Source organism: Lepidochelys kempii, chromosome 15 (genome assembly GCF_965140285.1).
Source record: "Lepidochelys kempii isolate rLepKem1 chromosome 15, rLepKem1.hap1, whole genome shotgun sequence".
NCBI classification, from domain to species: domain Eukaryota; kingdom Metazoa; phylum Chordata; order Testudines; family Cheloniidae; genus Lepidochelys; species Lepidochelys kempii.
The window spans coordinates 6,114,394-6,225,588 of NC_136394.1; the positions used below are offsets into that span (position 1 = coordinate 6,114,394).

The following is a 111,195-nucleotide window of genomic DNA, read 5'->3' on the forward strand; positions in this document are numbered from 1 at the left end:
AGTGACCAAGAGGGGGCATCCAGCTACTGAAGATCTGTGACAAAGCCTATCTCTGCTCAGGATTCTCAGTCAGGACCCTCTCCTAGAGTCAGGTGCCTAAGCCAGGCCAGCCTTTCCTCAAGGGGAAAAAACTGAGTAGGAGCTGTCACTTCCTCATACCCCAGGGAATATTTTACCTCTGTATTTGGCACTGGTACAGCCATTGGTGGAATACTCTGTCCAGTTCTGGTGTCCACAGTTCAACAAGGATGTTGATACATTGGAGAGGATTCAGAGAAGAGCCATGAGAATGATGAAAGGATTAGAAAACTTGCTGTTTATTGACAGACTCAAGGGGCTCAATCTATTCATTTTAACAAAGAAAAGGTAAAGGGGTGACTGGATTATAGCCTATCAGTACATACGTGGGGAACAAATATTTAATAATGGGCCCTTCAATCTAGCACTGAAAGGTATAACATGATCTAATGGCTGGAAGTTGAAGCTAGACAAATTCAAACTGGAAATAAGGCATACAATTTTAACAGTGAGAGTAATTAACCACTGGAACAATTTATCAAGGTGTAACGATGCTGCCCATGGGAGCCAGCTGAGGTCATTCAATTAGGGTGAACTGCAAACAAAACAGGGCAGACAAACCCCCAAAGCTGGTAGATAGCCCAGTACTTAGATTTACCAAGCCAGCACAAAACAACTTCTGTATTACTTCACGGGTTACTCTGAAGTCCAAACAACACAATTCCCTTAAAGTGCCCAGCCTCAGGCTTCCATCCAGACACACACGTCAGATATGATCTAACCCCCTGGCCTGATTTGGGCAGAGTGGGGATTTGAACGTGGGTCTCCCATACCTAGCATTAGTGCTCTTACTATTGAGAATAAGGGGAGTACCACTACCGCCGCCGCCGCCTCTGGCTTCATGCTGCAGAGGGCCCAGTGCAGGAGGTGTTCTGTTCGGCTGCCTCTGAGCACACCTACAGGCCTGGGGCCCATGGATGGGGGAACACCCAGCTCGTGAATCATCCCGCAGGTTAGACGTTCAACAGCTCGGCAGCGTCAGGGCGAAAGTGGTTGTGTGCCTGCCCAGAAGAAGACATTGATGTTCCTTGGGGACTTTACCAGTGGAAACTGAGGTGTCTAGAGACTTTAGGGGCCTACAGGGTTAGGCAGCAGCTGAGCGGTGGTTTTGTGAATGCCAGGGGTGCCTAGATGCTGGACTTAAGCACCTAAAGGGGCAGTTAGTCACCTAAGTCCATTTGTGAATCCAGCCCCACGTCTCTAACATGCCTAATTCTTAGTTATTTGCAGTTTTGCTGTAGCTGTGTCAGTCCCAGGAGCTTAGAGAGACAAGGTGGGGGAGGTATTATCTGTTATTGGACCAACTTGTGTTGATGAGAGAGACAAGCGTTTGAGCCACACAGAGCTCTTCTTCAGGTCTAGGCGAAGACCTCTGTGTAAGCTCGAAGTCTCTCTCACCAGCAGAAGTTGGTCCAATAAAAGATATCACCTCCCATATCTTGTCTCTCTAATTCTTACCTATTCAGCCACATTGCCTTTCCAACTAAATGCATTATCCTGTCTCTCACTACTGCCAACCAATCCCCTCCTACAGCCAGGGATAGAGGCCAGGACTCCTGATCTCCAATATTTTACTGCTGTCTAGAAAACATTTTGGAATGCACTGGCAAAACGTGTGTCAAGTCCCCCTCTAGTGGTTGATTGACACAAGGATAGAATTCAGAGTAGCAGCCATGTTAGTCTGTATTCGCAAAAAGAAAAGGAGTACTTGTGGCACCTTAGAGACTAACAAATTTATTTGAGCATAAGCTTTCGTGAATGCATCCGATGAAGTGAGCTGTAGATCACAAAAGCTCATGCTCAAATAAATTTGTTAGTCTCTAAGGTGCCACAAGTCCTCCTTTTCTTTTTACAAGGATAGAAGTTACTCACAGTTCAAGGGATAGATGTTGATGCTAGAGCTCTGAAAGTTCTGATGATGGCCAGTGTGGGTGGCTGCATGTGGGAGAATTTGTTTTTCCAATGTTCTTTTTAAAAATTAATTTATTTAATCCAATCAGAAAATATCCTGTAAAATGGGTTTGTGAGTTAGCATTAGCTAGCACCCCTTCCTTGGACCATGTCACATCGTTTGAGCCACCAACACTTCTCCACCAGGGCTGTCTAGTGTGCTGCTTGGTCCAGCCCAGACAGTTTACCTTGGACCATGTATTGAACCACGGCTGCTTGTGGCACCCAGTCCCCTCTGTCTGAGAGCCCCTCAGACCCCACATTTGGGACCATACCCCTCAGACCCCACATTTGGGACCATACCCCTCAGACCCCACATTTGGGACCATACCCATGATCATGGTACCCAGGCATGTTGCCTGCCAGCTTTCTCAGTGCGTCCACTCACTTTGCATTCTGGGTAAACTCACGAACAGGGCCTGGGCAACCCCTTTGCAGAGCTAGTATTAAAACAGTGGTTTTCAACCTTTTTTTCATTTGCAGACCCCTAAAAAATTTCAAATGGAGGGTGTAGATCCCTTTGGAAATCTTAGACGTAGTCTGCAGACCCCCAGGGGTCCATGGACCACAGGTTGAAAATTACTGTATTAAAAGGCTCAACTGACTTTTAGTTCTCTGGGCTTGTCTCCTAGCCCTTGTGGCAACTGACCTGTATGTACCCCATGTGTAACACTTCCCTCTTCCCACCCCACCACCCTGAAGTAGGGTCACACAGGAACAATCCCTGTAAGTACACACTGTACCCCAGGGTGGGCTGCTTTTCATGGGCCCTCTCCACATGCAGGAAATTTACACTGGGGTAACGTCATACATACAGTCACACTGGTGAAACCCCATCGTGGAGGCCGGCTGCACAGACCCAGTGTGAGGCTGACACTAGTAACACACCACAATCAGGGTTTCATCAGTACAGAATCTCTGCACTGCGTCAATTCCTTCCTGCACCGAGGGCCCATGCCACACAGTCAGGCCCCAATGGGAGGCAAAGCAAAAGTAAAAAAAGCAAAGCAAAGCAGAGTTTGCTTCATTTAATTACCCTAACGTATCCTGCTCCTTGCCAAGCTAAATATCTGTGGGCACCGCCAGTTCCCACAGTAAGACCAGCCTTTCCAAGATCCAGCCACTGAGCCCAGGAGAATCCAGAGTCCTGAGCCTGCCAGGCTAATTAGAAGAGCATGGGACACACATCTGGTAGCTATTGAGCGAGAAAAGCAATTGGGAACAGAGGAAGCAAATATTTCCTGCAGCTCAAAGGAGGTGAATGTCCCACTTCAGAAAGAGGCCCTAAGGCAATGGCCTGTCCCATACACAGAGGCCCCACCATGCTGACCTTTCCCTCCACTGGCCCCTGGGGCACTAACCTGGCAACCAGGCACAAGCAGCAGCAGTCTCTCCCCCCCGGACCCCGCAGGAGTAGCAGACTCTCCTGCCTCTTTCCTTGTACCATATGGGCCCTCAGGAACCAGCTTCTCCTCCCTAAGATGCAGGCCCCAGCATGCAGGTGTCCCCCTCCCACATTCGGACTCTGGCGACTCCCCCTCGTATGCACCCAGAGGCCCTCAAGCCCCATCCCCACCCCACTGCGAGTTCAGGCACTTGAATCTCCATACTGCAGAAACATCACCAATGCCAATCACTGTGGCTCCCCCAAAACATACCTCTTTTTAGACTGCATGATCAATGAGCCCAATTCTGCCCTGCCTTTTGTGAGATCACTTACACCTGGACACAGTGGGGTAAATGCTACTAATCAGAAGGGGAACATTTGTTAGGCCTCTTTGCACTCCTTTGTAAACAACCACCCAAGATGCCAGACCCAGGATTGTTTGGGTGAAAGTCATGTACAAACACACACCCGTCTTGTCCTTTTGCCTTGTGAACTTGCATTCCCTCCGACGCTTCTCCATGCTTCCACTTGCACTCCAGGGCCTCTTTGCCAGACAGAGATCCCTCTGCTCCTCGCTAGGGTGCCAGCTCTCAAGAGCAAGGAGAGGCAGGTTCACTTTGCTGAAGTTCGAGCGCTGATGGTTGCACCAGAAGCCTTCCCGACATTCCCTCCGAAGGACACACAAGTTCTCTGGAATTGCTATAACTGATTGGGAAAGAATCCTACACAGTATCACCTAGGCTTGGCACCTTTGAAATGCAAAAACCCCGGCACCCGCACCACACACACAAGGCAAGCCTGCCGCAACCCCAGCCCACAACCAGAAGGCAACTCCACAACCCCCCCTTCAACAGCCACTTACAGTATCTAGAGAAATGACACACACAGATAAGAATGATAACATTGCACGTCCCCTCACTATTGCATGACTCAAATTCTCTTTCACACACACACACACACAGTGCGCTTGCGTGTTGGTGGGCAGACAGCTGCTGCATGGGTGGCAGGTATCAAAGGCAGGGGAAGGCTAAGCCTACTCACACTGCCTGCGTGGCCCCACCCAAACTTCACCCCAGGCCTCCTCCTCTTCCCGCCACGGTCTGCTGCGGCTCTTCCTTCCCAGGTATCCGGGGCCCCGGCCAGTGGTGTCAGAACCGCGGGGGCCAGAGCCGGGCGGGGGCCAGCCGGAGCCGGGTTGGGGAGAGCTGCACGGGCAGCTGTGAGGAGCGTGGGTGCCTCCAACTGCCCTGGGCAGGGGGCCCCCCACACACACTTTTGGGAAGGCTCTGGTGCCCTTGCCCTGGGCTGGAGCTACTGGGGGCTGGCCTGCAGCCAGCGCTATGGAGCTGGGGGCCGTGCTGCCTGCCCATCCACCCACCGGGTGCTTCAGGGCTCGGGGGAGGTGGGGTTGGGGGCTGGCAGGGTGGGGCCACTGGGCTCCTGTGGGGGAAGGAGAGTGGGAGCGGTGGGACCCTAGGCAGAAGGGGCCGGCCAGCCAGCTAGGGGCTAGCCTCCCCAAGTCTGCGGTTCACCTGCCACCCATAATACTCACCAGCAGCCACACACCACACAACAAAAACATTAAACCAGGAACCTATCCTTGCAACAAAGCCCCTTGCCAACTGTGTCCACGTATCCATTCAGGGGACACCATCACAGGGCCTAATCACATCAGCCACACTATCAGAGGCTCGTTCACCTGCACATCCACCAATGTGATATATGCCATCATGTGCCAGCAGTGCCCCTCTGCCATGTACATTGGTCAAACTGGACAGTCTCTACATAAAAGAATAAATGGACACAAATCAGACGTCAAGAATTATAACATTCAAAAACCAGTCGGAGAACACTTCAATCTCTTTGGTCACTTGATTACAGACCTAAAAGTGGCAATTCTTCAACAAAAAAACTTCAGAAACAGACTCCAACGAGAGACTGCTGAATTGGAATTAATTTGCAAACTGGATACAATTAGCTTAGACTTGAATAAAGACTGGGAGTGGATGTGTCATTACACAAAGTAAAACTATTTCCCCACGTTTATTTCCTCCCCCTCCCCCCCCACTGTTCCTCAGACATTCTTGTCAACTGCTGGAAATGGCACACCTTGATTATCACTATAAAAGATCCGCCCCCCCCCCCCGCTGGTAATAGCTCACCTTACCTGATCACTCTTGTTACAGTAAAGAAAAGGAGTACTTGTGGCACCTTAGAGACTAACCAATTTATTTGAGCATGAGATTAGTCTCTAAGGTGCCACAAGTCCTCCTTTTCTTTTTGCAGATACAGACTAACACGGCTGCTACTCTGAAACCATAAGCTGCTGTATTTTCAACAGTTTTGATCTGTTATCGCTGAAACTGTAGAAATGGGAACATTGCAGCCTCTTTAGCGGGACACTGGAACTTTTAACATTAGATTTCCCAATGTATTGTGGCAACTGGCAAACCCATAAAAAAACCAGCCAGGCCAGTTGAATACCAGCTAGATAGTAACCCTAGTCTCAGCACAAACAGCCATGGGATAAATCCCCAGATGCGGGGTTAGCACATTTCAGCTTCCCAAAAAGAAGATACTGCCAGAGGGGAGGTACCTGCAGTGGGGGTACTCACTGGAGGTGGGGGGCAGTGTCACTCCCTGTGATCATAGAATCATAGAATCATAGAATATCAGGGTTGGAAGGGACCCCAGAAGGTCATCTAGTCCAACCCCCTGCTCGAAGCAGGACCAATTCCCAGTTAAATCATCCCAGCCAGGGCTTTGTCAAGCCTGACCTTAAAAACCTCTAAGGAAGGAGATTCTACCACCTCCCTAGGTAACGCACCTAGGGAGGTGGTATTTCTTTGATGGTGATGGTGGCAGGGCACCTGCCCAGGACGCAGCAACAGCCCTCAGTCAGTGTGTCCCTGCAGGACCCCCTCCACAGGGCTAGGAGCTCGGGCCTGGGTGGGCAGGATCGGGCAGCTGTGGCTTGCTGGGGTATGAACCAATCAGCTGCAGATGCAGAGGAGGGACCAATCGGGAAGTGGACCAATCAGGGCTCTTTCTGAGGGGCAGCTTGTCTGCTCTGCAAAACCCCCAGACGTTTCCTGTTATTTTTAAAATCTCCCAGACAGAGAAAGAAGGCTTAAAAAAGAAGCTATGTCCGGGAAAACCCAGATGTACAGTAACCCTACCCAGATGGACACACATGGGCTAGTGCGGAAATAGTGAGGATGCTGTAATGCGGGAGTGCCTTGCAGTGGGGGACCCTCACATCCCAGGCTAGGCTAAACCAATACTCAGCTCTGAGTGCCAATCACCCGGGCTAACTGTGCCTATGCAGCAGGCAGGAAGCATGTTGGGGACAGGCTTGAAAAAGAAGGGGCTGAATTGCAGGCAGGAGAAGGTGAGGCCAGGGCTAATATGTATCTCGGGGAATCTGTGACACTGCAGCAGTGACATATCAGGGTATGAGTTGGTGCAAACCTGAGGGCTACCCTAGCCTGAGCTAGGTCCAAACTTCGTCCATACAATTACTGACCTGGATAAGGGGGCCAAAGCCACACTCCTTCCCTGTGCTGAAATGGCACAATCACAGAAAGCTAAACCCTGGGTCAGAGACCTGAACATTAGATACCTAGTGCTGAGGTGCATTCAGTTTACATTTCTCAGCAAATTCCTCAACATCAGCAATCCTTGTCGATATTCGTACTGAAATCAGATCTGACATATTAAAATCATCAGCTCTACGGATGGTAACTGAGAACACAAATCTGAAACATTAAACAAAAAATAATTTTATTTTAGTTTTCTCTGGATTCAGGTTATGTCAATTTCATTAGGCAGGAAAAGCAAATGTTCAAGAAACAGCCTCAAAGGATTGCTTCTGTGCTCTCTGATTGTTTTTGTTTGTTGGATGTCATAGTGTGACAGATTATTTGGTATCTGTCAATTGACATTTCATTTCACACAGAGAAGGGACATTGATCAGAGGAATTTTTAAAAGAAATATAATTACTTAAGAATTATTACAAGAAATATAATTTCTGGCACTTTAAGAGCCCAGAATACAAAAGAAAAGGTAAACAAGGTCACTGTGCAGATAGGCAGAAGCCTGGTGTATACACAACAGTTGCTCTGGTGTAGCTAACTTTTTTTAATATCACCCATGCACAAATTTTCTCCCATTGATGGCTCTCTAGACATCCATTGATAGAAGTTACTTTGCTTCTCAACCAGAACAACCCTGTTGCTGGGAGGCGAATGGGTTTTGTGGCAGTGTAGACACATCCCACTTGCAGTTTAACTAAATTAACCCAAGTAGTTTTCCCACTGTTGTCCCCAGTCACCACATGTCGTGAGACTGGTTCACAAGAGAGGTCAGTATGTACCAAGCTAGCTAACAGAGAACCTACCAGTAGATGGCTCTAAAGACTACACAGCATTTTTTTTCTAGGCCCAGAAATATTAGCATATTTCATGTTCCCAAATAGATGACAGTGCGTAGGGGAGGGGAAGGAGGGGAGCAAAGAGATAGTGTTGCCAGTTCTAGTTAGACATATTCCTGGAGGTTTCATCACATGACATAATATTTAATTGAATATTAATCTTTAATTCCTGGAAACTCCAGGGGAATCCTAGAGTATTGGCAATCCTAGGGGACAGTTGGGGGGGTACAATTGGCAGGTGCTGGAAGGAGTATTTGGGGGTGCTGGAGGGATGTGTGTGTGTACTGGGATGGGGGTATTTGCAGGGTGCTGGAGAGGGTACCTGTGGCCTTGTACTCGAGGTGGGGGGGGGCAGTGTCACACCACGTCACGGTGGCAGAGTGGTTGGTGCAGGGCCAGAATGCAGCACCTGCCTGTCAGTCAGCACCTCCCTGTGGGCCTCTCGCCCTCCCCCGGCACGTTCCCAGACCCTGAATACATAGATTGGTCTAGTTTGAGGCTCCTTTTAAAGTGACTTTGGGCTATTAACGCACACAGGGGCTGGAACTAGGGGGGCTGGGGATGCTGCCGCTGCACCCCCTGGCTTGAAGTGGCTTCCATCATCTACAGGGTTTGCAGTTTGGGTCAATGGCTCCCAGCACCCCCCTAATGCATTTACCAACCCTGACAGCCACAGAGATCCTGCCCCCCACCTCCCGAGAGCGCCCATGACCGCAGCGCCACAGCACGCAGGGTCCAGGCCACCCAGGAGCCTTCCGGGCAGCTCGGTACCCCGCACCCTGCGAACCTGCCCCTACAGCCCCCACCCGCCTGCCCAGAGCGCGCACGTTCCCCACGCACAGCCTCCCCCCCGTGCCCAGAGCGCGCACGTTCCCCACGCACAGCCCCCCCACCCGCCTGCCCAGAGCGCGCACGTTCCCCACGCACAGCCTCCCCCCATGCCCAGAGCGCGCACGTTCCCCACGCACAGCCTCCCCCCGTGCCCAGAGCGCGCACGTTCCCCACGCACAGCCCCCCCACCCGCCTGCCCAGAGCGCGCACGTTCCCCACGCACAGCCTCCCCCCGTGCCCAGAGCGCGCACGGCCGCCCACAAGCAGCCCAGTGTTGGCCCCGGAGCGTTCCCGCGGCGTCAGTCCGTCCGCCCTGCATGGAGCGCTGCGGGCCCGGGCTCGGCTACGAGGAGCCGGCGGAGCGGGCCCGGCAGCAGGAGCGGCACTACCAGCTGCTGTCCGAGCTGCAGGCGCTGGTGAAGGGGCTGCCCAGGTGAGGGGGGCGCCGGGCCTGAGCCCCCCGCCTCATGGACACCCGCTGTCGCGATCGGAAACCCCTCGCCCCGCCGCGCGTGTCGAGCCCAGTCCGGCCAGGCCCGCGGCTGAGCTCTCCTCTGGCAGCGGCCCGGTAGGGGACCAGCCCCCCGGGGGGGGGGACCGGCCCGGTAGGGGACCAGCCCCCGGGGGGGGGGACCGGCCCGGTAGGGGACCAGCCCCCGGGGGGGGCAGGGGCCCGGTAGGGGAGGACCGGCCCCCGGGGGGGGCAGGGGCCCGGTAGGGGAGGACCGGCCCCCGGGGGGGGCAGGGGCCCGGTAGGGGACCACCGGCCCCCGGTAGGGGAGGACCTGCCCGGTAGGGGAGGACCGGCCCCCTGTGCGGGAATGCAGCCTCAGGCGCCCTCTGCTCTGCTCTGCCCTCCGGCCGGGCCGCTCCCTGCAGGGAGCTCGCCCTGGTTTCCAGCACAGGGGACTCTCCAGGGGGCTGCCCCACACCCCGGCTTTCCGGACTCGCCCTGGGCGCTGTCCGCTCCGCCCCCGACCCCGCACCCCTTTCCTTGCCCTTTCTCCGCAGCTCCTGCCAGCAGCGTTTATCGTACACCATCCTCAGTGACCTGGCGCTGGCACTTATCGATGGCACCGTCTTCGAGATCGTCCAGGGTCTGCTTGAGATCCAGCACCTGACGGAAAAAAACCTTTACAACCAACGGCTGAAGCTGCACAGTGAGCACCGCGGTGAGAGCCCCCGGTAGAGCCGAGCCACTGCCCAGCCCCGATCCCTCTCCCGCCTCCTTTCTAGGAAGCTGGTACTTGTAGTTCCTTTGCTTTGCAGTCTAGCTGCTCAGCTCTGGACACTGAGAGCAGGGGGAAGTCAGATTGTACAAGATTAATAGCTGGGAAAACCCAGGGTCTTGCAGCCTGATCTCATGGGCTGGCAGCCCCAGTACAAGCATGAGTGGCCATTTAGGAGATATAACCTCACTGAGTGTGTGCTTGTGGCAGGGATGTTGGGAGCAATGCTCCAGTCCTTGTCAGTGTATATGTATATGGCCATGCTGCAGAACCAGTGTTCTTGTGCAGACTGAAGAATTAATATAATTCCTCAATGGCACGTGAGCTACGTTAGTGGCTACATTTTAAAGCACTTAGTCTTACTGTGGGTAGCAAAGAGACTTGAGAACTTATGGGCCGAGTTCTGCTATTCAAACACATTGATAAATACATTTGTGTGGTGCTTGATCTTCTGTACTTTTGCCTTTGGGTATCCACTCCTTGGCCCTGGAGGTGCTCTGCTGCTGCTTGCAATGGAATTATTGAAAGCAGAGTTCTCTGGAATAAGATATTTAACTTCCAAAGCCTAGCCTTCTGCTGTGAATAGGGGAAATGCTGGGTGTTACTGCCTTGCCTACTGTCATTCTGGATGGAGAGTCTAACTTTGTATTTATTAATCAGTGCTCAAGCAAGAAATGTTCCACAGACACAAAGAGGCCCAGCAATCCTGCAAACCTCATAACCTGCCAGTTCTCAAAGCAGCTCAGCAGAGGGAGCTGGAGGTGAGGCTTTCATTAGCACTTTGTAGCTTGCAATTTGTAGCTGGTAGGAACAGCTCTAGCAACCTCGTTGCAGTACTGTCTGTCATTTGTAAAAAACAATGAAGCCACATTTAAATTTAGGGCACAAACATTGAAGCTGGTTCTGAAATCAGTCTGGAGACCTGATCTGATGATCGGAAAGGCCCTAACAAAGTTCTTTCCTCCCCATCTTCAGTCAGTAAGTAATGATGATCAAACCCTGTTGTGTGCTCTAGACTACCACTCCCACGGGCCTATCCTGAGAAATCACTAGAGGAGGTGAAAGGAATTGATTATTTGTGTACTGTGCACTTCTGGTAGCAGACTGCAGATGTAAATATGGTGGATCTGCTGTCAGGGCTGTCCCTAGGGGAGTGTGGGGCACAAGGCGGATTCATCTCTTCAGGGACTGACCGACTGCGCCGGCCAATCGCACCAGCCTGTGGGGCCCAGGATGGAAGTGGCGGATTCGTCTCCTCTGGGACCGACTATGCCAGCCAATCACACTGGCCCATGGGGCCCAGAGTAGTCGCCCCAATTCGCCCTACCCAAGGGATGGCTCTGACTGCTGTTAAGGCCTCCATACAAATCAGTGAAGTACAAGAAATACAATGCTGTGTGCTTCTGCTGCTACGCTCCTAAGAAATTAGAGCTGGCAAGGACCAAGCAGAGGCAGAGAGTTAGGTTAGGAATCTTGGTGTGCTTACTGACCATACCCAATTCCCAGAATGCCTCCCATGGGGTTGTTCCCTTGCTCAGCTTATGCCCTTATTTATCTCAGAAACCTTTTCTTGTGACATAGGACAGGGGTTCTCAACCTTTTTATTTCAGGCCACATCAACATGCTATAAAAATTCCACCTCCCGCCTGTGCCACAACAATGGTTTCCTGCATATTGAGTAGATTGAAAACCAGGGGTGGCATTAGGGAGTAGCAAGCAGGGTCGGTCCTGGGGCTGGTTTTGTTCAATATCTTCATTAATGATCGGGAGGATGGGGTGGATTGCACCCTCAGCAAGTTTGCAGATGACACTAAACTGGGAGGAGAGGTAGATACGCTGGAGGGTAGGGATAGGATACAGAGGGACCTAGACAAATTAGAGGATTGGGCCAAAAGAAATCTGATGAAGTTCAACAAGGACAAGTGCAGAGTCCTGCACTTAGGACGGAAGAATCCCATGCACCGCTACAGACTAGGGACTGAGTGGCTAGGCAGCAGTTCTGCAGAAAAGGACCTAGGGGTTACAGTGGACGAGAAGCTGGATATGAGTCAACAGTGTGCCGTTGTTGCCAAGAAGGCCAATGGCATTTTGGGCTGTATAAGTAGGGGCATTGTCAGCAGATTGAGGGATGTGATCGTTCCCCTCTATTCGACATTGGTGAGGCCTCATCTGGAGTACTGTGTCCAGTTTTGGGTCCCACACTACAAGAAGGATGTGGAAAAATTGGAAAGAGTCCAGCAGAGGGCAACAGAAATGATTAGGGGACTGGAACACATGGCTTATGAGGAGAGGCTGAGGGAACTGGGATTGTTTAGTCTGTGGAAGAGAAGAATGAGGGGGGATTTGATAGCTGCTTTCAACTACCTGAAAGGGGGTTCCAAAGAGGATGGAGCTTGGCTGTTCTCAGTGGTGGCAGATGACAGAACGAGGACTAAAGGTCTCAAGTTGCAGTGGGGGAGGTTTAGGCTGGATATTAGGAAAAACTTTTTCACTTCAAGGGTGGTGAAGCACTGGAATGCGTTACCTAGGGAGGTGGTGGAATCTCCTTCCTTAGAGGTTTTTAAGGTCAGGCTTGACAAAGCCCTGGCTGGGATGATTTAGTTGGGGATTGGTCCTGCTCTGAGCAGGGGGTGGGACTAGGTGACCTCCTGAGGTCCCTTCCAGCCCTGAGATTCTGTGGTTCAATTGCCTGGGGCCCACACCACAGAGGGGGCCCGCAAAGCTAAGTTGCTTGGGCTTCAGCTTTGGGTAATGGGGCTGGGACTTCCGCTTTCTGCCCTGGGCCCCAGCGACCTAACGCGAGCCCTGCTCTCTGGTTATTTGTGGCAGACCCCCTGAAACCTGCTCATGGCCCTTCAGGAGGCCCTGGACCCTGACTGAGGGCTGATCTCTCCCCAGGCAGATGCAGTTCCCACAAAGAATCAGTTTGTAGTTGCAGAGGTTGCCATGACTGAACTGGCCTTCCTGTTAGCAAGTCAGGATTTGGGGAATTAGGTCTGTGAACAAATTGGCTCCAGGGCCTGCTCTGCAGAGACATATGCACCTGGTCTTGGTGTTCTAACTCACAGCCTCATGAGGAGAGCAGTTGTCCCATGCATTGTGGTGGGCACCATGATGGTGCTGCCTAGCCTATCTTCTTGTCCTTCAAAAATGCAGAGAATAAGCTATTCTTGGGGAGTACAAACAGGTCCTGGGCCCCTTTAAAAGCTTCCAAAGGATCAAAGTAGCTTCTGGGTTTCATTAGACAGGGGCTGGAGAAAAGCTAATAGGAAAGTAACTAGAGGAAGAACATTAAACTTCTTTAGCTTTAGAATCCCAGTGTCTTTTTCTCATTTCTCAGGCTGTGGAGCAGCGCATTCGAGAGGAACAGCGACTGATGGATGAGAAAATAGTCTTGGAACTGGACCAAAAAGTAGTTGACCAGCAGAGCACGCTGGAGAAAGCTGGAGTGTCTGGATTTTACATCACCACAAACCCACAGGTCTGTGAGCAGAGAGTGCAAGATTTGTCAGTACTCTTACAAGTAAATGGCTAAAAAAAACCCCTAGAAATGAAGGGTAAAATACCAGAAGCCATCCTTATTGTTTCATCCAGCCACATGACAGAGGGTTTGAACTCTGTCTCCAGTGTTAGAAGTGTGATCCTTGCTCAGCTGCATGAATCAAAGGGCAAAAGGCTTGTCTACATGGCATATTAATGCTTGGCAACCTGGTGAACTGTAGATCTACAACCTGGCTTGCTGCACGCACTAACTCACTGCCTAGACATGGCCTAAGTCCTCTGGCTGGAAACAGCAGCAGGCTCAAACTTCTTATGTAAACCAACCAGTAGAGAGGGACTGTCAAGGTTCCTCCCCGACTCTGAACTTTAGGGTACAAATGTGGGGACCTGCATGAAAAACCTCCTAAGCTTATCTTTACCAGCTTAGGTCAAAACTTCCCCAAGGTACAAAATATTCCACCCTTTGTCCTTGGATTGGCTGCTACCACCACCAAACTAATACTGGTTACTGGGGAAGAGCTGTTTGGATACGTCTTCCCCCCCAAAATACTTCCCAAAACCTTGCACCCCACTTCCTGGACAAGGTTTGGTAAAAAGCCTCACCAATTTGCCTAGGTGACTACAGACCTTGGATCTTAAGAACAATGAACAATCCTCCCAACACTTGCACCCCCCCTTTCCTGGGAAATGTTGGATAAAAAGCCTCACCAATTTACATAGGTGACCACAGACCCAAACCCTTGGATCAGAGAACAATGAAAAAGCATTCAGTTTTCTTACAAGAAGACTTTTAATAAAAATAGAAGTAAATAGAAATAAAGAAATCCCCCCTGTAAAATCAGGATGGTAGATACCTTACAGGGTAATTAGATTCAAAACATAGAGAACCCCTCTAGGCAAAACCTTAAGTTACAAAAAAGATACACAGACAGAAATAGTTATTGTATTCAGCACAGTTCTTTTCTCAGCCATTTAAAGAAATCATAATCTAACACGTACCTAGCTAGATTACTTACTAAAAGTTCTAAGACTCCATTCCTGGTCTATTCGCGGCAAAGACAGACTATAGACAGACACACAGACCCTTTGTTTCTCTCCCTCCTCCCAGCTTTTGAAAGTATCTTGTCTCCTCATTGGTCATTTTGGTCAGGTGCCAGTGAGGTTACCTTTAGCTTCTTAACCCTTTACAGGTGAGAGGATTTTTTTTCTCTGGCCAGGAGGGATTTTTAAGGGGTTTACCCTTCCCTTTATATTTATGACGGGGACAAAGAGCCACAGTCTTCTACTGTGGGTTACATTGAGATGAGAAGTGTATGCCAGGAGCCTCTCAACCCTGAAACTTTAGTCTGCTTTAGCTAGAAAATAAACCTAACATATAGTGAGCTGATTGCTTTCCTCATCTATAAATCACTGCCATCACCTCTGTGTAGCTGCCTACTGTAAAGGGACTTGGTAAAGGATACAGTTCTTGGTTGGAATCTCCAGCCTCTGCCATAATAGAAATAACCGATTGTTTTCCATAAATCTCCTCCTGCACCCATCAGCTCACGTTCCTGTTCCAGTTTGCTCTACTAAACGCCTCCATACAGTTATTTTTCAAAAATACAGAAATATTATTGATCTGCATTACCATAGTGTCTAAGAGGCCTCATCATGGACCAGGACCCCACTGTGTTCATGCGCTACAAAAACTGAACAAAAAGATGGCCCCCTGCTCAAAAGACCTTACAATCTATGTAGGACAAGAAACAACAGATGGAGACAGACAGATAGGGGAGTATGAGAAAACTGACACAGCATTATCGGCAGCAGTCTGAGTATACCGGGGCCTAACCATTGTCAAATTTTTTGTAGGTATCACAGAAAAGGACGTTTATAAGAAGGGGTTTGAAGGATAATAGTGGTTTTTACAGGGGAGCTCCTCACAGTTGAGTAATGTTGTTTGTCAAGGGAGTACAAGTAATAACCCAACCAGACCTAAATCTCAGTGATCACCTTTTCCTTTTGTGAGCATTTTAACTTGTAAGTTTTTAATGGAAAGTGTCACCTAGTACCATACATGCTGCAAAGGCGACAGGCCACTGTGCCCCCTCACCTGGTGTATTGACGAACAAGCAGTGGAAAAGGAAAGAACCTTCATAAAGTGTTGAGTCTTAAAGCATCAGTACCTCGTAATGCAGGGGTGGGCAAACTACGTCCCTTCAGGCCTTTTAATCCGGCCCTCGAGCTTCCGCCGGGGAGCAGGGTTGGGAGCTTTCCCGACTCTTGCCTTGCTCCGCTCTCCGCGTGCAGCAGCTCCGCATGGCTCCCAGAAGCAGGGGCAGCCAGGGGGCTCCACACAGTGCCCCCGCCCCAAGCGCCAGCTCCACAGCTCCCATTGGCCGGGAACCACAGCCAGTGGGGCAGTGCCTGCGGACGGGGCAGCGTGCAGAATGGCATGGCCCCGCCTCTGTACGGGAGCCGGAGGAAGACGGGCCATTGTTTCCAGGAGCCACACCTGCACCACTGAGCCGCGCCACCCCACGTCCCAACCACCTGCCCCCAGCCCTGATCGCCCTCCAAACCCTTTGATCCCAGCCCAGAGCACCCTCCTGCACCCCCAACCATTATCCCTAGCCCCACCCCAGAGTCTGCACCCCAGCTGGAGCCCTTATCGCCCCCATGCGCACCAATCCCCTGCCCCAGCTGGCCCTCCATACAATTTCCATACTGAGATGTGGCCCTCAGGCCAAAAAGTTTGCGCACCCCTGCTGTAATGGGATGATTTGCATCAGATCTCATGTGGTGATGTACTTCATATTTTGTGGATGTGTTTAAACCAAAATAAGCCTTAGTTCTGCATGGGCAGTTTTTCCCTTTCACTCCCCTAGTGTGACTGACAGTCTGTGTGCTGCAGACCAGGTTCTCCCTCTGCAGCTCTTTCTAGCAGCCAGTGTCAGAGAAATGGGACTGTCTGATTTCTTCATTAAAGTCTTTCCCTTCACAGGAGCTGACTTTACAGATTAACTTGTTAGAGCTGATACGGAAGTTGCAGCAGAAGGAATTGCAACCAGAGAAGGCTTTCCCCTGAGTAGGGCACAGCTCCTCTTTGTCCAGAATCTCCCTCTGAACGTCACACTAAAGAACAGGCTACTTACATCATTTGCTCTGTAACATTGGAGAGAAGCCACTGGTCACCAAGTGTAGAAGAAACAACTAAAATTGTTAGAGTCCTTGTCTTTGGGGGCCATGAAGAGCAGAGGGGACAAGTGGAGAGCATTGTGCTTTTTATACCCTGCACCCCTCAGCGCATGGCGTCCACTCTGATTCCCCATTTGTTCGCTACCCAGCTCCTCAAGTACAGCTGTTGAGGAATAACTTGTGGTCTCTGAATAAGAAAATTAAGTTCTTTAGTGGCCAATGCAGTGTCCATCCAGCCCAGAGTCCACGCTCTTGGGTGATGTGATCTGTGGAAAATGTGCCCACAAGACCAGACACAGAGTTTCTGGGCACTTGGAAGGTATGTGTAAGGCACAAGATTTCTCAAGGAGACCAGTAATCCTCTTCCATGTGCAGTGTTGGCATGGCTTTACTAACACACCAGAGACCAGACCATGCTCGATATGATCTTGGCAGCCAGTTAGTGCCTTGGAGATGTTTTCAGAGTGCTCAACTGAGTGGGTCCTTCTGGAAAGCAGGCAAAGGGCTGCAACATCTTCGTGATGTGTGTATGTGTGAGTGGATCAATCTGGAGTAGTGAGCAGTATTTGCTGCTCCATCTCAAATGCAGCCTTGCCTTGCTACTGTGAGGTGCAGGTAAAGAACTGCAAATGATGGGATGGCATTTAACAGCTTCTGGTATCAAAGGCAGGAACTGGTCTTTTTAAAAGCAGACATCTGGCTGGAGTAAGCTCTCCTTCCCAAAGCAGCCTCTTGGCAGATAACGACACAGGTTTCCCTTCGTTGTGAGTTGCCACTTCTCTTCTCCCACCTGAAGGAGAAAGCCAAGCCTGTGCCTGCCTACTCTGGGGCTGTGAAGGCAGATGTGCACTTTGTCTGAGAGGAGCCTGTCAGGGGGATGCTAAGGGTTATGTTACTGCATGCTACTTTAAAATGCCAGCCTCATAATGTTTAGAAATAAATAATTCATCTGCAATTCATGTCTGGCTCTTGGCTTTCATTTCCTGCTATCTGATTACTCTAACAGATGTTCCAATCTTTTGGTATTGTCAAAAGATGGCACTGGCCATTTAAGAGAAAAGGAGCCAGTGCTCCTGTGACTGATCGACTGCCTCCAACTTGGATTTTAAGAGAAGAAAAGGGGCAGGTGAGAGCTGCAAAGACCTGAAAGAAGCTGTAGGTGATTCTGGAGAAAGGCAGGAAAGCAGCAGGGAGGAATGCTCGTTGACCTTCTTAAGAGAGAGAGCAGCAGAGGCTGCTGACTTGTAAGCCTGGGAGGAAAAGCCAAGGGCCAGAGAGGGCTGAAGGCAGGGGAGCGGTGGTAGGGTTTGCCAGCTGACATCACACTGGAGAGCTGGAGCCAGAGGGATGCTCCCCTGTGAGGATAATCTGCCAGCAGAGAGGTTGTGGAGAAGAGCAGAGTTGCATTCCAGTTGGAAGGGCTGTGGTAGCTGTCCTGGCAAAAGGACAGGAAAGAATTGAAGACCCTGGGTGTGGCAGAAGATGCCAGTGTCCTACATATGAGACACTGGAATGAGGGGACCAGATGTGGTATTTTCAGTGCACATAGTACTTGACTATATTTGGGGACTTTTGTTGTGGATTATTTGAACTGACTAATAAACCAGTCCCAAAGAGGGATATTAACTGAGGCAAGAGAGCTCTGGTGTAGTTACTGGGGACTCTGAAGGAGGGAAACTGAGGCAGGTGCACTAATTGTGCCACAGCCTGGTGCTGGAGGACACCCCAGGTAAGGCTGCCCTCTGACAGAATGCAACCCTCCAAATGGGGGTCCTCTTGTAACCTTTAAGCATCTGCATAGGAACTTTTATTATTCTTACTTTAAAAATAAAAGTGCCTACTTAAAAAGAGCGATGCTGTTACTTGTAACTGCTGGCAATACACTGTGCGGAGCCCCTGGATCCAGGGCAATGCATGGGTGCAGACTGGCTTGCTGGGGACATCACATTGTAAGGCAGGAGGGAGCGTGACCAAGGGTCACTGCCCAGAGGCAGGTGACAGTTGGAACTCTGAGACCTGCCTGGACACTCCTGGAGTGGACCATGAGCAGGGCGATACCCTGACAATATGGCAGGTGGGACAGGCAGGAGGAAAGGGGGCTCCAAGAACAAGTTTGGGGGGGAGCTATGGCAAAGAAAGCTGGAGGTATGGGTTGGGGCCAAGCCTAAGGCTCTGCTATGCCTAATGCAGGGCCACTTGCAGCCCTGCTCCCCATCATGAATTCACCCCCTGCCTGAAATGGCAGTGGCATGGTCCCCACCATGTCTTTTCAGACAGGCAGGTGTGGCAGCAGGGACCCCTCCAGTGCATGTCCCGGCAGCTGGGGAGTATCAGCTTGTGTGGGTGGGCCAGCCCTCTTTTCCTCTAGCTACTCACACAGTCCCTTGGTGGCCTGGGGCTGATGGGGCATTGCATCAGGGTGTTAACTCCTCAGGAGGTGTCAGTGCACTGATTACACTGGGTTTGTGTCTTCCACCTTTTCTATGCAACAACTACAGCCAGGGGACTGACAAATTTTAAGGGTGCCGACATGACTCCAGCAGCTGGGGCCCTAGGCATGGATCTGTAGTGTCTGTGTTAATCCAGCCCTGTGGCCTATTAAAGGCTGGGGCTAGTGACACAGGAGCGAAGATACTATACCCCTGCTGCTGTGTAGACTTGCTCCTCAAAGGGGAGCCTCAAACTCATCTCCATATGGAGTTGGCCAACACACAGCAGCCAGCCTCCCAGTCCTGGAGCTTCTGCCTTGGTTCAGTCTTTGCAGGACTTGGGCATGATGCAGCAAAGCTGTTGGAGCTTTGGAAGAGCAAAGCACAAGAAGAGCCATGCCCTAATCCCTGCTGGTGCAGTGGGGTGCCTCAGAAGGGGTTTTGCTGGCCCCCCAGGACCACAGAAGGGATGGCCGGAGACTTGCACCAGGCTGACTCCACTTTCATTTAGAGTGACTACAGAGCAGTGTGGACAGACTCCCGCCCAGAAAGAACGATTGCAGGACCATTATTTATATGTAGGGTGAGTGTCAGTACCTTTATTACACACCGTTACACAGGCACCAAGCAGAGCACAGCAGGGACATACCACGCCATTGGCAACAGCAGCCCCCGGTGTGGCACATTTCACACAACACAAGTGCCAGTGCAGGGCAAGGTGGCACCAACAGAGCATGGAGCAGGCAGGACCCAGAACAGCGTGTGCTAAGTACACCCGCTCTGGCAGTCACAGCAAATTCACAATGCCCATGCGGCACAGCTGCCTCCTGTGGGCTCCACGAGCAGCCCCAGCCGACAAACAGCCAGCCTGTCAGAACGGAAGCCCAGTGTCCCTTCCCTGCTCCCCATCTCCTGCCTTGTGCAAGCCCCTCCCAATGCTCTGCTGCAGGGCCTGGCTGTTGTGCTTTCTGTGGTGCTTGCATTGGCTCTGCACATTTCCTCCTAATAAATACGAGTAGCTAGGCCTCAGCCGGAAGCTCACCAAGTAACAATGCCGTACTCGCAGGTGAGTGTGAGGCTTACACCTGGCCCAAGCCCTACCTGCACCTCACACTGTGGGGGCAGGGGACAGCTGCCATGACCACTCACGTATGCAGCTGCGGAGGGTGAGGGATATGTACAGTAAACAACAGCCACCGTCACGCTCGCCCTGGGCACTGGCCTAATGTCAGAGCTGGGCTCAGTAGCTCACAGCACAGCAGCCAAGAGGAGACAATGGGCAAAGGAGAACTGTGGGAAAAGGAGCCTCAGCAATGACCTGATGCGCAGGGCAAGGCCTCACCCTGACACCCTGCAGAGGGGAGCCCAAAGCTGGCTTTGCAGGGGATGCCGCAGCCCAATTTACATGAAAGCTGGCAATAGAGCAGGGACAGCCTAAGGGCTGGAGCCTGCCAGGGCACTGGGGAAGTGAGGGCCTGCCCATCCCTGTATGCCATGAGAGCAGCCTGTAGGGCCCCAAGGAAACTGCAAGGGGCTAGGGGCACAGGAGCTGGAGCCCAAAGCAGCCCCTTACAGGGCCTGGTGTTAGCGGTGGGATGGGGTTGAGAAGCAGCTGTCTCACAGATAGGGCCCTAGGCCACTGCAAGCTACTTCAGCACTGAGTCAGGACACAAGTCCCAGGCCATTCTCAGAAACACAGAGCATGCCTAGGTCCTGCCTCTCACTTTCAGAGTGCGGTAGCTGCCGGGCAGGGACTAGCTGGCCTGTGTGTCATACAGGGCTGAGTGCTGCAAACTGACCCGTGTGTGGGCGGCTGGGGGGGACATGAGAGTCAGGCTGATGCGCAGGCAGCCCAGCTGCTTGGGATGAGTGAGCAAGGGCACAGCGAGGGTAATGCACTATTCCACTGCACTAGTAAAGTGATTGATTGTCTAGAAACCATTCGCCTGGGAACAGCTAACAAAGGGTATGGGGAATCTCTGCTCCCTCTGCACTTGCCCCTGTGAGGCCATGGATTTACAACCAGAGCGCCTTGCCCTGGCCTCACCTTTGCCATCCCCACTCAGTACGAAGGCCTGGGCTGCCTCATGCTCATTTCTGTGCCTTTTAGAATAATGGAACCACATGAATGTGCCCTGGGTGTGACCCCACCAAACTAGGTACTTGCACTGGACCTGGACCAGGGCAGGGAATGCCAGCAGGTGCCTGAGCAGCACCCAATGGTCTGTGCCAAGAAGCCCAGGAAAGCTAGTGCAGAAATGCCCTAATACTTTGCACTTCTAGAGCTTTGCACATTCCAAGTGCTTTACACACATCATCTAATTAAGCCCACCAGCTGCTCAGTATAAGCATCACTCACATTTTACTGATGAGGTGCAGGGAGAAGGGACTCAGCCGAGGCCCGGAGTCCCCGTGAGAGCCAGGATAAAGTCCTGACTCCCAGGCCTACACGCACCTGTGTGTCAACTCTTGCCTGTTTACCAGAGACCCTTCATCATACACCATGGACCACGGTGGGCTCTGGTGGGAATGGCCACATTGGCACTGCTGCCCCGCAACATTTCAGGACAGGCAGGGCACAGAATGGTGGAACTGTAGAAAAGAAATGTGACCCCTCTGTTGCTATGAGGATTGTGCTGGGTTTGGGAGGGGATTTGGGGAGAGCCATTGGGGAAGACGCGGCTTACACATTACTAAGAGCTAGAAGTAGGTAGAGAAAAGCCAGATCCCCATGTGCCAGGGTATGGGAGAGGAGGCAGCCATCACCTCCCTGGTGATTTTGCTGTGAGTGCCGATGGGGAAGTGTGCATATCACCATCCTGTCTCCAAACACCAGAGTTTGCTCAGGGAAGACCCAGCCCTGGCAGCTCTTTCTGCAGAGGAAAGTGGGGGTGGGAGGGTGTCCTTTTTCACTCAGGGAGGCTGCTATGCCGTAGACGCATCATCGCTTGGCTTCCTCAGTCACCATGTCCGACAGCCCCGTCGAGGGCTGGGGGTTGGGCTGAACCGCCTGCACCGTCTCCTCCAGGCTGCTGCTAGGGAACACCACGTAGCGGGCACTCACGTTGCAGGACGTGAGCTCACGCAGGTTCTCTTTGCTGTGCCAGATGCCGTAACCAAAGTACACCAGGAGGCCTGTTGCAGCAGAGAGAGAGAGAGTTTGCTTTAGCAGCAAGGCAAAAGATCTTGGAGGAGAGGCGCATAACTAAGCAGTGTCTGGCTCAGCCAAGGCGGGAGGGAGAGACCCCCGATGTGTGCGATGGAGACTGACTAGGAAAGAAAGGGAGAATGAAAGCAGGCCCAATGCCAATGCTGCAGGGCCCCACCAGCCCCTGCCCACCTACTCAACCAACTGGCATTTGCCATGGCCCATTGTCTATGGTCCTTCCACCAGTTTCAGACCATGTGACAGTATCACTTCCCTTCTCTTTATAATGGCCCTGACCAGTGTAGTATCCACACAACCTGCTGGTGAGTTAAAAACCAAAGCCCCAACAGGCCACTGGCCTGATTTCCCTTCTTACTTCCCCAGACCAGCCAGGGCCATTTCACTGATTTTTAGTTTTTTAACCCAAGACAATTTTAATTCATTTTCCCACTGACAGCAAGATGCATTTTAGCAAACACTTGGCCTACAACTCCCTAGCCTAGCATCACCATGGATGTCAACCAGCTCCTCAGCTTAGAATGGGCCTGCTTCTCAGGAGAGTTAACATCACTGATTAGCCACCTCCTGAACTCACCTAGGATCAACCAGATGGAGAATCGAAGCCATGTCATGTAGCTCAGCTTCAGCATGAGATAGATGTTCAGGAGAATGCTCAGTGCAGGAGTGAGTGGCACAAGTGGTATCTGCAAGGAAAAGAGCAACCAGTGACCAGGAGAGACCACACCTACGACAGTCACAACTAAGGCTGAGCTCACACATTCAAAGGACACTGAAGTGTAGACAACTGCTGAGAAAAATTCTTCAAATGTTGTTGACCTATGACCTTTCCCTTGCTTGCAATGAGTATAATGATATAGGGGTATATGATTGACCTTGATGTTTTGCTTATTAGGTTGAAACAGACATGGGGGGCAAGCAGGTGAACATAAGTAATTGGTTTCAGAGTAGCAGCCGTGTTAGTCTGTATTTGCAAAAAGAAAAGGAGGACTTGTGGCACATTAGCGACTAACCAATTTATCTGAGCATAAGCTACAGCTGTAGCTCACAAAAGCTTATGCGCAAATAAATTGGTTAGTCTTTAAGGTGCCACTAGTACTCCTTTTCTTTATAAGTAATTGGGTTACCAGGTTTGCTAGATTAAGGATTTGTTGTAGGAGGCCTAATAGAAGTAGTTACACTAAAGGCTGGGTTTTAGTTATGATAGTATAGGCCTAGAGGAATATAACTTTAGGTCATAGTTTTGCACTCTTATTCACAGAAGGTAAGCAGGAGACCATGAAAGGGACAGGGCAAGATTTCTGAAGAAGGGAGTTCAGGGTGTGTTTGGTCTTTAGGTTACCAGGCACTAGGTAGGTAGTTAGACCACACTGCTGCATAGGAGTTGTTAGGAAATAACTGAGAAAGGATTGATGCAAATAGTTAATATTAGGGCTGTCAAACTATTAAAAATACTAATTGCAATTGCAGTTTTAATTGCACTGTTAATAGAATACCAATTTAAGTTTATTATAAACATTTTGGACGTTTTTCTACATTTTCAAATATATTGATTTCAATTACACAGAATACAAAGTGTACAGTGCTCACTATGTTATTTTTTATTACAAATATTTGCACTGGAAAGAGATAAACAAACGATCTTGCTTCAACTTGTAGATTGCACTAAGGGGCATATGAAGGTTTAGCTAATCTGGCACATAAATACCTTCCAACCCTGGCTACAACAGTGCCACATGAATGCCTGTTCTTACTTTCAGGTGACATTGTAAATAAGAATCATGCAGCATTATCTCTTGTATCTCATTTCTCTGAGCGATTGGCTGAACAAGTAGGAGGACTGAGTAGACTTGTAGACACTAAAGTTTTACATTGTTTTATTTTTTAGTGCAGTTATTTTAAAAAATTCTATGTTTGTAAGTTGTACTTTCAAGATAAAGAGATTATACTACAGTATTTTTCAATTCACCTCATAAAAGTACTATCTTTTGTTTATCTTTTTTTACAATGCAAGTATTTAATAAAAATATAAATTGAGCACTGTACACTTCATGTGCTGTGTTATAATTGAAATCCATATATTTGAAAAATGTAGATCAGCATCAAAAAATTTAAATTGGCATTCTATTACTGTTTACCGGAGTAATTAAAACTGTGATTAATTGTGATTAATTTTTTAAATCGAGTTAATTTGTTTTGAGTTAATCACTTGAGTTAACTGTAACTAATTAATATTAATTATGCTTAATTTTGGACATTCAGAGATGAAGATGAAGGTGTCAGATGTAGAAGAGCTCTGTGTAACTCAAAAACTTGTCTCTCTCACCAACAGAAGTTGATCCAAAGAAAAGCCTGCACTTTAGCCACAAGCCCAGCCTTCCTCTCTACTGCAGACATTATTGTGCATGGGCCACTCCAACCTCCCCCAGGCCACAGCAAGCAATGAGAATGAAATGGGCAGATGGCTACCTGAAAGGTCTGGGTGCTCTGCTGTTGCTCATGGACCCAAATGAGAAGTACGCTGAGCAGAAATCCCAGGCTGAAGAGCAGCAGCAGCAGGGAGTAGCTCCAGGTGGGTAGATGAAGATGGGTGTTGCCAAATACCAAGATGGAGCACAGGCATACGGCAGACACCATCAAGGTAACCACGGCAATGGTGACCACCTCCCCAGGATGGAAGTCAGTGAGGAACTCCAGGTAGGGCTCGAAAGCTGCCTTCAGCTTCCCTGGCTGCCGGTGCACTTTGGCTTTGTACGTGCCCACCAGCTGCAGCTTGTCTGAAAAGGATTCATATTCCTTTAGCTCGCTGGGGCCAGCCCCTTCGTTGGGCCCAGGACTGGGCTGGCTCCTGGCAGGCTGAGGGGGAGCTGCCGATTTCTCCTGCTGAAAGCGCAGCACAACAATGCTGGCTGCCACGAAGGTGTAAGCCAGCAGAGTGCCAATGGACAGGAACTGCACCAGGGCCTCCAGGTCGAAGATGAGGGCCATCAGAGCCATGAGCACCCCAAACACCACAATCCCGATCACGGGCACCTGCGTGCGGGGGTGCACTCTGGAGAACACCTGGAAAAAGAGCCCGTCCTCCGCCATGGCGTAAACAATTCTGGGGAGGGAGAAGAGGTTGCTCAGCAGAACCGTGTTCATCGCTGGGGGGGGGGGGGAGGATAAAGAAAGAGAGAGGCCACGGGGTCAGAGTCAGAGCCACACACCCAAACCTGCCCACGCCACCCTGGGGACCAGAGTTGGCTCAGGGACACGGCAGCAGTGCAGTTCCTGAGCTCATGTGCATCTGCCAAGGAGTGCAGGGATCTCTCCCATGAGGAGGTCATGATCAGGCTCATCTGCTCACTCCAGTGGAGGCTATTGCTCCTCAGCGGTTTTAGATCCAGGACCCTGGAGCCCCAGAGAATACTTTGCCATCAGGAAAGATTGCCCGGGAGTAGGAACTCTATCCAGGACGCTGCTTCATTCCCTCAGTCCCAGGACAGATCAACAGGCAACCCCAGACAATGGGAGCAACTCCCAGGGGAGGCAACCTCCAAGGAGGTGGAGTTAGCACACAGCATTTACTATTACACAACATTGCACAGTGCAATTAAGTGACTTGTCCGAGGTCACACAGAGTCAGTGGCAAACCTGGAAATGGAATACAGGGCTCTGAGCACAAACCAGTAGCCTTGAGGCTATGATTCAGGCCCTGGAAACATGCAGTGCATAACTGGAGATGTTATTTCTTTCACGTACCCTGCCAGAGGACACAGGCCTAGCTACTAGCCCAGGGACTGGGGCACTGGGAGTCTGGACATGAGGTTTCAGCCTGTCCATACTTACCACAAATGGAACCAACAGCGACTATAAACCCTGCCCACGAGTAACCCCGTCTGTAAAACGCATCTGCCAGGGAAGCGTCAGGATCCAGAGTGTGCCAGGGGACTATTAGTGTTAGCACCACAGACACCAGTATATAGGCCCCTGTGGCCAGGCCCAGGGAGATGGCTATTGCTCTGGGAACAGCCTTCTGAGGATTTCTGGCTTCTTCACTGGAGGCTGCTATGACATCAAAGCCTACAAAGGCATAGAAGCAGGTGGCCGTGCCTGCCATGATGCCCGACAGTCCATACGGAGCAAAGCCGCCTTCCTGGGCACTCCAGTTCTTGGGCTCTGCAAGAATGAATCCCATAATGAGGATGAAGAGGATCACACCCAAGCTGATGGCAGAGAACACATGGTTAAGCCAGGAGGACACTTTGGCCCCAAAGGAGATGAATACTGTGGCTATCAGCAGGATGCCTGCTGCCAGGAAATCTGGGTAATGTGCCAGGAACGGCACCTGCCATGTGCCAATGTGGGTCTCGGTGAAATTTTTTATTTTATGACTAAATATGGAATCCAGGTAGCCACTCCATGCCCTTGCCACTGCAGCGCCCCCGATCATGTACTCCAGGAGCAAATTCCAGCCAATCAGGAAGGCCCAGATCTCACCCATGGAGACGTAGGTGAACATGTATGCGGAGCCTGTCTTAGGCACCCGGGCACCAAACTCGGCATAACAGAGAGCAGCCAGCAGAGAGGCAAAGCCAGCAATGATGAAAGAGACAATGACAGCAGGGCCAGAGATCTCCTTGGCTACTGTGCCTGTAAGGACATACAGGCCAGAGCCAACCATGCCCCCTATGCCCAGCAGTATCAGGTCAATGGTGGAGAGGCATCTGTTGAAGGTTGTCTCCATCATGTCATCCTCCAGAGTTTTCACCCGGTTGAGTTTCTGGCAGAAGCGGGTTAGGTCCGCAGAGCGAGGCAGCCGGCCCGCCATCTCAGACAGACAGCCCTGCCCGCAGCAGGGACAGCGGAAGGATGGGGAGGGTCAGAGCAGCGTGTTGCACAGAAGTCTCCACGTCAAAGACCTAGCGAGAATTAAAGAAAGCATGAACCAGCCTCTTTCCCCCTGCACACACGTGACCCAAACACGAGCCAACCCCTCTCCCTCCCCGCTCCCCACGGCCACACTTTAACTAACTCAGGTCCAGCAAGCACTAGCCAGGCTCTCAATTGTGTAACACCCAGCATCACATGACCAAGGATACTTCTCTCCAAACTCCCAACGATTACCAGCAGGGGGCAGGCAAGTGGCAAGGGCTCAGAAAGGTTTCGGTTTCCAGCCGAGCCCTTACAATCCCAGCGTCAGGCCTGCCTTGGCTGTTCCTCCAGGAACCACACTGGTTATGGGGAGCTGTGTGTTATGGCTGTACAGTGCAGCCAGGGAATCCAAGAGAAGTAGGGAAGAAGCAATTTTTTATTAAGTATGTATTGGTGTTCCATCAAAAAGTCCCTTTCCAGGAGGATTCCTGCTCACCCAGGAGTGCACCTGTCCTTTGTTAACAGACCACAGAATTGATTCCATATGTGCATCCACAAACCATTTACATGGGAGCCAATGACTTCTTTGAAATGGGTATTTTAGGCAGAGCTGGTAGCGTCACCTCTAGGGAAGGCTGACGGACACTTTCAGTGATAAGACGTGTTTTCAGTTGCATATAACTTTGCCAAACATTAAGGGTTTGGGCTGAAATTCCCAATGCTGGGTGTCTACCTCAGCCTGACTCTTTTTAGATGTTATTAGAACCTGTTCAGCTGTTTCTGAGAACAAGGTTAAGAGGAAAAAATACATTGTTTTGCCTATGTGCACAAAACCCCCTACAACCATTTCACTGCGAAACTCTAGCCCCTCCAGGCTCTGAAGCAGGGCCTGACATTTGGCAGGGAGGTTACCCTATAGTCCAGGATGTGCCTTTTGCTGTCTCATTGAAAACCTGCCCAAGTTTGGTCACATTTTAAGCCTTTAAGATTTTGGTTCACACATCAACACTCAGTAGAGACTGGCAGCATTATTATCTGAATCCAACTGCACAGTGCATGCACCATTCCATCCCGGTGCATGTACATGCTGACCAGACTGATGGTATTCTGTCCCCACAGAGCACGCTCCACCCCAGGACAGTGGGGGCTCCGCAGGACTTTCCCTCTAATTCCTCCTCCCAGCTGCTGGGGGCTGCTGTGGGGACAGGCTCAGGACAAGGCAGCAGTCTGGCTCAAATAAAAAGGGTGGAGGAGCAGAGGGGGGAAAAGAGGGGCAGAGGCTGGAGTAGGAGCAGAGAGGGATGGGGCAGAAGGGTCCTCAATCATAAGAGGACACTCCCCTCCAGAACCTGTAACTGAACCCAGTATTCCTGCATCTCCACATTCCTCTGCTGTTAGCCAACAGCTATGAAACCCACTGGCAAAGTGGCTGCCTCATCCCCCTTTAGTGGATGGTCCCCCACAAGCGAACAGTCTGCTAATGCTCAGAGGTCTGTGCTGTGCATCTAAAGGTTCCAACTCTGCTGGTGATCCAAGTATGGTCCAAAATGAACAAACAGAAATGTTATTGTGGCTTTTTTAAAAAAAAATGTATAAAACTACGTTGTAAAAAAATCTGTTTCTCTCGTGCTGAATGTTTAGTGTATGTTTGTTCCTCCATTTTTTAAACTGCAGCTGAGTAAAACAACCTGCCTTGGAATTGGTGGTTTACAGCAACGAGCAGGATCGGCTCCCGAACAGATGCTGAGGGCCTCTGGCTAGCATGGTACTAGGGGAGGAGCACTCTTACGTGTGTAACCCACACACCTCCTGGGTGTGATTTCTGTCCCATCAAGTGGCACCAAGACCACTTAGAGAGAGAGATTAATGAGTCTGCTCTACAGCCTTAACTAACAGCCACATGGCTTTTAGCTCACGCAGTAGAGGCTTGTGCACTAAGCTCCAGAGACCCCAGTTCGATCCCACCCGCCTATGACAGGGGTCTGTTGGCATTACACAAGGATATCTCAGAGATCTTCCTGGGCAAAGCACAATTCAGGAAAGGAGAAGACAATCTACAGATGGTGGCTGGGTGCAGGGAGAACAGATAAGAGATGAATTAGGCCCCCCTGTGTTTAAGCAGAAAATGTATCAACATTCCAGGTAGACAGAGTCACAGGTTTAAGGTTAGAAAGGACCTCCAGATCATCATGTCTGACCTTCTGTATAGCACAGGCCACCAACCCCTCCAGCCACCCCCACAACAAACCCAACAACCAGAATTAGACCAACATATTTCAGACCCCAGAAGACTAGACTATTCTGTGCCACAGGCAGAGAAGAGGAGGGACCCAGGGTGAACCAGTGCCCGAGGCAATGGCAGGGAATCAATTTAGTGAGACATGCTGAGATCACTCTAGCAACTGACCCACACCCGATGCTGCTGAGAAAGATGAAAATCCCCCAAGGTGTTTTCTGGCTAGTATGGTACTAGGGGAGGAGCACTCTTACGTGTGTAACCCACACACCTCCTGGGTGTGGTTTCTGTCCCATCAAGTGGCACCAAGACCACTTAGAGAGAGAGAGCTAGTCTGACCTGGGGGAAATTCCTCCCCAATCCCAAATATGGTGATCAATTAGACCCTGAGCATGTGAGCAAGACTCAATAGCCAAGTCCTGAGAGAGAATTTGCAGAACCACCTGAGAGCACTGACCCATCCCATCTAGGTCCCAACTCCAGCCGTGGCCATCTCTGATGCTTCAGAGGAAGGATCCGTCTCACCCCAAACACCAGAATACATTGGGGGCCATTCCTTTCTGGCCTCTACAAGTGACCAGCTGAAGTCCTGAAGCACAGGATTTTAGGAACATAAGACATGAACTGGAAGAGACTACCATGGCTGCTGAGTCCTGCCCCCAATACCACAAGTAACCCCATCATACAATCTCACTCATAAATTTGTCAAGCTCTATCTTAAAACTAGTTATGTTTTTTGCCCACATAGCTCCTATTGGGAAGCTGTTTTTCCTCAATCTTCTGATGGCTGGAAAGCTTCTTCTAATCTCAGGCCTAAATTTGTTCATAGACAGTTTATCCCCATTTGTTCTTCTGCCAACATTGTGCTTTAGTTTAAATAGCTCTTCACCCGCCATAAAATTTACCCACTTCCACTCCCCTTCCTCCCCGATGTAATTATAAAGTGCACAGATCCCTCTCAGCCTTCTTTTTGCAAGGCTAAAAAAGCCAAGCTCTTAATTTCCTCTACTAAGACAGGCTCTCCATTCCCCTGATTAACCTAGTATCCCTTCTCTGCATCTGTTCCAGCTGGTGTGGGGGTTTTTGGTTTTAACATGGGTAACCAGAAGCGTACACAGTATTCCAGAGGAGGTCTTACCAGTGTCTTGTACAATGGCATTAATACTTCAATATCTTTACAGGAAATGCCTTGCCTGATCCACCCGAGGATCACATTTGCTTTTTCACAGCCACGTCACATTGGTGGCTCACAGTCATCCTACAATTAACCCACATACACAGGTCTCTTTCCTTCTTGGTCACGTCCAACTGATGAGCCTCCAGCTTGTAGCAGAAATTCTTGTTATTAGTCCCTAGCTGCATGAGCTGGAACTTTGTACTATTAAATTTCATCCCATTTCTCTTACCCCAGTCCTCTAGGTCATTCAGTTCTTCTTGTGTACTAGTCTGACCCCCCTCTGTACTGATGGTGCCCCTCAACTTTGTGTCATCAGCAAATTTCATTAGCTCTTGTCCTACTTCTTGTGCCAAGGTCCTTAATAAAAATATTCAAGATTGGCCCCAAGACTGATCCTTGAGTAGCCTTCTGCCAGCCCATCATTCACTTTTCAGCACAACCTGTTGTCTTTTCTCCTTTAGCTAGTTACCACCTTACAATTCTTGTACAAACTCCCATCTTCTCCTGCTTCACTAATAACACAGTAACGTATCAAATGCTTTACTGATATTAGATCTATGGCATTTCCCTCACCTAAAATATCAATGATCAAAGAAAGACGTTGGGTTAGCTTGGCATTGTCTTTCTTTGGTAAACCCATGCTGCATTCATAGAATCTCAGGGTAGGAAGGGACCTCAGGAGGTCATCTAGTCCAACCCCCTGCTCAAAGCAGGACCAATCCCCAATTTTTGCCCCAGATCCCTAAATGGCCCCCTCAAGGATTGAACTCACACTCCTGGGTTTAGCAGGCCAATGCTCAAACCACTGAGCTAATCCCCCTTGATTGTGTCCCCTTTTCCATTTACTTCCATATATTTAAAGCCTTATATACTATTGAGGTCAGACTAAGGGTATTTCTCCACAGCAACTAGACACCTGTGGCTGGCCCGTGCCTGCCAACTCAGGCTCATGGGGCTCAGGCTGCGGGGTGGTTCCATTGCATTCCAGGCTCAAGCTGAAGCCAGAGTTCTGGGACCCTGAAAGGTGGGACCAGAGCTCAGGCTCCAGCCCGAGCCTGGAAGTCTACAGTTCAATGAAGCAGCCCAAGCTCCGCAAGCCCGAGTCGGCTGGCATGGGCCAGCTGCAGGTTTTTCTTTGCTGTGTAGACAGACCCTGACAGGTCTATCATTGCCCAGATCACTCCCCTGCCCCCCTTTCTTAAGTATTACATTAGTGATTTGCCAGTCACATGGTACCACCCTCAGTTTGATAGTTTTATTAACATCCTTGCTACTGGATTTAAATTTCATGTGCCAGCTCTTTCAGTAATCTTGGATGGAAATTACTGGGTCCCCCCCCAACGTGAGCACAGTAAGCTCTTAAAGTGTGGCTGCCGCCTCAGATGTGACTTGGAATTGGCAGGGAGGGGAGGAGAACAAAGGTGACCAGGTGCTGCTTTTGTGCCTTCGTGTGTAAACCAGAGCATTCCAGGGGCTGCCCTACTTATGGTTCCTGCCTATGGAGCCATCCAGCAAACCAGGACAGCCAGAGCGCAGTGTTCTGGCAATTCCCTCCTTCTCTTCCCTCCTCCACCAACACTCCTCTCCCAGCATGCCCCTAACCTTGGGGCAATGAGCAGCCCCCCTTTAACATCAGCTGTCCTCCCCCCTTCACTAGGGGAATCCCTGTGCTTGGGCTCCACCCCCTTTTATGCTAAACACACTATGTAAAGGGCTTAGCACATGGCCCAGAATTAGGGCATTGGCTAGCACAGCAAAGAGCCCTAGTCTATCGACCTTCTGGGCATACTGCAAAGACCATTGTTCCCGAGCTGCTTGAAACTGCAGGTCACAAAGATCTCAGGTCATTCCCAGCTGCTGGGCTACTGATGTGAATTACTGGTCAATGGTGGCTACTGGACTAGTCCACTTTTATCACACATTTCCAGAGTGTCAGGAGTGCGTGGGCTCCTTGTACTCACTGTATAACTGTATAACCCTAAACAAGTACAGTCAGGCAGTGAGGGGCCCTGTGCCATGCTCCCTATGAGATGATCATCACTGGCCGGGCCTTGGGGACAGGGCTGCCCCTTTCTCCACCATACTGCTGAGGTGGTGAGAGCAGGCCCCGACTCAAGGTATGTCTATACTGCAGTCATACCCTGTGATTGCAGTATAAACAGACCCTCACTGTCCCAGCTCCTGCAGCGTTCCCTCCTCTGGTGTGCAACCCACACCTACTCCAGGTGGCTCTGTCCCTCTCTAGTAGTGTGGCTGGCCCACATCCAGAGGTTGATGAGCCTGCTAGAGCTTTGGCTAACAGAGCCAGTTCTTTCAGGTCAGTCAGAAGTGGTGCCTGCATTTCGAACCAGACAGCCCCAGTAACGGCGCTGCAGACCACCCACTTGGGGAATCGTGTAACACCTTCTTCCCATGCTTCCGAGACCAGCCTCTCCCTCTATTCGGGGCCAGGCTGTCCCACTTGACTGTCCAGCTCCCAGCTCCCTGAAGCCTCCCTAACCTCCCAGGACCAAACCACCCCTCCCAAGCTCTCTGCCCCACAGGGGTCTCAGTTCCCACACAACCCTAAGCTCCATCCACTACTCCCAACAACCCTCCCTGCTCCCCCAGCCTAACTATCCCCTCCCCCTGCTCTCAGAGCTACCCCAGCTCCTCCCAGAAGCCCTGAACCTGGTAGCTTCCTATCCCTGGCTCCTCTCCACCCATTGATCCAAGCTGCCCCGAGCTTCCCAACTGCTTTTACCCTAAAGCCACTTGTTCAACTGGGGCGATAGCTCACCCAGGCCCCACCCCTCATATACCCACTGGCTCCAGCTATTGGTCCCTTAATTCCAGCCTCCTGTTCCTCTGGCCTCAGCTTCTCCCCACCCGCCATTACTCACTGCCCTGCTTTCTCCAGCCCACCAGTAACACCATCCTCCAGTTTGCTTTCATCTGCCCCAATCAACCCCCACCCCAGGCCCCAGTTACTCTGCCCTCACTGGCTGCAGTGCCCTCTGGGGGAGGGGGAATGGGTTTTTTCTCCCCCTTCCTGCATCTTTCAGGGGTGGCCAGCTCCCTCTATCCCAAGGGACCACCAATGGAGCTTGACCACTAACTCCAAATCCTCTGGGAACTCCAATTTTCAGGGGAAAGGATGCATCCTCCTCCCAGCACCAGGGCAAAGCCCAGACAGCAAACAAGCCAGCCCCTCCTGCTCCCAGCTGGGGCCCAGGCAGACAGGCAAGCTGGGCAGAGATTTTTGTGCTCAGATACAGGTACTGTGGGAGCACAGGCAGTCTCTGCCCCCAAGAGGACTGGCTCCCCCTTCCCCTCCCAGCCTGGCCATCTGGGGGATGCAGGGAGGAAGCTGGGAGATCAGCACCTGCTGCCACCTGTCCGGCTGGGGTGGAAGCAGTTCTCCCAGACCCAGGCTGGCACGACTGAGCCGGGGGAGCAAACGGACAGACGTCAGAGCCTCCGCCTCCAGCAGGTCTGCGCTAGCGCACGGTGCCAAGGGGGATGGGGTGCAAGGGCGGGGATCGGTCCTGTGCGCCCAGCCCCAAGCAGTGGGGCTGGCGGGGGGCACCTTCCCCCTCCCGCCCGCCGCGACCCCACGGGGATGGGCCCGGCCCTGGGCAGCACAGGTGCCGCGGTGCCAGGGGGTCGGACCGCGCTCACCTGCCCCGGCGCTGGGCCGCAGAGAGGATCGTGCGGCTCTGGCCGTGCGTGGCCGCCGCGCCCGGTGTGCGGGCCGCGGGGATCGCCCTCCGCTCCCCTCTGCCCGGCGCGGCAGGAGCGAGCAAAGCGCCGCTGCTCGGCGTGGGCGGGGGCGGGCGGTGGCCAGGGCAGCCGTGCCCACCCCTGGGCGGGGGGCGCTGCCGTCACTCGCCGCCTCGCCGCGGAGGAACCAGCTGGTCCCCGCCTTATTTACCTTCGCGCCGCGCTCGCCCCGCCCCGCCGCCGGGCCCGGATCAGGCTGTGCCCGGGCATCGCTCCGCAGGCTCGGCTTGCGCTCAGTCCAGGGCTGCTTCTGCGGCGGCCCCGGGGACCGCACCGACCAGGGCGGCGTCTCTTCCCTCGCGACCTTTTCTGCGCGCCCGTCACCGTGGTATCGGAGCCTCCCACGCAGGCTCCTTTTTCCAGCTCCCCAGGAGGGCGAGTACCCCCGGGTCACAGATGGGGGGCTGGGACACAGAGACAAAGGCGGCCGCTGATCTGTGTCCAGTCAGACCTCGAGCTGCGCTCCATTACTGACCCTTTGGGCAACCCTGGCTGGGAATCAGGCATTGGCCGCAATGCTTGTGATGAACGAGGCACTTTCCAACCACGAAGGACAGTCCTTGGCCTTGCACCAAGCGGCTTACAGCCGAAGGACAGACAGACTAGGGCTAGTTAAAGGAAATCTGGGACAGAGACAAGGCTTGAAGTGGTTCCACTGGGCACAGCTCTGTTACCTGAACCAGGAGACCCTCCTGGCTCCTACCGCTGCACATTCACTACCCCCGATCCTCTGGCTTAGGCCAGTGTTTCAGGCAGATGACCCCTCACCCCAGCTGTCACAACTCCCCTCCCCTTTACATTTAATAGAAAAGTAAGATTAAAAATGGATCAATGCCAACAGCGATCAGCCTATAGAGCCGATTCTGGGGGGCGGGGTTGGAGAGGTTAACAGAGTACTCCACCTTAAAGGGGGAGGGAGGGAGATTTTATTTGCTTCAGACAGCAGTAAAGTTTTCAGCACCTCCCACTTGCTTTTTGTGATCCCCTTTGTTGTGACCCACTGGCTGAGAAATTCTCTCTGCACTATGAAATTAGGTCGAATTTATAGAAATCGGTTTTTTAGAAATCGTTTTTATATAGTCGATTGTGTGTGTGCCCACACAAAATGCTCTAAGTGCATTAACTCGGCGGAGTGCGTTCCACAGTACCAAGGCTAGTGTCGACTTCTGGAGTGTTGCACTGTGGGTAGCTATCCCACAGTTCCCACAGTCTCCGCCACCCATTGGAATTCTGGGTTGAGATCCCAATGCCTGATGGGGCAAAAAACATTGTCGCGGGTGGTTCTGGGTACATGTCATCAGGCCCTCCCTCCCTCTGTGAAAGCAATGGCAGACAATCATTTCACGCCTTTTTTCCTGAGTTACCTGAGCAGACACCATACCACGACAAGCATGGAGCCCGCTCAGGTAACCATCACCCTATGTCTCCTGGCTGCTGGCAGACACCGTACTGCATTGCTACACAGCAGCAACCCATTGCCTTGTGGTAGCAGATGGTGCAATAGGCCTGATAACCATCGTTGTCATGTTCGAGGTGCTCCTGGCTGCCTTGGTAAGGTCGGACAGGAGCGCCTGGGCAGACATGGGTGCAGGGACTACATTTGGAGTGACTCGACCAGGTCACTCTCTTTAGTCCTGCTGGCAGTCCTATTGTACCGTCTTATGGTGAGCAGCCAGGAGATGTGGATGGCTTGCAGTCCTACTGCACTGTCTGCTGCCAGCCAAAGATGTAAAAGATAGATGGAGTGAATCAAAACAAGAAATAGACCAGATTTGTTTTGTATTCATTTGCTCCCTCCTCCGCAAAATCAATGACCGACAATTGTTTTGGTGAGGTCTGTCAAGGGCACCTTGAAAACTTAAATGGCAATTCAGTCCTACCTGAAATACAAGAGGAAGGGGTGGTTTAGTTAGTTGAGCATTGGCCTGCTAAGCTCAGGGTTTTGAGTTCAATCCTTGAGGGGGCCATTCTGTGTAATAGTTGTTTTTGTTTCTCTTTGATGTAAACCCACCCCCTTTGTTGATTTTAATTCCCTGTAAGCCAACTTTGTCGTCAGTCACCCCTCCCTCCGTCAGAGCAATGGCAGACAATCGTTCTGCGCCTTTTTTCCATGCAGACGCCATATCACTGCGAGCACGGAGCCCGCTCAGATCACTTTGGCAATTAGGAGCACATTAAACACCACGCGCATTATCCAGCAGTATATGCAGCACCAGAACCTGGCAAAGCGAAAACGGGCGAGTAGGCGACATCAGCGCGGTGACAAGAGTGATGAGGACATGGACACAGACTTCTCTCAAAGCATGGGCCCTGGCAATGAGGGCATCATGGTGCTAATGGGGCAGGTTCATGGCGTGGAATGCCGATTCTGGGCCCGGGAAACAAGCACAGACTGGTGGGACTGCATAGTGTTGTGGGTCTGGGATGATTCCCAGGGGCTCCGAAACTTTCGCATGCATAAGGGCACTTTCATAGAACTTTGACTTGCTTTCCCCTGCCCTGAGGCACAAGAATACCAAGATGAGAGCAGCCCTCACAGTTCACAAGCGAGTGGCAATAGTCCTGCGGAAGCTTGCAATGCCAGACAGCTACTGGTCAGTAGGGAATCAATTTGGAGTGGGCAAATCTACTGTAAGGGCTGCTGTGACACAAGTAGCCAACACAATCAAAGATCTGCTGATATCAAGGGTAGTGACCCTGGGAAATGTGCAGGTCATAGTGGATGGGTTTGCTGCAATGGGATTCCCTAACTATGGTGGGGCCATAGACGGAACCCATATCCCTATCTTGGGACCAGAGCACCAAGCCGGCGAGTACATAAACCGCAAGGGGTACTTTTCAATAGTGCTGCAAGTGCTGGTGGATCACAAGGGACGTTTCACCGACATCAATGTGGGATGGCCGGGAAAGGCAGATGATGCTCGCATCTTCAGGAACTCTGGTCTGTTTCAAAAGCTTCAGGAAGGGACTTTATTCCCAGACCAGAAAATAACCATTGGGGATGTTGAAATGCCTATATGTATCCTTGGGGACCCAGCCTACCCCTTAATGCCATGGCTCATGAAGCCATACACAGGCAGTCTGGACAGTAGTCAGGAGCTGCTCAACTACAGGCTGAGCAAGTGCAGAATGGTGGTAGAATGTGCATTTGGACGTTTAAAAGCACGCTGGCACAGTTTACTGACTCGGTTAGACCTCAGCGAAACCAATATTCCTACTGTTATTACCGCTTGCTGTGTGCTCTACAATATCTGAGAGTAAGGGGGAGATGTTTATGGCGGGGTGGGAGGTTGAGGCAAATCGTCTGGCAACTGGTTATGTGCAGCCAGATACCAGGGCAGTTAGAAGAGCACAGGAGGGCACAGTACACATCAGAGAAGCTTTGAAAACCAGTTTCATGACTGGCCAGGCTATAGTGTGACAGTTCTGTTTGTTTCTCCTTGATGAGCGCCCCCCGTTTTTGATTCACTATACTTCCCTGTAAGCTAACCACCCTCCCCTCCTCCCTTTGATCAGCACTTGCAGAGGCAATAAAGTTAGTGTTGCTTCCCATTCATGCTTTCTTTATTAATTCATCACACAAATAGTGGGATAACTGCCAAGGCAGCCCAGGAGGGGTAGTGGAGGAGGGAAGGACAAGGCCACACAGCACTTTAACATTTATTGAATGCCAGCCTTCTGTTGCTTGGGCAATCCTCTGGGGTGGAGTGGCTGGGTGGCCAGAGGCGACCCCACCGCATTCTTGGGCAGTCTGGATGAGGAGGCTATGGAACTTGGGGAGGAGGGTGGTTGGTTACACAGGGGCTGTAGTGGCAGTCTGTGCTCCAGCCTTTCCTGCAGTTCAACCATATGCTGTAGCATATTAGTTTGATCCTCCAGCAGCCTCAGCATTGAATCCTGCCTCCTCTCATCACACTGCCGCCACCTTTCAGCTTCAGCCCTCCACTTACACTCTTGAGCCCGCCACCTCTCCTCCCAGTCATTTTGTGCTTTCCTGCACTCTGACATTGTCTGCCTCCACCCATTCATCTGTGCTCTGTCAGTGTGGGAGGACAGCATGAGCTCAGAGAACATTTCATCGCGAGTGTTTTTTCACCTTCTAATCTTCACTAGCCTCGGGGAAGGAGAAGATCCTGTGATCTTTGAAAAACATGCAGCAGGTGGAGAAAAAAAAAAGGGACAGGGGTATTTAAAAAGACACATTTTATAGAACAATAGGTACACCCTTTAACGGTAAACCTTGCTGTTAACATTACATACATAGCACAAGTGCTTTTGTTTCAAGGTCACATTTTGCCTCCCCCCACGCGTGGCTAGCCCCACTCCCCTCCCCGTGGCTAACAGTGGGGAACATTTCTGTTCAGCCACAGGCAAACAGCCCAGCCGGAACGGCCATCTCTGAATATCCCCTTAAGAAAAGCACCCTATTTCAACCAGGTGACCATGAATGATATCATTTTCCTGAGGATAACACAGAGAGATAAAGAACAGATGTTATTTGAATGCCAGCAACCATACACTGCAATGCTTTGTTCTACAATGATTCCCGACTACGTGCTACTGGCCTGGCATGGTAAAGTGTCCTATCATGGTGGACGGAATAAGGCTGCCCTCCCCAGAAACCTTTTGCAAAGTCTTTGGGAGTACATCCAGGAGAGCTGCGAATGCTACAGCAAATTAATCATTAAACATGCTTGCTTTTAAACCATGTATACTATTTTAAAAAGGTACACTCACCAGAGGTCCCTTCTCTGCCTGGCGGGTCTGGGAGGCAGCCTTGGGTGGGTTTGGGGGGTACTGGCTCCAGGTCCAGGATGAGAAACAGTTCCTGGCTGTCAGGAAAACCGGTTTCTTCACTTGCTTGCTGTGAGCTATCAATCATCATCATCTTCCTCATCCCCAAAACCTGCTTCTGTGTTGCCTCCATCTCCATTGAAGGAGACAAACAACACGGCTGGGGTAGTGGTGGCTGAACCCCCTAAAATGGCATGCAGCTCATCATAGAAGCAGCATGTTTTGGGCTCTGACCCGAAGCAGCTGTTTGCCTCTCTGGTAGGCTTGCCTCAGCTCCTTAAGTTTCATGCAGCACTGCTTCGGGTCCTTGTTATGGCTTCTGTCCTTCATGCTCTGGAAAATTTTGACAAATGTTCTGGCATTTTGAAAACTGGAATGTAGTTCTGATAGCACGGATTCCTCTCCCCATACAGCGTTCAGATCCTGTACCTCCCGTTCGGTCCATGCTAGAGCTCTTTTGCGATTCTGGGACTCCATCATGGTCATCTCTGCTGCTGAGCTCTGTACTCACCTGCAGTTTGCCATGCTGGCCAAACAGGAAATTTAAATTCAAAAGTTCACGGGCTTTTTCCTGTCTACCTGGCCAGTGTATCTGAGTTGAGAGTGCTGTCCACAGCGGTCACAATGGAGCACTCTGGGATAGCTCCCGGAGGCCAATACTGTCTAATTGTGTCCACAGTACCCCAAATTCGACCCAGCAAGGCCGATTTCAGCACTAATCCCCTTGTCGGGGGTGGAGTAAGGAAATCGATTTTAAGAGCCCTTTAAGTCGAAAAAAAGAGCTTTGTTGTGTGGACGGGTGCAGGGTTAAATCGATTTAACGCTGCTAAATTCGACCTCAACTCCTAGTGTAGACCAGGGCTTAACCAGTACTGAATGCTGATTTGAGGCAACCTTTTGAATTGTGCCTAAGTGACTTAGGAATGGAACTTAGGCTTCTATGTATCTAAAAACCCTAGACTTCCAAAATGACAAATTATTTAGGAAATTCTACCCTTGATCTTTTTCTGCAGCAAGAGTCAGCCATCTGATAAATCCTTTCAGAAGTTTAAGACTTCTTTTAACTTGAGTCTAAGTGACTAATGACACCTACAACTACATAGGCACAAAGAGGCAGATATCCCCCAGTCTGGGGCATGCACCAGCTCCTGGAAAATAACATAGTGGTCCCTCCTCGAGGCAGGACACACACAGAGCCTGGTCTACACTACAAGTTTGTCGGATTTAGCAGTGTTAAATCCAAATTAACCCTGCACCCATCCACACAAAACAAAGCCATTTTTTCAACATAAAGGGCTCCTAAAACCGATTTTTGTACTCCTCCCCAACGAGGGGATTAGTGCTGAAATCGACATCGCCGTTTCGAATTAGGGTTAGTGTGGATGCAATTCGAAGGTATTGGCCTCCGGAAGCTATCCCACAGTGCACCATTGTGACCGCTCTGGACAGCGCTCTGAACTCGGATGTACTGGCCAGGTGTACAGAAAAAGCCCGGGAACTTTTGAATCTCATTTCCTGTTTGGCTAGGCAAGATCAGCAGCACAGGTGACCCAGAATCGAAAAAGAGCTCCAGCATGGACCGAACTGGAGGTACTGGATTTGATTGCTGACTGGGGAGTCCACTGAATGCATCCGATGAAGTGAGCTGTAGCTCACGAAAGCTTGTGCTCAAATAAATTTGTTAGTCTCCAAGGTGCCACAAGTCCTCCTTTTCTTTTTGTGTGGGGAGAGGAATCCATGCTATCAGAACTACGTTCCAAAAGGCAAAATGCCAAAACATTTCAAAAAAATCTCAGAGGCCATGAGGGACAGAAGCTACATCAGGGACGCAACACAGTGCCACGTGAAACTTAAGGAGCTCAGACAAGCGTACCAGAAAACCAAAGAATCAAATGGATGCTCTGGGACAGAGCCCCAAACATGCCACTTCTACAATGAGCTGCATGCGATTCTAGGGGGGGCCTGCCACCACTACCCTACCCCTGTCTGTGGACTCTGATGATGGGATACTCTCCACCATGGCTGAGGATTTTGCAGATAGGGAAGATGAGGAGGAGGATGAGCTAGAGGAGAGCACACAGCACACCGTTCTCCCTGACAGCCAGGATATTTTTGTCACCCTGACTGAAATACCCTCCTAACCCAATGAAGCTGGAGAAGGGACCTCTGGTGAGTGTACCTTTTTAAATAATACAGGTTATAAAAGCAAGCATTTTTTAATAATTAAGTAGCCCTGAGGACTTGGGATGCATTCATGGCCAGTACTGCTACTGGAAAAGTCTGTTAACGTGTCTGGGGATAGAGCGGAAATTCTCCAGGGACATCTCCAGGAAGCTCTCTCCTAGAGATGCTCTAAAAGACTTTGCAGAAGGTTTCTGGGGAGAGCAGCCTTATTCCGATCTCCATGGTAGGACACTTTACTACGCCATGCTAGTAGCAAGTAATCTGGTATCATTGCATGACAAAGCCTGGCAGCGTATGGTCCCGGTGTTTGCTGGCTTTCAAGCAACATCTGTTCTTTATCTCTCTGTGTTATCCTCAGGAGAGTGATATCATTCATGGTAACCTGGTTGAAATAGGGGAATTTAATTAAGGGGACATTCAGAGGTGCCCGTTCCTACTGGGCTGTTTGCCTGTGGCTGAAAAGAAATCCTCCCCACAGTTAGCCATGCAGTGGCGGGGGGCGGGGGGGGGGGCATTGGCGCTGAGCTGTTCACGTTTGGCTAGCAGGGATCTTCCCTGATACCAGCCAGGAGGTGGGGGGGGGAGGGGTAATCCCAGAGAATTGGATGGCGGGGGAGTTAGTTTGGTTTCTGCTGTTGCACGTTAACAGGAAAAATCGCAGCACTAAATGGCCAACTCAACAGGCTTTGCTTGGTATGGGAAAGGAGGGCGCTGCTGTTATGAAGGTTGCAGAAGCCGAAAGACTATAGCTTACCATGGCCGCCTGCAAGCCGAATTCTGTTGCCACACACGCAGTGCCGGATCTCTAACACCAAAGCCGCAGGCACTCAATATAAGATGCAAAATGAGACCTGGTACCAAAAATCACATGTGCTATTTACTGTGAATAGTGTTGTTCACCATGAAAGAGCATAGACATTGTTCTGTAAAATGTATCTTTATAAATACTTCACTTCCTTTTTTTTCCTCCAGCAACTACAAATGTTTCAAGCCTCCCCCCCTCCGTCCCAAGGCCATCTCAGATAAGGTGGCGAAAAAAACCACACACGTGATGACATGTTCTCTAAGCTCATGCAGTCGTCCGGCACTGACAGAGCTGTGTGGAGGGACACAATAGCAGAGTACAGGACGGTGGCCGATGAACGTGAGGAGAGGAGGCAACTCTGGGGTTACTGTGGGATCAAATGGACATGCACACTCTACCACCATTTCTGTACTTGCTCAGCCTGTAGATGAACAGCTCCTTACTACTGTCCAGGGTGCCTGTGTACGGCTTCATGAGCCACGGCATTAAGGGGTAGGCTGGGTCCCCAAGGATAACTATAAGCATTTCAATGTCCCCAACAGGTATTTTCTGGTCTGGGAAGTAAATCCCTTCCTGCAGCCATTTAAACAGACCAGAGTTCCTGAAGACGCGAGCGTCATGAACCTTTCCTGGCCATCCCATGTTGATGTCGGTGAAACGTCCCTTGTGATCCACCAGTGCTTGCAGCACCATTGAAAAGTGCCCCTTGCGGTTTATGTACTGGCTGCGCTGGTGGTCCGGTCCCAAGACAGGGATATGGGTTCCATCTATGGCCCCACCACAGTTAGGGAATCCCATTGCAGCAAAGCCATCCACTATGACCTGCACATTTCCCAGAGTCACTACCCTTGATAGCAGCAGCTCAGTGATTGCATTGGCTACTTGCATCACAGCAACCCCCACAGTAGATTTGCCCACTCCAAATTGATTCCCGACTAACCGGTAGCTGTCTGGCGTTGCAAGCTTCCACAGGGCCGTAGCCACTCACTTGTGAACTGTGAGGGCTGCTCTCATCTTGGTATTCTTGTGCTTCAGGGCAGGGGAAAGCAAGTCAAAGTTCCATGAAAGTGCCCTTACGCATGCGAAAGTTTTGGAGACACTGAGAATCATCCCAAACCTGCAACACTATGCGGTCCCACCAGTCTGTGCTTGTTTCCTAGGCCCAGAATCGGTGTTCCACGGCATGAGCCTGCCCCACTAACACCATGATCTCCAAATTGCAGGGGAACACGGTTTTAGAGAAAAGTGTGTTCATGTCCTCATCACTGCGCTTCCATCACCTCCTCGCCCGGTTTTTCAGGTGCTGGTTCTGCATAAATTGCACGATAATGCGTGAGGTGTTTACAATGGTCATAACTGCTGCGGTGAGCTGAATGGACTCCATGCTTGCTGTGCTATGGCTTCTGCTCCTGCTCGGGCAATCCAGGGAAAAGGGCGCAAAACAATTGTTTGCTCTGGTGGAGGGAGGAAGGGGCAACCGACAACATGGCTTACAGGGTTAGCTTACAGGGAATTAAAATCAACAAAGGGGGTGGCTTTGCGAGAAACAGAATGGCCCCCTGAAGGATAGAACTCAAAACCTCAAGGATAGAACTCAAAACTGGGTTTAGCAGGCCGTTGATTTCACAGAGGGAGGGAGGGAGGAGAAAATGAATACAAAACAAATCTGGTCTTTTTCTTGTTTTCATCCACTTCATCTATCTTTATACATCTTGCTGGCAGCAGACTGTGCAGTACGACCGCTAGCCATCGTCATCTCCTGGGTGCACGTTAAAAGATGGTGCAGTAGGTTTGCCAGTAGGACTGAATTGCCATGAGATGAAATTTAAAAGGGTAATGACCTGGCTGAGTCACTCCCATGTTTGGCCAGGTGCCCCTGACCTCATTGAGATCGGTTAAGAGAGCACCCTGGGACTACGTCGACATCAGCTACCAGTCATAGTGCACTATCTGATGCCAAAAGGCAATAAACTGCTGCTGTGTAGCAATGCAGTACCGCGTCTGCCAGCACCCAGGAGATATACGGGGGTGGTTAGCTGAGCGGGCTCCATGCTTGCCGTGGTATGGCGTCTGCACGGGTAACCCAGGAAAAAAGGTGCGAAACGATTGTCTGCTGTTGTTTTCATGGAGGGAGGGAGGGAGGGAAGGGGGCCTGACGACATGTACCCAGAACCACCCAGGACAATGTTTTAGCCCCATCAGGCATTGGGATTTCTACCCAGAATTCAAATGGGTAACAGAGACTGCAGGAACTGTGGGATAGCTACCCACAGTGCAATGCTCCAGAAATCGATGGTTGCCTCAGTACGGTGAACGCACTCCGCCAACTACATGCACTTGGAGCATTTCTGTGGGGACACACACAATCGACTGTATAAAAATGCTTTCTACAAAACCGACTTCTATAAATTTGACCTAATTTCGTAGTGTAGACAGGGCACACAAAATCCCTTTTACTCCAGAGACACTCTACTGTGGTCAAAGGCTGCCCACATACTTCCCCTGTTTGGTAATCCAGGAACTGACTTCCTTACTGAGGGCTCAAGCCTCACAATGATGGGGCACCATCCCCCCAGCTCAAGGGCTCCAGCCACATACGAAAGCGGCACAAGCCCCCTGACTCAGCTTTAGGGGGCATTTTTGCTCCAGAAGCCTATTTCAACAATAAATATCCTCTACATTTGCAAGAGAAAAGGTGCCTCCAGTTTCATTAAGAAAGGAATACATTTCAGAACCTGCTGTTAGCATTTTACTCTTCCTATCAGCATTTTAGTTTCTGCTAGTAAAGGTTTAGAGCAGAAGTTTGTACATTCGCTGATGGACCATTGGGACCCAAAGAGAGTTTCAAGCCATGGTACATTGCACTGGTGCAAACCTCATAATCAGTGGATGCTGGTCCCATCCTCAGGGCATAGCTTCAAAAGGCGGGGGGCGGAGGGGATTTGAATAACCAGAAGGTGAGGAGTGATGGTTTGGATTCACTGAGCCTGCCCCGTCCTGACAAACAGGGCAGGGAATGGAATAGTGGAAAATTAATCAGCGGGAAATTGTAAACAAGACAAACTTTGCTAGATGGCCCAAACCATTCCTCAACTATTAAAGTGGTTCCTCAGTTAAAAAAATCCTGCATAGGAAGGAAAGTGAAAGCTGTAATAAAAAATAAAGCATAATGGCAAATAGAAAACAGGAGAGATTAGCAGCAGTGGCTATAAATGAGCAGTTATGAAATGCACACAAATGATAACAAAAACAAACAAACGGACAAGAAGTATGGACAGCAGAATTAAAGACAATGAGGAATTTTAATAATATATCAGGAATAAAAGATATCCTACCAACGGAGTGTAGGTCCATCTCTATATAGGGATAGTAAAGTTGTCAAGAATGATGCAGAAAAGGCTGAAGAGTTCACTACAATTTTCTGTTCTGTATTTGGAAGGAAGCTGTACAACATTCAGTTTACAGTGATATGCAATAGTTTCAGTTCCAACAGATGTTAAACAGCAACTCCTATAAACATTTTTAAATAAGCAAGACAGTTTACTCCCAAGAGTTTTAAAAGAATCTCAACCACCGATGTTGATATTTAACAAATTATAGATTTATAAAGAAAACTGTTTAAAAATTTAAAGTTCCAGAAGACTGAAAAACCTAATGTGCCAATATTTTAAAAGGGTAAATGGAAGATTTAGGCTGGTTAGTCTGATACTGATCCTGGTAAACAAAGGATGGAAACAGGTCTTTTCAAACATTTATTGATGAGATTACAAGTTTGATTGATAAAGGTTGTAGACATAATATACTTAGGACTTCTTGCCTGAACCCCCCAAAAAATTGTTGAACGGAAAAAAAAAAAGAGAAGAAAAACTGGGTTTTGGCAGATTTTGATTTTCTAATGAAAAAGAAAAAAAATCACAAATTTCTAAGACAGATATGATTTTTTTCCTCAAAAATTCAGTTGTTTTCTTTAATAAAAAAAAAAAAAGCAGTTACCTTTTCCTTAACTAGAGTTTGAGATGCATTGCTCATGACCATTCCACATTAGGTGTGTGTGCTCACCACATGCACTGGTGACAGATTTTTTCCCTCAGCAGTATCCGTAGGGGACTGGCTCTGGTGCCCTCTGGAATGGTGCCCGCATGGCACGGTATAAGGGGCACCGACAGCTCCCCCCACCCTCAGTTCCTTCTTGGAAACTCCGACAATGGGGAAGGAGGGCGGGTTGCAGAATGGACATGAGCAACACATCTCGGAGAACACCAGTTACAGAAAAGGTAACTGTTTTTTCTTCGAGTGCTCGCTCATGTCCATTCCATATTAGGAGACTCCAAATCAGTACCCCTGGAAGAGGGTAGGAGTTCACGGACGTGTAGATTGCAACACCACTCTGCCGAATCCAGCGACATCCCTGGCCTGCTGAGTGATGGCATAATGAGTGGTAAATGTGTGAACAGAGGACCATGTTGCGGCTCTACAGATGTCCTGGAAAGGGATGTGCGCCAGGAAGGATGCGGAAGATGCCTGTGCTCTTGTCGAGTGGGCTCTGACAATTTGTGGAGGCAGAACGCCCGCCAGGTCATAACAGGTCCCTGTGCACGAGGTGATCCAATTGGAAATCCTCCGCAAGGACACCAGAAGGGCCTTCATCTTATCCACTCTAGCGACAAGAGTCGAATCGATTTTCAGAAAGGCTTGGTATGTTCTAAGTAGGAAGCCAAGGCCCTTCGGACACCCAGGGCCTGAAGACACCTCTCTTCACTGGTTTTGTGTGATTTGGGACAGAACACCAGGAGGAAGATATCCTGGTCTACATGGAAGGTGGAGACCACCTTTGGCAGGAAGGCTGGGTGGGGCCGCAGCTGAACCTGGTCCTTGTAGAAGACTACCTATGGCGGTTCTTAGGTCAAGGCTTTAATTTCAGAGACCCATCTCGCCAACTTCACCACCACCACCAGGAACGCAACCTTCCATGACAGGTGGGAAAAGGAGCAGGAACCCAGTGGTTCACAGGTGAGCCTAGAGAGGACCAAGTTAAGATCCCACTGTGGGACAGGAGTCCGTACCTATGGGAAGTGTCTCTCGAGCCCTCTCAAAAAGCTGACTGTCATGTCATGGGAAAACACCGTCTGTCCTTGGATCAGCAGGTGGAAAGTGGAGATGGCTGTGAGATGCACTCTAATGGAAGAGTGTGCCAGGCCTGGTTCCTCAAATGGAGCAGGTAGTCTAGGACAGCCTGTATGGAAGAACCTTGAGGGAGAGATGCCACGTTCGGACGCCCAGTGGGAAAACCTTGTTCACTTGGCCAGGTAAGTCAGTCTAGTTGAGGGCTTCCTACTTCCCAGGAGGACCTATTGGACTCCTTCTGAACAGTTCCACTCCTCCGAGTTCATCCACGCTGAGAGACGGAGGAACATGAAGCTGTGGTGTAAGAGCTGACTGTGGTCCTGTGACAGCAGGTCTGGGCAGTTGGGCAGGGGCCAGGGAGGGGCTGCTGACAGGCTCATGAGCGTACCAAACCAGTGCTGGTGAGGCCACGCTGGGGCAATCATGATAACCTACACCTGGTCTCTCTTGACCTTTGCCAGGACCCTGCTGATGAGTGGAATCAGAGGAAACGCGTACATCAGGCTTCCTCCTGTTGTGATCAGGGAGACATCGGAGAGGGAGTCCTTGCCCAGACCTTGCCAAGAGCAAACCGGTGGCACTTGAGGAGTTCCCCACCTTTGGAAGTTCATGGAAGATCCTCTGGATGGAGCGACCACTCGTGGTGAGAGAAGAACTCCCTGCTGCGCTGGTCTTCCAGCATATTCTTGATGCCGGTGGCCTGATCCTGGTCACCCGGTACTGACTGCTCCATTTATACATCTGGCTCGGAGCGAGGTTCCCTGAAAGCAGGACAAGCTCTGGTACCTGTGGTGCTGCCTACATCATCAGCACCAAAACCTGTCCTATGGCCCCAAGCGCAGTGGCCGGCACCATGGTATCCGTGGAACCCTTGGGGGTTCACCCAACCTTCCCAGGCTGCCCGGTTAGTGTCGGGAGCATCAGAGAGGCCAGTGGCCTCAGTATCCCGTCCTTCTGCGGTGCCCAAGGCTTCAGGGTGTAAGACTCCACAGGTCCAGGCGGACCCAGAAGAGCAAGCTGCTGGACCACCAGTGGAAGTGGAGGTTCCCACAGCACTGACATAGTCCTCATCATCGCTAGTCGAGGCTATCATGGGGCCTCCTCACCCAGTTCCTCAGGATGATGTCAAAGCACACCAGAAACTTTTGAAGAGGGTTGCTTCCAACCTGGGGCTTCAGGCAGAGGAACTGAAAGAGCCCTTGGACTCTGTTTGACATCCTCCTTTCCTTCCAAAAACCCGAGCTGGGGCCTATGCATGTGTCCCCGCCTCAGTGGCGCCGTTCCCCATCGAGAGGGACGTTCCGCCATAGCTCGCCCACCCGAAGCAGTCATGCCTCAGGACTAGAGAGGCAGGCTCAGCGGAGCCCTCTTTGGTCTCCACACAGGGGGCACTGATTGAGGGACTTGAGGCTTAACTCGCCGGTAGATTGGTGCAGACCCTCTGAGGCATGAGCCACCTGGCGAGAACTCCTGGACCATCTCCAAAGGCCTGGGACTGATCGAAGATCAGACAGTGCAGATCGCCAGGCCGTCATTGGCCGTCTCCAAACAGTAGGTCGTCCTACTCAGGAAGATCCTCCTAGCAACTGGCCCGTATTAGCTCCCAGTCTCATTTGACATCCCGGTACCGGTCTAGTAGTGTAAGGCATAGATCACCAGGTGTCCAATGCAGATCTGCCAAACACCGTCGGTCCCTGAGATCCCAACCAAGATGCCAGTCTCGTTCGGACATGTCGGCTTCAGGACGCAGCCACCAGTCAGACATGAGCTGCACCGCTATCTGGAGACACAGGCAAAGTGTGGGATGGGCTGCACCACTCGACTTGAGCTGGGGCCTGACTTCCCAGCTCATGGATGGTGCCAGCGGAGCACTGTGCACAGAGGCTGTGGTGCTTGGTGCAGGGTTGGACAGCTGCTCCGGTGCCGGAGCAAGTGCCGACTCCATTAGGAGTGCTCTTCGATGGATATTGCGCTATTCTTCATCCTAGGTTTGAAGGACTTGCGGATACGACACGTCGCTTATATGTCCTTCACCTAAGCACCTTAGGCAGCTGGTATGTGGATCGCTGATGGGCATAGGTGTGGTGTTTAGATGCTGCTTGTAATGATTAGAACTGGGAGCACTGGCTGTTGGGAGTCTGAAAGGACAGGAAACAGGAAGGAGGGGGGGGGAAGTTGAGGAGGCAGAGTGAGAACTACCAAGGGTGCAGCAGCAGCTTGGTAAAGAGGTTTCCACTTTAAGAATAAAGGCCTGTTAAAGTTTGTTAGTACCTTGCCTGGTTGTTACAATATTTTGGTGACGAGGATGGATCTTCTGTCTCTGAACCCACCTGCACCCTTTCTGTAAAGCCCAGGTGAGCCTCCAATTGCTTTTACTGCCTGAATCCATATGTTTGAGACTTATCTGCTTGCAATCAGTGCTACAGAGATTTCTGAAGTAAGAAAGTGTGCTCTGCTAATCCACTAACTTGGAGCAGAAGGGCAGCATATATTTTACACTTTTCCCCTTGCAGATGATAAATATGAGACTGCACTCACTGCATTAAAGAACTCTTTTGTGCCCAAAGTGAATGTAGTAGCTAATTGCTACCGATTTTGCCAGTATAAGCAGAAAACAGGGGAGACTATAATACAGTATATTGCTTCCATGAGGAGTCCGATTATAACTTGTGACTTTAGGAATATGGCAGAGGAGATGATTAGAGACCAGCTCATTGAGAAAACAACCATGCTTCGTGTATGAGAATGCTTACTTCTAGAACCACAACTTACACTAGAAAAAGCAATAACCATTGCTACTCAGATTGAGTCAGCTACAGCTGAAGCCAAAATAATGAGCATGGATACACGAGGCACAGTCCAGGCTGTGACTCCTTTGCAGAAAAGTTCACTATCGCTGCAGACAAACTATTACAAGAGGAAAATTAATGGAAAACCACAGAATCAGCAAATTCAAAATACAGTAAAAGCATGCATTCGCTGTTGATACCCACAACACCCTGCAAGCTACACAGGATGTCCGGCAAAAGTAGCTCAGTGCAATCATTGCAAAAAGATTGGGCATTTTGCTAAAGTATGTCGCAGCAGCCAGATCAACAGGTGCATGCAGTTACAATACCAGATGTTACTGTGCTGAGCATGGACAAAGTCATTACTGCACATATTCCAGAACAAATAAAGTGCACTGTAAATGTTTCCACCATACCCTCAGGCAAATCACACTCTATTCAGCTAATGTTGGACACTGGCTCAGCAGTATCTATACTACCTGATTCCATCTATTTGGATTACTTTAAAGATGTGCCTCTTACTGAACCCAAACTTCACTTGGTGTGCTATTTGAAAAACCATATACCAGTACATGGCTGCTCGCCAGCAATAGTTACTTTTGGTGATTGCTGTGTAACTGCAGAGTTCTACATTGTCCACAAAGGCACAGCTATCCTTGGCAGAGATTTATTCGCTACTTGAAATCTCAGGGTAGTTAATGGACGAATTGATCTTCCTCAGCAAAGCACTCTTGTGGTACACACACCAGTTTCAGCTGGGACCCAACACCAGGTTGAGGAGAAAGTCGGCTGTGCTTATGGGTTTCTCCATAAAGTTAAAATGCGGAATAATGTGATGCCTGTATGACAGAAGTTATGGCACTTACCACTTTCAGCCAGGGAAGCTGTTTCAGAGGAACTTAGAAAACTTGTTCAAAAGGACATTATTGACGAGATTGACTTCTCAGGAGAGTGATCACTTTAGATAATCTATTACCATCAGGAGAGTGGGTTTGTTTGGGGGGGGGAGAGAAAACCTGGATTTGTGGAGGAAATGGCCCACCTTGATTATCATACACATTGTAAGAAGAGTGATCACTTTACATAAGCTATTACCAGCAGGAGAGTGGGATGGGGGGAGAGAAAACCTTTTGTAGTGATAAACACCCATTTTTTCATGATTTGTATGTATAAAAACAAACATCTTCTGTATTTTCCACAGTATGCATCCGATGAAGTGAGCTGTAGCTCACGAAAGCTTATGCTCAAATAAATTGGTTAGTCTCTAAGGTGCCACAATTACTCCTTTTCTTTTTGCGAATACAGACTAACACGGCTGTTACTCAAACTTCTCAGGTTTCAGAGTAACAGCCGTGTTAGTCTGTATTTGCAAAAAGAAAAGGAGTACTTGTGGCACGAAAGCCCATGCTCAAATAAATTGGTTAGTCTCTAAGGTGCCACAAGTACTCCTTTTCTTTTTTCAAACTTCTCAGAATGGGTTTCACCTATAGTAGTGACGCAGAAGAAGGATGGAGGCATTCGCCTTTGTGTGGACTTAAGGGAGCCAAATAAAGCTATTGTGATTGACAGCCATCCTCTTCCTCACATAGAAGAAGTTCTGCAAACACTCCATAGAGCAAAGATGTTTTCTACTCTTGATTTGCAGAGTGCATACCACCAGGTTATGTTGCATGAAGATAGCAGAGACCTCACAGCATTTATTACACATGAGGGACTGTTTCGTTTTAAACGTGTTCCATACGGTCTTGCATCTGCCCCAAGTGCCTTCCAAAAAATGATGTAATTGATTCTGAAGAATCAACATGGAGTTCAGTGCTATCTGGATGATATTACCATGTTTGTAAATACTTCTGAAGAGCATGACAATAACCTGCAGTCTGTACTAAACTGCATCAGCAAAGCAGGCCTCAAGCTCAATAGGTCCAAATGCAAATTTAGACAAACTGAACTCTCCTTTCTGAAGTATACAATTTCACAGGCTGGACTAAAACCTGATCCAGATCATATCCTGGCAATTTCAAATGCTCCTCCTCCAACAGATTTGCAAACCTTACATTCCTTCTTGGATCTCACCTCCTGGTATGCAAAATTCATTCCCAATTATAGTTTTGTCATTGAACCATTACGAGAATTACTATGGAGAAGTTCAACCTTAGTGTGGACAATGGCTGCACAAGCTAGTTTTGAAATGGTGAAAGACTTGATTGTACATAGTCCAGTACTTGCACTATTCAGCCCTGCATTGCCCACAATTGGAACTACTGATGCTTCTGATTACGGACTTGGGGCTGTCCTCACACAACTTCATGAGGACAACAGAGAGGACTGTTGCATTTGCTTCAAGGACACTAACTAATGCTGAAAGAAAATATTTTACAGTCAGACACAAGTATGTTCTTCTTTTTGGGCTACTGAAAAATGGAAAAAACTTACCTGTGGGGCCGTACGTTCAAGTTGCACACAGACCACAGCCCTTTGATGATGTTGCTCACCACAAAAGGACTGGGAAGAGCAGGATATCATATTGCTAGATGGTCTGCAACACTAGTCTCTTTCAATTATGAACGGGAATATAAGCCTGGAAACCAAAATGTGGTAGCTGATTGCCTCTCTCACCTGCCTTTGCTTTCACCAGATGGTCCACCGGAGGATGAGGACGTAGTGGTTGCGCTTATTACAAGCGCTCTTACTCCAGTTACAAAAAAACAATTTCAAGCTGCTTGTTCAGCGTGTCCAATTCAACAAAAACTACAGGAATTTCTGACAAAGATGGCCCAGTAACCATAAAAACCTTGACCCAGTTTTGCTGCCTTATTTTAGAGTTTGGGATTAACTTTCTTTGCTTGATGGCTGTGCTACGAGGTACATACCGGCTACTTGTGCCAGAAGAATTACAGTCAAAACTCATACACCTGGCACACGATATTCATCAAGGAATTGTCAGAACCAAACAACAACTACAGGATCTGTATTGGTGGCCAGGGATGGACTCTCAAACTGAAGCACTCATAAAATCCTGTGTCACTTGCCAAATGCATGATAAGACAGCAGTGACATGTACCCTTCCATTACAGCCTGTTCCTCTTCCTGAATCTGCATGGCAAAGAGTGGCGATTGACATTGTAGGACCCTTTGATACTGCTCCAAGTGACTGCCATTATGCTATCACTTTAATAGACAATTTCAGTAAATGGCCTGAGGTAGCGTTTACATCTCTTCTGCTACAGTAATTAAGTTCCTCTCTTCAGTTTTTAGCAGGGAAGGTAATCCCAAAGAACTGGTTTCAGATAATGGTAGTCAATTTACTTCCCTGTAGTTTGAAACTTTTCTAGCAGAGAGGAACATTTTACACAGAAAGTCACCCCTATATTACCCTCAAGCCAATGGGGAAATTGAACGGTTTAACAGAAGTTTGAAAGAGAGTTTGCAAATGGCTAAACTGGAAGGGCAATTGTGGATACCCTTCACTACTGATTTCTTGCAAGCATACCAGGCTACACGACATGCCACAACACAAAGATCACCCGCAGAGTTACTGCATGGGAAACAGATGAATACTAAACTGAACGTTGCTAGATTGTTACAGGCACGATCTGATGCACCAACCGAGGACGATGTGAGAAAAACAGTTGAACAGAACCAAGCAAAGTATAAGGCTTTCACAGACAAGACAACCAAAGTTTGAGTGTGGTTCCTTTGTTAGAATACAAAAACCTGGAGTTTTATGAAAAGGGGACCATAAATTCACAGCTCCTCTTAAAATTAGAGAGAAGAAGGGACCTTACACTGCTCAACTTTCTGATGGGCGGGTATGGAATGCTGATCTTGCACCTGTCTATGCACCAAGAGGAGATTATGCCAACATCCAGTCTGCATTGGATGACTTCACTGTAGTATCAACACAGCAAGACATTGCACTTGAACCGGGGCTTGCGAGACAGCCTGTCAGACCCAGACGACCACCTGTCTGGGCTAGAGACTATGTTATGTAGTATCTACAGTGTTTTCAGTGTAATATTTCTGCCAACAGTATAGTGTCTTGTTTCATATTTGTTCCTGTGGTTAGAACGTTTATTTTAATTGGGAGAGTTTCTTAAGAGAGGAGGGAATGTGGTGTTTAGATGCTGCTTGTAATTATTAGAACTGGGAGCACTGGCTGTTGGGAGTCTGAAAGGACAGGAAACGGGGGGGGGGGGAGGGAGTTGAGGAGGCAGGGTAAGAACTACCGAGGGTGCAGCAGCAGCTTGGTAAAGAGGTTTTCACTTTAAGAATAAAGGCCTGTTGAAGTTTGTTAGTACCTTGCCTGGTTGTTACAACAATAGGTCGTTTGCAGCGATCGCAGGGCTTAAGGCCTGGGGACCGGGGCATGTCCCGTCCCCTGGCTGAGTCCCGTTTGGGACTAATGAAGAGTTTGAAAACTACTACCAAGGGTAACTATATACAACTATATTACAGGTATTCAAAGTTCACAAAAACAGAAAAGGAATCAACGCTAGCCAAAGCAGCAGACGTTCCAGCACCGTGACTGGCAGCAAGAAGGAACCAAGGGTGGAGGGAGCCGGCAGTGCCCCTTATACCGTGCCATGCAGGCTCCACTCCAGAGGGTGCCAGAGCCGGTCTCCTATGGATATTGCTGAGGGAAAAACTTCCAGCACCGGTGCACGTGGTGAGCACACACACACCTAATATGGAATGGACATGAGCAAGCACTTGAAGAAAAAAGTTTTAATGGAAAATTTTCAACCAGACCTAACTAAAATGCATCTAGGAACAAATAATGTAGGTCATATTTAAACAATGGGGGACTGTATCCTGGAAAGAAGTGACTCTGCAAAGGTCTTAGAGGATAAACAACTAAACATGTGTTCTCAGTGCAACACTGTAGCTGAAAGGGCTAATGTGATCCTTAGAGGTATAAGCAGGGATTATCAGGAAGGAATAGGAAGTGTTCTTACCGCTGCATATGGCATTAATGAGACCAGGATTGGAGATGGTGTCCAGTTCTGGTGTCCATACTTTAAAATGGAAAATTGAAAAATTGGAAAGGGCTCAGAAAAGAGTTACAATGATTGAGTATGGAAAACTTGCTTTATAGTGAGACTAAAGAAGCTCAATCCATTTAGTTTATCAAAGAGAAGGTTAAGAACTGACTTGATCATATCTACAAACACCTACATGGGGAGATTTCCGATATTGGGTGGTTCTAATCTAGGAGACAAAAGCAGAACAAGAGCGAATGGTTGGAAGCTGAAACTAGACAAATTCAGACTAGAAATCATGTATAGATTTTTACCAGTGAGTGTAATTAACCATTGGAACAATTTACCTAGCCATGTGGTAGATTCTCTGTCACATCTCATCTTTAAATCAAGACTAATAAAACTCTCTAAAATATGCTGTAGCCAAAACAGAAGTTATGGGCTTGATGCAGAAATTACTGGATAAATTCCTAAAAAGAAAAGGAGTACTTGTGGCACCTTATAGACTAACCAATTTATTTGAGCATAAGCTTTCGTGAGCTACAGCTCACTTCATCGGATGCATACTGTGGAAAGTGTAGAAGATCTTTTTATATACACACAAAGCATGAAAAAATACCTCCTCCTCCCCCACTCTCCTGCTGGTAAGAGCTTATCTAAAGTGATCACTCTCCTTTCAATGTGTATGATAATCAAGTTGGGCCATTTCCAGCACAAATCCAGGGTTTAACAAGAACGTCTGAGGAGGAGGGGGGGATAGGAAAAAACAAGGGGAAATAGGTTACCTTGCATAATGACTTAGCCACTCCCAGTCTCTATTCAAGCCTAAGTTAATTGTATCCAATCTGCAAATGAATTCCAATTCAACAGTTTCTCGCTGGAGTCTGGATTTGAAGTTTTTTTGTTGTAATATCGCAACTTTCATGTCAGTAATTGCGTGACCAGAGAGATTGAAGTGTTCTCCGACTGGTTTATGAATGTTATAATTCTTGACATCTGATTTGTGTCCATTTATGGCCATAACAGCCCCTTCAGATCTAAGCATCTCTATAATGGGGTGGTACTCACCTCTCACAGTACCCCTTGGTCAAGTGTGTGGGTGCCTGCAGTTGTTCTTAATGTCTCAGCTCACAGTGCCCCCTGTAGGCCACTGTGCTTGTCAGGTGGGTCTTCAGTGACTCAGCCCTCCGGCCAAGTCATACACAGTCCATATGCAAAGAAACAACCCCCTTCTGGGTTATAAATCAAAAATGTCTTGCAGCCTTCCCCAGGCTCAGTCCTTTAAGAATCCAACCAGGCCCATCATGGTACCCCTCCATTGGCAACATCTCTTTAGTTCTTCCCAGGCTCCCGTCCTCAGTCTGATCAACAGGGCCTATCTCAGTACGCTAGTTGGCCAGCTTATATGCGAAGGTTCCTGCTTGGAGACGGAGCAGCAACCCCAGGGCTTCCTCTCTAGACGCTCTTCACCTGCCTTTTAGTACTCTGACCCTTGCTCTCTGGATGGGTCAGTCTCAGTTCAGCTCCCTTCTGGGGGCCTAACAGGTCCATGTATAGTCCCTTCCCTGAGCCTGTCTAAACTCCCTTCTCCTCAGGGCACAGTCACTTCTCCAATGGCTGTTGGAGGATAGGGAGAACCTGGGCCTACCCCCTACTCTGGGTCCAACCCAGGGAACCTCTAAGTAGCAACCACGCACCACATCCCTTTATCTAATTGCATTTCCCTGGGCCACTTCCCAGTAGCCCATCTTAACGGAGTCCTGGCAGCCAGTCAGAAATTATTCCCTCGCTTCATCACCAGCAAATACCTGCCTTAGCCCTCGCTGCCCACCAGAAGTACTTCTTGCTTCCCCAGTCACTGCTAGCAGGCTGATCTGTTCAGGCCTTTCAGCTCCTTTTATATGAGCCTGCTGGGCCCTGATTGGCTGCTCCCTGCAGCCCCTCTCATTGATTCTGTCCCACAAGCTGCTCTACACAGGTTGGAGGCCCTCTCTATTGCTCTTTTCTGGGGCAGGGTGAGGCAGGGCCATGAGGCCTCCAGCAGGGAGTCTCCAGCCCTAGTCTATTCTGTCACAATCTCCTAATTAAAAAGCTAGTTTTCAAAAAACAGTGTCACCGTACACGTCAGACATGTATTTAATCAGCAGTTACTCTAATAGCAAATAATCCAGTTATGTAACAATACAAACACTGAAATCAGGCTTCAGTGGACACCATGATCAGGTCAGACTAGAGAGGATCATAGAAATAGATCACCTATCAATGTCCCTTCTAGTCCTACAAGTCCAGTCCCCTGCATGGAGCAGGACTAAGTATTATCTAGATCATCCCTGACAGGATGGAGGTTCTACAATCTCCCTAGAGATAATTAACTACCCTGCCTCGGCCCCTGACCACAGCCCAGCTGCAGCTCTGCACCCAGCCCCGGTTTTGGCCCCAGCCCCAGCTCCAGGCCCTGGGCATGGCTCTGTTCCTGCATAATGCATTTCGTGCATTAATATACCGACATCTAAGATGTAAGTTAGATTTCCCCCCTATATTCCCTCATCTCCTCTTTGTGCCTGCTATGATTGCCCACATTCCCTCCAGATTCCAACCCTTCACCCAGGTCTCCATGTTCTGGGCCTACCTGTGGGCTTGCGTCTCCTGCCCAGGTCAAACCTAGTTTAAAACCCTCCTCACTAGGTTAGCCAGTCTGTATCTGAAGATACCCTTCTTCCTTGATACGTGGACCCCATCTCTGCTCAGCAATCCTCCTCAGAACAACAGCCCATGTTTAAGGATGCCGAAGTCCCCCTGGTGACACCATCCACACAGCCATGCATTCACCTCCACTATGTGTCTGTCTCTGCCTAAGTGCCTACCCTTGATTGGATGGATTGATGAGAATACCACCAATCAAATGTTCCCTTCAGGCCTTATCATCTGTAAATCTACAAACTCATTCTCATTCGACCCCAATTTTGGAGCGCTTTCAGGAAAGCAAAGAGGCTCCACGGAACTAGCAGCACTGCAGCCCAAACTGTCCACAGGCTGCCTTATATTATATATGTTGAACAGGAGTGCAGACAGAGGGAGTCCTGTGGATGTCACGGAACCAGGGGAAGTTGAGGAATTCATTGTAATTGCACTTGCAATAGCCCAGCATGAAATGGAGCTGATCTCTGGCTCTGTTACAGCAAAGCAAATGGGCCAAGTAACTCCTCAAATTTAAAAACATTTTAAAATACACAAATAAAGTAGGATAAAGTGGAGCCCAACTCGCAACTATTCATTCCGTTTTTGTGTGTTACGGTGGAGTGGACACTGGGGACGGACTACGGCATGGGCACTGACCTGGGACTCAGGAGATCTGGGGCTGGTCCCAGCTCTGCCATTGATTTGCTAAGTGACATGGATGAGTCCTTTCCCCTCTCTGGGCTTCTATTTCCCCTCAGCCCTTTTTCTATTACCTACCTAAACACGTTGTTAATGCTGAGTGAAGGCTGCCCAATGCTGCTGTATGCCCTTCCAGCAGGTGGAGAGTTAAGGTACACTCCCCATGAAACCTTAACCCTGTCCTCCTCGAGCAATGCTGCAACAGACTTACTAGCACTCTGCCCTTAGAGGCTGTGGCTCACTGCGGGAACAATGCACATGAGCACTGTAGGACACAATATAATGCCTTTTCTTTGATATGGCAATTCTTGGGTGTAGGTCAAGCATAGCGAATGGAAGCTACCTACACCTGGCCACCCCCAAGTACTGAGCCTACTCCACACAAAGCACCCCACACTTACAAAATTCTCCTGCAGATTCTCTGAGACATTTCCTTCGCTTTCCCCTCATTAAGCCCATGTCAGCAGTCAGGTGGCAGACAATCTCCACAGCAGGAAGTCATCTTTGCTGACACGACCCACAGAACTCAGGGCTCAAATGAAACCTCATCTTTCATGGTACATAAGCACCTTTCCTTGTATCACAGCAACAGCTCTAACAACCTACTCCAACTAATCCCCCCACCACTGAATACAGCGACACCCAACACAGCTGGAGTGCATGTACTTAAATGCTGGAACACAAACAATGGCACATACTCTTAGCACTTCCTCCTCTCCACTTATTGCGCTACCCTGCTTACTGTACTATTGCCAGCTCCAGGGGGCAAAGTTAAGGTTTTGTTGCCAGGACAGCAAATATCTTTGTGACACTGTGTGTCCCCAAAGCAGCACCCTGGCATCCCTGTATTCACTACTGTCATTATAATTATGATATGTTTTGTACAAAGTATGCCTTTCAGAGTGGTAGCTGTGTTAGTCTGTATTAGCAAAAACAATGAGGAGTCCTTGTGGCACCTTAGAGACTAATAAATTTATTTGGGCAGAAGCTTTTTTGGGCTAGAACCCACTTCATCAGATGCACGGAGTGGAAAAATACAGCAGCAGGTATATATACACATAGTACATGAAAAGATAGCAGTAGCCTTACCAAGTTGGGGGATCAGTGTAACGAGATAATTCAATTAACAGTATAATACCAAGGGAGGAAAAATCACTTTTGTAGCAGTAACGAGGGTAGCCCATTTCAAACAGCTGACAAGAAGGTGTGAGTAACAGTATGGGGAAATTAGTGTTTGTAATGACGCATCCACTCCCAGTCTTTATTTAGGCCTAATTTGAAGGTGTCCATTTTGCAAATTAATTCCAGTTCTGCAGTTTCACATTGGAAATTGTTTTTGAAGGTTTTTTTGTTGAAGAATTGCCACTTCTAAGTCAGTTATTGAGTGACTAGGAACATTGAAGTGTTCTCCTACTGGTTTTTGAATGTTCTAATTCCTGATATCAGATTTGTGTCCATTTATTCTTTTGCATAGAGACTGTCTGGTTTGGCCAATGTACATGGCAGAGGGGCATTGCTGGCACATATCACATTGGTAGATGTGTAGGTGAACGAGCCCCTGATGGTGGCTGATGTGGTTAGGTCCCATGATGGTGTTCCTTGTATATAGATATGAGGACAGAGTTGGCATCAGGGTTTGTTGCAGGGTTTGGTTCCTGGGTTAGTGTTTTTGTTGTGTAGTGTCTAGTTGCTGGTGAGTATGCCTTGTGAGGTATCATTTCAAAAGTCTTGATATGTTGAACATTAATATCCTGTTGGATTGTATGTGCTGTCATTGTATGTGTGTGTTACTGAAAGATGTTGTGAAGGGGTGGGGTGGGGTGGGGAAGGGAAAATGACAGCCATGCTTGGCCTCACTCTCCCTACAACACAACACCTGAGGAACAAAGACTGAACTGGGAAAAAGGAGGTCCCAGGTGGGAAAGAAGAAAGTCCACCCAGCTTTCATACACAGGCAGGCTGTTTGTACTATTAACAGGGTGAGACACCACTTGATTCAAATCCTATCTAGTTTATAAAGAATTGTGGGAGATGCTGGGCTGCAGAAACAGCAAAATGAATAAATAGGTGATTTAAAATACAGTTTTTACTACAGATTTAGATCAATTTCCCATGGCTTCAGAGTCTGGAGATCAACCCATGGAATTTTCATATATTAGAGAGGTCAGGAAACAAGATTTCAAAGATATCAAATTTAACCAGTATGTACATCATTCTTAACTAGGTTGCCAACTTTCTAATTGCACAAAACCTAATATCCTTGCCCCACTACTTCCCCAAGGCCCTGCCCCACCCCTTCTCTGAGGCTCCACTCCCACTCACTCCAGGCCCCCTCCCTTGATTGCTCACTTTCCCCCTCCCTCACTCACTGGGCTGAGGCAGGGGGTTAGAGTGCAGGAGGGGGTGAGGGCTCCAGCTGGAGGTACGGGCTCCGGGGGGGGGGGGGGGCAGAGATGATGGGTTCAGGGCTGGGGTAGGGGTTCAGGGCAGATATGGGCTCCAGGAGGGGGATCAGGGTTAGGGTGCAGGAGGGGGTTCGGGTGTGGGCTCCAGCCAGGCAGCACTTACCTCAGGCAGCTCCTCGTTGGTGGTATAGCGAGGCTAAGGCAGGCTCCCTGCCTGCCCTGGCTCTGTGCTGCTCCCGACCAATGGGAGCTATGGAGCTGGCACTGGGGGCAGCACGTGGAGCTTCCTTGATCACCCCTGCGCATAGGGGCTGCAGGGACATGCCGGCTGCTTTCGGGAGCTGTAAGGAGCCAGGGCAGGGAGCCTGCTTAGCCCTGCTCACCAGACTTTTAACAGCCCAGTCAGCGGTGATGACTGAAGCTGCCAGGGTCCCTTTTTGACTGGGCACTCTGGTTGAAAACCGGACACCTAGCAACCCTATTCCTAATTCATGCTCATTTGATACAACAGAAATAAACTCACTTTTGTCAGTCTGGTCTAAATGACAGTAAATATTTATTAGATATAAAACTCAAACTATTTTCACAATTACAGGACAAATTTCATTTGGCTACACATAATTTTCCTCAAAAGGTTCTATAGCTTATTTAAAAATCTCATTATTTGCTGAAAAGCGGTAGTAAACAAAAATCTCATTCCTTGGCACATTCATCAGGCACAACCAGATTTCCGCACAACACTGAACAGAACACATTCATTCTGTACCAATAGTGAAGCTTCAACAAAATACAGAATATCAGGAACCTATTTTACCAGGACAATGGTAGGGGCAGTCTCATACTTTGGCACATTCAACAAGGCGCCTCTTGGAGAAAATTTCATTTTGGGGGGACTGGGGAGGGGCAATGTATAGATGACAACTGCTCCCACCATTCAATGTAAGATAGATCAAAAGAAGGAATAATCAAAGGGGTTGCATATTTTGGGGGTGTCCAAGGCTCATCCAGTTCCCGTCACAAATAAAAGGAAGACCTTTGATTCCACTGAGCACATGTAGTGTTACGAAAATTCCTGGGAAACCTACAGAATAGAAAGAGACCATTTATTCACACTCAGCCCAAACTTTGTTAAGGTGAAGTTAAGGTTGTTGTTGTACAGCTGGGCTCGCTATGACCCCAATTTTTGTGGGACTGGGAGTTCCAAACCCCAACATTAGAAAAATTGGACAATGAATCAATGGTGCTGCACAAAGCACCGTAGGGGTCCACAGAACTTTATGCTGATGTGAAGCTGTAGTGGGCACAGAGAAATGGTCAGGGAGTTGCTATTATCTCCCTGAGGGAAGAGCTAAGGTTGTGTGCCTGTACTCTTCTATGATTTCCAGGCATTTTGATACCTCCCGGTGCTACAATTTTAATACAGCCAAAAGCAAGGTGCAATGGATCTAGGAACCAAAAACATAGCTGATAATTACAGGATGGGGACTGTATCCTGAAAAGCAGGGACTCAGAAAAGGACTGAAAAGGATGAGATTACTGGTTCTGTGGATGAAGGGAAAGCAGTGGATGTATTGTTTGACTTTAGCAAAGCTTTTGACATGGTCTCCCACAGTATTCTTGTCAGCAAGTTAAGGAAGTATGGGCTGGATGAATGCACTATAAGGTGGGTAGAAAGCTGGCTAGATTGTCGGGCTCAACGGGTAGTGATCAATGGCTCCATGTCTAGTTGGCAGCCGGTATCAAGTGGAGTGCCCCAAGGGTCGGTCCTGGGGCCGGTTTTGTTCAATATCTTCATAAATGATCTGGAGGATGGTGTGGATTGCACTCTCAGCAAATTTGCGGATGATACTAAACTGGGAGGAGTGGTAGATACGCTGGAGGGGAGGGATAGGATACAGAAGGACCTAGACAAATTGGAGGATTGGGCCAAAAGAAATCTGATGAGGTTCAATAAGGATAAGTGCAGAGTCCTGCACTTAGGACGGAAGAATCCCATGCACCGCTACAGACTAGGGACCGAATGGCTCGGCAGCAGTTCTGCGGAAAAGGACCTAGGGGTGACAGTGGACGAGAAGCTGGATATGAGTCAGCAGTGTGCCCTTGTTGCCAAGAAGGCCAATGGCATTTTGGGATGTATAAGTAGGGGCATAGCGAGCAGATCAAGGGACGTGATCGTTCCCCTCTATTCGACATTGGTGAGGCCTCATCTGGAGTACTGTGTCCAGTTTTGGGCCCCACACTACAAGAAGGATGTGGATAAATTGGAGAGAGTCCAGCAAAGGGCAACAAAAATGATTAGGGGTCTAGAACACATGACTTATGAGGAGAGGCTGAGGGAGCTGGGATTGTTTAGCCTGCAGAAGAGAAGAATGAGGGGGGGATTTGATAGCTGCTTTCAACTACCTGAAAGGGGGTTCCAAAGAGGATGGCTCTAGACTGTTCTCAATGGTAGCAGATGACAGAACGAGGAGTAATGGTCTCAAGTTGCAGTGGGGGAGGTTTAGATTGGATATTAGGAAAAACTTTTTCACTAAGAGGGTGGTGAAACACTGGAATGCGTTACCTAGGGAGGTGGTAGAATCTCCTTCCTTAGAGGTTTTTAAGGTCAGGCTTGACATCCCTGGCTGGGATGATTTAACTGGAAATTGGTCCTGCTTCGAGCAGGGGGTTGGATTAGATGACCTTCTGGGGTCCCTTCCAACCCTGATATTCTATGATTCTATGACTTAAGGAATCATGGCAGAAACCAACTGAACAAGAGCTCCCAGTGTGATGTGGTGGCTAAGAGAGTGAAGACACTCCTTGGATGTATAAACCAGGGAATACTGAATAGAAGAAAGGAGGTGGCTTGTTCATGGCACTGGTGAGACTACTACTGATACTGGATCCAGTTCCGGTGTCCACACTTTAAAAATTATGTTGATAAATTTGGGAGAGCTCAGAAAAGAGCTTCAAGAATTATCTGAGATTTGGAAAGCCGACCTTATAGCGAGGGATTAAAGCTCTATTTAGTTTACTTAAAGAAAGATTAACAGGTGATGATCACAGCCTACAAGGACCTACAGAGGGAGAAGATTTCTGATAGCAGAGCTCTTTTATCTCCAAGAAAGAGGAAGACGAAGATCCAAAGCCTGGGATCTGAAGCTGGGTAAATACAGACTGAAAATAATCTACTTACCTAGGTATTCATATATCCCCCTCTGACAGCATCTGAGCACCTCACACTCATTAATGAAGTTCATCTTCAGAAGTCCCAACCCTCCTGTGAGGCTGTTATCCCTTTTTCACAGATGGGGAACAGAGGCACAGCATAGAGTAAGGACTGGTTTACATGGGAAAGTTACACATGCTTATGGTGAGAGTTTAAACCAGGTTAGGTAAACTGGTGCAAAAAGGTTTTGTGGACACTTATTGTGGTATAAATCAGATTTATTTTGGTTCATCTTAAGTCAATTAGGGACAGGTTTAACCTAAGCAAAACCTAAACCAAAACAAGTGTGTCCACACAAGGATTTGCAACAATTTAGTTAACTTGGTTTAAAAACCAGTTTAAGTTAAATTGGTGGAACTCTCTCATATAGACAAGGCCTAAGTGATTTCCTCAAGGTCACACAAGAAATCTCTTCCTCAGCTAGAAACTGAAGCCAGGTCTCCTGAGTTCCAATCTGTTGAGTCTTTTGTTCTTTACAAAACAAATAAAATATGAAGAATCTTCACAAACACAGTTGAGTCCCAAATAACCATGTTTACTGAATGTACACAAACGTTCCAGGTCTAGCTACCTATACTGCTTCTCTGATTGGTTTCTGGCAGCTTCTAATAACACAGAACACAGTGAGTACACTAGAGGGCCCACAAACTATTTAAAGGGATACTGTCCTATTCCATACACTACACCATTCTTTTTCTCCAAATAAGGTTTGAGGGCTATTAGCTACTGGAACAACTTACCTAGGGTGTTGTGGATGCTCAATGCCTTAAGATTGGAGGCTCTTTCTAAAAGACCTGCTCTAGCTCAAGCAGAAGATAAGAGCTCAATGCAAGAACCACGGAGCGAAATACTATGGCCTGTGTTATGCAGGTCAGACTAGATTATCACAGTGGTTCCTATTGGCTAAAAGTAGTTGACTGTGACTCCTTGAATTGGGGTCTGGTTCTATGTTAGTCATGGCCCCAGCATAGATTAATACAGTCTTCAGGTTACCCTAGTCTATGGCAGCTGGTGTAGCTGGGCAAAGAGTATTCTAGTCAAGCCCCCAGCCTGCTCTGACAAAGGCCCTGTGCAGAAGGCTGAAGGAGAAAGGTAGAACAAGGAGCTAGTTATGCTGGCCTGTACCCACTGGGGACTCTCCTGCACCAGGAGAATGCCCTGCTGGGGAGATCCAGCACCAGGTCACAGCAGCGAATCTAGTCCAATTAATTTAAAGCTACAGCAAGGAGAAGCTTTTAACAATGACATCAGTGAGCAAATGGCAAATGTTTCCATGGAGGCACTTGTAGCACTGCTACTGGAAATCCTCATGTCAAGGCTTCGAGATGGTCAGTGATTTTGCCACAGAGCAGGGGCGTAGACTAAGAGTATGTATACAAAGGCAGCCTGTGGAAGAGACACTCCCAGCCTGTGTAGACAGACTTGGGTTTGTGGGGCTCGTGCTAGTGCTCTAAAATTTGCTGTGTGGACAACAGTTTGACGTTGCGGCTCAGGTGGGAGCTCGGATGCTGAAGCCTTGGGAGGCAGGTAGGCTTCAGAGCCTGAGTTCCCAACCAAGCCACAACGTCAAAGTGCTGTCTATGCAGCTATTTTTAGAGCAATGGCGCGAGCCTCACAAACCCAAGTCTGTCTACCCAGGCTGGGAGTCTCCCTTCCGCAAGCTGTGTGGACATACCCAAAGTGACCTTGAAGAGGTTCCTTTTAGGTCAAAGGATTCTATGAATCACCCTCCACACTGAATCAAGATTGGATCTCAACCTTTGGTTGATCTTTTTTGTGCAATGTTGCATTTCCACCATATCTGATCTGAAAATTTGGCAAAAGCATTTTCACAGCATCACACAGGTCTGCAAAGTCTTTGTTCACAGGGATGTCCTAGAGGGAGAAATCATCACAGATCAGTGTACAGTACGATTTACCTTCTCTCAAAAGGTAAGTATCACAACAGCAAAGGTAGGCATCATCACACATTCTTGCTCTCAGGCATCCATGCAACTAATACAAGCTTTGACAAAGCTCCTTCAGCTCAGTGAGCTGGGTCATCAACCAGTTCACCAGCAAATGGCAATACCAAAGCTCTGGTGGATATAAAATAAAACATGAAACAAACTAGCTCCAGCTATCAGGAGAAGAACAGGAAACACGAAGACGATGAGGAAAAGGGTCAAAGGCAGCTGACAAATCAAGAAGGGAGGACGTGAAATTCCAAGCAAGCAACTCACAACTCTGTTGAGGGCTGTGTCTCTAGAATGATCAGAGCACAAAGTGGCTGGAATGCAAAAAACATTGCATAAGGGTGAGATAGAAAATGCAATAAGCAGCCTGTCCACAGAGTTCACACAAAGCCTAAGGAGGGAGTCAGGAAAGTGCTGGAACAGAAAGCAGGCTCAGGAGAAGGGTTTGTAAGAACATGAGGAACAGCATTTGAAAGGAGGTACTGGAGAGTAAGTGCAGGCAGGATAGTCAGGTCTCTCTTTGGCTGAAGAATACATTTGCTCTGTTCTCAGCCAGTCAGAATGCAACAGGTCACTACAAACAGGGAGGAACTGTTGCTCTATTATTAATAATTGAGAGCATTATAACCTGTGTTTTTCTTTATAAATTAGAAATAAGCCATCAACAAAAACATTTGGAAAAGGCAGTTTTATAATAACCACAACAGCATTCACCAGGGGAAGGGGTCTTTCACTTTCTGGGAAACTTCAACATTAAATAGAAGGAGACCCTCTGTTAAAACCAGATGGTGGTTTATGATGTAACTATAGAAGTCAGACAGCTAAGTTATGGGTACCACAGTATCCGCAGCTCAGTCAAAATAGGTCTAACTACAAGTATTTGGTCTTTGTTCAACGTGCTATTATGCCATGTTGCATAGATGCAATGTGGTGGAACTATGCTATTTGTAGAAACAATCATTCTGAATGTTCTGACTTTGGGGCCTTCATAGTCCACCCTCCTTTTTCAGTAACACATACCTTTGGGATTTCATTTCATTTGCCCCCCCGCCCCCTCCGCTGTTTAACACTTACTGAGAAGTCCAAGATTTCTACCACGGCACCAGAATTTGCTTGTATAGATTTGAGAATCCCAAAGCAGCCTTCACTCTGCATGGGATTTCTGGCCATCTAAAAAGGCAGACACAGGAAACAACAATAGGAACAATACAGATTGCAAGTTCTTTTAATTAATGCACCTTTCTTTAACACCTCAAACTGCAGCTGTCTTACAGAGGAAAATCAGCCTTCTCAAGTGTCTTCAGGCACATGCCCTGGGTATGAGACAAAAGCAGAAACTCACAGTGATAAGAATGGATGGTGATAACTATTTGAAAAAATCTCACATCTACAAGAACTAAACTTATTAAAAAAGTTTACTTTTAGGGATCATCAAGATTTGCCCAGGTCTCACTAAAGCAACTACATAACCTTATTATGGTCACCTTGTCCTCCCTCAGCGTCCACAACTCCACTCTCTCCTTGTTCTCTTCCTCCCCATCCCATCTTTCAATGAGGGTTCCCACCAGGCTCCATCCTTGCCTTTCTTTCCTCCCTTTACACGCCATCACTGGCTGACTTTACTAATGTGTATCTTAGTTACACATCCTTGAACCTGACCTCGACTGTACATTTTACACCAGTACAAGATGCTTTGCTGCATCCAGCTTCCGCTGGGCAATGCGGAAAAAGCTGTCAGGGAGCTGGTTATGGCTCCATAATTCTCTGCTTGACCTTGTAGGCCACTCTGCCAAATGCAAGCTGCCAGTGGTCCCCACAGGATAACACATGAGGATAAAGCTGGGAATATCTAAAATGCCATATACCTGGTCATACCCACTCTCTACCCGTCCACGACCTTCTTAACCCAAGTTTCAGGAGCTCCCTTTGTGCTGTCTGAGGAATGGAAAGGAAGAGGAACAGAGCAGAGCGTCTACCCCACTGTGCTGAGCTGAGGGATAGGTCAGACACCCAATGGCCATTAACCACGTCTCCCTCCAGCTCCCAGATGTGTGCAGCAAACATGGCTGCCATGTAAGCAGGTGACAGCAGAGGCCAGGAAGATCATCCTCCATATTGGAAGGCAAGGTGCTAGACTGCAGGGCAGAACAGGGAGCAACAGGTTGCAGGCTCTGGTTCACATAGAGGGAGGGGTATAAAATGCTTGAATTCAAAAGACTGTTGAATACAAGCACTCCTATACGAGACCATCTGCATGCCGCATTTCACAGGAGCGGCCAGAGACTGATGCTAAAGGCTCCCCTGTTGTTGCTGCAGAATGGCTCACACAGGATCTGATTCAATAAGCACTCATGCCAGTGACATTTTAAATATATACTTTATTGTGTTTTCCAAGATCTGCTTTAAAAAAAGCTACTCACATTAAGTCTCTTCAGAGTCTGGTTTTCTTTCAGGCCTACTGCAAACCGCAGAGCTCCTTCCAATGAAATGCGGTTATTGCTTATAACAGAGAAAAGGTAGACTTCTTACATTTTTCATTCCGTGTTCCCAACCCACCAAGCCAGAGCCATACTGTCATGGAGACATTTACTACAGTATGGGCAACAGGAGGACAACATGCTTTACAAACTCACGTGAAGGTACAGGGAATCACTTCACCCACCACTGACATGTGAACACATCTGGAGGGGCATTAATTGCAGCAGGTTAACAGCTCTCTACACACAACAATTTGAAGGAGAAGTGACAAAGAATCCCATCTCCAACTGAAGTTGCAGGGAGTAGACGTACCTGTCTGGGACACCTGTGTTAATGTTCCTGCTCTCACAGAAAGTGCTGTGAGATCTTTAGTGACCCTGAATGCTCATGGCCTCGGTGTTAAATCTCATCTGAAGAACAAGCTCCAGCAGCACAGCATTCAGCAGCTATACCACTTCCTGAAGTGCACAAGTTTTCCCTGAAGGACTCCCATCCAAATAATAACTCTGACTGGCCCTGCTTAGCTCATGTCTATTTCTGAGCATTTGCTTTTATTGTTAGTGTAACAATTAAAACCTCAGTGTTTGTTCCCTGACATTTTAGTTTTGTAAGTATATCCAGGTAGCCGCCAGCACAGCAGCAGCCACTGTCTGCTCTTTGGAAGCTTAGGCACATCATGCACTGGGATGGGAGGTTCATTGCCAGCTTGCCTGTGGGATTTTACACTGCAGGGAGTACTTGGACACTACCCTCTTGCTCACAGCCTGTCTCATGACCATTTCTGGTTATGTTCATGATCTCCATAACTGCATCTCTCTGAAAATTACCTGGTCTCACAGCTCTCCCACTAACTTCACCAGCCTCTGTTGTTTTCTTGACTCTCCCTTTGCTGAACCAATCAGCCTCCCCTTTGAATTGATTCCTATCATAACATTATGTCCACTGTAAGCCCTATTAAATCAACAGTACTTCTCACACCTAACTATTCTTAGTATATAGGCCAGTCCCAGGCCTCCAAGTACATAGGCCAGTGCTTTGAAGAACAAAGGAACTTGTCCAGCTCTCATTGTGAGCACAAACATCTCATGCTGTACAAGGTGCCCTCTAAGCTCCAAAGTCCCATTTCACTTTTCTTCTCATTTCCAGAGGTGCTAGTAACCCTAGATCCTTATCACTAAATTTCTTTCTATCCATCCTCCCCAGCCAGATGGAATCAATTTATTTCCTTCCCAATTTAAGATTGCAATGATATCACCTTGACCCCAGTAATCCTCCTCACTCCTTTACACCATCGCTTTCTCTGGGGTCACGAGGCTGACTACAGAGCTGGGGCCCTGGCAGTAGGACAGTAAATAACAGATGCCAGCAGATCTTCCCCAGCTAGAAATTTCATGGCCAAACTTCCATTACATGGCATTCCCTTTGTCATCTTAGCGCCAGCAAGACTGTCCCTCCTTACACATAAAACCGAGGTCAATGGCTGCTCAGGGTTTCAGCCACCAGAGGGTGGCTTTCACTTTCAAGTGTGGGACGTATTAAATCATGACCTGAGCCTGACTCACCTAATGTTGAGCTCTTCCAGCACATTGTTGACTTTAAGGGCCTCCCCCAGAGCAGCTGCTCCGTTGTTGCTGAAGCCATTGTAGGAAAGGTCCAGAACTCTGAGAAACATGTTTGCCTGTGGAACAAGCCAGAATTATTGGAAAAAACCTCACCGTAGCTTGAGAAAGAAACAGCCATCTGCGTCACTCTCGCAGAATGACCTTCCATGGACCATGCTTCCAAACCACAGTTAAAAATAGATGCAAAGGGAAAGTGAGCAAGAGGAAGAGAATGAGAAAAGGACATTTCATACCAACAACCGTAACTCGTGGTGGGTGAACCTCTGAAAAATTCTCTCTCCCTAAAGGACCCTCCTAAAATGTCAGGCTTCCCTCTTCCTTCAACCCCTTTCCTTTCCCTTGGAAGATCTCACTTGTAGAACACAGGTCTGGCAGCTTCTTGACTTAACCACAGCTGCCCTTTAATCTGAATATCACATGCAAGTAGGTTGTGAGTCTCACAGAGTACAGCACAAAGGATTAGTGGCTGCTGGAGTCCAGTAGCTAGGCCCAGAAAGAATCTCACAAGTATGGGAGTTGTGCAGCGGGGATACCTATTGGCTGAGGGGGAGCTAGTGGCTAATGAGCACATTTCATTGAGGGAGCTACTGGATGGTTCGCAAGACAATGGGATCCACACTGTTGGCTTCATGCTCAGAGCAGTCTCCAGCACCTGGTCAAACTCCTTGTAAAAAGGGCAGGATAACAGCTAAGGAAGGAGCAGTAAAGGGTAAGAGTGCTGAGTGAACAGTCTGGGATGGGATAGCATCAGTGAGCTCAGTCTGGATGCCTCCAGTATTGCTAACCCGAACAGTTCAAGTCATCAGTCAGACACCAAAATATCATGCAATCAGCCCCCCCCACCCCCCCGCAAAAATCACAAAATCAGGAAGGATTTTTTTAAGGTGCTTTTCTGGTGGCCTGGGGCAGTTCCTTCAGGAATATCAAGCCTGGTCTTCTTTGTGCAGGACAACTGCTTCCTGAACTAGATAATGGCAGCCCTCATCTGAAAGGAAAGGGGTGTTGATGTTGAGTGGGCAGCTTGAGTTAAATAGGTATTAACAAAAATAAAAACAAAAAAACCCACAGGTTTTAAACAATCTGACTAGAAATCTCTTCCTCTTTCAACTGTTTAAGTCTCAATCTCTTGTGATGTCATCAGCTCATTGTTTCACTTCACCTCAGATTCTTCCAGCAAAACAAGAAAGTCAAAATTGGAGATTTCCATTGTAAATATCTACCTATATTAACAACATACACACACAAAAGCCAGGCAGAATATCTTCAACAGAATGAAGCAAAACACAAAACAAAAAAGGAAGAATTGTGTCTCCTCTGCAGCTCATTATTCTCTTGTTGGACCCCCCTCCTCCTCAATCTTGCAAGATGCAGCATATAAAATGGTAGAAAAAAAAGTAATACAATGTACTGTATTAAATAAATAATCTGATAATTAAAAACAGCATGATAAAAGCACATGCACAACTAGACAGAAGTAAAGTTTCACACAGCCTGAGCGTTGGCATTTCCTGGCCATCCTAATGTACTCACCAGTTTTATGAATGGAATTTAAGGTGGCTTCATTTTTTTTTTTTTAAGAAACAGATTCCAATCTAGAATTTAATCTTGAACTACTAATTTAATCTGGAATGGATTTCAATCATCTGATTTTAAAAAAATAAGTCAGGTTGAGGCTTTATAAAACTAGCTTGAAAATTTATTTTATTTATAAATGTTAACTGAAATTTGCAATGAATTAAATTATGAATGCTTTTTTTAAAAAAATGCAACTACTAGGAGGAGATTTTACTTGAATTTTATAAAACTGCTATAGACAAAAATCAAAATATTGAAAATTAAGGCCCGATCCTGGAAACCAGATTGGAATATAACTTTATCAACATGAATAATCCTACCCACTCACTGAGGCCACTTGTGGTCTTAAAGTAAGCACATGTGTAAGTGTTTTCAGTAACGGGTTAAAATTGTGTCTGATTAGCGTGAAGTCTGTCTCACTTCAAACCAAAATGATTTAATATTAACAATGTAAAATTATTTAGACTTATTTAACAACACATTAATAAAGTTACTAACTTTGGAATACACGCAGCCCTACATTTTCAAAACCAGGAGCCCTAAAGTTAAGCTCCTAAACTCAAATTTAAGTCCCCACGAGTGGGATTTTCAAAAGCTCCTAGATGACTTACGAGCACGAGTCCCATCAACTTCAAACTGCATACCCTGAGGGAGCTGTACAGCCTTGCAACGTTTCAGCTTTCTTGGCTTGTGGAACTGCAGTACGTCAGCAGGTGGTGAATATAGCCCAGGTGGTTTGCTTATCAATCTGAAGTTTGGGCTGGCCTCACAGTGAGGATGTTAATAAGGCCCTGGATTGGTCTTTTTCAGGACCAATAAGCATTGTGTGTGTGACACCTCACAATGGGGGGGAGAGGGAAACTATGTATAATCGGAAATTCTACTAACAGTTGGAAATTATATAAAACATTCATTTCAGCAATTTAAGAATATAAAATGGGGAGAAAATAATGAACTTCAAACTGCAAATGGAAATAAAAATCAAGATTTAATTTTTTTAAAATTGATTTTTAAATCATGATTTTTATCTCCCTGATTTCAAGGCCTATACACTTCCAGATTTCACAGTGTTTTATGTTCAGGTCATGATGGCAGTTTCTACCCAAACAGATGACGCTTAACATGAGTATTACAGGGGGCAAAGACAGGAGATAACACAGACTTCCTACCTCGAAGCCTCTGGCTAAGGCAGCTGCTCCTTGGCTACGGAAGTAGTTCCAGCTGATATTAAGCTCCTTTAGTCCAGAGTTTTCTGCTATTGCCATTCCAAGAACCTCACCTTATGAAACAGGTTAAGAAAAAATTGTAAAGACCCAGGAAAGGATCAGGTGGTTCAGCTGGGCAAGCAGCTCAGGTTATGGTAGGAAACTCTTTGGGTGAGAAATTACAATTTTTCTCTTTTATGCATCTTGTTGCACAAGCACAGAGCAGGGGCTGCAGGAAGAGCCAGAAAACAGGCCCCACATAGTCAGAGACCACTGAGTGCACATAAAAGGTGGTACAAGGACAAATCCCCATAAGGCGAAACAGAGCCCAACAGGGCTGTAACCAGAGCAGGGCCATTCTCGTGGGCTAGCTGAAGGCCAGACCCAGTAGTGCCTACACCACACAAAACAGCTCTGCTCCTCAACCCTGTGCTCCCTGGTGCCATCCTCAAGTGAGATTACAACCATTGAGAGGTTTCCTCTGTGCAGAAGGCTCAGTGGGATTGAAACAGATAAGGAGGGGAGGAGGTTTCAGGGAGGAGGAAGATGACATCAGGATTAACTGGGGGGGATAAAGCAACACACCAGGAGGGAAAAAGAGGAAGAGAGCGCAGAATGGCTGGCAGAGAGGATGGGAAATGGAAACAGCATCAGCCTGCAAGAAAACCAAAGGAGAAGCAGAGCTCATCACTGAGCTTCCGGAGGCCAATACCATTGAATTGCACAGTGCCCCCATCTACAGTACCCCAAATTCGACCCAGGAAGGTCGATTTTAGTGCTACTCCCCTCGTCGGGGAGGAGTACAGTAGTTGATTTTTAAGACCCCTTTAGGTCAGCTGAACAGGGTTGGTAGTGTACACGCATTCCTTATAAATTCGACCTAACCTCATAGCGTAGAATGGGCCTGAAAAATCAGTAGAGACAGAGCCAGTAACAATTGGGTGGCCCTGAAAGGAGGAGGGGAGGGAGGGAGATGGGTAGGATTGGAAGGAAGGAATCAAAGTAAGGAGAAAAAAAAACCCCCCAAACCTCCTCCAGTCCTAGAAAGACTCTCTGGCACCTCAGGGTTCTTAGCCCTGGTCTACACTAGGAGTTGAGGTTGAATTTAGCAGCGTTAAATCGATTTAACCCTGCACCCGTCCACACGATGAAGCTCTTTTTTTAGGACTTAAAGGGCTCTTAAAATCAATTTCCTTACTCCACCCCCGACAAGGGGATTAGTGCTGAAATCGGCCTTGCCGGGTCAAATTTGGGGTACTGCGGACGCAATTAGATGGTACTGGCCTCCGGGAGCTATCCCAGAATGCTCCATTGTGACCGTTCTGGAAAGCACTCAACTCAGATGCACTGGCCAGGTAGACAGGAAAAGGCCTGCAACTTTTGAATTTCATTTCCTGTTTGGCCAGTGTGGCAAGCTGCAGGTGAGTGCAGAGCTCATCAGCAGAGGTGACCATGATGGAGTCCCAGAATCGCAAAAGAGCTCCAGCATGGACTGAATGGGAGGTACGGGATCTGATCGCTGTATGGGGAGAGGAAACTACGTTCCAGTTTTCGAAATGCCAAAACATTTGTCAAAATCTCCCAGGGCACGAAGGACAGAGGCCATAACAGGGACCCGAAGCAGTGCTGCGTGAAACTTAAGGAGCTGAGGCAAGCCTACCAGAAAACCAGAGAGGCAAATGGCTGCTCCGGGTCAGAGCCCAAAACATGCTGCTTCTATGATGAGCTGCATGCCATTTTAGTGGGTTCAGCCACCACTACCCCAACCATGTTGTTTGACTCCTTCAATGGAGATGGAGGCAACACGGAAGCAGATTTTGGGGACGATGAAGATGATGATGAGGTTGTAGATAGCTCACAGCAAACAAGCAGAGAAACCGGTTTTCCTGACAGCCAGGAACTGTTTCTCACCCTGGACCTGGAGCCAGTACAACCCACCTAAGGCTGCCTCCCGGACCCACCAGGCAGAGAAGGGACCTCTGGTGAGTGTACCTTTTTAAATAGCATACATGGTTTAAAAGCAAGCGTGTTTAATGATTAATTTGCCCTGGCACTCGCGGCCAGTACACCTACTAGAAAAGTCTGTTAGCGTGCCTGGGGATGGAGCGGAAATCCTCCAGGGACATCTTCTTAAAGCTCTCCTGGATGTACTCCTAAAGCCTTTGCAAAAGGTTTCTGGGGAGGGCAGCCTTATTTCATCCACCATGGCAGGACACTTTACCATGCCAGGTCAGTAGCACGTAGTCAGGAATCATTACAGAACAAAGCATTGCAGTGTATGTTTGCTGGTGTTCAAACAACATCCCTTCTTTATCTCTCTGTGTTATCCTCAGGAGAGTGATATCACATGGTCATCTGGTTGAAATAGCGTGCTTTTCTTAAGGGGATATTCAGAGGTGCCTGTTCCTGCTGGGCCATTTGCCTGCGGCTGAACAGAAATGTTCCCCACTGTTAGCCACGGGGAGGGGCTAGCCACGTAGTGGGGGGAGGCAAAATGCGACCTTGTAATGAAAACACATGTGCTATATATGTAATGTTAACAGCAAGGTTTACCGTGAAAGAGTGTACCCATTGTTCTATAAGTGTCTTTTTAAATACCACTGTCCCTTTTTTTTTTCCTCCACCAGCTGCATGTGTTTCAAGGATCACAGGATCTTCTTCTTCCCAGAGGCTAGTGAACATTAGAAGGCGAAAAAAACTGCACTTATGATGAAATGTTCTCTGAGCTCATGTTGTCCTCCCACACTGACAGAGCACAGATGAATGTGTGGAGGCAGACAATGTCAGAGGGCAGGAAAGCACAAAATGACCAGGAGGAGAGGTGGCGGGCTGAACAGAGTAAGTGGAGGGCTTAAGAGATGGCTGAAGCTGAAAGGTGGCGGCAGCGTGATGAGAGGAGGCAGGATTCAATGCTGAGGATGCTGGAGGATCAAACTAATGTGCTCCAGCATAGTGTTGAGCTGCAGAAAACGCAGCAGGAGCACAGACTGCCGCTACAGCCCCTGTGTAACCAACCGCCATCCTCCCCAAGTTCCATAGCCGCCTCATTAAAATCAACAAAGGGGGTGGGTTTATATCAAGGAGAAACAAAAACAACTGTCACACAGAACAGCCCCCTCAAGGGCTGAACTCAAAACCCTGGGTTTAGCAGGCCAATGCTCAACCCAATGCTCAACCCACTGAGCTACTCCTCCCCCCGGTTTTTCAGGCAGGACTGAATCTCCATTAAACTTTTCAAGGTGCCCTGACAGACCTCACTGAAATGATTGTCAGCCGTTGATTTCATGGAGGGAGGGGGGAGCAAATTAATACAAAACAAATCTGGTGTATTTCTTGTTCTGATCCACTCCATCTATCTTTTACATCTTTGGCTGGCAGCAGACAATGCAGTAGGACTGCTAGCTATCCTCATCTCCTGCCTGCTCGCCATAAGACGGTACAATAGGACTGCCAGCAGGACTAAAGAGAATGACCTGGTCGAGTCACTCCTAATGTAGTCCCTGCGCCCATGTCTGCCCAGGCGCTCCTGACTGACCTTACCGAGGCGGCCAGGAGCACCTCGGACATGACGACGTTGGTTATCAGGCCTATTGCATCGTCTGCTGCCACGAGGCAATGGGTTGCTGCTGTGTAGCAATGCAGTACCGTGTCTGCCAGCACCCAGGAGATATATGGTGACAGTGAGCTGAGCGGGCTCCATGCTTGCCGTGGTATGGCGTCTGCACAGGTAACTCAGGAAAAAAAGGCGCGAAATGATTGTCTGCCGTTGCTTTCTCGGAGGGAGGGAGCGAGGGCCTGACATGTACCCAGAACCACCCACAACAATGTTTTTGCCCCATTAGGATCTCAACCCAGAATTCAAATGGGCGGCGGAGACTGCGGGAAAGCTACCCACAGTGCAACGCTCCAGAAGTCGACGCGAGCCTCGGTACTGTGGACGCACTCCGCTGAGTTAATGCAGTTAGAGCATTTAGTGTGGAGACACACACAATCGACTATATAAAAATGATTTCTAAAAAACCGACTTCTATAAATTCGACCTAATTTCGTAGTGTACATATACCCTATGAGAGAGGAGAAGATTCCCACAGGTTTCAGTGGGTGGCTATAGGTGGCAAAGGATTTTAAAGCTAATGGACATTCTTTCCTTGCACATTAAATTCTATTCATACTTCTTGCCCTTAATCTCAAGCCCTACATCACACTGCCCAGTCTACATCCCAGATCTGCTCTCCTTTTGCACCCTCTCCACCAATATCACCAGCTTTAATACCCCTCACTTTCCCTCCCCAACTTCTCCTTGCCTGCTGCCCCTTATGCCTGGACATCCTTCCAAAAGCAAGTCTCCAAGCCCTCTCAGCTCCGCAGTCAAATCCCATCCAACACCCACTTCTGCACCATCCCCCACAAAAAAAAACACATTGTAAAAACAGAGTTACTATACAGGGTGACAAGTTTCAGAATAGCAGCCGTGTTAGTCTGTATCCGCAAAAAGAAAAGGAGTACTTGTGGCACCTTAGAGAGTAACAAATTTATTTGAGCATAAGCTTTCGTGAGCTACAGATGAAGTGAGCTGTAGATCACGAAAGCTTATGCTCAAATAAATTTGTTACTCTCTAAGGTGCCACAAGTACTACTTTTCTTTTTACACAGGGTGAGTAACCATCTCTGCTTCCAGTAGTGTCCCTATAGGTGCTCCACTCTAGGTGATTATTAAGCAGTTCCCTCTATGGAAGGAGGGGGGCTTCAGAGTTGAGTCTAAGTTTGAAGCTAGAACAGCGGAGCCAAATATGGCATCAGAAGTGGAGGCATGAGTGACTACATAGTGTTCAGCAAATGTATGAATGGACATCCAAGTCACAGCTCTACATATTTCTGCAATGGGAATGATCTTAAGAAAGGCTATTAAAGTAGAGAGGGATCTGGTGGAGTGAGTTAATACTCTAAAGAGAGGTCAAAGATCATGAGACTGCTTAAGATGGCATAACGGTTCATCTCTCCTTCCTGCTTTGCCAGTACTTTCCCCTCTCAGAAACAAACAACTCTCTCTGGCTTCCTCTACCTCCTCCACTTCTACTCCCACTCCCCTCTTCCATTCTCCGTGTCTTGATCTATCCTGCCTTTCATTCTGCTTCTCCCTTCAGCTCAACCATCTCTTTTATAGCCCCCCTTTTGCTTCCCACAACCTGACTGATCTGGGAGTGGAGGGGCTTTGGTGAGAGGTAATAGAACAGTGGTTCTCAAACTTTTTTACTGATGACCCCTTTCACATAGCAAGCCTCTGCATGTGACCCCCCTTATCAATTAAAAAGACAAATATATTTAACACCACTATAAATGCTGGAAGCAAAGCAGGGTTTGGGGTGGAGGCTGACAGCTCCCAACCCCCCCATGTAATAACTTCATGACCCCCTGAGGGGTCCCGACCCCCAGTTTGAGAATCCCTGTAATAGAGGTTCAAGCTAGGCAGGTTTGACCGCCATGGAGGGTCAGGGAAGACAGGATAACCACTCCCATTCCTTGACATCCTGCCCCCCCTCCCCTTCCAGAACTAAAAATGAAGACTTTAAAGGGCAGAAAAGATGAATCAGTATTTGCCCAATGCCGGCAGTCCCAGACATATCACCTCATTTCATCAGAAGCAGTGGCCTATTTATTCTATTTTCTTTTCTCTGCTCTGTGTCCTTATTTCTTCCTCTTCTGTCTCTAAATAGACTCTGTCCTCCTTCTCCTGGGTTTTCTGTTCTTCCCAATTTTCTATGCTCTGCTCTTCTCTTATCCCAGTTTTTCACTCTGTTCTCAGTGAAAAGAAAAGGAGTACTTGTGGCACCTTAGACCTACCAATTTATTTGAGCATAAGCTTTCGTGAGCTACAGCATCCCTTCATCGGATACATACTGTGGAAAATAAGTATTTTCCACAGTATGCATCCGATGAAGTGAGCTGTAGCATCTGATGAAGTGAGCTGTAGCTCACAAAAGCTTATGCTCAAATAAATTGGTTAGTCTCTAAGGTGCCACAAGTACTCCTTTTCTTTTTGCGAATACAGACTCACTGAGAACAGGTTTCAGAGTAACAGCCGTGTTAAAGGCATCCTGGGAGAAGTTATTTGTAAGGAGGGATTTGAATGATGTGAGGAAAGCCATTTAGCACATGAGGAGAGGGAGTGAATCCTAGCATAAAGAGAAAATTTAGAGATGGACAGAGAAAATGGTTAGGTCTGGAGGGAGCAGGAGAGAATGGCAGCAGAGATGGAGGCAGATGGAGCTTTTTCAGGCCTTTGAAGGTGAACAGCAAGAAACATGAACTTAGTGCAGAAACTGAGATGATGCCAAGTGAAGGGATTCAAAGAAGGGAGTGACATGCTCTGAGTGGCAGGAGGAGATGGTATTTTTGGCTGATCCATTCTCTGTGGGTTACAGGAGGACATAATGAAACATGGAAGATCTCAAAAGGTGGCAGACCAGCGATGACCAGGGTGTAGAAAGACAAGATTAATGGCTGAGAGAGAGAAAAGGATGGATTTTTAGAGGAAGATGTGAATGTTTCATGAGCAAGGATTCCAACATGATACATAGGTTATGAGCCTGGGTGGTGAGGACGACGGTGGAGCTGTAGGTGGTTTCAAAAGCGGGAGGAAGCCAGGTGGTTTTGGGAGAAGAGAGAAGTTTAGTTTTCACCACTTGGAGTGTGAATTTGCAGCAGGATATAACTATACAACACGTGGATCTACAAAGACACTGCTTTACCTGATGTGTCACCAAGCATGTTGTGACTCAGATCCAGAGATTCCATTTTATTGTTAGCCGGGAGGGCATCAGATAGGTACTTAGCTGCATGGTCATCAAACTCATTTCCTGAAAGTTTAAGGGTAAGAACTGTAGTATTCTCCAGAAGCATAGCAGAAAGGGCCTCGGCTCCTTTAACTCCAAGTCTGTTGTCAGATAAATCAACATCTGGGGGAGGGGGAAAAAACCCAAGAACAAAATCACCATTTAGCTAAAGGGGAGATGTCAGAAAGACTCCAGCTGTCCGCTGCGATGGAAAAAACCCTTACAGCAGTATTGCCAAGCCTCAAAGTTCAAAAATTACGAGATTGCCTCCCCCAAATCAATTTTTAATTTACGAAAAGCTGAAATAGTGGCTTTTGCTCTGACTTCTGAGTTTTTAAACTCCTCCTGCCCACCCTTAGTGTGTTTGTAACAATTACCCTGTTGTCAACTCTTCCAAATGTATAGTGAATAAGGTAATTTTGACCCAGCTGATGGAGCTCTGACTACACCCCATAAAGATCAGGGTGCCATTGTGCCTGGTGGTCCACAAACACATAGGGAAAGACAGTCCCTGCCCCCAAAGCACTTACAGTCTAGTGCAAAGCTTGTTGGTGAATTTGTGCTATGACCCACCACACTCATCTCAGCTAGGGGCCTCCAACCAGCCATTAGATGAGAAGAACCTTCTAATCTCTGCTGAGCTGGGCAGGATTCACACAGCTGCCCCACAGAGGAAAGACTGTGTAGATCATTAGCAACACCCAAGGCATCCAGACCTCCATTAGCGCTAATGGGACACCTTGGAGAATGAGACTCTTTTTGGAAAGACAGGTTTATTAAACCAAGTTCTGACCATTTTGCGGCTCACCTCCACTCTGCACACACATGCAAAATCTTCCGCATAGGCACTGTCCCACACAGCTGCCACAGCCTTCTCTTAAAGGGACAGCTCTCATTAACTAAAACCAAACACTAAAAATGCAACAGTAAAAATAAATAGTAACACGACATCAACATTCACTTCACTGAATAATTTCCATTCAAGAATACCAAAAGAATTTTCCAAGGAGCTCTCTGAATCATAAATGTTGATTTTTAACAAACCTTGGCACCAGGGCTTAAATTCTCAGAGATTGTTTCCTGGAGCACCCCTCTCCCCCCCACACCTAGTTTGGGGCTCCAGGCTTCAGCTGCAGGGCAGGCTACGGTGCTGGGGCTCCTGTGGGTTTGAAAATATTTACCTGTTGAATTTAAGCCCTGCTTGGCACATTGGGGAAGTTCCAAAAGACTGGAAAAAAGTCAGTGTAGTGCCAATGCTTAAAAAGTAAACAAGATGACCTGGTTAATCACAGGCTACTCGGAATTGTAAATAATGATGGGGACAGATCAGTTCTACAGTGTGATCTGGACTGTTCAGTAAGGCAGTTTCATCTGGGTGATATGCATGAATATAGCCAAATGCAAAACCATACATCTAGGAACAGAGGTTATGCTTACAAGATAGGGGACTGTAGCTTGGAAAGCAACAACACTGGAAAGGACTTAGATGACAGATAACCAACTGAACATGAGCTCCCAAGGCAATGCAGTAGCTAAAAGGGTGAGTGAAATCTTTGGGTGTACATGCAGGGGAAGATCAAAAAGAAACAAGGTGTTCTTACCTCTGTGTACAACATTAGTGAAAACATTACTGGACTACTGGTTCCAATTTTGGTGTCCACATTTTCAAAAGGATTTTGAAAAACTGGAAAGTTCAGAAAAGAACTACAAGAATGATTTATGGACTGGAAAACCTGCCTTAGAGAGAGAGATTTAAAAACTAATATTTAGTTTATGCAAGAAAGAAGGGACTTGATCATGGTCTACAAATACCTACATAGGGAAGAAATTTCTGACAGCAGATGATCTTTAATCTAGCAGAAAAAGGCAGAATGAGATCCAATAGCTGGAAGATGAAGCTAGACAAATAAGGACTATAGATAAAGTGCAAACTGTTAAAAGTGAGAGTAATCTATCATTGGAACAACTTACTAGGGATGTGGTGAATTCTCCATCAAGACTTTAAATCAAGACTAGATAACTCTCTAAACGATGCTATAGCTGAAACAGAAGTTATGGGCTTGATGTAGAAGTTACTGGATGAGTTACTATGGCCTGTACTGCAGGAGGCGAGACTAGATAATCTTAAACTGCTCCTCCTACCTAAGCATCTCCTATTTAAAATGTTAATTTGTTAACAAACACTGTTACTGTACCTCAAGAAGAGCTCTGCATAAGCTAGAAAGCTTGTCTCTCACCAACAAAAATTGGTCCAATAAAAGATATTACCTCCCCCACCTTGTCACTTGTACGCTTAAGAGATTTATTAAATCAGCAATTACTTTTATAGTAAATCCAATTATGTAACAATACAAACACTAAAATCAGGTTTTAGAGGACATCAAAATCTATTGTCTTTCAAGGTAAATATTAATCAAGGGTTTAAGTTCTTGCATCAATAAATTCTGATGTCTGTCTCAACAGACATCAATACTTATATATTAAAATGCAGTTCTGAAAAGGGACTGTAAAAAATGGCATGGAGGATTTCATGTGTGTGCGTCTCAATAGTTCCCAGAGCAAATGTATTTAGTTTACAAGTAAAACTATGGCAGCTTGTGCCCAAAATAAGCTGCAGACACCAGTGTCCAGCTCATCCTCCTTGCCTGCCTCCACTGCTTCCTACCTTCCCAACTACCGGCTTGTCAAAGTGATAAACTGGGGGTGTGGAGTGGGGGTCAATGGGGTGTGTAGAAAAGGGGAGACACTCTTCCCTCACCTCAGAATCCATCTGTTGGGGTAGTGCTACTCCAGCTTCATGGAACCTCACCCATCTGAGATCTCAGATATCTGAGGTAGGAGACCTAGGCTCAAGTCCCTGCTCCAGATTAGGCAGCCTTGGGATTTGAACTGAGCTCTTCCACTTCAGAGGGAAGTGCTCAAACCACTGGGCTACTGAGTAAACGCGGAACACCTTCACCACCTCCCTTAAGCCACTTTCTACTTGACAGCTTTGGTGGCTGCCCACCCAGTTTGGTAGCTTCTGTGGCTCCGTTTTTTAGGCACCTAACTCTCCCCATGCATTGTCTGGAGAGCTGGTGTACCTGACTCAGGAACGTGGATTCCAATGGGTGGCAGGACACCTAAAACTAGGTGTTGCAAAGCTGAGCAAAGTCCACTTTGTCACCCTAGCCCAGTCCTTACAGCACAGATATGAGCTGGAGCACCCTGTATGGGGCTTAGCTCTGCTAGCCCTTAATTATAAGACAGTTGTTCTAACTGCCAGTCCAGCAAACTCAACGTGGAATCTGAAAGTTAAGATGGGCTTTTTCTGCCTTATGCATCTTCAACAATATCCTGCAACTATTCTCCCAAATTCCAGTTCCGTTACTGATTCATGAACCAGAAGAGAATTCAGCTCCCTCTCCCAGAATGCTATTGACTTTGCAGAGATAACAGGAGTAAAGACATGAATTCATAAAAGTAAAGGCTATGAATACATACATGGAGATCTGAATAAGAAGGCACTATTTTAAATAGTCACTTTTCAAAGTAGGGCCCAATTCTGTAGCCCTCTTTCATGTGAGCAGTGACAATCAATGGGATCAGCCAAATATGCAAACAAGAACTTCCTCCTCTCTCATAAAACCTTATTGCCACATTCTGATACATGCCTTACAACAGAATTACCTTTGAATTAAGACACAAACCTGAAATGTAACAGTTTTCTTTTAACATCTCTGCAACTGCAGCTGCCCCTTCTCCATCCAGCCAATTATCACTCAGGTTTAACTTTACGATGGAGGTGTTGGTCATCAAGGAAAGAGATAAAGCTTTGGCACCCTGGAACATATAACAGCATAATGAGTCACTCATGGGTCTATTTGGTACAACGAGCACTTTTAGTGGTTTGCTTATTTCAGTTTTCCTTAACCTATCAAGAATATATAGATTGACAAAAGCTCGCCAGGCCCTGGCTGTATTTCTGAAGAACACAAGTGAAAGTCCATACCCAACAACAGGTCCCATCCTGCTACCAGTGAAGTCAATTGCAAAATTCTCAGCAACTTCGAATGGATGCAGGATCTAACCCACTGTCTCTTAAGGAAAGTAGTAGAAGTCCCCTTGTGTGAGTGATTTAAAATTAGACTGGAAAAAGCAATGCAGAATAGAGTTAGAGTTCAAAGGATGCAATACGAGTTGGTAAGTGTCATTAATGATTTCTCCATCCACCTAGAAATAATAAAAAAGTTTACCAATATTCATAATGCAGAGAGAGAGAAAATTACAAATATCTAATTTGTGCAACTCGAGGATGCCTGGTGCCTTCACTCATTGTCAGTTCTATCAAGCAATCAGTAACTAATACTAGGATAAGTACCACTTATGATTTTATTTCCGTTATTACTCCTAGGATCTAGAGCCATTAAGTTTGGAATAAATTACTTAACTTGATTAAAATATTTTAAATTTGGAAGTAAATGGACTGACATTATCCATGAAATTAAAAAAAAAAAAATCTACACTCTCCAACCCTAAATACAGTGTAAGGAACAAGAGGGTGAAGGGATCTAATAGGTCTACTTCAGTTCTAATTTCCCTAATTCTACCATGTTTATTACCATCACAGGTGAGCATTAAGGCTTGTTGCATTTTACGGCATGAGTCATGTGTTCCTGCAAAGTAAGTTGTGTAAAACCAGAAGCAACTACAAGCCCATTGTGGCTAGGACTGTGACACTAACCTACATACAGAACTTCTTTAAAAAGTTTTAGAATGTTGTTTAAACTTATGAATTTTAACCATATAGAAACACATGTATATTACATTAAAAAAAAAATGTACACCCAAGGAGGATAAAAATCTTATCCCACAGCCCTGGGTATTCCTGTGGGGTGCAGTGGGGAGAAATCTAATCCACCGTCCCACAAAAAGGACAGCCAGGTGCTGTCAAGATGACAAAGCTGACCAATTCCCCTTAAGATGTGCTAAATTTCATGTGGCATCTCATTTTGCTTAAATACATTTATGTTGTTTGACTGCACTCCCTCTCCCCCTTAGCTGAAAGCCCACTTCCCCTACTCGCCATTCTTTATAAAGCAACAACAGCTAAAATTCTTAAATGTATTATTCCTTCTTAGGTTTAAATTAAGTCCCCTTGTTCTGGCCTGTCCAATAACTTTCAATAGATCATCAAGTTTTACTTTGTTCATACCCAAACATAATATATTTAATGCTGGTCTACACATAATATACATCACAAAACCAAGAAAGTGAAAAGCTAATATCAGTTTAATTAGTACATATACTTTATTTCCCCCATCCAGAGACACCCCCTAGCCACTGGCACAACCACCATACATCGCAGAGCGCACATTACAGCCTTCACTGTGCCAAAGTGAAGTGATTTATTCTATTTTCTGCAACCGTTACCTGTGTGCCAAGTCCATGGTGCTTCATAATCAGTTCAGAGTCCTTCATGTGACGCAGGAAATAGGATATGGGTACCACTCTATATAGTTGGCAGGCTGCTATGTATCTGGTCCTTCCAGTTGGGTCAAAAGGTTCCTTGGTTTCTATATTAGAAAAAGGACAACGGACATAGAGAAAACAAGCTGTACAAACAAAAAACAGCACTTCCAAATTAACAATTTTACCAAAAAATGGAAATTAAAGAATTTATATTTCTTTCCAGCACCTTCCCCAGAGTCTCCATGCACTCAAAGTTAACAGAGCAGAGCAGAGCAGAGTGAGGCAAGACTCAGGAAAGCAGAATTGTCCAAACATACTTGACGCTGCTGCTTGTTGTGTGTTACATGATCACATACAATTATTTACAAGATCCCTGCCTCATTAGAGGCTTGATCCAAAAAAAAGTGACTGATGTCAATGGAAGTCTTGCCATTGATTTCAAATTGGTTTTGGATCAAGCCCTCAGCCCACAAGTTGCATTCTGCTCAGTGAATTCTCTGAGTGATATGGATAAAAACAACGTAACAGAAATTATATAAATAAAGTTGTAAAAATTTAAGCAACATTTAAGGTAAACGTTTAATTTAAATTTTAAATTTGATTAAAAGCAAGTGTTCTGTGTGCAGACCTCCTCTTCACTTTTATTTCAGTAAGTTATATAAAAATAAAGATTGAAGCCGTCTCTCATTCTGGACTCACCATATAACTCACACAATGAATGAGGTGGCCAAGATCTGCAAAAATAATAAGGTAATAATAATGGGTAATTAAGAACTTTAACCTAGTGAACAAGGGAGCATATGTACTTTACCTTATGTTTTCCATCTCCCAACTTTTCAGTCAGTGAATGAGATCACAAACTGTTTGCACTGAGTTTCCTAAGAGCGTTGTTTATTTTTGGTTTTGCTTTGTTTTGTAAAGAGAAAGAAAAAGGAATTAAGAGTACATTCATTCTTCACTTAGAGAAGATCAGGGAAAATTGCATGTTCACTGCCAGTTTTGATACTGTTCTACAGATATAGGACAAATTGTGCCAGATCCAACCCATGTCATGCTGGAAGAGATTCCTACCACTGTGCAAATCAGGGCAGGTGGGATGTTTTGTACCTTCTATTTCAAGGTCAGTATCCCACTCTTCCTCCCTCTCGCTATCTTCATCAGCCTTCTCCTCACTCTCATTCCCCTCCGAATCATCCGGTGTGTTTGTTCTGTTACAAGCATCTCTTTCCTGGTGCACAGCACGCTCACAAACGGACCTGGGGACAGTCTTGAAACACACAAGAAGGTTACACAGAAATTCTTCTTTTCACTGAATATAAAGATCTTACTCTTGGTAAGTAACTGCTTAAGAGTGTAAGCTACTTTGTAACTTCAAAAAAAGAAAAGGAGTATTTGTGGCACCTTAGAGACTAACATATTTATTAGAGCATAAACTGTAGCTCACAAAAGTTTATGCTCTAATAAATTTGTTAGTCTCTAAGGTGCCACAAGTACTCCTTTTCTTTTTACGGATACAGACTAACACGGCTGCTACTCTGAAATTTGTAACTTCAGTTATTATTGAGCCAACTCTTACTAACATTACAGTAAGAAATCCAATGAGTGATTCACAGGCACCCATCTCATAATCTATTTCTGTACTGGTGGAAGGAGCTGGACTAGTAGTCTGAAACTGACTAAACAACAGCCCTGACCTGGAGGGACTTCTAGTGGTGAGGGGTTCATTCAATACTTGCACTTTCAGTTGGAACTGCTAAAGAGTATGACAACAGCACCTGTCCTCTAGAACTGGACTGTCTCCATCACACAATGCATTTCAGACACCTCCCGTGATTTTTGGGCATCTCGTACTACATTTGAACTGATGAGTTAGCTGGGAAAGACAACTAGAATCACAATGTTTGGGTCTAAATCCTTTGCACTTGCAGCATCTTTCATCCAATGATCTCCAAGCACTTCAGAAACATTAGTTTGGTTAATCTCATACTCCTGTGAGATTAAATCCTAGTCTTCATCAATTTGGCTATCACCACTCAGAAAGATGGATTAACTGTGTAACTCTTGCAGTGTGTAAATAACAAAATGCAAAGCTTTCTTCACAACAATAACAGCTTGAGATTTACTTTGAAAAAAGACAGCTCAGATTTTGGAGAGTAGCTGAGATCTACCCAGGCCTAACACATTTCTTCAGTACCAGCTAGCCCTTTAGACTCCCACTGCACACTGGGGACTTTGCCTAAAGGGCTGGAATACAGCTCAAGGGGAATTCTCTAAAAGCACCATGTGGATTTCAGAGCAGGGATGGTGCTGTGCAGGGGGGGGATGGTGCTGTGCAGGGGGGGGATGGTGCTGTGCAGGGGGAAAGAGAAGGGTCTTGGACAGCCAGGCCCCTGGTGGGCAAACCAGCAGCCTCTTCACCTGCTGATTTCAGTGGTGAAACACCCCCCATCCTTGTTCCTGCCCCCCGTGATGTCCCGCGTCACTCCGCTGCCCAAACAGGGCCAGGGGTGCAGGCTGCCTGCAGGCTCAGGCACACGCCCCAGGGGCCGGGAGCGGCTCCCTCACAAGCGCCGGGGCACAAGGACGGGCCCGCCGAGCTCCACTCGGTCCCTGCCCCGCACGCCAGCTCCCCGCCCCCGGCCTCACCGCGCCGCAGGAGGCGGCGGAACGCACGCTGCCGCGGCGGAGCTCCGCCCGGGGCCGGCTGGGTGGCCGGACCCCAACAACCGCCGCGGGCGCCGGGCCCCGCTCTCTCCGCACCGGCACTGGCAGCATCAGGCAGCGCGATCCCCAGCACCCTACCCGCCATGCGGGCGGGGCACGAGCCACGCCTATGGCCACGCCGCCCAATCAGAAGGGAGAAAGCGGCTCACGTGCGCCTATGGAACCAATCAGCGCTCAGGGGTCGTCTAAAGGGGCAAGTGGCTGCTCACGGCTTGTTGTGCTGCTGCCATGGCAATCCTGGGAGCGGCCCCAGTAAGGGCTGGGCCTGGTGCCTCGGCGCGGCCCCGCCCCCGCCCCCGCCGCGCCTCCCAGCCCTGCTGGGCCCCCAGTGCCCCGCCCCCACCCCTACTGTACCCCCAGTATCCTGGCCCCGCCCCCGCCGCGCCTCCCAGCCCTGCTGGGCCCCCAGTGCCCCGCCCCCACCCCTACTGTACCCCCAGTATCCTGGCCCCGCCCCCGCCGCGCCTCCCAGCCCTGCTGGGCCCCCAGTGCCCCGCCCCCACCCCTACTGTACCCCCAGTATCCTGGCCCCGCCCCCGCCGCGCCTCCCAGCCCTGCTGGGCCCCCAGTGCCCTGCCCCCAGCCCTGCTGTGCCCCCAGTATCCTGGCCCCACCCCTACTGTGCCCCCAGTATCCTGGCCCCGCCCCCGCCGCGCCTCCCAGCGCTGCTGGGCCCCCAGTGCCCTGCCCCCACCCCTACTGTGCCCCCAGTATCCTGGCCCCGCCCCCGCCCCTACTGTGCCCCCAGTATCCTGGCCCCGCCCCCGCCGCGCCTCCCAGCGCTGCTGGGCCCCCAGTGCCCTGCCCCCACCCCTACTGTACCCCCAGTATCCTGGCCCCGCCCCCGCCGCGCCTCCCAGCCCTGCTGGGCCCCCAGTATCCTGGCCCCGCCCCCGCCGCGCCTCCCAGCGCTGCTGGGCCCCCAGTGCCCTGCCCCCACCCCTACTGTGCCCCCAGTATCCTGGCCCCGCCCCCGCCCCTACTGTGCCCCCAGTATCCTGGCCCCGCCCCCGCCGCGCCTCCCAGCGCTGCTGGGCCCCCAGTGCCCTGCCCCCACCCCTACTGTACCCCCAGTATCCTGGCCCCGCCCCCGCCGCGCCTCCCAGCCCTGCTGGACCCCCAGTATCCTGGCCCCGCCCCCGCCGCGCCTCCCAGCGCTGCTGGGCCCCCAGTGCCCTGCCCCCACCCCTACTGTGCCCCCAGTATCCTGGCCCCGCCCCCGCCCCTACTGTGCCCCCAGTATCCTGGCCCCGCCCCCGCCGCGCCTCCCAGCGCTGCTGGGCCCCCAGTGCCCTGCCCCCACCCCTACTGTACCCCCAGTATCCTGGCCCCGCCCCCGCCACGCCTCCCAGCCCTGCTGTGCCCCCAGTGCCCTGCCCCCAGCCCTGCTGTGCCCCCAGTATCCTGGCCCCACCCCCGCCCCTACTGTGCCCCCAGTATCCTGGCCCCGCCCCTCATCTCTGCTGTGCCCCCAGTATCATGCCTCACCCCCCCGCCGTGCCTCCCAGCCCTGCTGAGCCACCAGTGCCCCGTCCCTAGCCCAGTATCCCGGCCCCGCCCCCACCCCTGCTGTGCCCCCAGTATCCTGGCCCCACCCCCATCACAACTCCCAGCCCCACTGTGCCCCCAGTATCCCAGCTCTGCCCTTGCCATGTCTCCCAGCCCAGCTAGGCCCCACCCCTGCTGTGCCCTCTGTAGCCCTTATCTGCTACCCTCAGACCTGGTGCATGGTTGTGGTCTCTTGCTTGATATGCAGCACCAACTCTTGGCCATATAACTCTGTCGCTCGGGAGCAGGGAAAATCCCCCCAGGCGAGGTAGTTATACTGGTGCAGAGAGTGCTGTGTCAATGGGAGGGCTTCTCCTGTCAACATGCTACCGCCTCTTGGGGAGATGGATTAACTGCATAGGTAGCATCTTCACTAAACACGGCATTGCTGTAGGTGTGGACAAGCCCTCAGTTACAGCTGCACAGCACCTTCCCCATCCCAGGACTGCTGGGGGATGTAGGTGCTGGTCGTGCCCACTGGTGTCACTTCTGCGCCACGCAGATGTAGGTGGTTTCAACACCCTTTGTGCTACATGAACATTTGCAAGGATCTGCTCTCTGGGAATGTTTTCAGAAAAAAATTGTGAAAACTTTTAAATAATGGAAATATTGGTCCATTGAGCCTGGCAAAACAAAAAATGTTTTTATGAAATCGTTTTCTTTTTCAACCACCTCTACTTTCCATTTGTTCTGATACTAACCGGGAGCTGCCAAAAAATGGAAAAAAGGAAAAAATGAAGTAACAATTGGCCAACTGGAGTCTCCTGGTAGTCGAGTGGTTTGAAATGGTGACATTTTCCCCAATAAATAGGGCTTCTAGACTGCAGGTTGCACTGACAATCCCTGCAGGTGATTTAGTAAGTAATTGTTTCTGCTGGAACAGTACTCAGTGGCTCCAGCCCCACTGTAAAATAATAGTTACAATGTAGACCCTTTGTTTTACAATATCCTGACAGCTTCTTTTTTCATATTGTTCTTTCTCAGGTTGCCAGAAGGTGGCATATCCCACATGGTCTGCAGAAATGCAATGAGAACTGCAGCTGGTGACTTAGGCCTTGTCTTAAGCCCTGGCTGGGATGATTTAACTGGGAATTGGTCCTGCTTCGAGCAGGGGGTTGGACTAGATGACCTTCTGGGGTCCCTTCCAACCCTGATATTCTATGATTCTATGATTAAAAAGCTTTGCCATTTTAACTATGCAGATGTAGTGACAGCAGCAAACCCTGCCCAGGCATGGGCACAGTTAAAAGGCTTGTGTAAACAAACAGTGTGTGGCAAGCTGGGGTGTAAATCTCCCCTAAAGAAGCCCTGCACACCAAGTATCCGTGTAGACAATGCTGCAGTGCACTAAAAGTTCCATAGTGTGCTCTGATCTACTCTGCCACGTCCCCCAACCCCTTTGAAATGGGAGTAGAATAAAGTGCACTGGGGAACTTTTAGTGCATGGCAGGCTAATTTGGGATAGATTTACACTCCAGTTTGCCATGCATTGTTTGTGTAGGCTAGCCCAAACTGGTAGGAGTGCCTTATACTGGTCTAGCTTATTCCAGTTCAGGAAGCAATATAAGTAGGGCTGTCAAGCGATTAAAAAAAAAAATCGCGTGATTAATCGCGCTGTTAAACAAAAATAGAATACGATTTATTTTAAATATTTTGGATGTTTTCTATATTTTCAAATATATTAATTTCAATTATAACATAGAATACAAAGTGTACAGTGCTCACTTTATATTTATTTTTTATTATAAATATTTGCACTGTAAAAGACAAAAGAAATAGTATTTTTCAATTCCACCTCATACAAGTATTGTAGTGCAATCTCTTTATCATGAAAGTTGAACTTACAAATGTATAATTATGTACAAAAAATAACTGCATTCAAAAATAAAACAATGTAAAACTTTAGAGCCTATAAGTCCACTCACTCCTCCTTCTTGGTCAGCCAGTTACTCAGACAAACAAGGTTGGTTACAATTTGCAGGAGGTAATTCTGCCCACTTCTTGTTTACAATGTCACCTGAAAGTGAGAACAGGCATTCACATGGCACTGTTGTAACTGGCTTTGCAAGATATTTACGTGCCAGATGCGCTAAACATTCATATGTCCCTTCATGTTTCAACCACCATTCCACATGACATGCGTCCATGCTGACGATGACTTCTGCTTGATAACAATCCAAAGCAGTACAGACCGATGCATGTTTATTTTCATCATCTGAGTCAGATGCCACCAGCAGAAGTTTGATTTTCTTTTTTGTTGGTTTTGGTTCTGTAGTTTCTGCAGCAGAGTGTTTCTCTTTTAAGACTTCAAAAAGCATGCTCCACACCTTGTCCCTCTCAGATTCTGGGATGGCACTTCAGATTCTTAAACCTTGGGTCAAGTGCTGTAGCTATTTTTAGAAGTCTCACCTTCTTTGCATCCGATGAAATGAGCTGTAGCTCACGAAAGCTCATGCTCAAATAAATTGGTTAGTCTCTAAGGTGCCACAAGTTCACCTTCTTTGTATTTTGTCAAATCTGCTGTGAAAGTGTTCTTAAAACGAACATATGCTGAATCATCATCCAAGACTGCTATAACATGAAATATATGCAGAATGCAGGTAAAACAGAGCAGGAGACATACAATTCTCCCCCCAAAGAGTACAGTCACAAATTTAATTGATGCATTTTTTTTTAAACGAACATAGTCAGCATGGAAGCATGTCCTCTGGAATGATGGGCGAAGCATGAAGGGGCATATGAATGTTTAGCATATCCGGCATGTAAATACCTTGCAATGCCGGCTACAACATAAATAAGAAGCAGGCAGCAGTATCTCCCATCAATGTAAACAAACTTGTTTGTCTTAGCGATTGAGTGTACTTGTAAGCTCTAAAGTTTTACACTGTTTTGGTTTTAAGTGCAGTTTTGTAACCAAAAAAATCTGCATTTGTAAGTTACACTTTCACGATAAAGAGATTGCACTTCAGTACTTGTATGAGGTGAATTGAAAAATACTGTTTCTTTTGTTTATCATTTTACAATGCAAATATTTGTAATAAAAAATAATATAAAGTGAGCACTGAGCACTTTGTATTCTGTGTTGTAAATTGAAATCAATATTGAAAATGTAGAAAAACATCCAAAATATTTAATAAATTTCAATTGGTATTCAACTGGTATTCTATTGTTATAAACGCGATTTTTAAAATTGTGATTAATTATTTTTAGTTAATCATGTAAATAACTGCAATTAATTGACAGCCCTAAATATAAGCTATACTGGTACCTCTAATAATCACATCCAAACTTGAACTTTTACCAGCATAGCTATGTCAGCAAAAACTCAAACAACTAACCAATGTAGCCATGCTGGTAAAATGTTTGAAGTGTAGACCAGGCCTTAATCCCAACCTTAATTTTGCCTGGAGCAGGAGGAAGTGATACGTGTAGATAGTGCTGGAATGTCCCACCATAACGATTCAAAGCACCCGCTCTGCTGTTAGCAAAACTGGGTTGAAGTCTGATGGCTGGGTCCTCAATTGGGGTGAGTCATGGAGCTCCAGCAAATTCAGTACAATAGCTGAAGACCCATCCCCGAGATTTGAGAATGGCCAATGCATTTCCAGCTAGTCATAATCACATGTGCTGTGGCCCAGCCTGCGCTGATGCGTAAGTGGGAGTTTTGCATTCACTCCCCTAGGAAGAGGACAGTTTAGTCTTTCTTTTACAGGCAACTGCTGCTCTTGTTTCTAACTAAGACCCCCACTTATTAAAACATACCTATGTAACAAGACCATCTACAAGGGTTTGATCCCCCAGTCCTCACTCATATACAGCTCCCACTGACTTCAGTTGACTAAGTTTAAGCTCAAGTGTAAATGCACCTAGTAGCTGAGTCTAATTTTAAGAGCATCTGTGAGCCACTATTTAACTGAAGGGCAGAATGTGAACTGCTATTTCAGACCAGCCCCCACGGAATGCGCTGGCTTGCGGAGACACCCCCTACATTGCAGTCGCCTCCCACCAGGAACTGCATTCAGGCAGGAAACTACTGACACTTTGTTGTGTTTTAGGAAAATCTTGAGCTATTTGGTACAAATTTATTTCCTGGTATCCTAAAATGCATTTAACTCCCTGCACGCAAAGCAACATATGACTAGCAAAAAACCTTCCTCCCCATCTAAGGGGGAAGTTCAGCTCACTCTGCTCCAAGCCCAAGGAATTGGGCTCATTTAGGGGGCAGGGGTGTTGCACCCTCTGTGCTGGCTCCCTCTCCAGGGCAACTAGAGGGTGTAAACAAACCCCTCGTGGCAGCTCTGCCCCACAATCTGTCATGCAAGCTCTTCACAATATACTAGGGCTGGCATTTTCCAGACTGCATACCTGGAATTAGGCATCTAAATTACACTGGCTTGTTAGAGGGCTTATTCCTTCACCCACTTACTTCCCTGGTCCTTCTCACATGAAGAGAGAGCAACAATACCCGAAGTCCAAAGGTGCAAACAATTCGATGTTTATTGGGGTGAACTTCCAGCAAGCATGATTCCAGTTTCCTTCCTTAGTATCCTCCTTCCCAGCTCTGACACCACAGAGCCTTACACCTGTGTCCCTGTTCCCATTCCTACCCTTAGCCAAACATGATTCCAACTTCCTTACTCCCATTCCCTGTTCCCATTTCCCCCTTTAGCAAAACAGGATTCCAATTTTCTTACCCCCATTCCCATCTCACACACCCACCCCCACCCAGTCACTTCCTCATTGACTACAGATTATATAGTAAAACTTGAGTTCTGCTTAGTTATACCTTAACCAATCATTTTCCTGAAATTTAACTAACCAATCCTAACATATTGTAACATGATTATGTAACCAATTATATCCCACCACCTTAATTAGTTTACACCCAGCAAAATTAATTATACAGCTGACAGGAACAATCACAGAACCAGACAGAGATTATACAGACAAACAATAGCAAAGTGGAAACTATAATAAGACAATACAGAAGTGAGGGTTTCACATCCCAGCTATTGATAAGTGAGTTCTTGCCAGACAGGATGCTATCAAACTAAGTTTCCTTTTACATTTTCTAGGCACTTCCCTTTCTCTGGAGGTGATAGGAATACAATCCTGTCCTGATAGTGCCTAACAGCCCAATAGCACCTTATTTCAGTGTGACTAGTTTGGAATGTGAGGATGTGACTTTTTGCTTCCTAGCTTATGGCTGCCTCTGCTGCTTAGCCAAAGGCCTTAGCCTAAGAACAGGGCCTCAGACTGTCACAATAAGAGAAGGCCCTTACACCAGCAGACAGTGATTTTGATTCTCTCTTTTATACCTCTATCACTAGCCAAGTGATAAGAATACACCTAAATTCTTAAAGTACAGGCCTTTACAGACAGGCCTGAATATCTATATCCTAACATGGCTGCCTTTCATTGGTGCTGAGCCCCCTGCATCTCCCACTGGAGTCAGAGGTGGTGTGCTATGCCCTTTTGTCAATCAAAGTCAGTTTAATTTATGTGCCCAACTTCAGCACCAACATTCTCCAACTTTGGTTCAGTCATCTGAAAGACCCTTGAATTAACCCTGTTTAGCCATAAAAAAGGAAAGGAGGACTTGTGGCACCTTAGAGACTAACAAATTTATTTGAGCATAAGCTTTCATAAGCTACAGCTCACTTCATAGGATTCATGCAGTGGAAAATACAATAGGGAGATTTTATGTACACAGAGAACATGAAATAATGTGTTACCATAGACACTGTACCGAGAGTGATCAGGTAAGGTGAGCTATTACCAGCAGGAGAGAAAAACAAACAAACACACCCCCCCACACACACACCTTTTGTAGTGATAATCAAGGTGGACCATTTCCAGCAGTTGACAAGAACGTGTAAGGAACAGTGGAGGGGGGCAGGGGAGAACAAACATGGGGAAATAGTTTTACTTTGTGTAATGACACATCCACTCCCAGTCTTTATTCAAGCCTAATTTAATGGTGTCCAGTTTGCAAATTAATTCCAATTCAGCCGTCTCTCGCTGGAGTGTGTTTACGTTCATATAGGCCAGCTGTATCTCAGACATTTATTTTAAAGCATTCCCAGAAAAAAAAAATTTCCAGTCAATGGTTACTTAGTGCAGGAGGATGTTCTGGTGTTGCGGCTTCTTGCCTAGGGACCACGTTCACGTAGTATCAACTCCCTTCTCTCTCCTGTTGGCCAGCTGGCCGCTTCTGCCTGGATGGGCTGCCCTGCCTTGGCTCATGCTATGCCCTGATTGCCACGGTCTGCCTGCGTCCTCAAATTGTTTCAGGTAGAACTGTGTAGCAAGCTGCCTTGTCATCACTTTAAGTCCAAAGAAGGCCGCTGTGATCTCTGAGGCAAGAAACACCAGGTAAATGATATGCACAGCTGTCTCCAGGGGCAGCCGAATTATGTGCTCATCCGTGAGGAGGAAAAGCAGAAGGGGGAGCTGTATCAGGAAGGATAGGAGCAGGAATCCAGCGAGTTCAGGTACCTGCAGAAGCAAAGGAAGCCGAGAGGAAAGACTGAAAACACCACAGCAAACACTACAAAGAGAAGCATGCAGCCTAGGCTTTGGGACTGAGACATCAAGAGAATGTGTGAAGCGAGACACAGATCACCGTGTAGGACCTGGATCCCAGGACTGGGAATTCTATGCTCTAGAACTTAGCCATTCCCCCCTAAGCATCACCATAAAGGATGCTCCAGCATTTCACTCTCCCTTTGCTTGTCTGCTTAGCCTCCAGTGGGGCCCAGCCACAGCCACAGATCTTGCAGGACTTTTGACCCAAAGCGGAGTATAGCTGGATGCATAATTTATTTGACTCAGGTTATCCACTAACGGGTCTTGCTGAGCTAAGGAAGTGTGGGTCAGCGGGTAGGATATTAGCCTGCCACTCAGAAGACCTGGGTTTAATTCTCTCCTCTACCACAGACTTCCTGTGTGACCTTGGGCAAGTCACTTAGGGCTTGTGTGGACGAATAGCGCGAGACAGATTTACACTCGGGTTTGCTGAGCACTGAGTGTCCATGTGGACCCTGTTGCTATGCACTAAAAGTTTCATAGCATGCTTTGAAATACAAGTAGATCAAAGATCACTCAGGAACTGTTAGTGCATGCCAGCAGGTCCACACAGTCGGTTACTGCTTGGCAGGCTAATGAGAGGTAAGTTACACCCTAGCTTGCCACATGCTGTCCAGACAAGCTATCTGTCTCTGTTCCCAATCTGTAAAGTGGGGATAATCGTGCTTCCTACCCCACAGGGGGTTGTGCAGATGAATACATTAAAGACTGAGGGGCGCTCAGTGAGACATACCCAGGGTACAACTCAGACCAGTGAGTAGCTTCGTCACCCCTGCCCTACCTGGGGTGCCCTTTACAATGCCTTGCTGCTGTAGCCTCCAGCCTGGACTGCTCACAAACAGCCTCTAGCGTACAAGTCACACCCAGCTATGTCTGTGTGTGTGCTGCAGATAGCCAGCCACACTGTAGTTCTTACTGCAGAGTGACCCCAACACCTCCCAGCCATGTATGTCCTGTACTGCCCAGCCCTCTCCTGGACACTACAAGTTTATGTAACGTCCGTTATTTCTTTACCAAATGGGGTTTCCCCAGACACTTCAATTTAAACCCACTGAATTAGATAAAACAATAAAACAAGTTTATTAATCACAGAGAGAGATTTTAAGTGAGTACAAGTAATGAGGCATAAAAGTCAGAAATAGTTACAAGTAAAGATAAAACATAGCTGGTGCCTAACAAGCTCTGTTAAATTCAAAGCAAAGTTTTCTCATCACATGCTTTTAGCAGTCTTGCTGACCACATTTCTTAGGTCAGGACCCCTTCTCCCAGAATCTAATGAACACTTCCGTTGTCACTTCAGGTGCTGTGAATGCAATGGACAGGAAGAGGGGGTGGGATCCTTGGGATGTTTGTCTCTCCTTTTTATAATTTCAGTCCCCCTCTTGAAAACATTTCCAGCTGAGATGTATGTGGAAGGAAACCGTGTTGGTTTTTTCCACCTGGTTGAACTTCCTTTGTCTCCCCCGCTTGATGTGCTTATTGCCTAAATGCAAATTAAGCAAAGCACACATTCCTTTGTTTGAGACAGGCCTGTTTGCCAGCCTCTGTTTGGAACATGTGTTAATAACACCATGCAGTGGAATCTTATAAACTTCACATATAATGGTTGCCACGCATTTTACCAGGACAATAATGATCAGCAAATTATGAGTTTTCAAATGATACCTCACAAGGCGTATTTTGTGCAAAGATTATTACAATGGTATGTAGAGCATGGAAACAGGTACATTCTGTCACATTCAGACACTATGGTGAGGAGAGCCAGATAGGTGCCTTAGCCTAGGCTCGGCTGAGCTCAGCAGAGGACCCAGGGTATGTAAGAAGGTGACTGTAAACCACTTTTTCATTCGGGGGGGAGGGGGGGCGGAAGCACAAAATTCCTGGCATAGTTTAGGGCAGCCTAAGGGCTCCTGTCAGTTGCACCAGCCACAACAGTCCGTCCCATCCCCCACCCCCACCCCAGCTGGTGATCATGCTATAGCTCCACTCCATCCTGCCCTTGGAAACCTACACCCAAGGGGGAAAGGAGGTGATGTAAAGGCTACTATGCCTGCTTTATAGCAGCTGGGACTCAGCCTGGGATCCCTGTGGACTAGGGTGTCTTCTTAAGACAGAGCGGTCTTCTTTACAGTGATGCAAAGGAGATGGAATTAGTGCCAGGCTTACTATTCAATTAATTCAAAGTATTGGCCAGTTAATTTCCATGAATTATTCTTGGGCTTCAGGTCTCAAGATCATTCATAGTGAGGACCATCTCTTAACATATTTCTTCTCATACACGTGTCCCTGCTACTAGTTGGCACCTAGCCACTCCTTCCCTCCTTTTGCAATCACATAACTTCCCTATGGCAACTCCAGTGATCATTTTCATGGAAAGAGAACATTAGGGTGGGGGCAGGGGGAAATGATTTTGTACTTTGCTAAATTAGGAAAGTATTTCATGTACTTTTATATTCTTTTCATACAGTCACAGAAATGCCAGGCTGGAAGGGACCTTGAGAAGTCATCAAGTCCAGCCCTCCGCACTGAGGTAGGACCAAGTAAACCTTGACCTTCCCTGTCAGATGTTTGTATAACCTGTTCTTTAAAACCTCCACTGATGGGGATTCCACAGCCTCCCTTGGAAACTTAGTCCAGAGCTTAACTATCCTTATAGCTAGAAAGTGTTTCCTAATATCTAATCTAAATCCCCCTAGCTGCAAATTAAACCCATTACTTCTTGTCCTACCTTCAGTGGACATGGCTAATAATTGATAACAGTCTTCAAATATGTTAAGGGAAATTTTAAAGAGGACTATGATCAGGTGCCCCCTCAGGCTTCTTTTCTTTAGATTAAAGATGCCCACTTTTTTTTTTTTTTTAACCTTTCCTCATAGGTCAGGTTTTCTAAACTTTTGATCATTTTTGTTTCCCTCCTCTGGGCTCCCCAATCTGTCCACATATTTCCTGAAGTGTGGTGCACAGTACTCCAGCTGAGGCCTCACCAGAGCGGAGTAGAGTGGGACAATTATCTCCTGTGTTTTACATAGGACATGCCTGTTAATACACTCCAGCATTATATTAGCCTTTTTAGTAGGGCTGTTGATTAATTAGTTAACTCGCACAATTAACTCAAAAAATTAATCACAATTAATCACAGTTTTAATCACACTGTTTAATAAATTTCAATTGGTATTCTATTGTTTAATATTTGTGGATTTTTTTCCTACATTTTCAAAAATTTGATTTCAATTTACAACAGAGAATACAAAGTGTATAGTGCTCCTTTATATTACAAATATTTGCACTGTAAAAATGATAAACAAAAGAAATAGTATTTTTCAATTCACCTCATACAAGTACTGTAGTGCAATCTCTATCGTGCAACTTAGAAAGGTAGATTTTTTTGTTACATAACTGCACTCAAACAAAACAATGTAAAACTTTAGAGCCTACAAGTCTACTCAGTCCTACTTCTTGTTCAGCCAAATCACTAAGACAAACAAGTTTGTTTATATTTATGGGCGATAATGCTGCCTGCTTCTTATTTACACTGTCACCTGAAAATGAGGACAGGTGTTCTCATGGTACTGTTGCAGCAGGCATTGCTAGTTATTTGTGTCAGGTATGCTAAACATTCGTATGCCCCTTGATGCTTTGGCCACCATTCCAGAGTGTGATGTGACGCTGCATATTCTTTATAGAAATATGCTTATAATATGAATATGGCATAACTAAGATCTATTTTATGCAAGATGGGTCTTGTAAGATATCATTGGAAAGGTTATGATTTACTGAATATGATTATTCAATTTGTATGCATGAATCATTTCTGTATCTAAAGTTAGGAATATTGACTATGTAACAATTTCAACTCTGTGTGTACTTGGGAAACACCCACCAGACAGCAGTCCATCAGCCTTGATGGGCCATTAGGAAGAAACAATAATACTTTGAAGATACTAATCTCTCTCCTTCCTGAAAAGTGTTCTGGGACATTGTTTTGACACTGCAAGGTCAGGTGATAACATCACCTGGTATAAAGTACCACCTCAGACACTGCTTGTACTTTTCCACTGGAAACAGGGGCTTCCCACCTTATATAGATTCTATTTAAGCCTGGGAATCAAGGCAATCCAACACTCTTGTCCTTTGCCTTCCAACCCAAGAAGAAAGGATGCTGAAAGTACTGAAGAGACAAAGAAACTAAGCTGAGGGAAAGGCAAGGGCTGAGTCCAGACTAAGATAGGAGTCTACTTCGTAAAGAGAAATAACGAACTCTAAGCTACAGAAACTCTGCAATCTGCCTAAACAACATTTTGTAACCTGTGTCTTTAGTGTATTAAGCTTAGTTTGCGGGTTTTGTTTTATTTGCTCAGTAATCTGCTTTGTTCTAGTTGCTATCCCTTATAAGAACTACAAAAGGTAAATTTTAAGTTAATAAACTTATTTCTTGTTTATAACATAACCCAGTTTGTGTAATTACTATCTGGTGGGGCGGGAGGAAGAAGTCGTACATATCTCTTTCCACCTTAAGGGAGAGGGCAAATTTTTATGAGCTTGCACTGTGCTTTCTATACAGTGTGAGACAATATTATCGTGTGTGTACTCTCCAGAAGGGAGGTACACTTGAGTGCTGGACAATTTCCTGGCTGAGTCTTCCAATAGAGAGCTGTTTGCAGCCTCTGTGTGATTCTACAGCTGGTGCATCCCTACCTGTATGTGTGTGCGTGCACTGCAAGAGGCTGGAGAGCCTAATTCAGCAAAACAGGGACAGGGAGTCCAGGCTGATGAAGCAGAAGAAGCTCAGTGAAACCCTAGTACATCAGGTGACATCCTAGAAGGGGGGGGGTGGTCCAACCCAACACCCAGAGGACATGCTTCCATGCATTAAAAAAAAATGCGTTAATTAGATTTGTGACTGAACACCTTGGGGGAGAATTGTATGTCTCCTGCTCTGTTTTACCTGCATTCTGCCATATATTTCATGTTATATCAGTCTCAGATGACAACCCAACACATGTTGTTCAAATTAAGAACACATTCACTACAGATTTGACAAAATGCAAAGAAGGTACCTGTAGCAGAGTGTGGCAGGGCCCCCTTAGCTCCTTCCTCTGCTAAGTCCACAAAATCACTCAGACCCTGGGGTGAGTATCCACTGGAGAAGTTAATTCACAGGCTTGTTCCTACCATCATTTCACCATGTACAGTTGGCCCTTCACCATCTGAGGTCAGGGAAGAAATACCTCCCTGCTTCCCCTCCCTACCTTTACCCTTTCTTTCTACTCCCTCTTTGGCTTCCTTCCTCTGAGGTTTTTATATAGCCCCAGGCTAATTAGGTGACAGCTGTCTCTGCCTCCCCAATTAGGGCCAGGTTATCTCCAGTCAGCTCTAATCTTTCCCTCTAAATGGAAGCTGGCATGACAGAGGGCTGAATCAGCAACCCTTTGCCCCACACCCTGTCACAGTACCAATGTGAGATTTCTAAAGATAGCCACAGCACTCGAACCAAGTTTAAGAATCTGAAGTGCCTTCCAAAATTTGAGAGGGACGAGGTGTGGAGAATGCTTTCAGAAGTCTTGAGAGCACCAGTCTGATGCTGAAACTACAGAACCTGAACCACCAAAAGAGAAAATCAACCTTTTGTGGGTGGCATCTGACTCAGATGATGAAAATGAATGTGCGTCGCTTTGCACTGCTTTGAATTGTTATCAAGCAGAATCCATCATCGGCATGGATGCACGTCCTCTGGAATGGTGGGCGAAGCATGAAGGGACATAGGAATCTTTACCATATCTGGCACATAAATATCTTGTGACTCCAGCTACAACAGTGCCATGTGAATGCCTGTTCTCACTTTCAGGTGACATTGTAAACAAGAAGCAGGCAGCATTATCTCCTGCAAATGTAAAGAAACTTGTTTGTCTGAGCAATTGACTGAATAAGAAGTAGGATGGAGGGGACTTGTAGGTTCTGAAGTTTTACATTGTTTTATTTTTGAGTGCAGCTATTTTTTGTACATAATTCTACATTTGTAAGTTCAATGTTCATAATAAAGAGATTGCACTACAGTACTTGTATTAGGTGAATTGAAAAATACAAATATATTAAATACATATATTAAAATATTTCTTTTTTACAGTGCAAATATTTGTAATACAAATAAATATAAAGTGAGCACTGTACACTTTGTATTCTGTGTTGTAGCTGAAATATATTTGAAAATGTGGAAAACATCCAAAAATATTTAAATAAACCGTATTCTATTATTGTTTATCAGAGCGATTAATCTTTTTAAATCACTTGACAGCCCTATTTTTTCCCAACTGCATCACAATGCGGACTCGTACTCAATTTGTGATCTACTGTAACCCCCAGATCCTTTTCAACAGTACTAACAGCTAGCCAGTTATTCCCCCTTTTGTAGTTATGTATTTAATTTTTCCCTCTTAAGGGAGTATTTTGCACTTGTCTATATTGAATTTCATCTTTTTTATTTCAGACCAATTCTGCAATTTTTCAAGGTTGTTCTGAATTCAAATAATAGAATCATAGAATCTCAGGGTTGGAAGGGACTTCAGGAGGTCATCTAGTCCAACCCCCTGCTCAGAGCAGGACCAATCCCCAACTAAATCATCCCAGCCAGGGCTTTGTCAAGCCTGACCTTAAAAACCTCAAAGGAAGGAGATTCCGCCACCTCCCTTGATAACACATTCTAGTGCTTCACCACCCTCCTAGTGAAAAAGTTTTTCCTCATATCCAACCTAAACCTAAACCTCCCTCACTGCAACTTGAGACCATTACTCCTTGTTCTGTCATCTGCTACCACTGAGAACAGTCTAGATCCATCCTCTTTGGAACCCCCTTTCAGGTAGTTGAAAGTAGCTATCAAATCCCACCTCACACTTCTCTTCCGCAGACTAAACAATCCCAGTTCCCTCAGCCTCTCCTCATAAGTCATGTATTCCAGTCCCCTAATCATTTTTGTTGCCCTCCGCTGGACACTTTCCAATTTTTTTCACATCCTTCTTGTAGTGGGGGGCCCAAAACTGGACACAGTACTCCAGATGAGGCCTCACCAATGTCGAATAGAGGGGAATGATCACGTCCCTCGATCTGCTGGCAATGCCCCTACTTATACAGCCCAAAATGCCATTGGTCTTCTTGGCAACAAGGGCACACTGTTGACTCAAATCCAGCTTCTTGTCCACTGTAACCCCTAGGTCCTTTTCTGCAGAATCCTGCCCTCCAAAATGTGTGCAACTCATCTCAGCTTGGTGTCATCCGCAGATTCTATAAGCATATGCTCCATTCCATTATTCAAGTCATTAATGAAAATATTTGAGCTTCCCCCTGCAAGGGAGGTGTGACCAGCACACTTTCCACAGCTAAAGTGATGAAGAGTTTGAAGAGCTGAAGAGTTTGATGGGGAGCTGTAGCTGCCATGTCCTGGCCACTAGACTGCCCTGGCCTTGAGTCAGTTCTTACCTTTTCTTGCAGATTTCCAATGTATCCAAGATACAAGCGTAACCCGTCAGCTAATGCGAGAATCAGGAAGACAGCAACAAGGAGGAACTGATAGTAACAGGGCAGCAGGCTGTACTGTAATGGGAGGGCATTAGTGATATATCATCCCCCATTTCATCCCACCAGACCCACACCGACCACCAGCCCCAACACAAACCTCTCCCACCCCATCGCTCCATATAGTCACTCTCCATCCATTTAGAAATATAATACCAGGGTTGGAAGGGACCTCAGGAGGTCATCTAGTCCAACCCCCTGCTCAGAGCAGGACCAATCCCCAATTTTTGCCCTGATCCCAAATGGCCCCCTCAAGGATTGAACTCACAACCCCGGGTTTAGCAGGCCAATGCTCAAACCACTGAGCTATCCCTCCCCCTGCCTCCCTTACCTGCCACTGCCACCTCCCTTGTCAGGGTCTGGGACATGGGCAGTCATGACAAGTGGTTAAATCCAGAATCAGAGGCCAGGTGCCAGAGCCCAGGGTCAGAGCCAAAAATCAGAAATTTGAGCCAAGACTCAGAAGTGGGTTAGCTGGAAGGAGGCAAGGCAGGATAGGGGCGGTCACAGCCATTGACAATTGCTTCAAGCACCGATGATGATGACAACTGCTGCTGCTGGGCTTAAGAGCTGGTCTGCTGACTTTCCAGCCAATCAGGCAGTGTACTACAGGCCAGCTGTGCTTGTTAGGCTGCCAAGAGCCTGGCTTTGCTGATAGCCCAGATTTATGGATTCACAGAGTCCAAGGCCAGAAGGGACCATTGTGATCATCTGTCTGACCTCCAAAATAATTCCTAGAGCAGATTATTTAGAAAAACATCCAATCCTAATTTAAAAATGGTCAGTGATGGAGAATCCACCATGGCCCTTGGTAATTTGTTCCAGTGGTTAATTACTGTCACAGTTAAAAATTTGCACCTTATTTCCAGTCTAAATTTGTATAGCTTCAACTTCCAGCCATTGGATTATATTATACCTTTCTCTGCTAGACTGATTCTGTCTCTCCAGTGCTGACCATCGGCTCATTTCCCAGACTCTGCCCCACCCTGGACCCAGCTGTAACCAACAGGAGGAACTCTCACTTCCACCACTAGGCCTGACTGCCCATGGCCCCGTACCCTCCAGAGGGATGCTTCTTGCCCATGGGATGGATCAGGCAGCAAAATCCTCTCTTGGACTTCCCCTGGCCTGGACATTTAAACCAAATGAAAACATAAGAGGAGCCCAAGAAGTTTTGCCATTTGACAGGAGTTTCCATTTCTCAGGGTTTGAAATGGACCCATTTTGTGGTTACTTGTGTTTTGGGAAATGAAGGATTTTGATGGCTGGCTTGGAAATGGGTTCAAGAAAAGTTTTGATAAAAATCTCATGCAAAAATTAATGAAAAACAAAAACTTTCTAAAAGGTCAGTTTGAGAAAGAGTTTTTGAAAAAAGGCCATTTGTCGACAAAAACCCTTTCTGCTTGATAAACCCTGACCGGGACAGAGGCTTGGCTGACAGACTGCCAAGAAAGGACAATTGTGCAGTGGCTTGGGCACTGAAGGAATGTATTAGGTGGGACTTCACGCATCTTCTCAGTTCTAACATCCCTGATTATATGGTACCTTTAATGCCAGCATTATCCCCTCGGACAGGCACCAGAATGGGAAGTAGAAGACATTGAAGAATAGCATCATCTGGAGGGGCAGGCTGGACAGCACCTCATGCCCTGTGCAGGAATGAAAAGGCATAAGGTAGCAGGTCTTTCCCTTTGCCACACTGCAAATCCCAGTCTCACTGGGGAGAACCTGCCCACAAAATAGGCATTTTATTGAAGAACAAACCTGAGAATGCAGCCTGCCCTGCATAGCACATAGACACCGTCTATGAACACAGGAGCTTGGCCTGTCCCCAGGGGGTCAGGCCTGGCCCCTGAAGCCCAGTCTCCTGTTGCTGGCAGTAGCTAGCATCAGCTGCTAATGCAGAAAGTGCAGGAACTCCCCTGTGGGTGATCCTGATGGGGTTTCACTGTGACCCTTTTCAAGGTTGGCTTGTGGGTTTAGATCCCTTCCAAATTTTTTAATCCTCTCTAATGTAAATGTGGGTTTTCCCATTATCCACATACATGGTTGATGCTTTTATGATTCCCATCAACATCCTGGCATCAGCAATATCAAATGGCAGGGGGCTCTGCAGGTTAATCATATGATGGTATAAAACAAATTCCCTTTTGTACTAGGAACCAGTTTTGAACCAGTTTTGTACTTGCTGCCTCAGTTTCAGTAAATGCCCCTTGTTCTTGTATTAGGAGAAAGATCAGTAGGGTTAATAGATTCCAAGGCCAGAAGAGACCACTGTGATCATCTAGTCTGACTCGTATAACACAGGACAGAGATTTATCCCAAATAAGTTCCTGATCAACCTGTCCACTTCTGTCCTTATTCATGGCCTCTTCATCCTAAACAATCCCAACCTTTGCAATCTCTCCACCACATACCTGATGGGACAAGGATAATACAAAGAGATTCCCTGCCTGTACACCCATCCCGCTTCCCCTCCTTACTTGGAGCCCATCTCCTTCACTGCGCACCTTATTGTGTAAGGCCCCTCAGAGTGAGCACACAACACATGGGGCAGGCAAGGAAGGCTGGTGTTTGTGCTGCTCAGAGCTCGGCCTTTCTCAGTGCAGATTGTAGGAGACAAAAGCCTCTATTAATAGAATAAAGCAAAGTCCATTTTGACTTTGCAGCAGTAAAAGCAACAGCAAACACCCAAACACATTCCTGAAGCAGAGCCCCTGTAAGCGGTGTTGTAATCCACACTGGATCTGGGGCGGGTAGAGCAGAGAGTGTGCAGACCCTGACCTGGGCCCCAGGATTACTGTACTACCGAGTACTGTACCTGGATGGTAGATCTGGGCAGCTCTGCAATCCCTAGTTTTATTGTTGATGAACAGCGATCCACTGAAAGTTGTCAAGCCCCTTCGGACATTGTGAGGCAGAGCCATCAGCACCAGCTAAACCCGTTCTCCCTCCTGACCTGGATAAGATGGTATTAAAGAGAAGCTCTTTGGCTTTAATTAAATTATAGGACTGGCCTTCCAAGCTGCCACTCAGCCACTGTGCTGTGGTGGGAGATAGCACAGAAGGGAAAAGAAAGCCCTGGGCAGGTGTTGCCTGATCTATTGATTGTATAGTGATTATATTACTGATTTAGTTTCCCCGGTTAGCACTTGGAAGTTTGGTAGGTTCTGCTAGATCAGGCCCTATATTATCAGAATAACTGTTCAGTGGGAGCCCTGATGTGCATGGCTATAACACACACACACACACACGGGAAATCACACTAGGTTTATAATTTTATTAATACAGTTCACAAAGTCATGAATACTCTAACCCAGCAAGGCAGCTAGAGATAATACATAGACCTACACCAGCCCTTGCTGAACAGCCTGATGTGTCAGTTATCTTCCCCTTCACCATCACCAGCCGCTGTCATCTAAGCCTCTCCCCAGGATGCAGGCTGTTATAATGTGTTATATTGATGCCACTCTGCCTAATGCATATTCAGGAGGGGGTTCAGCCCCTTTTCCTTATTTGTAGTTCCTCCCCCTACTAATGTTGGGCTGCCCTTCTTCCATAGCTTATTAGTATATATGTCAATCAGTTACTATGGTATTCTTGTGGTCAGACATCTGCTGATGTTCCTAACTTTAAAAAAAAAAAGCTGGTATAAAGTAGCATCTTGTGATTACCTGTCAGCAGTTTAGTCCCTACAGCATTCTGCCTTGTGCTGTTTTATGATCTAGGGTCACTCCTGGTTAGCTACTCCTGTTAAGGCTTTGTGCCTTGATAAGTTTAGCTAAGCTACTGTCTTACAGTTGTTGAGGCTTATAAACTCATTGCATTACTGCCTTAATTTACACCTGTGCCTCATCTAGCAACTACCTACAGATATCATCTAGGCTACCCAGGTGAGTTCCCTGGCGAGTGCTGTGGCCACTGGCTCTGGGACTCTGTAGCCCTAGTGGGAGGAATGTTGGTTGGAGCAACGTGGCTGGTTAGAATAGCTCAGCAGCCTGTTGAGCTGACCAGATCCGGCTCGGGGCCCAATTCACAGCTAGCTCCAGTGGGGTTGCAATGACTCCCATGGGCAGTGAGTCCTTCTCCTCCTAGGCCACAGGAGCCAGCAGTAGTGGAAAATGGGATGGAACAAATTAAACAGTGGTGGCAGCAAGTCAAATATTATGAAGAGAGAGGCACCAGGATGGACCCTGAACTCCATCTAGGACCACGCCAGGGTACAGCCATGCCCTAGTGATGGAAGCAGTGGGTGCAGGGAATAGCACCAGGGTCCTACATGATGAAATACAACGCTATCACCACAACCCTCGTTTCCTCAGAGCAACCAGTGAACAACTGGTCTCAAGGGATGAGGGCCAAGCCACTCAGCTGCAGATATCAGGTGTGCCGCTCAAACCAGCAATGACCACGGGAAAGTGACAGAGGTGAAGACAGAAGACCGGCTTCCAGATGGCAGAGAGCAATAGCATGAAGGGGAACAAAATAAAACCACAGCCATATGAAGAGTTGTTAGGTTGTTTGATCATCTCAAAGATTCTACTGTCCATTGAAGTCAGTTGCCTTGTAGGAAGAGAGGTGCTAGAATAGTTGTAAATAACATTCCACACAAAGATGGACTACAAGCCATCAGGAACACTATCCCCGATAACATCACGGCAAACCTGGTGGCTGAACTTTGTCCCCAAATGTGAAATAGTTATGGGTGAGGACAAAGTCACAATGTATACCTTCAAATCAGCGGCACTGCTATGGGTACCTGCATGGCCCGACAGTATGCCAACATTTTTATGGCTGACTTAGAACAACGCTTCCTCAGCTCTCGTCCCTAATGCCCCTACTCTACTTGGGCTACACTGATGACATCTTCATCATCTGGACTCATGGCAAAGAAGCCCTTGAGGAATTCCACCATGATTTCAACAATTTCCATCCCACCAACAATCTCAGCCTGGAACAGTCCACACAAGAGATCCACTTCCTGGACACTATGGTGCTAATAAGCGATGGTCACATAAACACCACCCTATACCGGAAACCTACTGACCGCTATTCCTACCTACATGCCTCCAGCTTTCACCCAGACCACACCATACGATCCATTGTCTACAGCCAAGCTCTACGATACAACCGCATTTGCTCCAACCACTCAGACAGAGACAAACACCTACAAGTTCTCTATCAAGCATTCTTACAACTACAATACCCACCTGCTGAAGTGAAGAAACAGATTGACAGAGCCAGAAGAGTACCCAGAAGTCACCTACTACAGGACAGGCCCAACAAAGAAAATAACAGAACGCCACTAGCCATCACCTTCAGCCCCCAACTAAAATCTCTCCAATGCATCATCAAGGATCTACAATCTATCCTGAAGGACGACCCATTACTCTCACAGATCTTGGGAGACAGGACAGTCCTTGCTTACAGACAGCCCCCAACCTGAAGCAAATACTCACCAGTAGCCACATACCTCACAACAGAACCACTAACCCAGGAACCTATCCTTGCAACAAAGCCCCTTGCCAACTGTGCTCACATATCTATTCAGGGGACACCATCATAGGGCCTAATCACATCAGCCACACTATCAGAGGCTCGTTCACCTGCACATCTACCAAAGTGATATATGCCATCATGTGCCAGCAATGCCCCTCTGCCATGTACATTGGTCAAACTGGACAGTCTCTACATAAAAGAATAAATGGACACAAATTAGATGTCAAGAATTATAACATTCAAAAACCATTCGGAGAACACTTCAATTTCTCTGGTCACTCGATTAGAGACCTAAAAGTGACAATTCTTCAACAAAAAGACTTCAAAAAACAGACTCCAACGAGAGACTGCTGAATCGGAATTAATTTGTAAACTGGATACAATTAACTTCGGCTTGAATAGAGACTGGGAGTGGATGGGTCATTACACAAAGTAAAACTATTTCCCCACCCTCACTGTTCCTCAGACGTTCTTGTCAACTGCTGGAAATGGCCCACCTTGATTATCACTACAAAAGGTTTTCTTCGCCCCGCCCCCACTCTCCTGCTGGTATTAGCTCATCTTAAGTGATCACTCTCCTTACAGTGTGTATGGTAACACCCAGTGTTTCATGTTCTGTGTGTATATAAATATCCCCACTTGTATTTTCCACTGAATGCATCCGATGAAGTGAGCTGTAGCTCATGAACGCTTATGCTCAAATAAATTTGTTAGTCCCTAAGGTGCCACAAGTACTCCTTTTCTTATTGCGAATACAGACTAACACGGCTGCTACTCTGAAGAAAGCAGCATTTTGTGTGTCTCTCTGTATGCGCATGTAGTTAGTACTGTAAGTCTAAAGAGTGCCATCTGCTGGCACAAACATGAGGTCTGCAGTATCTATTTCAATAGCTTCCACCCCACCATCAACTTCAGCCTGGACCAAGCTACACGGGAGGTCCACTTCCTAGATACCACAGTGCAAATAAGTGATGGTCACGTTAACACCACCCTGTCATAAATGTAAAGGGAAGGGTTAACCCCTTTAAAATCCCTCCTGGCCAGAGGAAAAATCCTCTCACCTGTAAAGGGTTAAGAAGCTAAAGGTAACCTCGCTGGCACCTGACCAAAATGACCAATGAGGAGACAAGATACTTTCAAAGGCTGGGAGGAGGGAGAGAAACAAAGGGTCTGTGTCTGTTGGTATGCTGCTTTGCCGGGGACAGAACAGGAATGGAGTCTTAGAACTTTTAGTAAGTAATCTAGCTAGGTATGCGTTAGATTATGATTTCTTTAAATGACTGAGGAAAGAATTGTGCTGAGTAGAATGACTATTTCTGTCTGTGTGTCTTTTTTGTAACTTAAGGTTTTGCCTAGAGGGATTCTCTATGTTTTGAATCTAATTACCCTGTAAGGTACCTACCATCCTGATTTTACAGGGGTGATTCCTTTACTCCTATTTACTTCTATTTCTATTAAAAGTCTTCTTGTAAGAAAACTGAATGCTTTTTCGTTGTTCTCAGATCCAAGGGTTTGGGTCTGTGGTCACCTATGCAAATTGGTGAGGATTTTTACCAAACCTTTCCCAGGAAGTGGGGTGCAAGGATTGGGAGGATTTTGGGGGGAAAGACATGTCCAAACTGCGTTTCCCAGTAAACCCAGTTAGAGTTTGGTGGTGGCAGTGGTTATTCCAAGGACAAAGGATAAAATTAATTTGTACCTTGGGGAAGTTTTAACCTAAGCTGGTAAAAGTAAGCTTAGGAGGTTTTCATGCAGGTCCCCACATCTGTACCCTAGAGTTCAGAGTGGGGGAGGAACCTTGACACACCCATACTGAAAACCCACCGACCGCTACGCCTACATTCATGCCTCCAGCTTCCATCCCGGACACACCACACAATCCATTGTCTACAGCCAAGCGCTGAGGTACAACCGCATTTGCTCCAACCCCTCAGACAGCGACCAACACCTATAAGATCTTAACCAAGCATTCTCAAAACTACAATACCCACATGAGGAAATAAGGAAACAGATCAACAGAGCCAGACATGTACCCAGAAGCCTCCTGCTGCAAGACAAGCCCAAGAAAGAAACCAACAGAACTCCACTGGCCATCACATACAGTCCTCAGCTAAAACCTCTCCAATGCATCAGTGATCTACAACCCATCCTGGACAATGATCCCCCACTTTCACAGGTCTTGGGAGGCAGGGCAGTCCTCGCCTACAGACAAACCGCCAACCTTAAGTATATTCTCACTAGCAACGACACACTGCACCATAGTAAC

At 47.5% G+C, this 111,195-nt stretch overlaps 4 protein-coding genes and 1 long non-coding RNA gene across 11 annotated transcripts; 1 reads left to right on the forward strand and 4 right to left on the reverse strand.

Annotated features, from left to right (window-relative positions):
* Window positions 1-317: 317 nt before the first annotated feature.
* LOC140898749 (uncharacterized) lies at window positions 318-5,342 on the reverse strand. Its single transcript, XR_012155087.2, has 3 exons — window positions 3,884-5,342; window positions 3,065-3,223; window positions 318-1,079 (listed from the first exon to the last, which is right to left on the reverse strand). It is a non-coding gene; the product is annotated as an uncharacterized LOC140898749 (long non-coding RNA).
* Window positions 5,343-8,911: 3,569 nt separating this feature from the next.
* On the forward strand, window positions 8,912-17,548 carry LOC140898926 (protein DGCR6). Of its 2 annotated transcripts, none has more exons than XM_073313518.2 (5): window positions 8,912-9,112; window positions 9,691-9,851; window positions 10,569-10,669; window positions 13,249-13,389; window positions 16,396-17,548. In XM_073313518.2, exons 1-5 carry the CDS (start codon window positions 8,997-8,999, stop codon window positions 16,477-16,479), a joined length of 603 nt encoding a protein of 200 aa, XP_073169619.1. In that variant the 5' UTR covers window positions 8,912-8,996; the 3' UTR covers window positions 16,480-17,548. The 2 variants fall into 2 exon arrangements, with proteins under 2 accessions (XP_073169619.1, XP_073169618.2); XM_073313517.2 differs by lacking the exon at window positions 16,396-17,548 and adding an exon at window positions 15,264-16,389 and having other exon boundaries at window positions 9,019-9,247; window positions 13,249-13,431.
* Window positions 17,549-19,586: 2,038 nt separating this feature from the next.
* On the reverse strand, window positions 19,587-26,997 carry SLC7A4 (solute carrier family 7 member 4). Its single transcript, XM_073313508.2, has 4 exons — window positions 26,016-26,997; window positions 24,654-25,330; window positions 22,762-22,870; window positions 19,587-22,153 (listed from the first exon to the last, which is right to left on the reverse strand). The coding sequence occupies exons 1-4, from the start codon at window positions 26,995-26,997 to the stop codon at window positions 21,960-21,962; spliced, it is 1,962 nt and encodes a 653-aa protein (XP_073169609.1). The 3' UTR covers window positions 19,587-21,959.
* A 1-nt stretch (window position 26,998) lies between these two features.
* On the reverse strand, window positions 26,999-87,810 carry LRRC74B (leucine rich repeat containing 74B). Of its 6 annotated transcripts, XR_012155138.2 has the most exons (12): window positions 87,651-87,810; window positions 86,112-86,271; window positions 84,966-85,108; window positions 83,243-83,375; window positions 79,470-79,676; window positions 72,685-72,794; window positions 69,881-69,996; window positions 68,261-68,339; window positions 66,915-67,010; window positions 65,644-65,760; window positions 63,853-63,953; window positions 61,214-61,755 (listed from the first exon to the last, which is right to left on the reverse strand). XR_012155138.2 is itself a non-coding variant. In XM_073313509.2 (11 exons), the coding sequence occupies exons 1-11, from the start codon at window positions 87,777-87,779 to the stop codon at window positions 61,735-61,737; spliced, it is 1,311 nt and encodes a 436-aa protein (XP_073169610.1). In that variant the 5' UTR covers window positions 87,780-87,810; the 3' UTR covers window positions 61,214-61,734. The 6 variants fall into 6 exon arrangements, 5 of the variants coding, with proteins under 5 accessions (XP_073169611.1, XP_073169610.1, XP_073169615.1 ...); XM_073313509.2 differs by lacking the exon at window positions 63,853-63,953; XM_073313514.1 differs by lacking the exons at window positions 63,853-63,953; window positions 87,651-87,810 and adding an exon at window positions 85,816-85,910 and having other exon boundaries at window positions 86,112-86,191.
* Window positions 87,811-95,441: 7,631 nt separating this feature from the next.
* LOC140898863 (transmembrane protein 17B) lies at window positions 95,442-106,357 on the reverse strand. Its single transcript, XM_073313386.2, has 4 exons — window positions 106,252-106,357; window positions 104,976-105,079; window positions 103,335-103,448; window positions 95,442-95,774 (listed from the first exon to the last, which is right to left on the reverse strand). The coding sequence occupies exons 1-4, from the start codon at window positions 106,355-106,357 to the stop codon at window positions 95,442-95,444; spliced, it is 657 nt and encodes a 218-aa protein (XP_073169487.2).
* Between the last annotated feature and the right edge of the window lie 4,838 nt (window positions 106,358-111,195).

What these genes read in the sequence shown, in the direction of transcription:
- LOC140898926 (XM_073313517.2), top strand. Translation starts at nt 9,147, where the DNA reads ATGGACACCCGCTGTCGCGATCGGAAACCCCTCGCCCCGCCGCGCGTG. An exon ending in CTCAGCAGAGGGAGCTGGAG is followed by an intron (nt 10,670 to 13,248) that starts GTGAGGCTTTCA and finishes CTCATTTCTCAG; the next exon opens with GCTGTGGAGCAGCGCATTCG. An exon ending in ATTTGTCAGTACTCTTACAA is followed by an intron (nt 13,432 to 15,263) that starts GTAAATGGCTAA and finishes AATTTTTTGTAG; the next exon opens with GTATCACAGAAAAGGACGTT.
- SLC7A4 (XM_073313508.2), bottom strand. Translation starts at nt 26,997, where the DNA reads ATGGCGGGCCGGCTGCCTCGCTCTGCGGACCTAACCCGCTTCTGCCAG. An exon ending in CGCTGTTGGTTCCATTTGTG is followed by an intron (nt 25,331 to 26,015) that starts GTAAGTATGGAC and finishes CCCCCCCCCCAG; the next exon opens with CGATGAACACGGTTCTGCTG. An exon ending in CTCCATCTGGTTGATCCTAG is followed by an intron (nt 22,154 to 22,761) that starts GTGAGTTCAGGA and finishes CTGCTGCAACAG; the next exon opens with GCCTCCTGGTGTACTTTGGT.
- LRRC74B (XM_073313509.2), bottom strand. Translation starts at nt 87,779, where the DNA reads ATGCTGCCAGTGCCGGTGCGGAGAGAGCGGGGCCCGGCGCCCGCGGCG. An exon ending in CATGCTTGGTGACACATCAG is followed by an intron (nt 72,795 to 79,469) that starts GTAAAGCAGTGT and finishes CTGTTTCATAAG; the next exon opens with GTGAGGTTCTTGGAATGGCA. An exon ending in ACAAAAAAGATCAACCAAAG is followed by an intron (nt 61,756 to 65,643) that starts GTTGAGATCCAA and finishes TCTATTCTGTAG; the next exon opens with GTTTCCCAGGAATTTTCGTA.
- LOC140898863 (XM_073313386.2), bottom strand. Translation starts at nt 106,357, where the DNA reads ATGGCTCTGCCTCACAATGTCCGAAGGGGCTTGACAACTTTCAGTGGA. An exon ending in TGCCCAGATCTACCATCCAG is followed by an intron (nt 105,080 to 106,251) that starts GTACAGTACTCG and finishes ATTCCTGCACAG; the next exon opens with GGCATGAGGTGCTGTCCAGC. An exon ending in GGATAATGCTGGCATTAAAG is followed by an intron (nt 103,449 to 104,975) that starts GTACCATATAAT and finishes CTCCCATTACAG; the next exon opens with TACAGCCTGCTGCCCTGTTA.